The sequence below is a fragment of the Puma concolor genome, chromosome D4 (assembly GCF_028749965.1).
Source record: "Puma concolor isolate L17-30 chromosome D4, mPumCon1.1.hap2, whole genome shotgun sequence".
Lineage (NCBI taxonomy): Eukaryota > Metazoa > Chordata > Mammalia > Carnivora > Felidae > Puma > Puma concolor.
Genome location: NC_141679.1, coordinates 46220753 through 46330717, shown reverse-complemented (window position 1 = coordinate 46330717; position 109965 = coordinate 46220753). Strand labels below are relative to the sequence as shown.

General features: G+C 45.3%; 8 protein-coding genes, 2 long non-coding RNA genes and 2 pseudogenes across 10 annotated transcripts; 6 read left to right on the top strand and 6 right to left on the bottom strand.

Annotated features, from left to right (window-relative positions):
• Positions 1 to 5112: 5112 nt before the first annotated feature.
• Positions 5113 to 5712, bottom strand: LOC147574851 (interferon alpha-like). Its single transcript, XM_086684691.1, has one exon. It carries the CDS (start codon positions 5695 to 5697, stop codon positions 5113 to 5115), a length of 585 nt encoding a protein of 194 aa, XP_086540817.1. The 5' UTR covers positions 5698 to 5712.
• A 5052-nt stretch (positions 5713 to 10764) lies between these two features.
• Positions 10765 to 11547, bottom strand: LOC147574850 (interferon alpha-H-like; annotated as a pseudogene).
• Positions 11548 to 25801: 14254 nt separating this feature from the next.
• LOC147574847 (uncharacterized) lies at positions 25802 to 55642 on the bottom strand. The gene is made up of 2 exons (XR_015243573.1): positions 55443 to 55642; positions 25802 to 27668 (listed from the first exon to the last, which is right to left on the bottom strand). It is a non-coding gene; the product is annotated as an uncharacterized LOC147574847 (long non-coding RNA).
• On the bottom strand, positions 29418 to 33787 carry KLHL9 (kelch like family member 9). The gene has a single exon (XM_025927563.2). It carries the CDS (start codon positions 33209 to 33211, stop codon positions 31358 to 31360), a length of 1854 nt encoding a protein of 617 aa, XP_025783348.1. The 5' UTR covers positions 33212 to 33787; the 3' UTR covers positions 29418 to 31357.
• Positions 43461 to 49967, bottom strand: LOC147574849 (uncharacterized). Its single transcript, XR_015243571.1, has 4 exons — positions 49065 to 49967; positions 48445 to 48635; positions 45488 to 45601; positions 43461 to 44992 (listed from the first exon to the last, which is right to left on the bottom strand). It is a non-coding gene; the product is annotated as an uncharacterized LOC147574849 (long non-coding RNA).
• On the top strand, positions 53949 to 54569 carry LOC147574848 (interferon omega-1-like). Its single transcript, XM_086684690.1, has one exon. It carries the CDS (start codon positions 53979 to 53981, stop codon positions 54567 to 54569), a length of 591 nt encoding a protein of 196 aa, XP_086540816.1. The 5' UTR covers positions 53949 to 53978.
• Positions 55643 to 55702: 60 nt separating the features above from the next.
• LOC147574846 (interferon omega-1-like) lies at positions 55703 to 56359 on the bottom strand. The gene has a single exon (XM_086683942.1). The coding sequence runs from the start codon at positions 56327 to 56329 to the stop codon at positions 55703 to 55705; it is 627 nt and encodes a 208-aa protein (XP_086540068.1). The 5' UTR covers positions 56330 to 56359.
• Positions 56360 to 73939: 17580 nt separating this feature from the next.
• On the top strand, positions 73940 to 74608 carry LOC147574845 (interferon omega-1-like). Its single transcript, XM_086684689.1, has one exon. The coding sequence runs from the start codon at positions 73955 to 73957 to the stop codon at positions 74543 to 74545; it is 591 nt and encodes a 196-aa protein (XP_086540815.1). The 5' UTR covers positions 73940 to 73954; the 3' UTR covers positions 74546 to 74608.
• A 9299-nt stretch (positions 74609 to 83907) lies between these two features.
• On the top strand, positions 83908 to 84721 carry LOC147574844 (uncharacterized; annotated as a pseudogene).
• Positions 84722 to 89705: 4984 nt separating this feature from the next.
• LOC147574843 (interferon alpha-like) lies at positions 89706 to 90335 on the top strand. Its single transcript, XM_086684688.1, has one exon. It carries the CDS (start codon positions 89721 to 89723, stop codon positions 90300 to 90302), a length of 582 nt encoding a protein of 193 aa, XP_086540814.1. The 5' UTR covers positions 89706 to 89720; the 3' UTR covers positions 90303 to 90335.
• A 6450-nt stretch (positions 90336 to 96785) lies between these two features.
• On the top strand, positions 96786 to 97452 carry LOC147574842 (interferon alpha). Its single transcript, XM_086684687.1, has one exon. The coding sequence runs from the start codon at positions 96868 to 96870 to the stop codon at positions 97450 to 97452; it is 585 nt and encodes a 194-aa protein (XP_086540813.1). The 5' UTR covers positions 96786 to 96867.
• A 5278-nt stretch (positions 97453 to 102730) lies between these two features.
• On the top strand, positions 102731 to 103384 carry LOC147574841 (interferon omega-1-like). Its single transcript, XM_086684686.1, has one exon. The coding sequence runs from the start codon at positions 102731 to 102733 to the stop codon at positions 103319 to 103321; it is 591 nt and encodes a 196-aa protein (XP_086540812.1). The 3' UTR covers positions 103322 to 103384.
• The last annotated feature ends 6581 nt before the right edge of the window (positions 103385 to 109965 follow it).

The window sequence follows — 109965 nt, the reverse complement described above, 5'->3', positions numbered from 1 at the left end:
CCCTTATGTGCTCACTCTCTCTCTCAAAAAAAAAAAAAAAAAAAGAGAACACTTGTGTTTTTTCAAAACTATATCCAAGGTAAGGAAATTGGCTTATTATGTTATTGGAGTCAGTTCTTTCCAGGAAAGAGCCATTTTTCTCTGTAGAAAATATTCCTGCCTGGGAACAGACTTCTGTAGACCACAAGCCAGGTCTCCAGACCCGGTCACTGTCTTTGTCCATCTTGGCCAGTAGGTGGCACTCTTCCTTTGTAAATATTTTAACAGACCCCTGGCTAAAATGATCCTGCTTTCTCTTTCCTTTTTCCCTACAGCTAGTTACATCATTGCAGGAGGAACATTCCCTCATGGCCAAAAAAGGTCACGAGAAGAAAAAGAAGAGAACAAGAACTCTCCTGTGAGAGTTTCCAAAAACCTAGAACTTTCACACAACTCTTGATTTCAGTTAGTGACTTTTGTACTTGGCCGGAAACCACAGCAGAAAAGGAAGCAGCTGTGTGAATGGGCAGGGCAGGTTCAGGAGGAGAGACTGAGGAGAGCAGAGCTCGCTGGGGGTTTCTACACTGGGGCAGAAGGAAACACTGTGAGATGCAGGTGAAGAATGAGATCTGGGGAAGCGGGAGGAAAGGGGAACGTGCTAGTGTCAGAATACATAGTGCACGTGTATATACATAGTATCTATGTGCACATAGTATATTAGTATGTATATAATTACATTGAGGAGCCACTTGTTCCCAATTCTGTTTTTTTAGAGTCTCAGCATTTTGCAGTCAGTTACAGAGAGAGGGCTAGGAGAAGTTACTTATGCTCTTATAGACCTCTATGAATAAATAAGAACATGATGGTAAGCCTTCATTCAGTGGAAAATACTCCGCTAAGCGCTTCTAAATGTTCTAACGTGACCACCCTGCTAAGGGACACAGGAAAGTTAGAGGGGCTTGCAGTTGTGTCTTTCCTGTCCCCCGAGTGGAAGAGGAGAGAGGGCTGGACTTCCTTTCCCCCGGTGGGGGCGGGGGAGGCTCTAGGAAAATCATTTCTCTGGAGAGCAGGCCTTTGTTGAGGGGAACAGGAGACCGAGAGGATTCCCAGCCAGTGATTTCTCTTTCCTTTCCTCTGCTGGAAGCACCAGGAGTTTGTTTTCTCATCTTCACAGTGAGAACCTGGTGAAGGTTTCTCCCGAAGGTAACACTCACAAAAGCATGTGGCCCCCAAAGACAGGATACCTTGCAGTTTTTCGATCTCAAGCTTATCCATATGGACCTGCCAGTAATTCTTCCATTTCAGCTTCAGTGTTTCTACCAATACGAGCTTCAGCTGTGCTTTAAACTCTTACATTTCTGCTCCCAGTCATCCAGGGTCTCTGTCTGGATCTAGGAAGAGTTGTTGCTTTTCAGTTTGTTTGGCACTTGTGTTGTAGTTGATGGAAGGTCAAGGCTGATGACCAGCCCAGCTGATCACATGTTGGATGGGAACCAGAACGTCCGCCAATACATGAATACGTATGTCACATCGTTAGAGGTACAGTGTCTCCCAAGGAAAGAGGCCCGAGAGATAATCACTGAAGAAGAACATTGGAGCACACTTTTGAACAATTTAACTCGATACATTCTAAGACGAAAGCAGAAATAAAGTCAGTGAAATGACTAAATACCTGGGAATGTGACTTCATGTATTAAAGAGAATCATTTTGGGGTCTCCTTCCGTCCTCCTTACTAATTGTTACAAATTTGAATATGCAGACAACGATCACGTGATTTGCACTCAGGCATCTTTCTAGAGGCACAATCACTCCATTGCTTCTCTTGAGACTGAGATGAAGTCCCCGGATGGAACTTTTGTCCTCTAGTGAAAGGTTCTTGCTGGAGTGTCCGGGTGTGTGCTTTTAAGGCAGGTGTCCCGGGTTCCGGCTGTCCCTGGAGCCCCGTGCAGTTTGTCCAGCAGGATCGGGTTCCAGGCAGCAGATGGCAATTTGTGAGGAACTTGGAAGGTCTGCCAGAGCAGCTCCTGGGGACAGAGGTGGCCTGGGCCTCCTGCAACCGGCAGCCACCCACCCTCTCCCCGGGGGAGATGCCCCTCAGTCAGGAGAACTGGGACGTCCTCCTGATCTGTGTCAGAAGCAGTAGGTCTTCCTATGAAGCCGCCCATGGCCGGGATGCAGGTCAGAGCCCAGAAAGGAGATGCGGCCACAGGGATCCAGCAGGAGGCCCGCAGAGGGGGTGCGCGCTGGGCACCTGAGGGGTCTGGTGGCCTGGGTGACGAGCGAGGGGGGCGTCTTGGGCCCTAGTTCCTCTCAAGTTCTTTCTCACACGTCTTTTAATACAAAACCGTTTTCATTTTCTGAATGTTCCTGTATACGTTTTATTCTTCTTAAGTTTTTTTCCTTTCTTTATGTAAGCCTTAGATTAGAGTGGATTAGATTGGAAAACATTAACCCTATGAATTATTCATTTCACTATTTCATTGAAATTTAAGTTGCCCCAGTACTTCCAATGTTTCAGCGTAAAGGGATCCAAAGCTTTCAAATGACGGAAATCTTTTGTGTTACGATCAAAAGCAGGTAGGTGTTGTTCTCCTTGCTCAGGACATACTTTTACCTCCGAGCCTGAGCTCTGTTGTTGTGATTTTTATTTTTTGCGCATCAGCCAAGGTGCCTGGTCCCTTTGGGTCAGCGTGCCCATAGCCCTGTGTGTGACACCTGGCTCCCCTCGCTCACTCTCGCTTTCTCTGTAACTGGCCGCCAGGAGTCAGCTCATCATAGTTCCAGCTTTGAGCAAAATTTTATTGGAGGGTGGCTGCTTTTGTCCCCCAAATAATCAACTGTCCGCGACCCAAGCTTGTTTCTGTCACCAATTCCTTCTCTTTCTGTCAGGTGCTCAAGAGTCAGATTTTTCCATAGCTTCCAGAGGACACAAACGTTCTGCACTTCATGTGTGTAGGGGGCACTGGTGTGGGTAAACTATCCTTTTTTTTTTTTTTAACCTTAAATAGCAACAGGAATTTTATTTTGCTAAATATTGATTTCTATGTGGAGTTCAGTTTATTAACCTGTGGAGTCCTTCTCATGCTCTCAGTTTCTGAGGCCGCAGGGGACTCAGTGTTGATTTTCCTGCTGCTGGAGGCTTGCACTGAAGTAACTAATAAGGCTTCCTGGGTTGGTGAGTCAGTTCTTTTCTCCTGAGCTATTTGGTTCATCGTGATCCATCTCACAGCCAAGATGTGGGGCGGGGAGGCCACATACTAGAGAAACTAACCCCTTTCTTTACTAGCTTGGAGTTTTTTTCATTGTATATGTTCTTTTTAATTTAGTAATTTTATAGGCACGGGTGGACTTCTCTTCTGAGTTCCTTTCTACTTCATCTTGAGGTCAGTACCAAAAGAGGGAAACAAGAATGCAAACAGGAAGGGCCTATACCATTATTTCCCATCAGTTTTGATACAGCATCTTTTTCTTTCTCCACTCAGCTTTCCTAGAAAGCTGTCACGGCATTGGGATGCACCGAGGCACCAGGAAATCAAAGGCAAATCTGACCGTGACGGCCGTGGAAACACTAGGGTGGCTCCCAGGTGAGGGGAAGCCAGCGGGAGCCCTTGGCTTCTGCTACCACCTTCCACCTGCTCACTGTGGTGCCTGCTTGCGAATTCCACCCAGCCCTCGCTAAGGTCAGTTCCATCTGCTTCCCCACATACTGGATGGTTTCCGTCCACAGAACAGCTTCCTGACCTTCCGCATAGTACGCATCAAAATGATAATAGATTATCATGGTAAGGAATGAAAGGTGCCATGCTTTAAAATAAGCACAACATTAAGCATGTGAACGTGATTTGCCAATACATCCAATCCATGTATCTATCCAGAGACACACATAGCGCAAAACGGAGAACTCTGCAGGAAAAGAAAAAAAAAAAAAACTTCACGTAATTCCCAATTCCCATTCTATTCTCCTGTTGCATTTCCGCAGGCACATCTCTCACAACTATTTGCTCCTTATACCTGAACTTCTCTTCTCTTATTCACTCATTCCCTCCCACCCTCCAATATGGTTTCTGTGAGTTCTTCCAAGCCAGCTCTCACCAAAGCTTCAATGCCCCCTTCATCCCAGTGCGGCGGGCACTTTACATCCACATTTTACAATGATGCAATTCTTTGAAGCCATTTCAGTCCTTGAAATCGACTTTTACCGATATTCTCTCTTACCCTACTACCTCATGGCCATTCTGTCTCTGTTTCTGTTGTGGCTCTTTTCTCCCTTTACCATCTGAAGTTTCGAGGAATCGATCTGAAGTTCTTTGCTCGTGCTCTCCTCTTCCCGTGTGACCGCTTCTGTTTTAAGGCTGTCAGTTAATGGAGTTGCTTGTAAATTGCAGACTCAATATCCATTTTCCAAAGAATATTCGCACTTGGAAGTCCACCAGTCAATTATAGGAGATATCTACGGCTTTGGTTTCTGTTTCCTGGCATGCTTTCCTGCAGATTCTGCTGAGAGAACTCCATTTTCCCCCTTCTCCTCATTATACCGTTTAATATAACTGATATAAATTCAGTGTGATTATTGTCTTTAGGTTGCTTTCTCCACAAAACTCACTGGTGCAAAAGCAGAACTGGATTTGTTATGTCCACCCCTATCCTGACAGCCGCATACAGACTGGCTTAGAGAAAGGCTATTTTTAATGTATAACGTGAATAATGTAATGAGTAAGTGAATTGCACAATCCATTCTTTCATCAGAGTTGTTTCTTTTTTAAATGATAAACAAAGACAAGAATTTTTCTATAGAAAATATTTAATAAAGAAAAAAATAAGTTGAATAAATATAAAGAATATATTTTTCTCTTAACCACAAAGTGAAAGTACATCATTATTATTCAAATATGATTTAAATCTTATAAATAGTTAAGTAAATAAGTAAATTGTGAAATAGATCAGCAAGGTCATCGGAAAGTGACTAGTGCTTGTAGAGTTGACATGATGTACTTAATACTCCTGAAACTATGGACAGATTGATGCCATTCATGTCACAGCAGAATGGAGAAATGACAGTCTTTGACATGGCAGAACACGTGGATAGTGTGATACGATTAGTCAGCGAGAATCATTTCCATGTTGAACAGGTCTCATTTCTCGCTCCTTAATCTTTTCTGCAAGGCTATTGATGAATAATACAAGGATCTCATGATTTCTGCTCTGACGATCTCCCAGGCACAAGGGCTGTATTTCTTCTCTTGCAGATAGAGGGAGAGTCTTTGGAAGTAGTTCCTCAGGATGGAGTCCTCGGGATGAACGTCCTCGTTCGTGAGGGGAGCCTCTCCCTCCCCCGCCTCCTGCACGACACAGGCTTCCAGGCGGGTCAGCTGCCGATCAAGTCCCGTGCAGAATTCCTCCAGGAGGGTGGTGTTCCAAGCAGCAGACGAGGACGCCTCTGTGCAGAAGAAGTGGAAGATCTTCTGGTTCGTCACGTGCACCACAGAGAGGGCTTGGGCCTTGTGGGACCGGTCTCCACCAAACACGTCCTGGGGGAAGGCGAAGTCATTTCTGTCCTTCTGGCAGGAGCTGGCAGGGAGTCTCCTCATTTGTCCCAGGAGCGCCAAGGCCCTCCTGTTCAGCAGGCCGTGGGTCTGAGGCAGGTCACAGCCCAGAGAGCAGACGGAGTGGCAGCCCAGCGCCACCAGGGCCACCAAGAAGGAAGAGGGCAGCGCCATTGGGGATCTTGCAGATGCTGTTGGCCTGGCTGGGGTGGGCGACTCTGTGACCCGTGGCTCTAGGTCCTCTGAACATCTTCCCTGGTGCGCACCTCCTAAATGGGAACACATCAGTTTCCATTTTCTGAATCTCCTCTTACTTCCTACTTTTGTTTTCTGGTTTTCATTTTACATTCTCCAAATGGGTTTAGAGCAGTGCTTCTCAACCGTTTTATTTAATTATTGCCCCCTTCCCCTGACCCCTGAGCCCTTTTAGATTTTTTTTGCTAATTGAACCCCTCATGAAATTTTAATGACACAGTTATACTCTATATCTATTTATGTACTCTCTCTCTATCTATCCTTTATACATAGAAAAAGAGAGTGCCAAACTTCCTTTTTTATCCAAGGCAGGGTTAAAATTGATAAAAATTTTAAGCTAAAAGTAAATTTAAAAGTTATTACCATTTTATTTATCTCTATAGCTAATTTGCAGAGCAAATTTTAACATATTTACGTGTATAAATAGTAATGTATTAAGTTACATATTCAAATTAATAATTATACAAAGACAATAATAATATACATGTAATGATATACTTAAAACGATTTTAAGAACTTCTAAAAACAATTGAAAAATTACAGTATTGTCTTAACATGTATTTTTAGGTCTTAACTTTTAATTTTGCTTCATATCAAAAAACAATTTTTAATTTCACTAGCAGCTAGATATTCATCAAGATATTCTCAACATCGATTTCTTTTCAGCAATTGACATAATTATAAATGAGTCGAATAACTTTAGTAGAATTAAATGATCAAATAGAAACTACTCGCATTTAGTTTTAGAGCCCAGTTCACGCTAAGGCTCCAACGTAAGCACCGTGGCGTCTTCTAAGTAAGGGAAGCCCACCTCTCCCAACACAGCTTTGAAATCTAGCAAATGATGGAGGGAGAGTCCTCTGGTGATCCATCTACTGGATGTAAGTTTTATTGCTCTTAACATGCATACATTTTGTATAACGTCCATGAACTCAGCATCAATACTTCACATAAGATACCCAAGAAACACCGAGAAGATACAAGGTGATGAGATAATAAATCCTAAGGAATAAGATTTGGTTGAATAGGGTTGATTTGAAGAGCAACGAACCATTGTAATACGTAAGATTTGTTCACTCCCCAAGAGCTAATTTTTGCACCGTTTGTAATGATATGGCCTACGAAAATAGGCAAGTAAGAAAACGTATTCACAGGCGCCTGGGTGGCTCAGTTGGTTAAGCGTCTGACTCTTGCTTTCAGCGCAGGTCATGATCTCACATTTTGTGAGTTTGAGCCCCTCGTCGGGCTCTGCGCTGACAGTGCAGAGCCTGCTTGGGACTCTCTTTCTCCCTGTCTCTCTATTCCTCCCCGCTTGTGCTCCCTCTCTCTCTCAAAAGAGATAATCTTAAAAAACATATATATTCAATTCGAATTTTCTTTTATATTTGCATTTAATTTCAAATTTCCCAGAGGACTTTCAGAAGTCCCAAACCAGATCTATTCTTAAAAAAAAAAGAAAAGAAAAGAAAAGAAAAGAAAAGAAAAGAAAGTTGTTTGTCCTAAATTCAGAAGTTTGTAAATATTGATTATTATCATGTGAAGAACTTTCTCTGAGCTCCCATCCTTAACTCTTTGGATTTTGCATAGGAAGTTACCCGGCCTAAGCCCTCCATAGACCAACTCTTTAAATGGAAGCTGTGTACCCATCTTGGACACACCAGCTCTTAGTCACGGGCTCTGTTACATTCACTCTGTTGTCCTCAGCACCGGGCCCTGAACACTGGCTCAGTAAGTCACTTTTACTGCAGGTGTCTCACTGATTTTCTCCTCCTACCAGAAGGCATTCGTGAATGACCATGCTAGTTTGCTTCATCAGGGCCATAGGTGCTGAGCAAGATTGTAGAGACAATGGCTGAAATTTCTGCTCTACTCTCCTGCTGTCCACGTGGCCTACTGAGATTATTGCTGAAGCCACTGGGATTTTATTTGCTTTCCTGCACACAGGGCTCTGGGACTCAGGCTGCCAAAACAGCACTATTTTCAGCCTTTGCCCAGCACGAGGAAGAACCCCCAGGTGTGGCCTCATCTCAAATCGCCCCTCAACGTGGTCATCACAGAAAACTAACCAGCCTGGCGTCCTGCACAGAACAACACATCGAAACTCCAACTCTCCCGGACCCCAGAGCTCACAGCCACCAGACCATTGATCCCCGGACTTGGTGGTGGGTCTTTACTGAAGCGCCAACGATCGAGCCTTCACCCTGAGCTTCTCTGGAGACAACTCAGAAAGAACATGAACCATTAGCTGCATGCTCCTATCTCCGTCTATTTCTGTGGGAGAGTAGGCTCCGTTTCAGTTTGATATGTAGAATTCGGAGAGGGCAGGGTGGGTAATAATCAGAGCTTCCCTTCCCATCAGAAAGCAAGGCTTTGGCTTCCTAATTCTAGGCGCCCTGTCCTTGCCTGCCAACCTGCCTCCTCACTCTTGTCACTCGGCACGGCTGTGTTCTATCTTCTAAATGGCGGGCATGGAGCCTTTAAGGAGCCGCTATGGTCAGACTGTTTGCATGTTATCTGTTGAAGTCCTAACTCCAAAGTGATGGTATTAGGTGGTGGGGCCTTTGGAAGGTAGTGCGAGAACAAGAGTGTAGCCCTCATGATGGAATTGGGGCCTTTATAAGAGACACCCCACTCTTGGATTTCCAGCCTGTAGAACTGTGACCAATAAATTACCGCTTTTTAAAAAAATTTTTTTAATATTTATATTTTGAGAGAGAAAGAGACACAGACAGGGGTGAGTGGGAGAGAGACTGAGAGAGAGGGAGACACAGAATCTGAAGCAGGCTCCAGGCTCTGAGCTGTCAGCGCAGAGCCCGACGCGGGGCTCAAACTCACAAACCACGAGATCATGACCTGAGCCAAAGTCGGACGTCCAACTGGCTCAGCCACCCAAGCACCCCAATAAATTACTGCTTTTTACAAGCTACCCAGGGTATGCTATTTTTTTAAGGCAGCCCAAACAGATTGAGCCCTGACCTGCTCTGTTTTCTCCTTAGAATACCTCCCTCCAGGGGTCTGTAAAATACTTAAGGGGAGAGACATCATCTTAGCCGGCTGTTTTTCTAGGCACCCAGTCTGGTCCACATCATTTCCAGAGCACAATCAATATTCATGAGGAAAACAAGCATGGTAATTACAGGAGAAAGAATACTACCAACAGAGGCTACAGAGATATGAATCATGTGATTTGCAAGGACAATAGATCTGAAGATCTTATATGAATTCCTCACGGTCCTACAGGGAACTTATAATGGAATAGCCTGTGAGGCATTTAAAAACAAAACAATACAAGAAGAAGAAGAAGAAGAAGAAGAAGAAGAAGAGAAGAATGAAAGAAATAAAAGAAAGAAAGAAAGAAAGAAAGAAAGAAAGAAAGAAAGAAAGAAAGAAAGATTTCTGTGTGTGGAAATTTCCTTCAAGTTTGTATTTTCAGTATTTAGAATATTAAGACGAGAATCACGGGTCTGGTCATCAATGGAAGACTCACTCTCCTCTTTTATTTCAGGGAGCCTCAAGTACCCGCAAGGAGCTACCTCATCATACCTTGCTCACCTCCCTCACATAATGATAACTGAATTTTACAAAGTGTTCCAAGACCTCATCTCCACACTTTCCAACATCAGCCTCTGGCAATAGATTGCAATGCTTCTTTCAGTGGATCAATGATGCTGTCAAGTCTAAAGAGTGACATCCATTGGACTGAATCTCCCCCCGGTTTAAACTGTGGAGTCAGACTTTGGGTCAGTCGTTTTGAGCTTTTCAAGAAAAAGTGTGCTGCCAACATACTGGCTATTGTTCCCCTTGAGAAAAGCATCAGTACAGGGGTGCCTTAGTGGCTCAGTCGGTTAAGCGGCTGACTTCGGCTCAGGGCATGATCTCGCAGTCTGTGGGTTCGAGCCCCGCATCAGGCTCTGTGCTGACAGCTCGGAGCCTGGAGCCTGTGTCTCCTTGTGTGTCTCCTTGTCTCTGACCCTCCCCCATTCATGCTCTGTCTCTCTCTGTCTCAAAAATAAGTAAACGTAAAGAAAAAAAAAGCATCAGTACAAATAATGTAACAGTGAAAACTCACTTTCACTGAACTCCTCTCTTCCACAGTCACCAGAGTAGAGTCTGTTTCCCAGTGGACGCACTTGATATTGACACTTAGGCAGCCCATGAGAATACATTCGGACCAGACAAATGGTGGTGGAAGTGATACTGTCCTGTGGGGTCTAGCCTTGACCCTTGAAAACCTCCCATGTGATCTTCCATATTGTTTCCCTTTACAACTAACTGGAATAGACTCAAGCATCCCACACCCATTTGGAGTCCTGTGCTGAATATGGTCAAGGCACAGAATGGAAGGGCCTCGTGTCCTTGAGTCACTGTTTGAAGATGAGCCAACCAGAAGAGACATGTGAGCAGGAACTCCTGCACGGTTCTCTTCTAGTTTTCTATAGATCTGGTACAACAGCTGGCATTCACTTACTGACAAATGTCTTTCAGAAAATACTATCCCCAAACACCTCTCCACTTAGAATTTGGACTTTACATTTTGGAAATCGCAAATACGCCCCAAACCTCGATCAGATTTTAAAATTACATCACAAGATCATTTACTTACGGAAATAGATCATGTTCTTCTCCTAAACATGTCTTCTATACTTTTTTTTTTTTTTAAGTTCATGATTTTGGAGACCCTAGGTGGCTCACTGGATGAAGCCTCCCACTCTTGGTCTCAGCTCAGGTCATGGTATCAGACTTGACTTCCAGGTCCCCCTCTGGCTCCGTGTGGGCAGGGCAGAGCTTACCTGAGATTCTCTCTCTCTCCTATCCTCTCTGCCCCTCCCCTGCTCCCGCTGTCTCTGTCTCTCTCAAAATAAATAAATAAACTTAATTTTTTTTTTAAGTTCACGGTTTTGGTTTCAGATATTTCTCACCTGCTACCCAGGTAGAGCGACTGTGTGTCTTTTCCTTCATATACCGATGGATGCTTTAGAAGTACTTCTAGGCCACAATTCCCAAACACGGGCTGGATTGTCTTCTTCCGGGGGCTCCAGGTGTTCCAGGCTGCGATCCAGGCTAGACAGGAGGGTAAGGAGGTGGGCGTCGCCCCAAGCAGCGCGGCTGTCGTCTGTGCTGAAGAGGCTGAGATCTGCTGGAGCATGTGATGGTGGAAACAGGTGGTTTGTGCCTCCTGCACTTGGGCGATATAGCCTCTTTCCCAAGGAAGTCTGAAACAGGAGGTTCTGTCATTCAGACATGTGTGAGAGGGACTCCTTTTCAACTGTCTCAAAAGTAGGAGGATGTCCCTGTTTCCTGGGCTCTGGAGCCAAGGCAGGTCTCCAGAAAGGGAGCAGGCAGGGATGCTGCAGAGCCTGACTAACCACAGATCTGGGCCATTGACGATTTCGGTGGTTCTCCAGGCAGCCGGCAGGTGGCGCTCGGCCGTCCTTTTCGGAAGTGGCTTTAGGGCAAAGAAGCTGTGACTTTGAAACAGAAAGCGGAGCGTCGGGGCAGCTTCTGGGCACCTTCGGGGGACTCCAGGCTGAGCCCTTCCAAGAGCGCCAGGGCAAAGCGAGGGCTGAGGCGCTCTGGGCGCCAACTGTGTGCTGCTTTTATAGTCCCCGCAAAGCCCTGCTTCTCCCCGCCCTTAGCGCCTGGCGGGCACCTCCTCTGTGCTTCCTCCGCCAGGAACATCCTCCACGGGGAGGGAGGCGTGGACCTTGAGTTTTCTGGGCTCCCTGTGTCCCGAACTCTCCTTTTGCGCCGAGAGTGCAGCCGGACCATTTTTTCCAACAATCGTTTCCTAAACGAACTGGAGGCTCCGAACCCACGTGAGCGCGTTGAATCGCCCTGTCAGCCTAGGGTAGCGTGTGAGCCTGAGGCCGCGGCCGAGACCGGCTGGGACAGGATTGGGGGGTAAGAGGGTACGGAGGACAGGGCCCGAAGGCAGGAAGATGGGAGGGTGGGAGGAGGGGGCAATGGAGCGATGGGATGAGCGGACAGTGGGACGTTAGCGCGATGGGACGACGGGGTGATCAGGCATCGGAATCAAGGGACGACGGGACTGTGGGACGATGGGACGATGGGACGATGGGACGATGGGGTGATGGGACGATGGGCGTTGGGACGATGGGACGATGGGCGATGGACCGAAGGAACGATGGGCGATGGGGCGATGGGACGATGGGGCGATGGGCGTTGGGACGATGGGCGATGGGACAATGGGACGATGGGGCGATGGGCGATGGCGATGGGGCTTTGGGACGATGGGGCGATGGGACGATGAGCTATGGCGATGGGGCTTTGGGACGATGGGGCGATGGGAGGATGGGAAGATGGGACGAAGGGACGATGGAGCGATGGGACGGTGGAGCGATGGGACGGTGGGGCGATGGGACGGTGCGGCGGTGGGGCGATGGGAACATGGGATGATGGGACGATGGGGCGATGGAAAGTTGGGACGATGGGACGGTGGAGCGATGGGGCGGTGGGACGATGCGGCGGTGGGGCGATGGGAACATGGGACGATGGGGCGAAGGGACGATGGGACAGTGCAGCGGTGGGACGGTGGGACGATGGGGCGATGGGCGATGGCAATGGGGCTTTGGGACGATGGGACGATGGGCTATGGCGATGGGGCTTTGGACGATGGGGCGATGGGAGGATGGGAAGATGGGACGAAGGGACGATGGAGCGATGGGACGGTGGAGCGATGGGACGATGGGCGATGGCGATGGGGCTTTGGGACGATGGGGCGATGGGCGATGGCGATGGGGCTTTGGGACGATGGGCGATGGCGATGGGGCTTTGGGACGATGGGGCGATGGGACGATGGGGCGATGGGACGATGGGCGATGGCGATGGGGCTTTGGGACGATGGGGCGATGGGGCGATGGAACGATGGGACGATGGGCGATGGAAAGTTGGGACGATGGGCGATGGGGCTTTGGGACGATGGGAGGATGGGACGAAGGGACGATGTGGCGATGTGGCGATGGGACGATGGGACGGTGGAGCGATGGGGCGGTGGGGCGATGGGAACATGGGACGATGGGGCGATGGGGCGATGGAAAGTTGGGGCGATGGGGCTTTTGGGACGTTGGGACAATGGGACGATGGGAAGATGGGACGATGGAGCGATGGGACGGTGGAGCGATGGGGCGATGGGACGGTGGGATGGTGCGGCGGTGGGGCGATGGGAACATGGGACGATGGAGCGATGGGGCGATAGGACGATGGGCGATGGCGATGGGGCTTTGGGACGATGGGGCGATGGGAGGATGGGACGATGGGAAGATGGGACGAAGGGACGATGGGGCGATGGGACGATGGGCGATGGCGATGGGGCTTTTGGACGATGGGGCGATGGGAGGATGGGACGAAGGGACGATGGGACGATGGGGCGATGGAGCGATGGGACGATGGGACGGTGGAGCGATGGGGCGATGGGACGGTGGGATGGTGCGGCGGTGGGGCGATGGGAACATGGGACGATGGGGCGATGGGACGATGGGCGATGGCGATGGGGCTTTGGGACGATGGGACGATGGGAAGATGGGACGAAGGGATTATGGGACGGTGGGGCGATGGGAACATGGGACGATGGGGCGATGGAAAGTTGGGACGATGGGCGATGGGGCTTTGGGACGATGGGAGGATGGGAGGAAGGGACGTTGGGACGGTGGAGCGATGGGGCGGTGGGACGGTGGGGCGATGGGAACATGGGACGATGGGGCGATGGAAAGTTGGGACGATGGGGCGATGGGGCTTTGGGAGGATGGGACGGTGGGGCGATGGGAACATGGGACGATGGGGCGATGGAAAGTTGGGACGATGGGAAGATGGGCGATGGGGCTTTGGGACGATGGGAGGATGGGACGAAGGGACGATGGGGCGATGGGACGGTGGAGCGATGGGGCGATGGGACGGTGTGGCGGTGGGACAATGGGAACATGGGACGATGGGACCATGGGGCGATGGAAAGTTGGGGCGATGGGGCTTTGGGACGATGGGAGGATGGGAAGATGGGACGAAGGGACGATGGGACGATGGGGTGATGGAGCGATGGGGCGATGGGACGGTGGGATGGTGCGGTGGTGGGGCGATGGGAACATGGGAGGATGGCACGATGGGTGATGACGATGGGGCTTTGGGACGATGGGAAGATGGGACGAAGGGACGATGGGGCGATGGGATGATGGGACAGTGGAGCGATGGGGCGGTGGGGCGATGGGAACATGGGAGGATGGGGCGATGGGACGATGGGGGGATGGAAAGTTGGGACGATGGGCGATGGGGCTTTGGGAGGATGGGAAGATGGGACGAAGGGACGATGGAGGGATGGGACGGTGGGGCGATGGGAACATGGGACGATGGGGAGATGGGACGATGGAAAGTTGGGACGATGGGCAATTTTGCGATGGGGCTTTGGGACGATGGGACGGTGGAGCGATGGGGCGGTGGGACGGTGCGGCGGTGGGGCGATGGGAACATGGGACGATGGGACGATGGGGCGATGGAAAGTTGGGACGATGGGACGGTGGAGCGATGGGGCGGTGGGGCGATGGCGATGGGGCTTTGGGACGATGGGGCGATGGGACGATGGGCTATGGCGATGGGGCTTTGGGACGATGGGGCGATGGGAGGATGGGACGAAGGGACGATGGAGCGATGGGACGGTGGGGCGATGGGACGGTGCGGCGGTGGGGCGATGGGAACATGGGATGATGGGACGATGGGGCGATGGAAAGTTGGGACGATGGGACGGTGGAGCGATGGGGCGGTGGGACGATGCGGCGGTGGGGCGATGGGACGATGGGGCGATGGAAAGTTGGGACGATGGGACGGTGGAGCGATGGGGCCGTGGGACGATGCGGCGGTGGGGCGATGGGAACATGGGACGATGGGACGATGGGACAGTGCAGCGGTGGGACGGTGGGGCGATGGGCGATGGCGATGGGGCTTTGGGACGATGGGGCGATGGGAGGATGGGAAGATGGGACGAAGGGACGATGGAGCGATGGGACGGTGGAGCGATGGGACGGTGGGGCGATGGGACGGTGCGGCGGTGGGGCGATGGGAACATGGGATGATGGGACGATGGGGCGATGGAAAGTTGGGACGATGGGACGGTGGAGCGATGGGGCGGTGGGACGATGCAGCGGTGGGGCGATGGGAACATGGGACGATGGGGCAGTGGGACGATGGGGCGATGCGGCGATGGGACGCGCCTGGACCAAAGCATGGATACAGTCGTGGGAGCCAGTCGTGCGCCGCCAGCATCGGGATGCTCTCTGTGAGGAAGTCGGGCACCCAGTAGCATTCTGCTGACTTCCAGCAACAGTGGCCAGCGTCGGAATCAAGGGACGACGGGACTGTGGGATGATGGGACGATGGGACGAAGGGACGATGGGACGATGGGACTATGGGGCGATGGGACGATGGGGCGATGGGACTATGGGACTATGGGGCGATGGGACTATGGGACTATGGGGCGATGGGGCGATGGGGCGATGGGACGCTCCTGGACCAAAGCGCTGATACAGTCGTGGGAGCCAGTCGCGTGCCGCCAGCATCTGGAAGCTCTTTGCGAGGAAGTGTGGCGCCCACTCGCGTTCTGCTGACTTCTAGCAACGTTGGCCACCCGGAAGTCGGTGCGCAGGCGTGAACAGATTGCACTTTGCAAAAGAGGAATTGAGAATCTCGCACAGCACTGTCGTCAACTGGGTCACCATGACGTATTTGATAGTAAATATTACATTAAAATATTAGACATAAGATATTAAACATTCTCATATTAAGATATTCAACCGCTATTTTCGTGAACTTTTTGCAGTGGGATTGAATGCATATTTACCGCAAAACCACAATTGAATATAACTTTACTCTTCCACCATTGATGGAAACAAACTCAATATAGTGGAATTACTTCTTCTTTTCAGTTGGTAGAACTGTACGTTTGACAATTTCTTGTGTCTCCCTGACAAACTTCATGTCATTTTTATTTAACTCCTGGTTAATGAAACATCTCTCCCAGTATTCCAACTTGACTCTATGGTTAAAGAGGAAGGGTGGTGTTGTGCACAAGCATTCAGCACATTTAGCAGGTGAGATCTTTGTATTTTCTTTGGCAAGAAATTCCTAGACTGAATGGAATTTGCCAAAATTTCATATGCACTGTGGCTCCTTTGAAGACTCAGGAACTTGCACGTGCAAGGTCAGTTCTCCTCTGTATTTAACATGTTGATATTTTGTACCTCATGGATGTTCTGCATTAACTTACATTTTAAAGTATTGCATTAAGGTATTTATCTTGATTACTTAGATTTGGTGCCTCTTTAAATTTAGTACTTGAAGGAAGTACTCACCTACTTTACCCAAATACTGACCCAGGAAATAGCTTTTGAATTAGGGCTGTGAAAGTCAATGGCTGAACATCTAGGAATGTCCCATTTCTCATCACCCTCTCCTTCATAATTTTTAAAACTGGTTTCCTCGTTTCTACAAATGTTGTCTTCTCCACTGTGCCTTCAAAACTATCACCGGAAGTGGTCTGAAGGTGAGTGAGCCTGAGGGAAGGAGCTCTGACCGCTTTATACTATTCACAGAGCAGCCATTTCTGTCAGACAACTTTCAAGAGGCTGGTTCCCCGCAAAGACCTTCTTTGCGCTGTGAGATCTCTCTCCTTTATGTTCCAGGTACTGACCCCAGAGGGGAAACTTGGGCTCTGCTCCTTCACAGTCCTGCAGACACTGCCCTCTCCAGGAGTGTCCAGGGTGCGGAGAGGGGCCCCATGCACACCCCTGAGGGTGTTAAGGGAGCTTCACTGAAAGCTTGAGCTGGTTTGGGTGAGTGTGGACTCTACCCAGCATTGGATGTCCTACTAGCCCTGCAGGCAGCGACCATTTACTGCGGTCCGGTGGACTCTCATCTGTGATCAGCCTAAAATTTGCAAACTTTATCTCATTTAGTCTTTACACTTTCCTGTGTGACCACTACTAATATCTCCACTTCTTTTTGAGGAGGAGATGAAAATCCGGTGTCATTTATCCTCCGGAGCCACAGGTGTCTTCAAAAGTGGGGCTTTCTGCTGCCCTCCAGTCCCTCCTCTTCCTCAGCTCTTAGTACGTGCCCTTAACTGCACTGACTGTGCTGGTGCCTCATTAATCTGAACCATGTCTTTAATGTCTGCCTTCCTTGTTCCCTGGAGGGCAGTCACCATCCCTGTCTTGCCTTCTGTGAGTCCACATGGCCACACACTGCCTTCCGCGTGTTGTGCAGGCGGCACCTTCTGGGGGACAGGATGCAGAGAACTCTGTGAGTTAACCCTTGAAGTTCACCTTTATGCCTCTGTTATCTTCAGACTGTGTCAGAATATATGAGCCATGTCTCCTGTAAAGAGATAGGGGAGAATTCAAACTTAATGGAGAGCCCCTTACAAGGGAAATGCAGAGGGTTGGGGCAAGTTGTCTTCGAGTGCATTGGGAGAAGTGGAAGAATGGTACCTGGATCAAACCACTGAGCGTTCTTTTTAGAATTGAAAAACAGACATGGACGGAGAGTCGGGCTTTTACTTCAACCTGGGGTCTCATTTAGGTGAACGTATCCTATTGGACTGAGACTTCTATGATGTCCATGAGTGTGTTTGATCTGCAGCGTCACAATACAAAGGAAGTGTTGAGGTCATGACGTTGTCTGAAACCCTGACAAAAAGTGGAAAGAAGATCGGGATAAGAACCGAGGCGGCAGTCCCGGCCTAATGAAGAACCTCATGTGCAAGAAGGTGTTCAGAGCAGCTGGGTAAAGTCTCCCCCGGGTGGACTTGTGCGTCATCACGCCCGCCTGGGGCCTGCCAGCCTCTCCATGATGACACTGGAGACGATGCTCTCCAGCTCTGTCAGCACCCTCCGCGGCGACCTGACCCAGAACCGTGGCCTGCCCACGCTGGAGACCGTCACAGTTCTGCAGTATGTGGGGAGGATCGTCCTTGCCGTCGTGCCTGAAGGACCGAGAACATTTTCAGGTTTCCCCAGAAGCAGGTGCGTGGCAGCCGGTTCCAAAGAGCGCAGGCCACCTCTGTCTTCAGGAGATGATGATCCAACTCACGACGATCCAGCACGAACCGCTGAAAGTGCTCACTGGACTCGATGAGAAGGCGGACGACCCGGTGACCAGTTCGGTGCAGGAGATGGGGAAGGAAAAGACCCTCCTGAGCAACGAGGACGCCAGCCTGCCTGTGGGGAGGCAAAGAATCAGTCTTCTCTGGCAAGAAAGTACATAGCTGCCCTGCCGGGACGTTGTCAGACTGGAAATTCAGAAGCGGAAATCAAGAAGTGCTTTCCCTGTATTAATAAGCTCATCAGAAAACCCGGCAAGTTGGAGAGGAGACTCGGACTCAACCTTCTGCAATTGAGTCTCATCTATTTCTGTGTGGCTTCAATTTTATAAATATTCACTGAAATATTTTTTGTCTGGGTCAGTTTTAAAATGTGGTGAGTCGTTTGCAGCACATGATGTATTAATAATAAGAAACCATACTTTTGGGAAAAGGAATTGCATTTTAACCTGAGTAATGAGAATTTAATATCCTATAATAATTTCTATTTTTGCAAATGTTATCATTTATATTATAATATGGTAAGCTTTGCTTTCTGTTTATATTGCTTTGTGGGGGTAGTTAAATCTGTATTTTAATGTTTGGGTCTTACCCATACCTGTAAAGAGATACAAAATGTCCATACGCCTTTAATCTGCCTTGAAATGCAAAAGGAGCATAAATAGTTTTATTAATTCCATTCACACCTTTGCCAACTTTGGTAAGAACTGGAAGGAATGGCCATTTGATCGTGCCATTTCCTTGCCAGAAACTTGAACTTGCCACCATGGGAAACCGTCACCTCAGCTAGAAAACGTGGAATTTCCACACAGAGCCTGAATCTTTTCGCTTTTCACTTTAGGATTAACATGTCACACATTGCTTCTGATTGGCAGCTGTATTCAAGTGCCCATGTTCTATCTGCAAAGGAGACTGGAGATGTCAATTGCGTCTTCTACATTGTTAATTTAGTTTTCCGTTGATGCATAATTAGTTATTAAACAACAATAGTTTTTTACCAGTTTTTGTGAATCAGGAATTGGAAAGCAGATTCAGTGGTCTCAGGGTCTCCCATGTGGTCGAGATATCAACTGGCCTGAAGTCACCTGACGGCTTCATTGAGACGGAGAATCTGCTTCTACCGTGGGTCACTTGTATGGACATTGGCAGGAAGGACGTGGAAGTTCCTCATCACAGCCACATGGGCCTCCCCATGGTGGTCTAGGCTGTCTGCTCAACGTGGCAGCTGGCTTCAACTAGAGCGAGTGATAAAAGAAGAGAGGAGTGGAAGAGGCAGTAAATTGTTTTGTGGCATAGCCTTAGAAGTTTCCAGAATCATTTCAGCCATATGTCGTGTATGCATTACAGGGGAGTCACAACATCCAGTATATAGTCAAGGGAAGGGACAAGGAAGAATATGAGGCAGTTTGTGGATGTATTTTAAAACAACCACAACTGGGGTGCCTGGGTGGCTCAGTCGGTTAAGCGGCCAACTTCGGCTCAGGTCATGATCTTGCGGTCCGTGAGTTCGAGCCCCGCGTCAGGCTCTGTGCTGACAGCTCAGAGCCTGGAGCCTGTTTCGGATTCTGTGTCTCCCTCTCTCTGACCCTCCCCTGTTCATGCTTTGTCTCTCTCTGTCTCAAAAATAAATAAAACGTTAAAAAAAATTAAAAAGAAAAAAAGAAAACAACCACAACTGAGGGGCACCTGCCTGGTTCAGTTGGTGGAGCATGCAACTCTTGGTCTCAGGGTCCTGAGTTCAAGCCCCACACTGGGCATAGAGATTGCTTAAAAAAAAAATAAAAAACAAAACCCCACGACCTGAAGACACAGGATTCGTAAGGTAGACTATCCCCTAATGTGAAAGGTTGTTATATAGAAGATGGGTAGCCGTCAATATGATAGGTGATATTATAAGTGCTCAAATGATAGTGTGAGGTTTCTTGGGTATGGGCTTGAGGAAGTCGAGGAATCAAGGATGACGTCTGTGTCCCTATCTCTGGTAGCAGAAGGATGAATCTACTCACATAGAAGGGGAACACAGGAAGAAGACCAGATCTTAAGGGCAAGAAAGTTTGAAAACAGATGTTCCATGTTGGACCTGTTGAGTGGAGACGTTCTAGGGCAGCAGGTAGAAATATGGGTCTAACGTTTGGTGATAGGACTCTGGGTAAAGGCATACACATGGACGGGGCAGCTGGGTGGCTCAGTCCATTAAGCACCTGACTCTTGGTTTCAGCTCAGGTCGTGACCTCATGGTTCATGAGTTCAAGGCCTGCAACAGGCTTCATGCTGACAGTGTGGCGCCTGCTTGGGATTCTCTCTCTCCCTCTCTCTCTCTGCCCCCCCACCCCTGCTCACTCTATCTCTATCAAAATAACTAAGTAAACTTAAAAAAAAAAAAAAAAAGACCTACATGCAGAAGTCATAATCCTAGAGGTGACACTCGGGGCTATTTGGGAGGTTGAGACTGCACGTGCAGAGAGGATGGAGCGAGCCATCGAGCATAGAATTTTGAGGACCCCCAAGGACCCGGCACCCTCCCCTGGCAACCAGCGGACCTCGGGTCATTTCAGGACTGTGCTCTGATAGGTCATGGGCTGGGAGTTTTCGAATCTCCAGAGTAATTTTCTCCCCACCGGGTCACATTTCTCTGGGCAAAGACTGAGCCTGCAGCCAGTGCTCCTGCAGTTCCCTAGTGTGTTGAAACCTCTTCTAGCCTAGGCCTGCGAGGCTCCCTACCCTCCCCTAACCTTGGGAGGCACCCGGCCAAAAGGTTGGCCAATAGATCACCTAGGGAAAGAAAGGGATGAGACACTGAGCTAGTGGGGTTACGTGAGTTCCAAGGCAGATTCCCTGCCCCTAACTACTTATGTCAATATTTATTTTATTTCTTTACATTTTTTAAATATTTACTTATTTTTGAGAAGGACAGAGAGAGAGAGAGACAGTGTGAGCAGGGGAGGGGCAGAGAGAGGCATAGAATCCAAAGCAGGCACCAGGCTCTGAACTGTCAGCACAGAGTCTGACACGGGGCTCGAACTCGCAAGCTGTGAGATCATGACCCGAGCTGAAGTCGGATGCTCAACCGACAGAGCCACCCAAGCACCCCTGTAATATTTATTCTCTATCCATTCTCTTTTACTGTGTCTCCATCATGTGCAACTGACATAATCGTGAGCAAGACCGTTTCCGCAGCCCTGCTCAGTGAGTGTCCTTCTTCTCAATGTGAAGACCTACAATCCAAACAGAGAGGTTATGTGCAGACATCACGGACACTCCCCTTCAAAATGAGGGAGCGCAGAAAGCACACAGCAGTCCCTGGTCTGTTGTAAATCTGATATCCGTTAGGGCAGGCCAGCTCCCTGGGCATTGCTCTCCGTGGCTCACCTTTCTCCTCTGCACTTCTTAGTTCTGCCTTTTAAATTGTCCTTCCTTTCCCACAAGAAGCAGTTCGTGTAGCTGCTGCATAGTCTTCCCAACCTGCTTGCTTTCTGGAAAAGTTTGGGGCTCCAATGGCCTCTTTATTTCAGGTTATCTCTTACTTTCAGTCTACACTGATCTATGACTTTGAACATTTAGTGGGTTGGCTGTGTTTCAATTGATAACGAGTGTCATTGGATGATAGGTACACCCACAAATCTCTCCAAATCCATGCTTTTCCACTTTGGGCTTCCCACAGGGCTTCTGTGACACAATAATTTGGTCTCTCGGAATCCTCTTGCTGAATGGCAAGAATCTGTGAGGCACTCCCTTGTGATCCTTAGGGAACTTATGTCTGTTTGAAAATCTGTAAGGTGCCTTAGATCTTCCTTAAGTGTTAAAAGATTTTACAGTCTCGGGGCGCCTGGGTGGCTCCGTCGGTTAAGTGTCCGACTTCAGCTCAGGTCATGATCTCACGGTCTGTGAGTTTAAGCCCTGCATCGGGCTCTGTGCTGACAGCTCAGAGCCTGGAGCCTGCTTTGGATTCTGCGTCTCCCTCTCTCTCTGCCCCTCCCCTGCTCATGCTCTGTCTCTCTCTGTTGAAAAATAAATAAACATTGAAAAAAAAAGATTTTACAGTCTCTTAGTCTGATCTGATAAACAGGGTTTGTTATTTATTTATAATTTGTATCACTCCATGCCTGTACAAAATATCCCCATTACTATAGCTTTGAAACAAATTACCTTAAAATGTATTATCCAAGGGGCGCCTGGGTGGCTCAGTCAGTTAAGCATCTGACTTCAGGTCAGGTCATGACCTCACAGTTCATGAGTTCGGCCCTGCATTGGGCTCTGTGCTGACAGCTCGGAGCCCGGAGTCGGCTTCAGGTTCTGTGTCTCCCTCTCTCTCTGCCCCTCTCCCACTCGCGCTGTGTCTGTCTCAAAAATAAACATTAAAAAAAGAAAACGAAAAAGAAAAGGAAGAATGCTCTCCCTTATTAAAAGAAAGTATTATCCTAAATAACAGTTGTCTTACTCTCACATGTGCTGTGAGTCAGGGATTTGTATAGGGTACAGAAGGAATGTCCCTCCCAATGTCTGGGGCCTCAGCTTGGAACACACCCCACTGGATGGCTCGCCACGTCGCCAGAACGTCTCCCGGAGGCCTGTTTTGTTCTGACAGATAGGTGGAGTCACTACAGTTGCACCGTTTACATGGGGACCAAGGGCTCAAAAGTGAGTGACCCAGTGACAAAGCTGTATCACCTTTTATGACCTAGCCCAGTGATTCTCAGTGGGAATGATTCTGTCCCCCAGGGGACTTCTGGCAATGTCTGGAGACGTTTTTGGTTGTCACAACTGATGAGGACCGCTGCTGGCAGCTAGTGGGTATAGGCCAGGGATGGTGGTAAATATCCCCACAGGGCACAGGACAGTCCCCACAACAAAGATGTATCTGGCCACAAGCATTAGGAGTGTCAGGATTGACAAACTCTGATTTAATTCCAATCTTGAAGCCACACAACACTATTTCTAACGAATCTTTTTGTAAACAATTTCCAAACCTTCCCATATTTAAGGGGAGGTGAATTGGATTCAACTTTTCGAGAAATGGCAATGTTCTCAAGACACATGTGGGCTGGGAGATGCTGTGGTGGGTCATCTCTGGAAGACACACAGTCTGTCTCAGTCTCCCCGTGATTTCTCTTGCTCTGTAGCGATTTCGTCATACTCACCTCGCGGGTCGTGTGTTTTCTGCTCTTGGAATCCGAGCCAATCAAATCTGCTTGTAATCTTCCAGGAGGTCTTCAAAAGCAATGTTTCCAATCGTGCGCTTCTCATTTCAAGGGATTGTGGTGCACGATGTGATCACATCACTAAATTTTTTTAACATTCAAAATATCTACATGATAGCTATGAGAATGTTATATGTATTATCTATAACATACATATAAAATACATAATGTTATAGCTTTCTCTGTTATGGGTTTCCCCCATCCTCATTTTTTTCTTTTCACATTAGAAGAAAGGTTTTTTTTTCTTCTAAAATCTTTCAGATATTTTAACAATAGTTAAAAATGTGTATAAAGGGGACATCTGCCAGCTTCCTCCCCCCACCCCCAAATGAGCCCTGAATTATCTTCTCTCTGACCACTAACAGCATAGATGGGGCTGAAGATTGTGCTGGTTCTCTCTTGGGTTACTCTCACACTCCTTCCTTTTCTGGAGTTGTAATGAGGCACAGCAGGTGTAGACCAACAGCAACAGATCTATAGTCAACCCAGGTCAGATTTCTTAACTTCTGCTGTGAGAGCATTCACCATGAAGAATCACAAGGTTCAGTAGGAAGGGATAGAAAGGGGATTCTTACAGGGTTTCAGCTTGGGCTACATGATTCTAAGGGAATCAGGGAAAAGAATATCAGCGCTGGACCCAAGTGCTTGAGCTAGTATGTACTGGTTTTATCCTGGATGTTCTAGGAACACAGTGGAGCTGGGGTAGTCACTGGTAGGAAAGTAAAACTCACTTAAAAGCTGAGAGGGTTGTGTCTTATTGGCCACATTCCTTTGCCAACAGGTCTGAGAAGGATACCCAGGATTCCTCTTTCCTTGGAAACTATAATGCCAGGATAAATGTGGAATGTAGTGTATGAAAACCCACTATACGAAGCTTTGCAGGTGAGTTGGAAATTGGGTTGCTGGTCTGTTGGGTCAAAGTGGCCATGTGGCTCAGAAACTTCAAAAAGACAATCAGATATATGATATCAGACAAATAGATACTCGTCTATGATGTGAGAGGACAGTGCTTCTCAGTACCATGTCCTCAATATTAATAAAAGCAGTTTTTACAGCTCGAATGCCCAATTCGGGTAGAATAGAATTATTGGGACTATGGTATAGGTTAGGTCTGGGGTGTGAAGTCATTCCGAGGGGGTGGACAAGGCTGTTACGGAGTTACGTTATTGCTGAGATTTTTCTCTGTGACTCTGGTCTCCTGAAAGCCAGCAGTGGGGCAGTTATACAGAAATGTGGACTAGAGGGAAATCAATCACTCTTTCTATGCAGGCATGGAGCTGAGCAGTCGCAGGTTGTACATGTTTCTTGTGCCTAATACCACCATCTGTGGTCATCTCCCCAAAAGCATCCTCAACATTTCTATGATGAAGTTTTCAGAAACTGCCCATTTCTTCAAATAGAACAGCTTGGTCCTGTGACATCACGGAAGTGTAATAACTACTCCAGGGAAGTGCTATTGTGGCCCAGAATCATCAGTTGTCTTAATGATTTTTTCTTTAAAGAGAACATCCAGCCAGCGACTTGTTTGTCATTCAGGACCGGTCTTAGTAAGAAGTCACCTGTTTTCAGTCATATCCCTCCCGAGGAAAAGAATGCTTAATGTATGAATGTAGGAGGATATTTTAATCTGAGACAATGTTTTGGAGAATTAGAAAATGGGGAGTTATGCCACTCTTACCATTCCCATAGCCAAGAAACACGCTTTCTCAAAGAAAGCCCATGGATGGTACTCTAAAGAATTTGGGTATCTGTATTACACGTGTGTGTGCCTGTGTACATATGTTGCTGTTTAGGCTGAATGAAAGCTGTGTGGCTAGAGCAGTGACCTGATCCCTGGAATCCACATGGGCAAGCCCATATAAAAAGCTCTTAGAATAATATGTTTATCAGATTTACTTATACCTGGATCATTGCATATTATATCCTTTCTGCTGTTGAAAAGATTTACTGTGTAAGTGTCTTCATGATAAGGCTCTCTGCTAAAAAAAATTTAAGAAGAATGGGGAGTGTACTCCCCCGCCCACCCGAAAAAGGGCATGCAGTAGTGAATGTGGTTGCTTAGACAAAATGTTGCAAACCTTTGATAATAGTCATAATTATATGAATTTATCAATAAAATAATGATCAAAGCAATTTACATGTATATTTTTATGTGATGTCAAAAAATACATTCTCTTTGATAACTGTCCCACTGTATCCACCAAAAGTTACCATAGGTTTTGTATATTTAATTATGTAATGAGTATGATGTGAAGCCTTGAAGTTTCCCATATGCTACCAAAATTTCTCATGGCTTTTGTCATTACTGGGGTCTTGCTGTTGTCGTTTGTCTTTAAGGAGATACATTTTCTGCAATCTATCTAAAACGAGGACTTTTGGGGCGCCTGGGTGGCTCAGTCGGTTAAGCGGCCGACTTCGGCTCAGGTCATGGTCTCACGGTCTGTGAGTTCGAGCCCCGCGTCGGGCTCTGTGCTGACAGCTCACAGCCTGGAGCCTGTTTCGGATTCTGTGTCTCCCTCTCTCTGACCCTTCCCTGTTCATGCTCTGTCTCTCTCTGTCTCAAAAATAAATAAACGTTAAAAAAAAAAAAAAAAAAATTTAAAACGAGGACTTTTACTTTCAACCAGTAGATGGCAGAATAATATCAGTCCCTAGAAAGTGGGGACTGTTAGCAAGCAAATAGAGGAACTAACCTATTCTTGGTTAAGGAACTCAACTTCAACAGTTCTGCACTGTGTGCACTTACATTTAATGAGCAAAATCAAGAATGTCTCTCTTTAACAAATAAATTATCAAACTATAATTACCTCTATTAAAATCACCTGCAAGACACAATGCCTTGTGTCACTACTATAATTGTGCTGGAAGCATAAACTAATGTTTTTAGTTACGAGACAGATAATATGAAACAAGGTTTTTTATACTCTGCAGATAACATAATTATCTAAGGTGGAAACACTAGAGAATCAACCCAAAAATCTGTTACAAATCAATGAGAGTAACATTTCATCCAAAAACTTAAGAATCAATGACAGTAATGATGACAGAAAACCAGCATGCTTCAACTATGTATTTCCCACTATAACTGCAATAAAGTCTGGAATACAAGATGAAAACAAAATCTCATTCAAAACAGCAATCTATATACCAAAGACAGTTTGAATAAAAGGTCATTGGAACTGAAGAAAGAGACCCTAAATGACCCATATAAGATTTTATTATACGATTTTAAAAAGCCTAAAAATTCAGTGAGAAAGTGAAAATTATTCAAAAAGTGGTGATGGGACAATTGGATAACAATTTGAAAACATACATTAGATTTCATGCCAGAAGTCTAATAAAAAATCATATTCATAATAATATAAAATACTGGGATAATTGTACCATATCATGGAGGGAAAATATGCAAGAAAACATTTAAAAATGACAAAGGAAAAAGTAATTTCACCACATTACAAAAAAAACCCAAAAAACCTTGCATGTTAAGACATATACTCAAAGAAAAAAGATGGGGAAATACTGTAATTAGAGACTAATATTAACATAAAAGGATTTTTATAAATGTTTTAAAAATTCATCTTCATTTCAATCAGAAAGAAAAGCTATCTGAACAGAAGATAAGCAGTAAATGCCACCTTAGCAAGTTAAGAATTAGCACTGATAAAGCAATAGGATAAAGGGCAAGAAATGTGACATCAGTACTATGTAAAACAAAACAAAACAAAAAAACAGCCAAATTATCACTGAGAGTTCAAAATGCAAAAAAGATGGACATATTTGGCTGTGTCAAATTGAATGGGTGAAGGTGGTCAGAGGGTTCAGATTTCTAGTTATAAGATACATGAGCCCTGCAGATGTAATGCACAGCAAGTGACTACAGTTAATACGGCTGTGTACACGAAAGTTGCTAAGAAAGTAAATCTTAAAAAGTTCTCATTTCAGGAAAAAAAAATCGGTAACTATGTGTGGTGATGAATGTTAATTACACCTATTGTGGTGACCTTATCACAGCATATACATATTATCAAATCATAATGTGAACCTGAACTAGCATATGTTGATTATATAGCTCACCTTAAAAAGTTGAGTAGACCTGCCCTCACCAATTAAGAAAAAAAAAAAAAGTCTTTGTAGCAGATAGGACATTTAAAGCAAAAGACAGGAAAAAATGACTCACAAGAATGCACCTGCTCAATAAGCAAAAAATTCAGTGTCGTCAGTAATTGAAAACATATAAACCCAAACCAGGAAGGTAACTATAACTGCAAAGATTTCCTTTGAAATAATCACCAAACACATTCTGCTGGAAAATGCACATTGGCGCATCCTTGGAAATATTTTTCAAGAACCCAAACTATTTGAGTTAGATTTTACTTCTTTAGAATTTATCAGAGTCAGACAGGGACAAAATTTTATGTAGGAATATAAAATCTTGCTCAATTTATAATGGTGAAAACATAAGGTAGATATTTAAATATACACTTATTGGGAAATGGAAACTATATGAAGGTACATTCGTGAGTGGAAAATTGTACAGGCATTTAATACTTTCTAAGAAAATAACCTATAAAAATCAGTAAGATAAGGGGCACCTGGGTGGCTCAGTCGGTTAAGCGGCTGACTTTGGCTCAGGTCATGGTCTCATGGTCCGTGAGTTCGAGCCCCACGTCGGGCCCTGTGCTGACAGCTCAGAGCCTGGAGCCTGTTTCAGATTCTGTGTCTCCCTCTCTCTCTGCCCCTCCCCCATTCATGCCCTGTCTCTCTCTGTCTCAAAAATAAACGTTAAAAAAAATTTTTTTAATCATTAAGATAAAACTGAAGTAAAAAATTGTGATGCAAAATGATGCCAATTTTATTATACCCACTATCGTTTACTAAATGCTTCTCTGTGCACATCTTATGCTAATCACTTTGTAACATTTTCTACTTATAATTTTGATAGAGATACAATTATTAACACCCACCCTAATTTCACATACTAAAGGGGAAACTCAAGCTTTGAGAGCTTACTTACCCAGGGTCTTTAGTTAATTAAACGGGTGAGCTGGGGATAGGACATTGGTTTCACTGCTTTTGACAGATTTCTGTAGTTTTGAATGAAATGTTCTGCAGGAGCATAGTTGGGTCTTTATAATCAAAACCAGGTAATTTTAATTACAAACCAGAAAAATTTGAACATGATTGAATGTGTTTGGTTTGCAGGTAAACTACAGGAATTCTGTTGACAAGAAGGGACAAATAGAAGTATGGATTTGCCTGAGTAAAAACAGAATGTTTTTCTTAATGCACATGTATTTGATAATTAGGAAAAAAGCACATTATTTACTATTTTATACACATTTTGTAAAACCTGGAGAGAAAGTCATGATAGCAGCATGTGTCTTTGAAAGTTGAATTTATTTCCTCTTACCATCCAGATTTTAGGTTAGGGTCTGGCAGATTTGAAAAATATTTGATGTCTGTACATGTGTATATGCACAATATACCCAATATTAACAGAAATTACCATTGACATATGGAATCATTGATAACTTATACTTTTCACTTTTATTTTCCTATACTTTCTATAATGCTTCTATAATACTTCTATAATCAGAAAAATATAATTTTTAAACTTAGAAAAATGAAAATAAGAAATGTTAAGAAATGTTTAATGTACTTGGAGTTTATCCTTTTTTCATCTTTTCTGTAAAAAAAAAAAAAATCAGCTCCAATCATTTCAAAGCTACTGAAGTTTTCTTTATAAGCAAGGAATTCCGGATGTAATTACTAGTATTTGAATCGCATCAGTCAGCTATTTTATGATTGCCAAGAGAGAGGTCAACTGCAGAAAATTATAAAGTGAAAGGATGAGAGGTGGAGTGTGTGAGGCTGCAGGCAGGGGATATAGGGGGAGCAGTTAGGCAACATTTAGCTAATTACAAAGCAACAGAGTCAAATGTAACAGAAGGCAGAAACCTTTCTTCAACAAGGCAAAGAGAAAAGCTTGTGCTTTTAGAAGGCAAACAGGGCAATACCATCTCAGCCTGTCAGAATTGGCGCCAAAAGAGTCATACATCAATACTAGGTAAAAAATAAAGGAGGGATGCCTGGCTGGCTCAGTTGGTAGAGTACGCAACGCTTAATCTCTGGGTTGTGAGTTCAAGCCCCAGGCTGGGTGTGAAGCCTACTTAAAAAATAAACATAAATTTAAAAAAATAATAATAAAGGAACTATAGCAGAATTATCCCTAAAAGGTCAAAATGCAAAAGGATGGACAAATTTTACCTCAAAAATTAACTAAATGGCCCTGCCTTTGTAAAACTGTAATAGATTGAGAAAATGAAATCGATGCAAGCAAATGCCAGTTAAATTACATTTATTATATAGAGAACCTATAACTTGGTATGAAAAAACAAAGCAACTCCAATAGGTATCATCAAAAGGGTAAAAGACATGCACATTCAAACACAGGAAACACAGCTACTCAAAAGAAACCACACAAATATTTAACCTTATTAATAAAGAAATGATTGGGATGCCATTTCTTGCTTATTCAATGCACAAAGTTTACATCAATTTCTACTTTTTCTATTTTCTAAATGTACTCAATGTGCTACTTTTAGTAATAAAAAATTAGTCATTTAAAAAAACATAGAAAGTATGAAATTTTCTGCCAATGCAGAAATCATAAAAAGCATTAAAATGAATCAACACTTGTATGGGCAGTAAGGTTCAGATCCCTGGAAGCCAATTCCTCTTGTCTTGGTTCCTGAGTTTTATTATGGGATTGTCAATAAAAAGATTGTTCCTGGTTTATACTATGACAACTTCCCAAGTGTAGGGATATACATATTCATATGTATGTCAAAGTACATATGTAAATTTTTTCTTCAGGTAGGCAATTATTCTAGGAAAGTACCTCTCCAGAATCACTCACTACATAAAGAGGACTCCTTTTGCTGAAAAAGTCTCACTGGGATCTCCCCATGTGATTAGCAACCAGGAGGGATGCCCTTGGTATTTTAAAGACTGAACATCGACTTTAGTACTGCCTGAAAGACAGCAGAGTCCTAAGCTTTCTGTAGCTGGCTTCTTAGGGAATCTGAAGTTGGTCCTGTTCTTTAGACATAGCCAAAAGGACATTATTCTGATTTGACACAGAACTGACTGTATCTCTCCTGCTCAAATCACAGCCTTGAGGCAGATCACACAAAGCTGGAGCAACCACCCCAAATCAAATGATCATGTTAGAATGACTAAGTTGGGAAACCGAACTTAAAACCCTATAGTTTTGTTCAGCATATTCCTTTCTCAGCTGTCTTCATGTAAGTTTTACCGAATAAAAAGGTAGAAAATAGCACAGCTTACATTTACTCAGCTAAACCAATTCTCAGAAACCTGAACTTTGCTAAATAACCTGTATAAAAGCAACTCCACAGAATTCACAAGCAGAAGAAGTAAAAGAAGTTTCATCTGAAGTGACAATTTAGTCAAATGACAAATTTGGTGGTCAATTTAATCTGTTGTAGCCCTTATCTGTCTCAATTTAGTATGACTCTACAGACACCTATTCTCTGGTACTGAATTCCCATTTGAATATAAATAGCTGCTAGGTAGAACAAAAAATTAATTTAAAAACAATTTCCCTACAGATGAAATATCAATTTAAAAATTAGATGTGCCTGTGTGTGGACATACGAATGTATATACACAGTATGTAGGTGTGTGTGCGTGCACACGACCTTATATTTTCTCTCTCCCTTTCCCTCTCCAGAGAGAAATACAAAACCCTGACTTAGGGCTTTACTGTTTATTTCTAAGAAACTTCACATATTCTGAATGCACTCACACGATCTGGTGAATTGGCAACGATGTCAAAAACTATATGAAAAAAGGGACGTAGGTAATAATATTTGGCGACCTTTTTTTATTTTAGGTTAGAGCAGGCAGCCTCCCTTTGATGTTTTGAAGTCAAAGATGAAAACTCTCCACTTTGAAGCATAATGAACACAGTTACACATTTACTACGATCACCTACAATTTGACTTACACAACACCACAAAGACATCTAAAACAGTTCGCTACCTATCTTCTTACATCTGTTAAAACAGCTGGCTATGTTGAATACATTTTCAGAATACATTTGTTAACCATATGATAAACACACTAAGCCAAACAATACAAATAACATCAGTTACCACTTATCTAATTAACTGTACCAGTCGCTGTAAGAAGATAACAACTGAAGGGGAAGTGTGAGATCATCCATGATGCGCTGTAAAGGTATTACATTTTAGTCCTAAGAATGATCTGAAGGTGCTGAAAGAGGTGATTCTCTAGAAGGTGACCCAGGGTTTTCCTCAGGTGGAAAAACTGTGAGAGTACAAGCTCGAATGCCACCAAGAGACTCTGGAAGGTCAAAAACTTTATGCCACTCATCCTTCTCTGGGTCATATTTCTGGACAATTTCTACCATACAACGATTATTCCAAGAATATCCACCTACAACATAGATTTTATTTTCAAAGACGGCAACTCCAACATCACTTTGACCTCTTAACATAGCAGCAATTGGAGTCCACTGGTCCAGGGTTGGTGAATAGTATTCACAGCTTAGAACATCATCATAATCGCTTGTTCCTCTGAAGTGATTGCCACCAATGACATAGAGCTTGTCTCCAACTGTACACATGCAGTGCAGACCTCTGACTGTAGTCATTGGAGCCTTCTGTGCCCATTTGTCTGTATCTGGGTCAAAACACATAAGCTCATTTTGGAAAGTGTCATGAGTAATTCCTCCTGAAATATACATTAAGCCTCCATACACTGTTCCGGCATGGCCATAGTGCGGTTCACTCATCTTTGCAACATAGCTCCACTCATTCATCCTTGGGTTGTAACATTCTACTGTGGCCAGCTCACCAGCTGCACTGCGCCCACCAACAGCATATAAATGTCCCTTGAGAGCACTCAAGTGGAAGAATGTGCGCTTTTCGTTTAAAGATGCAACCTGCATCCATTTGTTATACCGAGGATCAAATCTGAAAACTGTATCGACAGCAGTCTTTCCTTTCGTGTCATAATTACTTTGACCACCAACTACATAAAGAAAGTTTCCAATGACAGCAATACCATGCTGGTAACGAGGAGCATCCATGGGGGCTAAAGATCTCCATTCTTGTGCCCTTTCGTCATACATCCGCAGTTCTTTACTGACAACCAGCTGCTGCCTCAAAACTCCTCCTAATGTGACCAAGTGCGTCGAGTCAGATCGAATGGCAGTTCTATCTGACTGCATCACTGGCTGCATGTATGGCATCATTTGGTAATTGCTAGCTTCTAAAAGCAAATTCACACAGGTATTGTCTGTTCTCATGAAATCTACTGTCTGCACGTAATTGATGAGATCCTGTGGTGTCATCAATGGAAATCGAATATTCTTCATCAATTTTGCAGCATAATCCATCCGAGGGTCTTCCAACCTTAGCCAGCGACAGGCAGCCTTGAAGAGCTCAAGTTCAGTACAGTGCTTAAGACTATTACTGGAAAGCACAAAGGCAAGCCGTTCAAAAGGGAGTTTTAGAAACTCTCCAGTACTCAATAATGCAGGAAAATTCTTCAGGATGAAATTATTGACATACTTATCCACTTCTATGAGATTGTAGGTGTTAGCAATTCGTCCAACTTCAACGCAGTTATCTAAAGAGACTCCCGAAATAAGAAATACTTTACAGAAGTCCAAAACAGGTAAGATTTGTAAAAAGCTGGCAGCTTCAAGCGTGTCCTGAAGATTGTCCATATTAAGAGAAAGTTTTGCAGTATAAATAAAATCAATTATTTTCTTCAGACCAACCTTGTTCACCCCATGAAGCTTAATGCACATTAGATCTTGTTCTTTCATTCCACCCGTGAACATAGCCTTGAAATAATCGCTAGCAGACGCCATCATAGCTCTGTGAACGGGGAAGATTTCATCTCCATCACCCGGTACCAGTGTCACATCGCAAAGCAATCCTTCTATTCTAAGCTGATCAAAGCCTTGCAATACCACCGAACTGTGAGTATTGCTGGTAAAAAAACGTGTGGTTCCTGCCTTGCAAGGCTGCAAATGGGCGGAGACGCCCATTTCGCCGTTACCAAGAGACACTTTCATGTGTGAAAGCCTTCCTTTTGCACAGATCTGTGCCGGAGAAAGAAGTTATAATCTGACAGCTTTCAAGGAAACGAGGCCGTCCAAAGAGCCGGGGAGCTCGCTTTCCTTATCAAGGGCAAGCAGTCCCTGCGGCACCCCTCAGATCACACCAGTCAGTCATCCACTGAAAACTGTCCGATAGCAGGACCACAAAGGGCTGTGGACCTCAAATCTGACCGTCATGCAGATGATTCATCACCAGAAAGCTGTTAAGTGACCCGGTTCACCTGGTCCGTCCGGCCTGCGCTGCCGCTCCTCCAGCAGTTCCGCTCCGGGCCAAGGGGGAGGCGCCGCCACGTACTGCGGCTCGCTTGGCGGCGAGGCCGGCCACCTCAGCGAGCGGCCCGCGGCGCCCTCCGCTGTCACCAGAGCGTCGCGGCGGCTACGGAGAGCTGTGTTAGGACGAGGGCCTGGAACGAGGGCCTGGCTTGAGCCCGGGCCTGGAACAAGGGCCTAGCCCCGGACGCCGAGCCGCTCCTTCCGGAAAGGCCTCGTCCCAGGATCCCCAGGGCTAGGAGCGGCCGCGGCAGCTACTGCGGCTGCGCAGCCGTCCGACCTCGTCAGTGGGCGGACGTATGGGGGATGGGGAGGAAGGACGGGGGAGACGCAAAGGGCGGGGGTTGGGGAGGAGGAGGGGTGTGGTGTGGCCGCGAGCGGGGCCTCTCTGGGTCGCTGCGTGGGTGGGATTCAATGGGCCGGAACGGGTGACCGTATGTTATGCTGCGCGTGTGGTATAAACGTGTCGCGGCCTCCGAGCTCTCCTCCTCAATTCGTACTTTTTCTTTAAGATTTGTACTTCCTGGCTTCTGCCTTTGGAATAACAATGAAATGCGGCTTTTGTATGAATTGAAAAGAAATGGGGCAGTAAAGAGGGCGGAGGAGGAAGATGCTTAACACTGTGCCTCAATAAAGCACGTTAGCTGTGATTTCTAACCGGCACAACATAATAACACCTCAATTATAACTTGGGTTCATATTTTCAAATTACTAATCACTTGAAACATACATCGTGCGTCTCCCAGTAACCAAACTGTGACCCCGCTATGTGAATAACGTAGCCTAAATTTTGTCCTCAAAATGCAATTCCATCATCAGTAATTGTTTCCCGCTCACACATCTTTACGTGGCTATACAACTTTCCAATGAATATACATACTATAGTTTCCTTTGCCCATTATTTGTTCCTGAATATATATAACTTCTTGTACTTCATTCTTTTATAGTCTCTAATAAACTTATAAAATCTAGGCACAAAACTTTCCCCCGTTTTTGGATAAATCCTAAGGATGGGACTCAAGACATATAAAAATGTTCCCAAAATGTGATCACCAGCAATGTTTGTGCATTTCCCCTCTATTTTTCCCTTTATGAATATTTTTATTAGCTTGAATTTCTTTCGTGGTAAACTTAAATTTCGGCATATGAATAAATGTACATTGTGACACAATTTCTTCCAACACTTTCCACAGTCTGAAGGGATTCATGTCTTTCAAATCTGTCTAGTTTCTTTATGCATATGCAAACTAGTAAGAATATAACATTTTATTATACTCTATTTTCATGTAAAAGATAGCAAACTGTAGTCACTGTTCTGCACCTACTTTTTTTTCACTTGGAGATCTTCCCATATTTGTAACTAGAGAACTTTATATTGTTTCCCTATAAATGGTTGTATCATAAATTATTTAACCAATCCCCTACTGATGGAGAGTTAGCTGGTTCCAATCGTTTTCTTTGGTTTCAGTAGATGGCAGCAAGTTCCAGAAGGTTCAGACTGCCAGTGGCCTCCACCAGATGCTCCAGCATATCTTAAACACGTTCAGCATATGAGGTTGGTTGGATTGAGACTGACCTGAAAGTATTCTTTACTGGACTTCATCAGCATTGGGAAGTCTTGGAAACCTGCTTGGTGCAGGAGTTGGCGATAGAAAGACTCCCCTGAGCAATGAAGACTCCATACTGGCTATGAAGAAGGACTTCCAAGGAATCAGTCTCTATCTGAAAAAGGAAGAATAGAGCTACTATTTTGACAGTTGTCAGAGCAAGAAATGATGAGATCTCTTATCAAGTTTGCAAGAATGATTAAGAGCTAAGGAAACAGATCTATGCTCTTTTATTTGTTTGTTTGTTTATTTATTTATTTAGAGAAAGAGGAGAGAGCTAGTAGGGTAGAGGGGCAGAGGGAGAGGGAAAGAATCTTTAAGCAGGCTCCACACACAGCGCAGAACCCAATGTGGGGCTCGATTCCATGACCCTGGGGTCATGACCTGAGCTGAAATCAAGAGTGGGTCTCTTAACCAACTGTGCCACCCAGGTGCCCCAGACCTGTGCTCTTAATAAAACAATTAGTATGGAGGTGCTTGGGTGGCTCAATTGGATAAGCGTCAAGACTCTTGATTTCAGCTTAGGTCATGATCTTATTAAGGTTCATGAGATCAATCCCTGTGTCCGGTTGTCTGCTGACAGCACAGAGCCTGCTTGGGATTCTCTCTTTCTCTCTGCCCCTCCCCAGATCTCACATGCACTCCCCCCACCTCAAAATACATAAATGAACATTTAGTAAAAACAATTACTATGGACAGATACACTTCATCATACTCCCACATGTTTAGTCATTTTGAAAGATTTCATCATGAAATAAATCAAATGTGTCACATTTATTGATAGTATTAAGCAACTATAAAGTCAAAACACCCAGTTCATAGGAGGCACCAGCCCATCATAAATGACTTTATTCATGTATTTACCTATTTTATTATATTTATTGTTTTCAATATTTTTGCTTGTATGCTGTTATGCTCACCTGTACATTATACTAGTTATACAGTGGTCACCTTTATATTTTTAAACTATTCTCTTTGTTCTGTTTAAAGTTTTACTTTCAAATCTTTTTGTATTGGTTTATTTTTAATAAATAAATACCAAGACTGTTTTTGTAGCTTAATTAAAGGTACAGTTCATCCATTCATTTCATCCAAACTACATGTAATACTTAAGTCTCTAAATCATAGGCGCTATGCCTGCCTTCAAGATAAAAAGCTGAATAAAGAAAACCAAGTGCCATCCCTCTTGGAACTTTTCCTTTTTGTTGGAAGGAAACATGAAAGTCTTAAGCAATCAGCTAATTAATTTCAACTACATTATAGACTAACACAGAAAGCAAAAGAAAAGTAGCATCTATCACCAGAAACTGGAGGATGCAAAAATACTAAGCCCTGATATGTGTTGCACAGTTCTAGAATTTGCAGAGTGCTATGGCTAGAAATGTTAACTTGGGAGCCGAAGTATACCTGGTCCCTAAATGCTAAGGAATGAATGAGGTCTTTTAGACATAGAAAATAGAAAGCCTACCACAAATTGAACCGTAGGGACCTTCACAATTTCATGGGGGGAAAGAATAAGGAGCCTGAGAACGACACTGGAATGGAGGCAGCACAATAGGAGGACAAGCAGGAGACAAGGGTGATGAGAGGTGTTTAAGGCAAGAGATATGTCAAAAGGTGATGTCTTGTCTTCAGGGAAAGTGAGGTTTGGCAGAATTCGTGCCCCAGAATCCAGATCAGAGTGTATTGACTGAGAGTAAATAAGATAAGAGGTATTGGAGACAGAGTGGATAGAAACTTTTCTTGAGAAGGTTTATCTGTGAAGGAAAGAAGAGAAATAGGGAAGGACCTGAAAGGAAAAAAATTGGGATAATATAAAGATAAATTAAAAATTTTTCAAAATCAGGTGCAACCTTTTTACAAACATTTTGGGGGATAGAGTTCCAGGAATGGGTGTAGTGGCACCAAGCGTATAAAATCAGTATTTTATTTCTTTTAAATAATTGCTTATTTAATAGGCTAAAATGTCAGGCATCACTGTTCAATCATGTTTATGTACTTGTGGGCTAGAATGTTCTTTCATTTGCTTTGTTTGCTAGTTTTAGTTCTCTTTATTTGGGTTTCATTTTACGACATTAACTAGTTTTGTACTGTCCTGATGAATTTTGTTTTTATATATCCTTACTTCTGAAAAGTGGGTATAAACGTCATGCAGATTGTGGCTACAGTCCTATGATGTACCTCTTTGTCAGTTTCATATTTACAAATAACAGCCCATTTTCTTTATATTTTCTCTGAGTGCTGGTGTGTTGAATGTGCAGAACACCAGTACTCTCCGTCCTCATTCCTCCACAGATCTTATGAATTATCAGTTCCCATTTATGTTTTAAATACTTCACATTTCTTTCTTCTTCTTTTTTTTTTTTTTGAAGTCTATTTATTTTGGGAGAGACCACACGTGTGCACAAGTGGGAGAGGGTCAGAGAAGAGAGAGAGGCAGAGAGAGAGGGAAGAGAGAGAATCCCAAGCAGGCTCTGCCCCATCCTTGTGGAGCCCGATGCGAGGCGAACTCAGGAACCTCGAGATCATGACCTGAGCTGAAATCAAGGGTCAGATGCTCAACCAACTGAGCCACCCAGGTGCCCCCCTTCACATTTTTTTCTATATTCCATTAGAATTTTGTTTATTTTTATCTATGATTTGAGATGAGCATCTAAATCAATTTGTGTCTAGAGTGCCAGGCATTTATCCCATTACCATTTACTGGAAAGCTCTTTTCTTCTGTATTAACATCTAATTCTAAACTTAATTACTACTGATAATATGACCATATCTGGGATTGTTTTCTTCATTGTTCTGGCCACCTGAGTTCCCTTACTGTCACCATGTTTACATGTGTTGTAACTGTATTATAATCCAGTTCCTTGTCTGGTAAAGCTAGATATGTAAAAATGTTTCCTGTTCTATTCTTTGACATTTTTGCTTGGTTATCTTTCCTGATTAACTTCTGAGTTGTTCTACAGAGGTCAGCATGGGCCTTATAAAAGTCATGAAATTTTATAATGTTACCATAACCATCCTGCAGTGAATATAAAATTCTGAGAAACTTCCTTCACCAGATGGGCAAATGAAGCTGTATTAGAGAATTTCTCTTTCACAAAAATCTAAGGTAGGGAACAAAGAATAGATTAAAGCATCAGAAAGTACAAATGTAACCACTAAAAAGAGAAGCCCAAGGAAAAAGAGAAAGAATAATTTTTCAAGTAAAAAAAAATCGATTAAAAAACCAGAAATCCAACATAAAGAATCACCCATAACTCACTAGGGGAGATTCAACTTGCAGATTCTATGCAGGGTTCTGCATGGAACACCCCTTCTGCTCAGAAACGACTCAGCTTCCCAAGTTGTGGTTTTCTCAAATGGAAAATGGAGTAAAAAATATTTGTAGAGCTGACATAAGTACATTTAAAGGCTCTTAGCCACCCCTTCCTTGGGGTTAGCACTTAATAAGTGGTAGCTATTTTCTTCATTTTCTCTATTACATGTCTTTTCCTATAAACTGGTTTGAAACTATGCCATCTCGCTCTTGATAGCTGACAAGTCAGCTGAGTTCTAGCAATAAACCTGAAGAAAATAAGCGGGCATCACATCAAAGACGTGTTTGATTTCTGTGCAGTCAGCACAGTCAGCGTCTTACATCAGTATCTGAAATTGGGAGGAGGCTCCTAGCCCAGGATGGGGAAGATGTACCTGATTCTTTTGCTGATTCCAGCGCCTCATACCTCTCCCTCTTTTTCTGGATCTATTATTCCCTTACCTCCATTTTCACACAAGTTTCCTTCTTCATTCGGCTCGTCAATTACCAGGGAGCCCTCCTCCTGCGCTTCCTTTCCTCACACTGCCCTTTCAGTACAGCAGCTCCCTATTCTGTTGTGGTTTCTGGCTGAAACGTTTCCCAGATGAACACAAAGAAATAGTTGAATGATATTTCCAGAATTTGTAAAAAAACATATGTAAGAGAAGTCTTCCTTTTTTATGTCGAATACATTTGAAGAATGAGGGCAGCCAGCCCATGTAGTTCAAAGGAAACAGAAAGCAGGATGCAGTCACTGTGTGGGCTAATAAAGCTCTGGCAGGAAGAGCCCGCGATGGCCAAGTACGACAGGGCCAGACACCAAGTCTGTGGAGGGAAGGCTTTTCTGGTCTGTGTAGATGTGCCTCTTTGGGGGAATTTTCCTCTGGAACTGATAAGAGGCTCTTTCCTAGCAGAAATTGATCCTCATATTAGGAATAAGCCTCATGCCATAGCTTTCATTACAGAAGAGGAGTCTTCACCTTTAAGCAGGGCCTGGCACTTTTGGGCCTGAGGCAGCTATAGTGAGAGCAAGAGGGTGCAAAATGTTTCCTTTCTCCAACCTGGTGTGCAAACTCAGGGCTCCTGATTAATGACCCGCTCCTCGCTCCTCGTACTGTCTGACGCTAGGAGGTGGGTACGGCCTGAAAATCTGAGGGTAAAAACTGCAAAGGTATTTTGAGGACAATCTCATATTTGATGGTGCATTAAATTTCTCAGTTAATAGTAAATTCCCAGTTTCACAAATTCATTTTTTATACCAGATCTCTTGACTTTATAATTAGGAAAATCTATCCATCAAAACTTTGCATCAGGATTGCAACATCCCTTTCTAACTCTGACACAGTAGTAAAAGAGAGCAGTCCTGCTCCATGTTTGTCTGGAAACTTCCTAGTCACCCCTGGTGAAAAGCCCAGCTAATTATCACATCTTCACTGAACCCTGAAGACTAATCCCTTGGCAGAGTTCTTAACTCACAACGCTGAATGTCTACGGTTGCTGCATGGCTGTTTTTACGGCACTAATTACCCTATATTCCTCTTTTGTTGTGTCCTGTTCCTGGAAGACGAGAGCCCCTTGAAGGAGAGGACTTTACTTGATTCATCTCAGAGTGGGTATTGACGAATGACTCTCATGACTGTTACCTGCTGTTCACTATGACAGCACCTAATTAAAACGCACTGAAACATTCTGTTTGTCCTTGCATTAAATCTGTTTCTTGGTAGATTCCCCAAGCGAAAAGTACGTTGCTATGAGTGAAACACAGAACCTTGTGATTAAGATAAAACACCTAGTAGGGTGCCTGGGTGGCTCAGTTGGTTGAGTGTCCAACTCTTGGTTTCGGCTCAGGTCGTGAACTCCTGCTTCATGAGTTCAAGCCCCGCCTCGGGCTCTGGGCTGGCAACGCAGAGCCTGCTTGGGATTCTTTCTCTCCCTCTCTCTGCCCCTCCTCTGCTCACACTCTCCCTCTCAAAAAACAAAAAACAAAGATAAAACACCTAGAATGCATGCATTCAGTGACTGAAGAATATACCAAGACCAAATAACAGTTAAGGAAAATAGGTTTCAAATCACACTGGCTGCATCAGATGACTGGGTTATCTTTGTTGATGTGAATAAATAATATCTAAACACTCCCTGGAGGGAGTATGGATGACTGGTCAGAGAGCTCATTTATCACACTATTCTCACATCGAACATGTTAATCTGCGAAAGGAGAGAAACCGAGGAGAGTCTAGACAAGGATGGCCTTCTCAGTAAAGGGCTGTGTAGCACCCTGACCTGTCCCCATTCTGCTCCCGGATGCACTCTGAACCTCCCATCTCCTGCAGGGACCTGTACAAGTTCCTTTTTGAAGCTACTTTTCTGGAGCAGTTACAGCCACCAAGGAAGCAGGCATTCTTTCCCATGTGGGACCTGGGGAAGACTGTTCTGTTATCTTTGGGATCCACTGGGGCGTTACTCTGATCTCTTTATCTCTGACCCCTCCCTGCCCACTGGACCATTTTACCTCTCACTTTCTATTTTATCACCACCACCAAGGGGTGCCTTTCTTCCTCCAAATCCATTTATCACCGGATCCCATAATATTCAAGGATCATTCTGACCCCACCACTTGCCTTTTACTTTTGACACAGAGCATGCAAGGCTACCAGAACCTACTCCCCACCATGTCTTTCAACACTACCCCCTCACTTGACCTACACTTCCCACGTCCATTTTCCCCTCTTCAGTTACCTGTGTTTCAAGGACAAACTCCACGCCAAGGTTGCAGAGTCCCTGGGAAGAACCCCCCAAGCAGGTCAGAGAGAAGAGATTATCACAAGAAATTCAGTCCCTAAACTGGATAGCTCTTCACCTTCACCTACACCTTCATCTATGGCAAAGGAAGGCCAGATGGCCATGTGAGGGGGCCCCTCTAAGACTTCTCATAGGTTTGTAGAATCAGGCCCCCAGCCTCCATCAGCCTTACCGGGACCTATGGAAAACATGGTATACAATATTCAGAAATGGTTGTCTGCATAGACCAGAACAGTCCACGAGAAGAGAAACTCCACATAGTCTTCTGCCCTATATATTACGTTACTGTACACACACACACACAGACACACACACACACACACACACACACACATGAAATCTCGCCATTTGCAACAACATAGATGGAACTAGAGTATATTATGCTAAGAAAAATAAGTCAGAGAAAGACAAGTATATGATTTCACTCATATGTGGAATTTAAAAAACTTAACAGATGATCATAGGGGAAAGGAAGGAAAAATAAGATAAAAACAGAGAGGGAGGCAAACCGTAAGAGACTCTTAAATACAGGGAACAAACAGAATTGATGCGGGTGGGGTAAATGGGTGATGGGCATTAAGGAGGGCACTTGTTGGGATGCGCACAAGGGGGTAGCCTCCTGGGTTCTCTTCCTGAGGCCAAGACTACACCGTATGTTAACTTGAGGGGAAAAAAAAGCTGAATCTTGACATATATGTATATGTATAGAATATGGATCTACAAAGATATATGTCAAATTATTTATAGTGTTTTATACAGGGAATTTGGTGGCAGTCTTCCACTATTTACACACTGTTAAACATTTTTTATAATGAAAACATGTTTCATAATTAAAGAAAAGCTGAGCAGTTTAAATGCACTGGATGTGAGAGTGGGTCACCTAACACCATTAAAAGGAATCTTGTGATGAAAAAATATATATATATACAACCACACAAACAAGGCCGACTGAGGAGCTGAATAAGTAAAAAGAATGTGATGGGAAGAAAAGAATATTCTACCATCCAATCACTGCCTCCTTACCACTTGCAGCAATTAGCTCTTCAGTCTCTAGAAGATATTTGTTCTTCTTGATTGTACAAAAAATGGAAAAACTACCCTTTTATTTTATTATTCCTTCTTATAAAAGTTTTTTTCTCTTCCTTTTGCTTCTTTTGGATGGTCATACTCAAATTTTCATCCTGGTCCACACGTTGCAAAAAGGCACAACAGGACTGTGCTGGGCAAAGTACACTTGGGGAACAGTGGCCCTATGATGTTTATTAGTAGCAATTTATGGATGTGATAGTTGTCTCTGATTGAGGGCATTACAGTTACAGATGGGATCGCTGAATTGGGCATCATTGAAATAGAGGGAATGGGAAAGATGTGGACATTGGGAAGCCAAGGGTGGGATGGAGTAGCCACATTATCTGTTTTCACAGCCCTTCTAGAACTGCCCTTCAGCTATGACGTCAGGATCTGGAAGCTATATTGCTGTTGCCAATCAGATAGCTATTCTTAAAAAATTTGACTCAATGGGTGTCTGGGTGGCTCATTTGGTTGAGTGTCCAACTCTTGATTTTGGCTTAGATCATGACCCCAGCATCATGGGATTAGGCTCCATGCTGAGTGTGGACCCTACTTAAGATTCTCTCTCTCTCTCTCTCTCTCTCTCTCTGTCTCCCCCCCCCACCTCTCTCCCCTGCTCACCTAATTAAAAAAAAAAAGCACTCTCTAATGAAAAAAAAATTGACTCAAGAAAGCCAGAACCTTAGACTTAGGAGCTAAGTCACATTAATGACAATGTTCTGAGGTTGTTAGAGTTTATGTAGTTCTTACCTCTTCTCAAGTTTTACTGTTTAACCTTTACTTGGATTCTATGAAATATCATTATATTCCTGTAATTACCCTGCATATTGATGCAGATTGTCACATTGTCCTAGGGGCATATTATGTGTATTTTTTGAGGACAAATCATGATGTCCCTTTAATAATAAAAATATAATTTAAAAATGTTTTATCATAGGGACTCCTTGGTGGCTAAGTTGTTTAAGTATCCGACTTTGACTCAGGTCATGATCTCACAGTTTATGGGTTCAAGTCCCGCATCGGGCTCTGTGTGGACAGTTCAGAGCCTGGAGACTGCTTCCGATTCTGTGTCTCCCTCTCTCTCTGCCCCTCCCCCGCATGTGCTGTCAAAAATAAACATTAAAAAAAAATTTTATCATAGATTCTTATCCATCTTAAAATCTCTATTACAAGCATACACTTTATAATATGCATAGTATCTTATAACTATAATATATACATTATAAATAAAAATAAACATTGGAGGTGTGTGCTCAACATTTTTTCTGAGGGGTAGAAGGTGAAACATCGAATACCTGTATCTCCATAACCTTGTGTACCTCACCTTAAAGACATGGTGGACATTCTCTGGGATTCCACACGTGTTCAAAGTTGACAGCTTTGTTTTGGCCACAGGAATCGCACAAGATTTATATACACACTTTTCTGGACATGTTAAGCATACCCAGAAGAGCTAGATTGTGTGAGATTGTACGCCCACAGCACCAAGTAAATGTCACAATCCCTTCTCCCAAGGTGGTTGTGGGCTCTCAGGACAGATCAAGGGCCCATAAGTCACCCCTTCTAGAGCCTGGGTTCATAGAGAGTCCCTGCCCTGCACCCCTGGGCCTTGCTCTCCACCATCCACCAATTGTCATCTTCCTACATTATCTGCCTGGGTACCTGGCAAATCTCCTATCACTAACTAACACAAGGGCAGTCAAGATCTAGCGCTCCCTCCAGGAAGCTGGGGTCAAGTATCATCCAAATATTCAGGACAGAGATGAGGCCAGTTTAGGACTGCACACAAGTTTAGCACGAACCCCTTGCAAAGGTGTTGAGCTGGCCCCAGTGGAGAGCAGGGACTGTAACTCCTACACCCCACCCGTGGAACTCAAAATTGCTGTAGTGAAGCCTTGAGTTCAGAGGGTGAGGGGGAAACATCTAGGACCATGAATCTATGGTGGGGCACAGTTTCCACCTGCGCCCAAGATCCCATTCCCTTCCGGATGACAGCTGCAGAAGTGGGCACTGCGACTCATTTCTCAGCCTCGGTGAAAGCATACCGTTGGCCCCCCACCCCCACAGGACGTGCCCTGGGGCCAGGAGGGGACGCAGAACTTGGGGCTCTGTTCTGGTAAAGTGCTGCTGGTGGTGGCGGTCTGTCGGGAAGCGTGGACCACGGGCGTGTTGGGGTTGCTAAAGCAGGATGTGTTCTCCACTTTCCCCTCCCGATAGGGAGGTAGCTGCAGGCAGGGCAGCTGATAAAATTGGCTCAGCAAAGCCGGGAGGGAAAGGAGAAAACACTGTTTACGGGTTCAGGAAAGAAACGGACACATGTCTTCCAGTAACACGCATGTCACTCTCTAAGCCACTGGAAAGGAGCTGGATGCAAAATTAGGGACATGAACAGTGAGCCATGACACGGGTCACCCCCTCTCCTGCCCACCAGGCAGCCCAGCAACGAAGGGGGTCAGTACTGCAAACTAGGTGCTGAGATGGATGTGCTCAGGCCTGAGACGACAACAGGTCTACTCAGAGGTGGGCATTGTCCGCAAGACCCATCTGTTTTGAAACAAACTTTGAACTCAAAAGTCAATTCTCTCTGCCATTTGGTCCCCCTGAGGCGTTGCCCGGCTCAACAACACCAAAGCAGGGCAAATGGGTCGCCCGGTCATCAGTGACAGGAACGTTCACACTGCAGATGCACAGCACCTGTAGCGAAGTGAGGAGAGCGTGGGGAAGGGTCAAGGGTTGAGTGGGTGAAAAGGAGGGACACAGACGGGTGGGAAGGAAGGAGAAGGTCTCTATCACCACGAATCAGGCCACTCCCATTCCTTGCTCTTCTCCCCCAGTACCTGACTCAGGCTCCACCTGCTGGTGGCTGCCTAGAACACCGACGAGGTGACCTGAACTTGGTGCCATCTCGGCAAGTGTGTGCACATGTTTTCTTGTGCGTGGAGCAGGTGGTGTAGAGGGGGAGGGTGTCTTTGAGCACAAAAGCAATGCCTGCCAGACCCCTTTATGGGTAAGTCCTTTCTTACAGCCATTCTTGATGACACTGTGCAGGATCGTGTGCTCAATGCGAATAATTGGTGATCGTTGCATGCTTGGTAGAGTCATGGGGTATCTTCTTCAGGACCTACACCGCACCTGAACCACAGGCAGGTTCTGCAATTTGTGACAAGGATGCGGGTGTTCTGGGCTCACCTGGGACCACAATTCAGCCCGCTGAAGCCAACGTGGCCAGACATTCCAAAGGTCTCTCCACAGCCATCCACATGGTCGGGGTCAATGCCGCTACAGGGCCGAGTGGAGTCACTGCTGAAAAAAGAAGAGCCACCAAAAAGTGGAGTCACCAAGGAGGAGGAGTCCTCATGAAATAATAGAAGAGCGGCTGGAGCCACCCTTTGTGCCATTTCCACCTGGAGGAGAGAAGAGGGTGGGGTCAATGTAGCTCATCCCGGCTCTCCTCCAGTCTCTTCACCTGCCTTGGCTCCCTCATCCAGGCCTAGAGAAGCAGCCCTTATCTCCTCCCGGCAGGTGCACACTTACACGGCAGCTGAAGCCTGGGAAGATTCACGTCTGCTTTTCGTTACATAATTAAAATGGTGAACATTAATTTTTAAAATTGCCTCTCCTAACGTGAATTTCAGACAGGACGAGTAACCACATCGGTAGAAAACCCAGGGCTAGAGAACTCAGGGAGGGGGTGACCCTCAGGAGTGACCCTCCTTATGTTCCCAAGGGCAAACACTACTCCCCCAAGGTGAGGTAGTGGCTTCACGTGCTGAAGGACTGGCCGTGGGTCCCATAACAAGCCGCTTCTGACTCACAGCTCTTTGCTTTTCACTGGGGGCTGCTCTACGTTGTGAAGTACTAGAATCATCCAGTCTAGAATCCCACTCTCTGACCTCTGCCTTTGCTTTTTCCAAATTGCCCTTCATAGGCCAATTAGTCAGGAAACGACAGTGTGCTGGCTCTTACAGGTGTCCATCAGCAACCTCTGGCCTTTGTTCTCTCTTCATCCATGGTAGATGTTATAGGCTGAGTTGTGTCCACCACCGGCCCCGCAAAATTCACATATTTAGGTACCAACCCCCCGGTATCTCAGAATGGAACTGCGCTTGGAGAGAAGGTCTTTAAAGAGGTGATTAAGCTAAAATGAAGCCCTCAGGGTGGGCATTAACCCAATATGACCGGTGTCCTTATAAGAAGGTGTAGAGACACAGAAAAGGTCAAGTGAGGACACGGCAAGAAGGGAGCTGTCTACAAGCCAAGGAGAGAGGCCTCAGAGGAAACCTAATCTGCCCACACCTTGATCTTGGACTTCTAGTCTCCAGAACTGCAAGATAACAAATTTCTGTTGTTTAAGCCCCCCAGTCCATGGTAGTACTTGCTATGGAGGCCCTGGCCAACGAATAGACTTCATGGACCATGACTGAAGCAACATTCTAAACACCCTCACCTCCTTCTTGATTCATCATTCCTATCAGGCAAAAGACCAAACCCTCTGCGTCTCCCCGCACCTGATCTGGCTGAGACTCGCTAGATAAGATCACCCAGGCAAGTATATTGTGCCACCACAGTCCTACAGTCTCCAGCTAAGGGACATCTCCACTACTACCTGGAGTTCGGACTTCCATTCATCCCACCTGTTTGGCTAAGTTCCTTCTCAGTGCATTTAAGAGACATGAGTGAACAAGACTGACATTGCTCCCTGCTCCAGGGACCTGGTATCACTGTTCCATGGTCAAGTCTCCTGTCCTTAACTATTTCCAACGTTCTCCACTTTGACAAACTTCTATTCCCCCAACCTCAACACATGCATCACATGCCACTTCACACAGGAAGCAGAAGCCACCAGAAGAGAATTTCTCTTCGCCAAACTAAAAAAAAAAAAAAAAAAAAAAAAAAAAAAAAAAAAAAAAAAATGTGTACCCCACCCCTCCTCTCCTCGTTTCCTGTTATAGTGAAAAAGGTTTCTCAAGGTGAATCCGTTGAACTTTCCAGCTGGGAAAGTTGCCTTTCTTTCCCCAGGCATACTCCTTTAGTCTATGTTATGACTTTTGGCTCAGTTGTTTATTATTGCCTTGCACAACCAGGACTCGCTGCTCGATCAACAGCATTAAGTGCTTAGCATTTAGCTGGTACTCAAGAACCAATGTATTTTTTGGATCCGCTTGTATAAGCGTATACCAAAGGCATCACTGTATAGCTTCTATATAACATGGAGTTCTGCAGAACAATCCCGGCAATCTTTCTATGGCGGTTCACACAGATGGACCTAATTTTGTATTTTGGGTGCGACATAGTTCGACTATTGGACAATTCCACGGTTGTTGTTAAGTTTAATGAACAGGGGAGTCCCACTTCCCAAATGGGAACCTCTAGTGCCCAGGGCTGCCTGCAGGAGCCCTGGGCACTAGAGGTTCCCTAGTGAAGCAGCAAAGCCCAGCCTACGTTGTTACAGCAGAGCACATTTGAAGCTCTTTCTGGAGAACCCGAACCTCAGCAAGATGTCTGGCAAATTACAGCTACTCTGTGAAACGCGTAAGTAGCTGACATAAATAATCTCTTCCGGCATCTTCACTTAGTTTCAGGCCACCTGTGGTGATAATCTTTAAGGTACAGGTAAAACAATGGTAAAAAGACAAAGACAACTTGTAAGAAAAAAAAATATATATATATATATTTATATGTAAATATAAAATGAGGGAGATGGGAAAGGGGATGTTCTCTGATTTTCAGACATAATTTTCAGCCAAGGAAAATCACAACGCTTCACATCAAAAACTCTTTCCAGTGTGGCCATTCGGTTTGGGTGAGTTAGGAACTTGCCTCACACACAACCTGAAAGGGGGTGTCAAATGACTTAGTAATGAAGAAATATTTCAAGGCAACATTCTTAACAACAAAAGTTAATGACAAAAAATCCTTGATGAACAAAATATCAAAATTTTAAATAAAGACAAGATCTGGCCTCGAATTACAAAAGCCTGAGAGTTGTACAAGTTGGGTGAAGGGGGCAGCAAAATTCGATTTTGACAAATTCCATTTGGTCTACCCATTTTTTTGTCAAAGAAACTGAAGTTCATTTCCTTGCTAAATATCCCGAACACTATTCACATGACACTGCCAGAAAGGACTATGATTTGCTTACTTACCTCTGATAGTGAAGTGTATGTCTCAATACATAGAGAAGCACTTGATGAAAATTTTGATTTAGTCAAAATGGAGACCGAGCCTAAAAATGTGCCAACAAGACAGTTATCACTGTTTTCAGCCGAAGAAAAGATTATCAAAATAATGGCCTGCCATAAAATCGTATTTTCAAACTGTGGGAAAAGAATATCACCTGGAATGTGGAAATGAATTAGGGAAAGATGGAGAAAAGAATTAATGTAAATGAAACACGTGTATGCTATTTCTCCAATACCGTTTCAGTACTAACGTTAAATTCCCTCAGACGGCAACTCTCTCAAATGAAGATAAATTGAGCAAAATAGTTAGTTCTGAAAATGATTCATCAGTTTGCTTTCACCGAAGCCCAGGAAATGATAAATTCTGGGTTTGGTAGACATAAAATATTTAACGTTAAAATAATCCGAGTTTTAATGCACCTACTACAATATTTTTCCAACAGTTTAACGTTGCAGGAAAAAGTAACCTTTACATTTCAAAAAAATCATACATATTGATTCGTGTCCAGACTGTAGATGCGTACCGCCTTTCCCTGACCTCCCGTCCTTCTCCCCCAGAAACAATCCTGGATCTGCAAACATACCCCACGAAGTGCACTTTCAGTCCTGCCCCGCATCCCGAGGAAATGAGCCCTTTGTAAACCAATCTGGCTGAAACACTGCTCGACAAAGGAGAGGATCCACGCAGGGGCCGACCATGAACATTAAAGGCTCGGTGCGAAGTGCGGCTCAGCTCCCCCTCGGCGGTCAGGCCCGACAAGGGAGGGGTCTGCTCGCTGTCCTCGCGGCCCCACCCTGTCCCGGATTCTGGCGGCGCCTCTCCCGGGAGGGGCCCCCCGCTGCCTGCGAAGCTGCGGTTTCCGCGGGACCCGGCGTTTGACGCCCTGGCAGGTTCCGCTGGTGGGAGATGCCGGTTGGGTCGTTACGTTGAGTTCGAGCGCCCCCTTCTGGCCGTTGGGGCGTAGCGAGGGGCCTGGCGCGCGCTGTTTAAGAGCTGGCAACCTGCAGTTTCACTGTGGTTCAGATGAAGCTGAGAAATTCTCCACTCCTGATCTCTGCAGACGGCAATGGTGATTGATGGTCAGCGGTAGCTGAGTCTGTTCCTTTGGTTCGCTATGATTTTGGAGCCAAAGCCTGGAAAATACGGACACCTGAATTCTTTTCAGGCATCTGAAAAGCAATGCCTATAAATTAGGCTGGAATGCCAGAATCCAATTCAAGTTTCCTGAGGAAAGTAGAGATATCATCAAAATCCAGAAGGCATAAGATCTCTGTTTCTGCTATCAGATTCTCCAGCATATATTCAGTCGGCTCAGTATGGAAACACAGCTAGTTTAGAGGAAGATCCTCCTGGAGAAATCTACCCTTTAGCCTTAACCACCAAACCAGGAACTACTGGAGGAAAGGCTGAATATAGAAATCCTTCAGCCCTGTCCTATGGGGATATTGCTGTCCAGAGATTCTTCCAGGGCATCATTCCCCATATGAAGGACTAGGAAGTTGTCAGAAAGAAAACTGAAGTGCACTCTTCCCTTAGTTAATAATCCCTGTAGGAAACAATCAGGACATGATGTTACACTCAACCGATTTTAATCAATTATGTCACTGTTTGCCAGGCTGGAAAAAGCAGTTGACAGTTCTTTCCAGGTACTTACTGAAAAGGCGAGGAGAAAAATGGAGACTGAGTACTCCAATAATAACCAGGAGTTTGTTTCTCAATCTGATATTCTACATCTTACACATACAGAGAAAATATTTTTGTAATCCATTAAATGGTGGTTGTTGTTCTTTTTAAAAAAATACTCTTCAAAAATCTTTTATAACCTCCCTTGAACCATAATTCACATTGTGTCTTTTGGTCATTTTTATATTATTCTCTCCAATCAATGATATATATTATGTGTTGGTATTATTCTTTCTGTTTTTACGATCAGCACGATAATTCTCTTAACGTATATTGTTTTGAGAGCCTCCAATGGTAGCCACTGGGCTAGATGCCAAGGACTCATGACTTGATAAGGTATTTTCTTGCCCCACAGTTACCTTGCACACTCCCGAGGAGCTATTCTAGAGGAAAGGGATAGATCTTCAAAGGTGCTTCTATGAGTGGCGGCTAGGAGCCGGGAGGTAGCCATGCTTACTTAGCCTGTAGACAGGGCACATTAGCAGACAAAAAGAGTGGACCGGGTGCAATGCTGAAGTTATTAAACACCATAATCATGAAACACCATAATTTTGGATGTCCGTAATGGAATAGAGCTCACTATCCTGGGCTTGGAGGTGAATGAATGGAGATGAGAGGTACAAGGTCCATAGGCGAAAGTTAGTTAATTACATGCGTCCCCCAGTGGTGCAGACTTTCCGTCCACAGGGGCTTCTGGTCAACCTGAGAGGGGACTGGGGGATGGCAGGGCTCGGCGCCCAGGTGCTCACGGATGGGCTGTGAGAGATCACCATGCAGCAGCAGCTGGAAGCGGCCAAGGTTTTCCAGCGTCAGGAGCCAGAATGTGAACATGGCCACGCCTCCACCCTCCCTGCCAGCCGATTCCTACCCTGCATTGCTCAAGGACCTCAGGCATCCGGTCGCACAGAGCAACACACTAAATACAGGGAACCCTGCCCTCACATCTACACCCAAAGAATCCAAGAGTGGAGTTATCAACTAAGTAGAATGCTCAAGCAAGGCCAATAACCACTGTTCCTGCAGAGGGGGCTCCTTAGCACAACGTGGGTTCTGGGTGCTAGTTTTCTTAGGAGCAGGTTGGCGACTCCTCCTTAGAGGAGGAGTCTCTCCTCCTCTCCTTAGAGCTCCTCACATGCCCATTAAGTGAAAGCAAAATCAGGCGGCTGGTCTTGCAAAGCTGAGTACGGTCCTTTCACCCGGAAGAACAGCATACGAGTGGTTCTTGTTTGAGCCTTTGGCAGAAGCAGCCACCTTCAGGCCCTTGTATCCTTGAGTGCTGGTCTGCAGTCTTCCCTCTGCCATGGCCCCCAGCCCCCAGTTCTCTTGCATCGAATTTTCCCGACTTACACTTTGCTTTTCTGTCAGCGCAAAGGTCACTTCCCCTTTTCATTTTCATGACATTCAGACCTATGTTTGTTGTCTTTACGCCCGCACAACTGTCGAGTTTTGCTTTCTAGGAAGGTTGAAATGAGAAACAAAAACCTCTCGAGTCTTGAACATTAGAGAGAAAAACCGTGCAGCCCATTTCCTTGCTTTCACTTCCCTTTGTGTTAACCTCAGGATGACGTAGAACATACATACTGGAGAAGCAGGAAGACAAACCTCGCCCATAGGCCAGTGCCTGAAAAGAAACGTATAACATTTTTACATGAAAAATCACAAATGGGTAAGAAGAAGAAGGCTATTTCTCCCTGACTTACTAGTCTATCCCTCACCCGCCCCCCTGCATTCTCAGCATGAGAGAGATGAACAAAAAGGAAACGCCATAGAATCCTGCAGACTGAATGAACAACGGAAGTTCACTATTTCCTGTAATATTAGCTTCTACCAGGAGATGTCACCATTGAGCGTTTTTGGTGATTTCAGTAAGAGACTGAACCATAAAAGCTGCAGTGGCAACGTCCAAAGCATGTGCTTACTAAAAGGTGAAATTGTTGGCAGAAAGAGTAAGGGAGCCCCGGATAAAGAAAGACAAGATACAGCTTTCAGGACACAAGAGAAATCGTTTCAGGCCCCAGTGATTTTTCCGATTTTCCGTGAACTCGGCCCCACTGGTTCTACTTCCCCAAGCACCCTTCCAGGGAGGTGTCAGAATGGCAAAGGAATGGGAAAACCTCAGTAGTTAACGCACTGTAAGGGAACAAGGGGAGTGCGAAATAGTCTCTACCCGGCATGGAAATAAGGAAATAACCGTATCAGAAGACCTAAATCCGGGGTACAACTCCTAGCGCTGTCTCCAAAGTAAGCAAGACCCTGTTTTCCTCGCCCGACATAAGGAGTCCAAGACCCCATCCAGTTTATACTGGTTCTCTGAGCTTGCCTGTAGTCCCTTCCCCTAGTCTGACCTTCACCTCTGCTTCATTATAATGTTAAAGTCCCAGTCCCAGGAGGAGCACGAGCTTCATTAATGTAACACGGGATGCCTGCATAGGTAGGTTTTCTAAGTCATCCCCCCCCTTTACACATGATGACAAAGCTCCCCTAAACATTCATCATAAACCTTAAATAAAAAGCACCCGCTCACCCCTGCTGGGGAGTCACGGCTTTGGAAGTGTTTCTCCTTACTTGATGCAAATACAGTTTCCTGTGTGTGACATCCCCACCTGGTGTAGTCTAGCTGGAACTCACCAAGGAGCAGACTCACCTTAGTTGGGTTACAAAATGATTACAACTGGGTCACTCCCCTACTTACTTAGACAAAACAAACTTTTGCCTTCAGCCTCTGAGAGGGCTGTTGACCTTTTGATACGTGGTCAGGAAAGGAAGGGGTCGCCCCTGAGAATTGGGTCCCTCACACAAACGCTCCAGGGGCAAGGGCAAGGATCTAGGGGCATTAAATGTTTTGCTAACAGAGAAACCAGCACCCCCACAGCAGGGGAATTCTAATGTCCTCAGAACAAGGTGAGCCTGCCCTCAGGGAGTGAATGCAGGACAGGTTGGGTTGACGTCACTCAATCCCTCCAGAGGAAAACTGTTGCTAGAAGTGATAACTACGTTGTCTGTAAAGTGTTGCTGGGAAAATAAGATCATCTTGGAATTACAATCATCATAGCACAAGCACCTTCAAAGAACCAGGCTTCCTGCTGGGGGTACTGGGACAGCCTGAGGAGAACTATAGGCCCCTGGGAAAACAAACAAACAAACAAACTGTGGAGGAAAATATATATGTTAGTCCTGACTTTGTGGTCCCAGTGGAGCATAGCCTCAAACCTGACTGAGGTTCCAGAAGGAAGAGAAACTTCAGAGAAGCTCATTCATTAATAACCATCAACCTCTGCTGCGATCCAAACGGGAAATAAAACGTAGTCCTTGGTTCTAAGGAGCTTAATTGCCAAAGATGGTCTGGTGAATCCCTAAACAAATATAGAAACCCTAAGGACTGAAGGAGCTAGCCTTCCTGTGTAGAGAGTAAGGAAAAAAAAGGAGCTAAAATTTTGTTCCTAAACAGTTAAAACAATCAAAGTGAGTGAGTGTGTCTCTGTGTGTTTACATACCTACTCACTTCAGTCTTTAGGACAAGGATGATTCTCATTTGATAAGAATCCATTGGGATGGACACATGGGAAGTCTCCTGGGAAAATAAACTTCCGTCGTACAATTATTCACTTAGAATGATGACATCTTCTTAGACAACATGGCGAATGCATAAATGAAAACAAAAAAGGGAAGTAAAAGTGCAGAGGATGTTCAGAAAATGAAATTGTCCGCATTCCCTATTTAAGAGCCATGCTTCGAGTTGGTCCTCAGAGAACCTGGGCCCCGAGGTCCCCCAGCCGTCCAGCTCAGCCCGGCCAGCAGCCCCCTCGGCTTCCCCATGGCTCTCCTGCGCCCTCTGCTGACCGCCCTGGCGCTGCTCAATTGCCGCCCTGGAGGCTCTCTGGGCTGTGCCCTGCCTGGGAGCCACGCGCAGGTTAGCAGGGACAACTTGGTGCTCCTGGGCCAGATGCGGAGACTGTCCCCTTTCTTGTGCCTGTGGGCCAGAAAAGACTTCCGCTTCCCCCGGGAGATGCTGGAGGGCGGCCAGCTCCGGGAGGCCCAGGCCGCCGCCGCCGTCCTGCGGGAGCTGCTCCAGCAGACCTTCAACCTGTTGCACACGGAGCGCTCCTCGGCGGCCTGGAGCCCCGCGCCGCTGCACGGACTCTGCTCTGGCCTCCACCGGCAGCTGGAAGCCCTGGACGCCTGCTTGCTGCAGGCCACGGGCGAGGGAGAGCGCGCCCCGGAGATGCACGGCCCTGCCCTGGCCATCAAGAGGTACTTCCAGGACATCCGCGTCTACCTGGAGGACGAAGGATACAGTGACTGCGCCTGGGAAATTGTCAGGCTGGAAATCATGAGAGCCTTGTCCTCCTCGGTGACCTTGCAAGACAGCTTGGCCATCAAGGATGGAGACCTGGGGTCACCTTGAAGTGATTCTCAATGACTCACGTGCCACATCACCCTGCACTATGTCTGCTCACTTCAAGAGACTCTCATTCCTGCTTTAGTAGAGCATATTTAATTCAGTGACTACTTTGTGAGTAGTATTAAGCAAGAATAGGTTAAAAATATTCATCTCCCAAGGCCTCAGTCCCTAAGCAATGACGGCACAGGTGTTATTTATTTGTTGTTTATTTGTTTGTTTATTTTTTTATTTATTTATGTATTTATTTATGTATTTATTCTTGCATTTGTCCTATCTGTATTTTTATTTTTATATAACCAATATTTGCCTTCACATTGTATTAGCATTTAGAAAACATGTTCTCCTTTCCATTTTATTAAATTTGCTTGATGTATTAAATTCATATCAAAGGACACTCCTTGAGGTTTTTATTCTGAAAAACTTTGTAATCCTTACTCTTTAACGTAAATCTAATCAGAATATACTCGTCTATTGAGTCCTTTGGCACAGTGATACAACTTACCAGAAAATGCCTGTTAAAAGCTGGCATTTCCATTAAGTTGAAAGGTGTCCTAGAAAATATCAAAATTTTTGGTACCCGCGTCAGAGGTGTTACAGATTTATAGTCAGTCGGCACACAGTGGCAGGTGAATGCCTGAGGGGAATCATCTCCCAGAGTGAAGTGGGGAAAACATGGAATTTCTTGGCCGATCCTGACACCTGGCACTCTTCCCCCCTACCCCTCACCCTTTCCCCCACCCTACTTTACTGAATCCATTCACTCCTACACAATCTTTTTGCTCCCTCCACCTCCTGCCCATACACAAGGGTGCTCTGGTTCTGTTGTGGTTTCTAGCTTCAAGATTTCTGTTAAGAGTAGAAAGCCACGGGGGGCGCCTGGGTGGCGCAGTCGGTTAAGCGTCCAACTTCAGCCAGGTCACGATCTCGCGGTCCGTGAGTTTGAGCCCCGCGTCGGGCTCTGGGCTGATGGCTCGGAGCCTGGAGCCTGTTTCCGATTCTGTGTCTCCCTCTCTCTCTGCCCCTCACCCGTTCATGCTCTGTCTCTCTCTGTCCCAAAAAAATAAATAAATGTTGAAAAAAAAAAGAGTAGAAAGCCACGGGCAGAGAGCAAAAGTTAAACGGGAATTCTATGTTTTTCAAAACCATGTAGGCTGGCTTGTTTCTGTGTCCTGATGAATAGCTGGGGGACCCGAGTGAATGCCCCCATGGCGATGATGAGCTAAGTGCTGAACGTGAAGGGAAACAGGGGAACCCAGTACACTGAGTGGGAGAACAAAACCCTCACAGGGAGGTTCGTGCCCTGCTGGCCATGATCCAGGGCCAAGATCAAACTTGGGATCAAACTTGGCTTTTCTTCCTTCCCCCACTCCTACCCTTTCCTGAGGATTCACCAAGCGGGAGTCCAGGGCTTCCAGCTGCCGGTGGAGGCCAGAGCGGAGTCCGTGCAGCGGCGCGGGGCTCCAGGCCGCCAAGGAGCGCTCCGTGTGCAACAGGTTGAAGGTCTGCTGGAGCAGCTCTCGCAGGACGGCGGCGGCGGCCTGGGCCTCCTGGAGCTGGCCGCCCTCCAGCATCTCCCGGGGGAAGCGGAAGTCTTTTCTGGCCCGCAGGCACAAGAAAGGGGACAGTCTCCGCATCTGGCCCAGGAGTACCAAGTTGTCCCTGCTAACCTGCGCGTGGCTCCCAGGCAGGGCACAGCCCAGAGAGCCTCCAGGGCGGCAATTGAGCAGCGCCAGGGCGGTCAGCAGAGGGCGCAGGAGAGCCATGGGGAAGCCGAGGGGGCTGCTGGCCGGGCTGAGCTGGACGGCTGGGGGACCTCGGGGCCCAGGTTCTCTGAGGACCAACTCGAAGCATGGCTCTTAAATAGGGAATGCAGACATTTTCATTGAACATTTCCCTCCACTTTTACTTCCCTTTTTTGTTTTCATTTATGCATTCGCCATGTTGTCTAAGAAGATGTCATCATTCTAAGTGAATAATTGTATGACGGAAGTTTATTTTCCCAGGAGACTTCCCATGTGTCCATCCCAATGGATACTTATCAATCAAATGGGAATCACTCACTTTGATTGTTTTAACTGTCTAGGAACAAAATTTTAGCTCCTTTTTTTTCCTTACTCTCTACACAGGAAGGCTAGCTCCTTCAGTCCTTAGGGTTTCTATATTTGTTTAGGGATTCACCAGACCATCTTTGGCAATTAAGTTCCTTAGAACCAAGGACTACGTTTTATTTCCCGTTTGGATCGCAGCAGAGGTTGATGGTTATTTATTTATTTATTTATTTATTTATTTATTTATTTATTTTTCAACGTTTATTTATTTTTGGGACAGAGAGAGAAAAAGCATGAACGGGGGAGGGGAAGAGAGAGAGGGAGACACAGAATCGGAAACAGGCTCCAGGCTCTGAGCCATCAGCCCAGAGCCCGACGTAGGGCTGGAACTCACCGACCATGAGATCGTGACCTGGCTGAAGTCGGACGCTTAACCAACTGCGCCACCCAGGCACTCCGAGGTTGATGGTTATTAATGAATGAGCTTCTCTGAAGTTTCTCTTCCTTCTGGAACCTCAGTCAGGTTTGAGGCTATGCTCCACTGGGACCACAAAGTCAGGACTAACATATATATTTTCCTCCACAGTTTGTTTGTTTGTTTGTTTTCCCAGGGGCCTATAGTTCTCCTCAGGCTGTCCCAGTACCCCCAGCAGGAAGCCTGGTTCTTTGAAGGTGCTTGTGCTATGATGATTGTAATTCCAAGATGATCTTATTTTCCCAGCAACACTTTACAGACAACGTAGTTATCACTTCTAGCAACAGTTTTCCTCTGGAGGGATTGAGTGACGTCAACCCAACCTGTCCTGCATTCACTCCCTGAGGGCAGGCTCACCTTGTCCTGAGGACATTAGAATTCCCCTGCTGTGGGGGTGCTGGTTTCTCTGTTAGCAAAACAGTTAATGCCCCTAGATCCTTGCCCTTGCCCCTGGAGCGTTTGTGTGAGGGACCCAATTCTCAGGGGCGACCCCTTCCTTTCCTGACCACGTATCAAAAGGTCAACAGCCCTCTCAGAGGCTGAAGGCAAAAGTTTGTTTTGTCTAAGTAAGTAGGGGAGTGACCCAGTTGTAATCATTTTGTAACCCAACTAAGGTGAGTCTGCTCCTTGGTGAGTTCCAGCTAGACTACACCAGGTGGGGATGTCACACACAGGAAACTGTATTTGCATCAAGTAAGGAGAAACACTTCCAAAGCCGTGACTCCCCAGCAGGGGTGAGCGGGTGCTTTTTATTTAAGGTTTATGATGAATGTTTAGGGGAGCTTTGTCATCATGTGTAAAGGGGGGGGTGACTTAGAAAACCTACCTATGCAGGCATCCCGTGTTACATTAATGAAGCTCGTGCTCCTCCTGGGACTGGGACTTTAACATTATAATGAAGCAGAGGTGAAGGTCAGACTAGGGGAAGGGACTACAGGCAAGCTCAGAGAACCAGTATAAACTGGATGGGGTCTTGGACTCCTTATGTCGGGCGAGGAAAACAGGGTCTTGCTTACTTTGGAGACAGCGCTAGGAGTTGTACCCCGGATTTAGGTCTTCTGATACGGTTATTTCCTTATTTCCATGCCGGGTAGAGACTATTTCGCACTCCCCTTGTTCCCTTACAGTGCGTTAACTACTGAGGTTTTCCCATTCCTTTGCCATTCTGACACCTCCCTGGAAGGGTGCTTGGGGAAGTAGAACCAGTGGGGCCGAGTTCACGGAAAATCGGAAAAATCACTGGGGCCTGAAACGATTTCTCTTGTGTCCTGAAAGCTGTATCTTGTCTTTCTTTATCCGGGGCTCCCTTACTCTTTCTGCCAACAATTTCACCTTTTAGTAAGCACATGCTTTGGACGTTGCCACTGCAGCTTTTATGGTTCAGTCTCTTACTGAAATCACCAAAAACGCTCAATGGTGACATCTCCTGGTAGAAGCTAATATTACAGGAAATAGTGAACTTCCGTTGTTCATTCAGTCTGCAGGATTCTATGGCGTTTCCTTTTTGTTCATCTCTCTCATGCTGAGAATGCAGGGGGGCGGGTGAGGGATAGACTAGTAAGTCAGGGAGAAATAGCCTTCTTCTTCTTACCCATTTGTGATTTTTCATGTAAAAATGTTATACGTTTCTTTTCAGGCACTGGCCTATGGGCGAGGTTTGTCTTCCTGCTTCTCCAGTATGTATGTTCTACGTCATCCTGAGGTTAACACAAAGGGAAGTGAAAGCAAGGAAATGGGCTGCACGGTTTTTCTCTCTAATGTTCAAGACTCGAGAGGTTTTTGTTTCTCATTTCAACCTTCCTAGAAAGCAAAACTCGACAGTTGTGCGGGCGTAAAGACAACAAACATAGGTCTGAATGTCATGAAAATGAAAAGGGGAAGTGACCTTTGCGCTGACAGAAAAGCAAAGTGTAAGTCGGGAAAATTCGATGCAAGAGAACTGGGGGCTGGGGGCCATGGCAGAGGGAAGACTGCAGACCAGCACTCAAGGATACAAGGGCCTGAAGGTGGCTGCTTCTGCCAAAGGCTCAAACAAGAACCACTCGTATGCTGTTCTTCCGGGTGAAAGGACCGTACTCAGCTTTGCAAGACCAGCCGCCTGATTTTGCTTTCACTTAATGGGCATGTGAGGAGCTCTAAGGAGAGGAGGAGAGACTCCTCCTCTAAGGAGGAGTCGCCAACCTGCTCCTAAGAAAACTAGCACCCAGAACCCACGTTGTGCTAAGGAGCCCCCTCTGCAGGAACAGTGGTTATTGGCCTTGCTTGAGCATTCTACTTAGTTGATAACTCCACTCTTGGATTCTTTGGGTGTAGATGTGAGGGCAGGGTTCCCTGTATTTAGTGTGTTGCTCTGTGCGACCGGATGCCTGAGGTCCTTGAGCAATGCAGGGTAGGAATCGGCTGGCAGGGAGGGTGGAGGCGTGGCCATGTTCACATTCTGGCTCCTGACGCTGGAAAACCTTGGCCGCTTCCAGCTGCTGCTGCATGGTGATCTCTCACAGCCCATCCGTGAGCACCTGGGCGCCGAGCCCTGCCATCCCCCAGTCCCCTCTCAGGTTGACCAGAAGCCCCTGTGGACGGAAAGTCTGCACCACTGGGGGAACGCATGTAATTAACTAACTTTCGCCTATGGACCTTGTACCTCTCATCTCCATTCATTCACCTCCAAGCCCAGGATAGTGAGCTCTATTCCATTACGGACTTCCAAAATTATGGTGTTTCATGATTATGGCGTTTAATAACTTCAGCATTGCACCCGGTCCACTCTTTTTGTCTGCTAATGTGCCCTGTCTACAGGCTAAGTAAGCATGGCTACCTCCCGGCTCCTAGCCGCCACTCATAGAAGCACCTTTGAAGATCTATCCCTTTCCTCTAGAATAGCTCCTCGGGAGTGTGCAAGGTAGCTGTGGGGCAAGAAAATACCTTATCAAGTCATGAGTCCTTGGCATCTAGCCCAGTGGCTACCATTGGAGGCTCTCAAAACAATATACGTTAAGAGAATAATCGTGCTGATCGTAAAAACAGAAAGAATAATACCAACACATAATATATATCGTTGATTTGAGAGAAGAATATAAAAATGACCAAAAGACACAATGTGAATTACGGTTCAAGGGAGGTTATAAAAGAGTTTTGAAAGTGTTTTTTTAAAAAAAAACAACCACCATTTGATTACAAAAATATTTTCTCTTATTTGCAATATGTAGAATATCAGATTGAGAAACAAACTCCTGGTTATTATTGGAATATTCACTCTCTTACAGTCTTCAACACATCTAATTTTATGAGTTGGCCTATGTTTTCAGCTTGCCATGATTATTTTTCACAGCATTGTGAGATTGAGCACTCTCGGAGCCAAGGTTGCTGGTAGTAACTGAAAGAAACTGGAAGGCAATACCAAGGAGGCGCTAGGTCCCAGGCCAAATCTTTTATAACCTTGGGTGCCAGTTTGAGAGTGTATTCAGTTAGGGAAATCCTTTGTGCTGAAGATGATTATAATTTCTGTGTATTATGCTAATAAAAGTGTTTCTGGGAATTCGTAAAAACTGTTGGGAGATTTCCAGACCTGCAAAAGCTAAGGATATGGTGAGGTCCAAGCCTATCTCTCTAAAGAGGAAAAGGAAACTCATCTAAGATCTGGGGTAAAACGGGAGTAAAGAGAGACTGAATGAGGTGATATGTCCCTCCCACTTTGATGGTCTTTCCTACTTTCCACCTACAACCATTTGTGACCATTCCATAAGTAAATATATGCCTGGAATTTGATGTTGGAGTATGCTTTCTCTGGCTCAGTTGCCTTGGGCAGCAGAGTGCTTTAGATGGATAACTTTTGCCTAGTTTACTCTGCATTTTATTAAATCCTGGGGCTTTGGTCCCACTTCCTCCCATTTTTATTTGTATACAGTTGGGATCCTCTTTGTTGTGTTATTACATTCAGTGCTGTCCAGGTAGACTGATGTTTAAACACACACACACACACACACACACACACACACACACACACACACAAATTATGTAAGGAAACATGACGACCAGCCCACAAAAGAGATTGATTCTTGTTTTTCTGTATTCCCACCATTCTAAACCAATTATTAGAAGGAAGAGACTTCAGGGGGCACCTGAGTGGCTTAGTTGGTTAAGCGTCCGACTTCAGCTCAGGTCATGATCTCTCAGTTCAAGGTTTTGAGCTCCACATCGGGCTCTGTGCTGAGAGCCTGGAGGCTGCTTCAGATTCTATGTTTCCCTCTCTCTCTCTCTGGCCCTCCCCTGCTTGCATTCTATCTCTCAAAAATAAATGTTTTAAAAAAATTAGAATGGAGAGACATCAGGAACGGGAACTCTCAGGAAATATTAGCTCAACAATCTATGAGAACTGGCAGGTCAGAGAGTGAAGTAGAGTGCAGATTTGGGATTTTATCCAAAAGTCACAGACCATACACTTAGGTGTTGTAGAAGATCCAGGGTAAAATCCCAAAGACTTTGATTCAGGGCCATGGAAAAGCTCACTAAGAGAGTTCAGGCAACCCAAAGGGCATAGTCTCTCAACACTGTTCCTCAGCCACCTTCCCATCCCAAGGGTCTCTGGGCAAGCTCTCCCTTGGGTTAGATGCATAGAGAACAATGCTGAGCCTCGGACACACTAATCAGATACTGGATTTGTCCTCAGGAAGCGACACACTATAAGACAGAGCAGATGTATTCTGAACATCTGAGAATCTGTGCCCCTTTCCAGGGGAGGTCACTGTCTGAAATATCAGTAAAGGACCACATGCACGAACACTTCTTTATTTGAATATGACAAATATCAGTAGAAAGTATTTTTATCTACCTTAAAAATGAATAATATGGAAGCAGCAGAGATCTCAATCAAACCAATGTAGAAAGTCACACATTTCATTAATAATGTTTGTTGCCTCTTTAGAATGAGAAGGGCAATGGGGCACCTGGGTGGCTCAGTTGGTTAAGCGTCGGACTCTTGATTTCGGCTCAAGTCATGATTTCATGGCTGTGAGACCGAGCCCTGCGTCAGGCCCCACGTCAGCCCTGTGTGGAGCCTACTTGGGATTCTTCTCTTTCCGTCTCTCTCTGCCCCTCCCCTGCTTGTGCTCTCTCTCTCTCTCTCTCTTAAAATAAAAACATTTAAAAAAATGAGAAGGGAAAACAATAGGTTCTGACCTCTTGTTTTTTGGTCCTCTAGCAGCAAAGCAGAGGCAGGAAGCAAAGAGGAGGGGCTTTAAAGCACACAGCTCTGCCCCTGGAACCTAGGCTCTCCCCAGTTTAATCTTACTTCTCTTTTCCATAAAGTCCCTGGTCCATAAGTGCTAACAATGTCGCCACCCACAGCTGGTCCTTTTTGAAAAGCAGGAATGCTTAGAGGAGAGACTTACAGCAAGACATCAGAACTTGGGGCACTTGGAATCCAGAGGTGCCTCCGCGGGCAAGCTGGGCCCTGCGTCTTACCCACTGGTAGAGTGTGTGAGATGGAGAAGGAGAGCTATTGTTTTGATAGCAAAATTTTGGGGTGACAACTTTGGACAAATGAACTTCCCTAAGTGTCAGACCATTATTTAAGAGATTCCCCGGTCCATAAACCTCACGGGGGTTTTTATGACCTCCTGGGACAATGTGTGTGAAAGCACTTTAAAATGACAAAGCTCTATACGCGTGTGGACCTTATTATTATTGTCATTGAATCGTTGACCCTGAATCCTCATTCCTGGGTATTAATCTTGAGTCTGTTCTCAATGGGACAATCCTGCTTAGCCACCTACATACTCTTTGCTCCTAGTTTCACTTGAGGCACCCAGGTTCCTACCTTCTCAGTTCAGAGAACTCACCCAAAAGGCACGAATGTGGCACTAGACCTACTTTTTCTTCAGAAAAGATGATTCATCTTTTCCATTGTTATGGGCATCCCTCTTGCTAGCTTCTCTGTAGAATTCCAGAGTCCCAGGGCAGCATGGAGTTGGCATGAGATAGAACCATAGGGAACAGAATCTGAGAGGCAGCCTTGGGGTAAGGGATAAAAAGAGTATCATAAAGTCAGGGATGTGAAGGAATGTGACCTCCCAAGGCCTGCCTGGCAGGCTGTCCCCATTCTCCTCCTGGTGTACCTTTCTACCTCTTAGGTTTTATGACACCACCATAAGCTCCCTTACGAGGACTGTCTTCTGTGCCATGGCTCTGAGAAACAGACAAAGTGCGACTTGGCGAATCACTCACAGAATGAAATATCAAGAGGCCCAGGGGAGAAGCTAGACTAGAAAGATCCCGGATGTCTTCCCAGGACACAATGTGGGCCAAAAGATGAGGCAAATCAACAAGACTGTGAGGACCCACAGTATTGTGAGAGCCCACTCTGCACGGCCCCATCCTGGGAAGCCCCATATCCATACACAAGGAGACAAGTGGCTCCCTTACTGTCACTAGCGTTACCAGAATGCCTCACAGAGGCTTTCTTTCCTTCATCCAGGCCATTGACAGAGCCAAGAAGCCCCTGTTGGGCAGTTATGTGGGCATCAGAGGTGGGGCCCACTCCTCAAAGTTCTTGAGTAAAAACCAACCACTTTAATGTGGCGAAGACCCAACCCTGACTTTTTCTTCCCCATCTACCCATGTTTCAAGAGCTTACTCTACAGCCATGCCTGCAATGCCTTCTGGAGAACACCCTCAAGCAGGCCAGGGAGAAGAGGCAACCACAAAAGATTCAGCCCCTGGCCTGCAGAGCTCTGTTGCCCCTCCCTCACCTGTGAACAAGGGAAGGCCCGATGGCCATGAGGGGCCCCTTCCATTATGCTCACAGGCTTGCAGGGCTCCCTCAGACCAAGGAGGATAGCAAACAGGACAAAAACATCATCAACAGCCAAAGAGAGAGAGGACTCTAGGAGATCCTCACCGGGAGAAGATGAAACAGAGGATGCAGGAATGGAGACCATCCACCTCCAGAAGAGGAGACGGGAGATTAGTGGAGGCTCTTAGGCACAAGAAGCCCCAGTTCATGCACAGGGTCCACTAAAGAATAACAGCAAAAAGAGAATGAGGGATTTCTTTGCACTTTCAGATACTTCAAAGAGGGAGGGAACAAAAACATCTCACTTTCATGCTCCCTAGGGAGCCTATGTCCCCATTCTGATGATAGCAACAGCATTCTGGGCCAAGGATGGCAGGTCAATCCTGCAGGCGACCTTGACACCTGACCTAGGCTCTATCTCCGTGTGGGCATGTGGGTGTGTGCAGGGGGGTATTTCCTCTCATCAGCTAGGAAGTCCTCCCCTATCTACTCCCAAGAAAATGTCTCTCAAAGAAATGTTTCCAGGGGTACCTGGGTAGCTCAGCCGGTTAAGCATCTGACTTCGGCTCAGGTCATGATCTCTCGATTTGTGAGTTCGAGCCGTGGGTTGGGCTCTGTGCTGACAGTTCAGAGCCTGGAGCCTGCTTCGGATTCTGTGTCCTCCCTCCCCCCACCCACCTCTGCCCCTCCCATGCTCATGCTCTGTCTCTCTCTGTCTCTCAATAATAAATAAAATTAACAAATTTTTAGAAAGGTTTCCATAAAATTAGAAAAATTTCATTGTTTCTCACACTACCCAGGTGCCTCTGAAACAAAATTTTAATTCAACAATGAATTCTCCCCACTGAGTGGGGACCGTAAGAAAGAGAAGTCATCTCTGTGGAGAATCTACATGGTGCCTGGGTTGATGACATCGGCATAGGGCCAAGGGATCATACAGCCTTCAATGATGAGATAGTTCATGGTGTAGTCACACAGCATCGGCAAAAACATGAGGCAGATGGTGAGGAAAAATTTGGAGGCTGAGTGTGTGTGAAAGATGAAAAGTGAGTGAAGATGGGAAAAAATGTAGCTAGTGGGAAGGAATGAGAATATTTCCATCATTACTTACTGAGACAACTCTCACTCCTCAGCCAAACGCACCCACACACAACTTGACCCAGGTTCCTCCCACGGACACTGCAGAACACATTAGTGCCCTCTCATCACTGGTTTACAGGTGGGTCATGTCTCTGAGCACAAAGACCACATCTGACAAATCCCTTTTTGGGTAAGTGTCATCCTTACCGTCATTGTGTATGACATTGTGCAGGATCTTGTCCTTGGTGCAGAGTTGGCCTCTCAGTGTTGGGCCATCATCCTCTGTGATCTTTGTGTGCTTGGTGGAGCCATGGGATATCTCCCTTGGATATCTCTCAGGCAACATAAGTAAGTCCTGCGGTTCGTGGCAAGAGTAGTTTTTCTGGCCTCACCTTGGATCACTGCTCAGCCCATTGATGTCAACATGGTCAAGTGATCAAAATCATTCTCTGTATTCCTCTACATCCATGTGGTTAGGGTCAACACCGTTAAAGGTCTGAGTGGAGTCACTGCTGAAAAAGAAGAACCATAAAATAGTCACCAAGGAGGAGAGTCATCATAAAATTAAGTAGAAAAAAGAGCCACTGGAGCCACCTGTTGTGCCGTTGCCACCTGGAGGAGACAAGAGGATGGGGTCAATGTAGCTCATCCTGACTTTACTCTACTCCAGTCTCTTGGCTCCCATATCCAGGCCTAGAGAAGCAACCCTTATCTCCTCCAGGCGGGTGCGCACTTACACAGCAATGAAACCCTGGGAAGATTAATGTCTGTTTTTTTGTTACATAATTAATAATACTGAATTTAATTTTAAAAATTTGATTCTCCTAATGTGGATTTCAGACAGGATGAGTAACCACATAGGGAGAAAACCCAGGGCTAGAGAACTCTGGGAGGAGGTGACCCTCAGGAGTGACCCTTCTTATGCTCCCAAGGGCAAACACTAATCCAAGGAGAGGTAGTGGCTTCACGTGCTGAAGGACTGGCTGTGGGTCCCATAACAAGTCATATCTGGCTCCCAGATCTGTACTTTTCTCCAGAAACACACATGGGGTTGGGTAATCAGACAAGCTGTGCACTCAAAAAGGGCTACTAATAGATCTTCCAAAATTGGGTGAGGGTGGGGTGGGGGTGGGGTGGGGGAGGGGACGGATCCCTTGAACTAGCTCTGCTTCTAGCTGTGTTCCCCCTTCTCTTTCCCAAACTCTTGCCCACATTGTCTGTGTGGCAATTTCTCAGTTGCTTTTAAGTTTAAACAGTGTGTCGATGTAAGTGTCATGTAAATGTCTTATACCTGAGAGTCTTTCTCTAACAAAGAGGCCATGAAGTAAAACTTATTGGTTGCAATACATACACTTTGCAAATAAGTACTGCTAACTGTCCACCAAAAAAGGACTCTATTAGTTTATATTCAAGACCGCATCGGGCTGCCTAGGTGGCTCAGTCAGTTGAGTGTCTGACTCAGGTCACAGTCCCCGGGTTGTGGAATCAAGCCCCACTTCAGAGTCTGCTTCAGAATCTTTCTCTCTGTCCCTCTGCCCCTCTCCCTCACTTGTACTCTCTCTCACTCAAAAATAATAAATAAATAAGTAAATAAATAAAATAGCAGTTTTTTTAAGAGTGTATAAATTATTAGGTTCCCACACATTGACAAACACAGGATCTTATATTTTTCTTTCTTTTTTGTTTTTCAGTTTTTGCCAATCTGACAGGTGACAAATAGCATCTGCTAGCAACCATGAGTTGTCCTTTTCCACACGGTTAGTAGTTACGAGCAGTCACAGTGCAGTCAGGAAAACCAAGTTTACTCCAACTTTCCAGTCCATGTTCTGTGATTGGTGTGGAGTAACTTCAAAAGAAAAATCTGCTGGCAAAGCAGAAATATAGCCGAAGGAACTGGAGCCCCAGCATCACAAAGCAGAGCTGAGAAGAACAGATATGGAGCTGACTTCGGCTTTAAAAGCCGCATATTTCCATATTCACTGGCAACCCAGGCCGGGTTTCCTACCCACAGACAATGCATCCATTGCTTTTGTGTTGTCTTTTTCTTCATTATTTAAAGAAATTCATTATTCATTTTTCATAAAAACTCTTTAGACACACACACTGTGTAGCAGACACACACACACACACACACACACACACACACACACACAGTCTGTAAGATCTTCAGTTAGATCCCGGATGTGTGGCTCCACCTTTCTGGCTGCGCATTCCGAGGTTCATTGGTGACATCTCCCCTGCTCCATGCTCTGTCTCTGTTCAAAAATAAATAAGCATTTAAAAAAAAAAAGTACTTGAATTAGGATTTTATTTTTCTCAAAAAAGAAAGTGGATGAGTCTTTGCTTTTTCCCATGATGTTAAAAATAATTTTAATATATTCACTGGAGTTTTCTGATAAATTTCCTACTTTACCACTTCTTTATGATAATTCTCTGAACACTTTGTTCATCCTGAGTTAGATGCTGAAAGTGACCATCCATAGGAAAGGGCAGGAAGGCGCAAAATTCTTGTGAAAAGTTTCCTCTAGACACGTTTTCAGGTTACTTATGTAAATTTTACCTTTAAATCCACCTATATTCCTCTGTCTCCCTCACTTATCAAGACACTTATAGGGATGCCACTCAAATATTTTGCAAATAAAACAGAATAAATGAAATGTCAATATGTAATTCTAAGCCAAACCTTGATACTTGACTACTTGCAATATGTCAAAACATCTCATCTATAGCAAGCATGTTTATTCACCACCATGGATTGAGGTTTGGTTGAGATTTGAGCATGTAGTTTCCAGTTAAACACACTGGAAATAAGGTGTGTTCCCTGTCCTAAAAAAGTATGATACTCTAAAAAAAAATTTTTTTTAATCAGTATGTCGAAGCACTGTGCAGAAACTATTGTTATTGAGCTATATCCTGCAGTCATGAGCCAGGGTGTATTTATGAAAACTGACCCCCCAAATCCTACCAAGTGTTTATACATTTCATTTAATTTATTTCAACTTTTATCATTCTAATGATTCCCGGTGGTCCTGTACTTTTCAAGATCAAAGTCTTGCCCTTTACTCTTATCTCCCCTTAGCCCACACTGGTCATTATACTTGAGGGTCACTGACATGCTTGTGGTTAATTGACGCCTTGGGGCAAAAGCGCTTCTACAGTTCTTACTCCCACCCAGTATTCTGCACAGTGTTAGAGATTTTGTAGGTCCTCAGGGTTGCTAGTAAAAGTGACAACTATAAAAAATTTAAAATAGTTGTGCCAGTAAGAAAGTTCAAAAACTTCTGTCCTGTTCCATTTTTTGCTCATGGGTTACTCTGGTCTTCTCAGGTGACTTATAGATTTGATAACAAGGCATTTTCTTAATCTTTCCCTCAATTTGCAGCATGATTGGGGCAATTATTTTCATTGTCCTGTTGTATAGTTTTTGCAGCTTCAAAACAGGAATAATGAGAATATCATATTCCATTCAAAGTACTGTTCCGTGAAAAGACAACAATTCACAAAGTTACCAAAATTGAATAAATGGCAGAAAGCATCAGGGACGTGTTTTGGTTGTTGTTGTCGTTTTAAATTTACATTCAAGTTAGTTAGCATATGGTGCAAGAATGATTTCAAGAGTAGACTCCAATGATTCATCTCCTATGTATAACACCCAGTGCTCATCCCCAAAACTGTCCATCCCCCCACCAACACCACTCCAGCAGCCTTGTTTTTTCTCTGTATTTAAGAGTCTCTTATGTTTTGTCCCGCTCCCTGTTTTTATATCATTTTTGCTTCCCTTCCCTTATGTTCATCTGTTTTGTCCCTTAAAGTCCTCATATGAGTAAAGTCATGTGATATTTGTCTTTCACTTGGCGTAATACCCTCCAGTTCCATCCACAAAGTTGCAAATGGCCAGATTTCATTCTTTTTGATTGCTGAGTAATATTGCATTGTGTATATATATATATATATACACATATATATATGTGTGTGTGATATATATACACATATATATATGTGTGTATATATTACATATATATATGTGTGTGTGTGTATATATATATACCACATCTTCTTTATCCATTCATCAGTCAATAGACATTTGGGCTCTTTCCATACTTTGGCTACTGTCAATAGCACTGCTATAAACATTGGGGTGCATGTACAACTTTGAAAAAGCACCCCTGGGGCACCTGGGTGGCTCAGTCGGTTAAGCGTCTGACTTCGGCTCAGGTCATGATCTCACGGTTCAGTTCGTGAGCTCGAGCCCTGCATCGGGCTCTGTACTGATAGCTCAGAGCCTGGTGCCTGCTTCCGATTCTGTGTCTCCCTCTCTCTCTGCCCCTCCCTGCTCATGCTCTGTCTCTCTCTCAAAAATAAACATTAAAAAAAAATTTATTAAAAAAAGAAAAAAAAAAAAAAAGAAAAACCACCCCTTTGGATAAATACCTAGTAGTGCAATTGCTGGGTTGTAAGGTAGTTCTATTTTCAATTTTTTGAGGAACCTCCATACTGTTTTCCAGAGTGACTGCACCAGCTTGCATTCCCACCAGCAGTGCAAAAGGGTTCCTCTTTCTTCGCATCTTTACCAACATCTGTTGTTGCCTGAGTTGTTAATGTTGGCCATTCTGACAGGTGTGAGGTGGTATCTCATTGTGGTTTTGACTTGTGTTTCCCTGATGATGAGTGATGTGGAGCAGTTTTTCATGTGTCTGTTGGCTCTCTTGATGTCTTCTTTGGAGAAGTGTCTATTCATGTCTTTTGCCCCTTTCTTCACCGGATTATTTCTGTTTGGGGTATTAAGTTTGATAAGTTCTTTATAGATTTTGGATACTAACCCTTTATCTGTCATTTGCAAATATCTTCTCCCATTCTGTTGCTTGTCTTTTAGTTTTACTGATTATTTCCTTCACTGTGCAAAAGCTTTTTATTTTGATGAGGTCCCAAGAGTTCATTTTTGCTTTTGTTTCCCTTGCCTCTGGAGACATGTCGAATAAGAAGTTGCTGCGGCCAAGGTGAAAGAGGTTTTGGGCTCCTTTCTCCACTAGGATTTTGATGGCTTCCTGTCTTACATTTATGTCTTTCATTCATTTTGAGTTTATTCTTATGTAAGGTGTAAGAAAGTGGTCCAGGTTCATTCTTCTGCAAGTCGCTGTCCAATTCTCCCAACACCATTTGCTGAAAAGACTGTCTTTATGCCATTGGATATTCTTTCCTGCTTTGTCAAAAACTGTGCGGCCAACTATGGCCATACATTTGTGGGTCCATTTCTGGATTCTCTACTCTGTTCCATTGATCTATGTGTCTGTTTTTGTGCCAGTACCATACTGTCTTGATGATTACAGCTTTGTAATACCTCTTGAAGTCCGGCATTGTGTTGCCTCCAGCTTTGGTTTTCTTTTTCAGGACAAACATCAGGAACATATTAAACATAGCTCTGATAGTTGTTTCTGTCACAGGTATATAGAAAGGTATAAAAACCATTATTTCATGTCCCCCCCAAAGGTGATTATGTTACATTTGTCCCTCGCTCAGATCATAAATTTATTATGCAATAACTCTTTTTCCTTCACATCTGAATGATAGTTTTGCTGGCTAGAGTATTCTTCGTTGGAAGTTTTTGTCTTTCAACAGTTTGAATATACTGTGCCACCCCCTTCTAGCCTGGAAAGTTTCTGCTGAAAAATACTTAAAATTTAAAAATCTTTTTTTCACCACTATAACATGGTAGCAAAAATTAACCTTTCAAATGGAATGAAATCCTCTGTATATAGGCACACATCTTCCCTTTCCCTGACCTCGCGTCCTTCTCCCCAGAAACAATCCTGGATCTGCACACATACCCCACGAAGCACGATCTCGGTTCTGCCCCGCATCCCGAGGAGACGCGCCCTTTTGTAAACCGCTCTGGCTGAAACAACTGCTCGACAAAGGAGAGGATCCACGTGGGGGCCGATCGGGAACATGAAAGGCTCGATGCGAAGTGCAGCACAGCTTCCCCTGGACGGTTAGGCCGGACAAGGGAGGGTCTGTTCACTGTACTGGAATCCCCACGTGTTCCCGAGCCTCGAGCCGTCTCGGTGGGGGGGCGGGCTGATACTGCTGACGGTGGGCGGCGCCAATTGGAAGGTTATGGTGAGTTCACGCGCCCCCTTCTGGCCTTTGGGGCGCACCTAGGGGGCCTTGAGTGAGGGGTGTCTCCGTGGCCCAGGGGAAGCATGAATTTCTGACTCCCTGGTTTCTCTGCCAATGGCAGTCCTTTTGCTCTGCTCCATTTCTCACACTTTAGCTGTTAGGATGTATCATCTTATATTTTTCCTATCATTTCCCCTATTCGCCTAAATTGGTAGCATATGTATTTGTTCTTTTGATCCGTAAGAGTCAGTAGTTCAGTCTTTTCTACGCAGGAGTCACTGAAATGTTTGTAATCAGTCACTCTCTGGTGCAGGGGCTGTGACTCATATGGGCTTGTGTCTCACGCATCTACCAAATTTATGGTGAGAATTAACTAAGCAATCTCTATGAGCCACATCTGGGGTGCATTAAATATGGTTATTTTATAATTATTAATAGAATTATTACTTTTGTTGGGCGTATGTTAGGCTCTGAGAAATGATTGCCAATTGATCATTTAGTTTTGATTATGCAAAACAAGACACCTTTTTATTTGGTCAGTGCATGAACATATTTGCAGGCGGAAGACAATTTAAGGAACAGAGAGAACATGTGACCAGGGAGGTATGAGACAATAAAGGAACATCTATGTGTAGGCCTTCCAGAAAGTAAGTGATGGTTCAACGCATGCAGTTTGCACAGGTGTCTAATGTCGTGGATAAGGGGGTGGCGTTCAGAATGTGAGACAGCAGGTTTTTAAAACGGGATTTACCATTGACTTATTACATTGTTTTATTTATCTAACTCTTAGCAGGCACTTCTTGGAAATAATAATATTAACAACTATGTTGAAAGGATTAAATGAATCCCTTACAAGAGGTAAAGTAATTTGCAGATTCGGTCGTCATCAGAAGCACCATCCTTCTGGATAAGACTGAAAGAAAGAAATCTGTGGAATTTGGCAGGTCCTTGGTGATTGTGATCAGAGAGCAGCACTGTAACATTTAATGAGTCAACAATTAGGATTAATGTGCCAAAAGAAAACGAAGTCAGCATCAAAGAATGTGTGCTTTGTTCCAAATAAATGTGGAAATTAAAAACTATTCTAGTAAAACTTTGCCATCACCACAATATTTGAGGATCTTGTTATGCCCTGAATGTTTGTACCCAAATTCATGTTGAAACCCTACCCCTCGGTGTAATGGTGTTAGGAAGTGGAGTCTTTGGAAGATGATTGGGACGGGATGAAGCTGTAGGGAGGAGCCCTCATGAAAGGGATTAATGCCTTTATAGAGTCACAAGAGAGATTGCTTCCCCTGACTGCTCTCCACCGGGTGAGGATACAAAGAGAAATGGCCATCTGTAGCCCAGAAAAGGGCTCCCACTGCAAGTCAACCACACTGGCCCCCTGACGTTAGACTTCCAGCCTCCAGAATCATGTCAAACAAATTGCTGTTGTTTACAAGACGCAGTCCATGGTGCTTTCTTATTAGCACCAGAATGAAGGCGCGTGGCATCATTCATTTAGCTCTTCTGATACACTAGTTGAGATCGTGCCTAAAAATTTCAAGTTCAAATCATATAGGACAGAGAGGAAATGTCATTGTACTTATTTTCAACCTCTTTCTTTTTCTTTAATTTTTTAAAAAAGGTTTATTTTTGAGAGAGAGAGAGAGATACAGAGAGCAAGCTGGGGAGTGCAGACAGAGAGGGAGACACAGCATCTGAAGCAGGCTGTAGGCTCTGAGCTGTCTGCACAGAGCCCGACGCAGGGCTCGAACTCATGAACCACAAGTTCATGACCTGAGCTGAAGTTGGATGTTTAACTGACTGAGCCACCCAGGGCCTCTCAACCTCTTTCTTTCTTTCTTTCTTTCTTTCTTTCTTTCTTTCTTTCTTTCTTTCTTTCTTCTTCTTCTTCTTCTTCTTCTTCTTCTTCTTCTTCTTCTTCTTCTTCTTTTAAAGACCTGATATCTGTGCTCACAGGAAGAAAAACAGTGCTGAATCCAAGAAAGAAGAGAAAGATGGCCCGTCTAAAAGGTGTCAGTAATAATGAGGAAGGAAACACCAAGGAGTAGGATGAAGCTACAAGAAAGAAGATGCTGGTGTTTGGTTTCTCCCAGGGAATCATCCCAAATACATTTAAAAAATAATTTTCATTCTTCAGGTTTTGAAAAAAATGTTGGAGGCCATGCCAATTGTTCCCTAACCATGACCTGGAGTAAATATTTCCATCAACCATTCTTTTCATCACTATCCAGTAAGAAAGAGGGCGGTGAAATTAGCCACTTGCTTGATTTCATGTACCAGTGAATTTCAGTATCTCCAGTATTGAAATATTTTCCTTAATTCCTGAGTTTTCCTGTCATTTTTTAAAATGAAGAATACTTACTTGATTCTAGGGACAAAATTATTTTTATTTATTTTCCTATTATCCTTGAATAGACCAGAAAGAGGATATTATTTCTTTTAAATTTAGATTTTTAACATCCTCAGCACTGATGAACATGCTTGCGTGAAACTGATCTGCTTGAGAAATGGAAGTTTGTCCATCTGCATTCGCATGTCCCTACTCACATTTCCACCTTCCTTCACTTGATGAGAGAGCATCTCTCTCTCCATTGGGATCCATTGGGATGGACATATCAGAAGTTTATTGGGAAATAAAGCTTCCATTGCCAACGTAGTATTTTACATTGATGACATTTTCTTACACAATAAGGAGAATGCATAAATGAAAACAAAAAAAGGAAGTAAAAGTGGAGAGGATGTTCAGAAAATGAAATTGTCCGCGTTCCCTATTTAAGAGCCATGCTTCGAGGCCATCCTCAGAGAACCTCAGCCCCGAGGTCCCCCAGCCGCCCAGCTCAGCCCTGCCAGCAGCCCCCTCTGCTCCCCCATGGCTCTCCTGCGCCCTCTGCTGACCGCCCTGGCGCTGCTCACCTGCCGCCCTGGAGGCTCTCTGGGCTGTGCCCTGCCTGGGAGCCACGCGCAGGTTAGCAGGGACAACTTGGTGCTCCTGGGCCAGATGCGGAGACTGTCCCCTTTCTTGTGCCTGCGGGCCAGAAAAGACTTCCGCTTCCCCCGGGAGATGCTGGAGGGCGGCCAGCTCCGGGAGGCCCAGACCGCCGCCGCCGTCCTGCGGGAGCTGCTCCAGCAGACCTTCAACCTGTTGCACACGGAGCGCTCCTCGGCGGCCTGGAGCCCCGCGCCGCTGCACGGACTCTGCTCTGGCCTCCACCGGCAGCTGGAAGCCCTGGACGCCTGCTTGCTGCAGGCCACGGGCGAGGGAGAGCGCGCCCCGGGGATGCACGGCCCTGCCCTGGCCATCAAGAGGTACTTCCAGGACATCCGCGTCTACCTGGAGGACGAGGGATACAGTGACTGCGCCTGGGAAATTGTCAGGCTGGAAATCATGAGAGCCTTGTCCTCCTCGGCGACCTTGCAAGACAGCTTGGCCATCAAGGATGGAGACCTGGGGTCACCTTGAAGTGATTCTCACTGCCTGACGTGCCACATCACCCCTGCACTATGTCTGCTCACTTCAAGAGACTCTCACTGCAGCCTTCATTACAGAATTTATTGGCTTTAATTCCACAAATAGTTTGTGAGTAGTATTAAGCAAGAATATGTTTAAAAAAAAATCCGGCTTCAGGATCATCAGTCCTTAAGAGATAATTGCCCTGATGTTATTTATTTATTGTTTATTATTTATTTATTTATTTATTTATTCATTCTTTTGACTAATTTATATTTATGTTTCCCTATAAAGGTTTTTGTCTTTACATTGTGTTAAAATTTATAAAACGTATTCACCTTTTCATTTTATTAACTATGCATTTTGTCTTAATAAATTCTTATCAAAGACAACTTGTTGAGTCTCTTTATTCTTAAAACCTAAGTCCAGGGGCGCCTGGGTGGCGCAGTCGGTTAAGTGTCCGACTTCAGCCAGGTCACGATCTCGCGGTCCGTGAGTTCGAGCCCCGCGTCAGGCTCTGGGCTGATGGCTCAGAGCCTGGAGCCTGTTTCCGATTCTGTGTTTCCCTCTCTCTCCGCCCCTCCCCCGTTCATGCTCTGTCTCTCTCTGTCCCAAAAATAAATAAACGTAAAATAAAAAAAAAAAAACAAAAAACAAACAAACAAACAAACAAAAAAACCTAAGTCCAGGGTGCCCGGGTGATTCAGTCAGTTGGGTGCCCAACTTTCACTTGGGTCGTGATCTCACAGTTCATGAGTTTGAGCCCAGAGTCGGGTTACTGATAAAGGCCCTACTCACTTTTCCACCTTCCCCCGCTTGATGAGAGAGCATCGCTCTCCCTCATCCCAAGCCTCACCATGGTGCCCTTCCCCTGGGTGCAAAACCTCTGTGACCCCAAACAGAGGGACAGTTCCAGAAGGCTTAGCTTTGGACAGATTTCCTTGACGCACAGCAGAGAAGGCTCTAGTAAGATGCTTATACTTTATCAGTGACCTCTCCTCTCTCCTGACAGTGTTTTCCTTTCCACGTAAAAAAAGCGAGCATCAGATGTGCCTCATTTTCATCTTCTTCATCCCAGCCCTACAACCACCTGTAGGTATTATCTTGCTTCTGTCATTCTGTTCATACCCAGACTATTTGAAGTTCTCTGCGGTGTCTGTTCCCACTTCGCGGTCAGGTCGTCCTGCCCTCACTGTAACGTGGCTTCAGCCTCCCTGTTCTCCTGAAACTGCTCGGCCCAGGTTGACACGAAACCACATCTTACTGAGGTCAGAGATTGCTGTCAGTCAGCCCTGGCTGCCATTTCCAAACATCTGAGCCCTTTGGTCACGCCTCCACTTTCAAGTCTGACCTCCATGTGGCTTCTGTGTCTCTACTGTCTTCTGCTTTTCTGCTCCTGCTCCGCTCTTTCCTTTGTTGACTATTTTCTCTCATCTTGGGGCAATCTGGGTGTTCCTCAAAATTCCATGCTGGGTGCCACACTCTTTCCTCTCTGCACCTACAGACTCAACCTCCCAAATAGTTCCGAGTGTCATCTCTGAGATATGACTTCCAGGTGTGTGTCTTTGCCCAGAATCGTATCACCAGCATTAGTCATCATCTCCAAACTCTTATTTCTATCTGCGCTCCTACAATATCTCCACTGATCATGTTCAGAATTGACCATCACGCATTTATTTGGCGAACTCCTACAGATCCTTGGATGCCAGCTTGGCAGATGCTGCTTGTAGAGTTTGTGCCCCTTTCATGCTCCTTTGTGCTCCCAGCGTCCTGTCCGTTCCCTGTCCTGGCCACAGAATGACATTACTTGAAAGCTCAATGACCCAGAACCACCAGACTGGAAGCTCTGTGACAGCAGGCGGTGTGTCCACTATTTCGTTGTATCGGGCACCCACCGCAGCGCCCACGGATAGAAGATGTATTCACTACTTAGTTGTTGAAAGTGAAATTCCAAGATTCTGTAATATCTTTCACTTTGGTGTCTAGTTCATGCAATCGCTGAAATGGAATCAACAATCATTAGACATGATTTCTCCAAGAAACTTTAAAATTTTTTTTTCAACGTTTATTTATTTTTGGGACAGAGAGAGACAGAGCATGAACGGGGGAGGGGCAGAGAGAGAGGGAGACACAGAATCAGAAACAGGCTCCAGGTCTGAGCCACCAGCCTAGAGCCCGACGCGGGGCTCGAACTCCCGGACCACGAGATCGTGACCTGGCTGAAGTCGGACACTTAACCGTTGCGCCACCCAGGCGCCCCACTCCAAGAAACTTTTAAGTCCAGTGGACCAGCTCCAGCTGCTATAATCTGTCAGAGTGTCACTGCACCTCCTTCATCATTGTAGAAAGGATTCCTACGTATTTACTTACTCCTTATGGTTAGCCTTCTCTGCCACAGTGTTTCACTAAAGAAAATAATATTTTTGTTTTATTTCCCAACACATTCACCAACACAAGTGAATTACTGAGATACTTCAAAATATTTCTTTATGAGTCCATGAAATGAGTCAAACTGTTTATGTTCCCTTTGGATTTAAAGACACCTTAAGCATTTAAGCACACTTGGATCTCATTATGAGTAAGACGTAACGTTGCAGCTAGATTTCATATCTCTGAAGCAAATGAACACAGAAGACAAAACCGGTCATACAATAATATGACAAGTACATTTTGTAAATACAACACTTGCTGTGAATAAATGCATAAATTATAATTCTTAAGCATGTAAAAATGTAGTGTCTATCCATTCCAAAGTAGAGTCCCGTATTATGGAAAAAATGAAAATGTCAAAAGTGACTGAACACAGTTTACAGCTGAAGGAAGAAAAAACATCTTTGAATTGGGTGACTATTCACAAGTGGAAGCCACTTAGGCGTTGATGAGACTCAATTGTGGATGGTTGGCGAGACCCCGTTTTCTGCGAGGCAAGGGATCCTGAGACCATGCTGTCACTCCTGGGATTCTGCCCCTATTCACTGCTTGAGTACCTGTAAGCCATGTTCTTCCCCCAAGGTAGTGGACTGCTAAAAGGTCGGATTTTGCTTATACTACTTGGCGATAGCCTCCTTAAGCCAGCTCCCTCCCCACCGGCCAGGCCCAGGGCAATTGCTCTCCCAGTAAAGCCTCCTCCCCTCCTGCCTTCCAAAACGTGGTCCCTTTTCTATATACAGTCTTGCAGTTTTTGTCATTCAGACCTCCAGTTGATTTCTTTGGTGTTCAGAATGATGTAATAACTATCTAGCTGTGTTTGAGGGACTAGACAAGCTAAGGTCAACCTCTGCCATCTTAACTCCCAAGCTCAGTTGTGGAAGGTTGAGTCCGAGTCTCCTCTCCAACTTGTCGGGTTTTCTGATGAGCTTATTAATACAGGGAAAGCACTTCTTGATTTCCGCTTCTGAATTTCCAGTCTGACAACGTCCCCGGCAGGGCAGCTATGTACTTTCTTGCCAGAGAAGACTGATTCTTTGCCTCCCCACAGGCAGGCTGGCGTCCTCGTTGCTCGGGAGGGTCTTTTCCTTCCCCATCTCCTGCACCGAACTGGTCACCGGGTCGTCCGCCTTCTCATCGAGTCCAGTGAGCACTTTCAGCGGTTCGTGCTGGATCGTCGTGAAGTTGGATCATCATCTCCTGATGACAGAGGTGGCCTGCGCTCTTTGGAACCGGCTGCCACGCACCTGCTTCTGGGGAAACCTGAAAATGTTCTCGGTCCTTCAGGCACGACGGCAAGGACGATCCTCCCCACATACTGCAGAACTGTGACGGTCTCCAGCGTGGGCAGGCCACGGTTCTGGGTCAGGTCGCCGCGGAGGGTGCTGACAGAGCTGGAGAGCATCGTCTCCAGTGTCATCATGGAGAGGCTGGCAGGCCCCAGGCGGGCGTGATGACGCACAAGTCCACCCGGGGGAGACTTTACCCAGCTGCTCTGAACACCTTCTTGCACATGAGGTTCTTCATTAGGCCGGGACTGCCGCCTCGGTTCTTATCCCGATCTTCTTTCCACTTTTTGTCGGGGCTTCAGACAATGTCATGACCTCAACACTTCCTTTGTATTGTGACGCTGCAGATCAAACACACTCATGGACATCATAGAAGTCTCAGTCCAATAGGATATGTTCACCTAAATGACACCCCAGTTTGAAGTAAAAACCCAACTCTCCGCCCATGTCTGTTTTTCAATTCTAAAAAGAACGCTCAGTGGTTTGATCCAGGTACCATTCTTCCACTTCTCCCAATGCACTCGAAGACAACTTGCCCCAACCCTCTGCATTTCCCTTGTAAGGGGCTCTCCATTAAGTTTGAATTCTCCCCTATTTCTTTACAGGAGACATGGCTCATATATTCTGACACAGTCTGAAGATAACAGAGGCATAAAGGTGAACTTCAAGGGTTAACTCACAGAGTTCTCTGCATCCTGTCCCCCAGAAGGTGCCGCCTGCACAACACGCGGAAGGCAGTGTGTGGCCATGTGGACTCACAGAAGGCAAGACAGGGATGGTGACTGCCCTCCAGGGAACAAGGAAGGCAGACATTAAAGACATGGTTCAGATTAATGAGGCACCAGCACAGTCAGTGCAGCTAAGGGCACGTACTAAGAGCTGAGGAAGAGGAGGGACTGGAGGGCAGCAGAAAGCCCCACTTTTGAAGACACCTGTGGCTCCGGAGGATAAATGACACCGGATTTTCATCTCCTCCTCAAAAAGAAGTGGAGATATTAGTAGTGGTCACACAGGAAATTATAAGGATTAAATGAGATAAAGTTTGCAAATTTTAGGCTGATCACAGAAGAGAGTCCACCGGACCGCAGTAAATGGTCGCTGCCTGCAGGGCTAGTAGGACATCCAATGCTGGGTAGAGTCCACACTCACCCAAACCAGCTCAAGCTTTCAGTGAAGCTCCCTTAACACCCTCAGGGGTGTGCATGGGGAGCCCCTCCCCTCACCCTGGACACTCCTGGAGAGGGCAGTGTCTGCAGGACCGTGAAGGAGCAGAGCCCAAGTTTCCCCTCTGGGGTCAGTACCTGGAACATAAAGGAGAGAGATCTCACAGTGCAAAGAAGGTCTTTGCGGGGAACCAGCCTCTTGAAAGTTGTCTGACAGAAATGGCTGCTCTGTGAATAGTATAAAGCGGTCAGAGCTCCTTCCCTCAGGCTCACTCACCTTCAGACCACTTCCGGTGATAGTTTTGAAGGCACAGTGGAGAAGACAAAATTTGTAGAAACGAGGAAACCAGTTTTAAAAATTATGAAGGAGAGTGTGATGAGAAATGGGACATTCAGTACTAAATTTAAAGAGGCACCAAATCTAAGTAATCAAGATAAATACCTTAATGCAATACTTTAAAATGTAAGCTAACGCAAAACATCCATGAGGTACAAAATATCAACATGTTAAATACAGAGGAGAACTGACCTTGCACGTGCAAGTTCCTGAGTCTTCAAAGGAGCCACAGTGCATATGAAATTTTGGCAAATTCCATTCAGTCTAGGAATTTCTTGCCAAAGAAAATACAAAGATCTCACCTGCTAAATGTGCTGAATGCTTGTGCACAACACCACCCTTCCTCTTTAACCATAGAGTCAAGTTGGAATACTGGGAGAGATGTTTCATTAACCAGGAGTTAAACAAAAATGACATGAAGTTTGTCATGGAGACACAAGAAATTGTCAAATGTACAGTTCTAACAACTGAAAAGAAGAAGTAATCTCCACTATATTATTGAGTTTGTTTCCATCAATGGTGGAAGAGTAAAGTTATATTCAATTGTGTGCATTCAATCCCACTGCAAAAAGTTAACAAAAATAGCGGTTGAATATCTTAATATGAGAATGTTTAATATCTTATGTCTATTATTTTAATGTAATATTTACTATCAAACACATCATGGTGACCAAGTTGACCACAGTGCTGTGCGAGATTCTCAATTCCTCTTTTGCAAAGTGCAATCTGTTCACGCCTGCGCACCGGCTTCCAGGAGGCCAATTTTGCTAGCAGTCAGCAGAACGCTAGTGGGCGCCACACTTCCTCACAAAGAGCATCCAGATGCTGGCGGCACGCGACTGGCTCCCAGGACTGTATCAGCGCTTTGGTCCAGGAGCTTCCCATCGCCCCATCGCCCCATCGTCCCATCGCCCCATCGCCCCATCGTCCCATCGTACCACAGTCCCATCGTCCCTTGATTCCTATGCTGCCCAATGTTGCTAGAAGTCAGCAGAACGCTACTGGGCGCCCGACTTCTGACAGACAGCATCCAGATGCTGGCGGCTGGCGACTGGGTCCCACGACTATATCCGTGCTTTGGTCCAGGCGCCTCCCATCGCCCCATCGCCCCATCGCCCCATCGTCCCATCGTCCCATCTTCCCATCGCGCCATCGCACCAACATCCCATCGCCCCATCGCCCATCGTCCCATCATTCCATCGCCCCGTTGCCCCATTGTCCCATCCTCCCAAAGCCCCATCGCCCATTGTCCCGTCGCCCCACCATCCCATCGCCCCATCATCCCATCGTCCCATTGTCCCAAAGCCCCATCGCCCCATCATCCCATCGCCCCACAGTCCCACCGTCCCATCGCCCCATCGTCCCACAGTCCCATCGTCCCTTGATTCCGACGCTGGCCACTGTTGCTAGAAGTCAGCAGAACGCTACTGGCGCCCGACTTCCTCACAGAGAGCTTCCAGATGCTGGCGGCGCGCGACTGGCTCCCACGACTGTATCCGTGCTTTGGTCCAGGCGCGTCCCATCGCCCCATCGCCCCATCGTCCCATCGCCCCACAGTCCCATCGCCCCATCACCCATCGTCCCATCTTCCCACCGCCCCATCGCCCATCGTCCCATCGCCCCATCGTCCCATCGCCCCACCTTCCCACCGCCCAATTGCCCATTGTCCCATCCTCGCATCGCCGCATCGTCCCATCGTCCCATCGTCCCATCGCCCCATTGTCCCATCGCCCCATCGCCCCATCCTCCCATCGTCCCACAGTCCCATCGTCCCTTGATTCAGACGCTGGCCACTGTTGCTAGAAGTCAGCAGAACGCTACTGGGCGCCCGACTTCCTCAATGAGAGCATCCAGATGCTGGCGGCGCGCGACTGGCTCCCACGACTGTATCCGTGCTTTGGTCCAGGCGCGTCCCATCGCCCCATCGCCCCATCGTCCCATCGCCCGACCGTCCCATCGCCCATCGTCCCATCATCCCATCATCCCACTGCCCCACTGCCCCATCGCCCCACCGTCCCATCGTCCCATCGCCCATCGCCCCATCGTCCCATCGCCCCATCGCCCCACCGTCCCACCGCCCCATCGCCCATTGTCCCATCGTCGCATCGCCCCATCGCTCCATCGTCCCATCGTCCAAAGCCCCATCGCCCATCGTCCCACCGCTCCATCGTCCCATCGTCCCTTCGCCCCATCGCCCCATCGTCCCATCCTCCCAACGCCCCATCGCCCCATCGTCCCATCATCCCATCGTCCCATCGCTCCATCGTCCCACCGCTCCATCGTCCCATCGCCCCATCGCTCCATCGTCCCATCCTCCCAACGCCCCATCGTCCCATCGTCCCACCGCTCCATCGCCCCATCGCCCCATCGCCCCATCGTCCCATCGTCACATCCTCCCAACGCCCCATCGTCCCATCGTCCCACCGCTCCATCGCCCCATCGCCCCATCGTCCCATCGTCACATCCTCCCAACGCCCCATCGTCCCATCGTCCCACCGCTCCATCGCCCCATCGCCCCATTGTCCCATCGTCCCATCCTCCCAACGCCCCATCGCCCCATCGCCCCATCGTCCCACCGCTCCATCGTCCCATCGCCCCATCGCTCCATCGCCCCATCGCCCCATCGTCCCATCGTCCCATCATCCCACTGCCCCACTGCCCCATCGCCCCACCGTCCCATCGTCCCATCGCCCATCGCCCCATCGCCCCATCGCCCCACCGCTCCATCGCCCCATCGCCCCATCGTCCCATCGTCCCATCATCCCACTGCCCCACTGCCCCATCGCCCCACCGTCCCATCGTCCCATCGCCCATCGCCCCATCGTCCCATCGCCCCATCGCCCCACCGTCCCACCGCCCCATCGCCCATTGTCCCATCGTCGCATCGCCCCATCGCTCCATCGTCCCATCGTCCAAAGCCCCATCGCCCATCGTCCCATCGTCCCACCGCTCCATCGTCCCATCGTCCCTTCGCCCCATCGCCCCATCGTCCCATCCTCCCAACGCCCCATCGCCCCATCGTCCCATCATCCCATCGTCCCATCGCTCCATCGTCCCACCGCTCCATCGTCCCATCGCCCCATCGTCCCATCCTCCCAACGCCCCATCGTCCCATCGTCCCACCGCTCCATCGCCCCATCGCCCCATCGCCCCATCGTCCCATCGTCACATCCTCCCAACGCCCCATCGTCCCATCGTCCCACCGCTCCATCGCCCCATCGCCCCATCGTCCCATCGTCCCATCCTCCCAACGCCCCATCGCCCCATCGCCCCATCGTCCCACCGCTCCATCGTCCCATCGCCCCATCGCTCCATCGCCCCATCGTCCCATCGTCCCACCGCTCCATCGCTCCATCGTCCCATCGCCCCATCGCTCCATCGTCCCATCGCCCCATCGTCCCATCGTCCCATCGCCCCATCGCTTCATCGTCCCATCGCCCCATCGCTCCATCGTCCCATCGCCCCATCGTCCCACCGCTCCATCGCTCCATCGTCCCATCGTCCCATCGCCCCATCGCTCCACCGTCCCATCGTCCCATCGCCCCATCGCCCCATCGTCCCTTCGTCCCATCTTCCCATCGTCCCATCGTCCCATCGTCCCAAAGCCCCATCGCCCATTGCCCATCGTCCCATCGTCCCAACTTTCCATCGCCCCATCGCTCCATCGTCCCATCGTCCCATCGTCCCATCGTTCCATCGCCCCATCGTCCCATTGTCCCATCGCCCCATCGTCCCATCGCCCCATCGTCCCAAAGCCCCATCGCCATCGCCCATCGTCCCATCGCCCCATCGTCCCATCGCCCCATCGCCCATCGTTCCTTCGGTCCATCGCCCATCGTCCCATCACCCCATCGTCCCATCGTCCCATCGTCCCACAGTCCCGTCGTCCCTTGATTCCGACGCCTGATCACCCCGTCGTCCCATCGCGCTAACGTCCCACTGTCCGCTCATCCCATCGCTCCATTGCCCCCTCCTCCCACCCTCCCATCTTCCTGCCTTCGGGCCCTGTCCTCCGTTCCCTCTTACCCCCCAATCCTGTCCCAGCCGGTCTCGGCCGCGGCCTCAGGCTCACACGCTACCCTAGGCTGGCAGGGCAATTCAACGCGCTCACGTGGGTTCGGAGCCTCCAGTTCGTTTAGGAAACGATTGTTGGAAAAAATGGCCCGGCTGCACTCTCGGCGCAAAAGGAGAGTTCGGGACACAGGGAGCCCAGAAAACTCAAGGTCCACGCCTCCCTCCCCGTGGAGGATGTTCCTGGCGGAGGAAGCACAGAGGAGGTGCCCGCCAGGCGCTAAGGGCGGGGAGAAGCAGGGCTTTGCGGGGACTATAAAAGCAGCACACAGTTGGCGCCCAGAGCGCGTCAGCCCTCGCTTTGCCCTGGCGCTCTTGGAAGGGCTCAGCCTGGAGTCCCCCGAAGCTGCCCAGAAGCTGCCCCGACGCTCCGCTTTCTGTTTCAAAGTCACAGCTTCTTTGCCCTAAAGCCACTTCCGAAAAAGACGGCCGAGCGCCACCTGCCGGCTGCCTGGAGAACCACCGAAATCGTCAATGGCCCAGATCTGTGGTTGGCCTTGCTCTGCAGCATCCCTGCCTGCTCCCTTGCTGGAGACCTGCCTTGGCTCCAGAGCCCAAGAAACAGGGACATCCTCCTACGTTTGAGACAGTTGAAAAGGAGCCCCTCTCACACATGTCTGAATGACAGAACCTCCTGTTTCAGACTTCCTTGGGAAAGAGGCTATATCGCCCAAGTGCAGGAGGCACAAACCACCTGTTTCCACCATCACATGCTCCAGCAGATCTCAGCCTCTTCAGCACAGACGACAGCCGCGCTGCTTGGGGCGACGCCCACCTCCTTACCCTCCTGTCTAGCCTGGATCGCAGCCTGGAACACCTGGAGCCCCCGGAAGAAGACAACCCGGCCCGTGTTTGGGAATTGTGGCCTAGAAGTACTTCTAAAGCATCCATCGGTATATGAAGGAAAAGACACACAGTCGCTCTACCTGGGTAGCAGGTGAGAAATATCTGAAACCAAAACCGTTAATTAAAAAAAAATTAAGTTTATTTATTTTGAGAGAGACAGCGACAGCGGGAGCAGGGGAGGGGCAGAGAGGATAGGAGAGAGAGAGAATCTCAGGTAAGCTCTGCCCTGCCCACACGGAGCCAGAGGGGGACCTGGAAGTCAAGTCTGATACCATGACCTGAGCTGAGACCAAGAGTGGGAGGCTTCATCCAGTGAGCCACCTAGGGTCTCCAAAATCATGAACTTAAAAAAAAAAAAAGTATAGAAGACATGTTTAGGAGAAGAACATGATCTATTTCCGTAAGTAAATGATCTTGTGATGTAATTTTAAAATCTGATCGAGGTTTGGGGCGTATTTGCGATTTCCAAAATGTAAAGTCCAAATTTTAAGTGGAGAGGTGTTTGGGGATAGTATTTTCTGAAAGACATTTGTCAGTAAGTGAATGCCAGCTGTTGTACCAGATCTATAGAAAACTAGAAGAGAACCGTGCAGGAGTTCCTGCTCACATGTCTCTTCTGGTTGGCTCACCTTCAAACAGTGACTCAAGGACACGAGGCCCTTCCATTCTGTGCCTTGACCATATTCAGCACAGGACTCCAAATGGGTGTGGGATGCTTGAGTCTATTCCAGTTAGTTGTAAAGGGAAACAATATGGAAGATCACATGGGAGGTTTTCAAGGGTCAAGGCTAGACCCCACAGGACAGTATCACTTCCACCACCATTTGTCTGGTCCGAATGTATTCTCATGGGCTGCCTAAGTGTCAATATCAAGTGCGTCCACTGGGAAACAGACTCTACTCTGGTGACTGTGGAAGAGAGGAGTTCAGTGAAAGTGAGTTTTCACTGTTACATTATTTGTACTGATGCTTTTTTTTTCTTTACGTTTACTTGTTTTTGAGACAGAGAGAGACAGAGCATGAATGGGGGAGGGTCAGAGACAAGGAGACACACAAGGAGACACAGGCTCCAGGCTCCGAGCTCTGTCAGCACAGAGCCTGATGCGGGGCTCGAACTCACGGACTGCGAGATCATGCCCTGAGCCGAAGTCAGCCGCTTAACCGACTGAGCCACCAAGGCGCCCCAGTACTGATGCTTTTCTCAAGGGGAACAATAGCCAATATGTTGGCAGCACACTTTTTCTTGAAAAGCTCAAAACGACTGACCCAAAGTCTGACTCCACAGTTTAAACCGGGGGGAGATTCAGTCCAATGGATGTCACTCTTTAGACTTGACAGCATCATTGATCCACTGAAAGAAGCATTGCAATCGATTGCCAGAGGCCGATGTTGGAAAGTGTGGAGATGAGGTCTTGGAACACTTTGTAAAATTCAGTTATCATTATGTGAGGGATGTGAGCAAAGTATGATGAGGTAGCTCCTTGCGGGTACTTGAGGCTCCCTGAAATAAAAGAGGAGAGTGAGTCTTCCATTGATGACCAGACCCGTGATTCTCGTCTTAATATTCTAAATACTGAAAATACAAACTTGAAGGAAATTTCCACACACACAAATGTTTTTCTTTCTTTCTTTCTTTCTTTCTTTCTTTCTTTCTTTCTTTCTTTCATTCTTTCTTTTCTTCTTCTTCTTCTTCTTCTTCTTCTTCTTCTATTGTTTTGTTTTTAAATGCTTCACAGGCTATTCCATTATAAGTTCCCTGTAGGACCGTGAGGAATTCATATAGGATCTTCAGATCTATTGTCCTTGCAAATCACATGATTCATATCTCTGTAGCCTCTGTTGGTAATATTCTTTCTCCCTTAATTACCATGCTTGTTTTCCTCATGAATATTGATTGTGCTCTGGAAATGATGTGGACCAGACTGGGTGCCTAGAAAAACAGCCGGCTAAGATGATGTCTCTCCCCTTAAGTATTTTACAGACCCCTGGAGGGAGGTATTCTAAGGAGAAAACAGAGCAGGTCAGGGCCCAATCTGTTTGGGCTGCCTTAAAAAAATAGCATACCCTGGGTAGCTTGTAAAAAGCAGTAATTTATTGGGGCGCTTGGGTGGCTGAGCCAGTTGGGCGTCCGACTTTGGCTCAGGTCACGATCGCGTGGTTTGTGAGTTTGAGCCCTGTGTCGGGCTCTGTGCTGACAACTCAGAGCCTGGAGCCTGCTTCAGATTCTGTGTCTCCCTCTCTCTCAGTCTCTCTCCCACTCACCCCTGTCTGTGTCTCTTTCTCTCTCAAAATACAAATATTAAAAAAATTTTTTAAAAAAGCAGTAATTTATTGGTCACAGTTCTACAGCCTGGAAATCCAAGAGTGGAGCGTCTCTTATAAAGGCCCCAATTCCATCATGAGGGCTATACTCTTGTTCTCGCACTACCTTCCAAAGCCCCCACCACCTAATACCATCACTTTGGAGTTAGAACTTCAACAGATAATATCCAAACAGTCTGACCATAGCAGCTCCTTAAAGGCTCCATGCCTGCCATTTAGAAGATAGAACACAGCCGTGCTGAGTGATAAGAGTGAGGAGGCAGGTTGGCAGGCAAGGACAGGGCACCAAGAATTAGGAATCCAAAGCCTTGTTTTCTGACGGGAAGGGAAGCTCTGATTATTACCCACCCCCACCCTCCCCGAATTCTACATATCAAACTGAAACGGAGCCTACTCTCCCACAGAAATAGACGGAGATAGGAGCATGCAGATAAAGGTTCATGTTCTTTCTGAGTTGTCTCCAGAGAAGCTCAGGGTGAAGGCTCGATCGTTGGCGCTTCGGTAAAGACCCACCAGCAAGTCCGGAGATCAACAGTCTGGTGGCTGTGAGCTCTGGGGTCCGGGAGAGTTGGAGTTTCGATGTGTTGTTCTGTGCAGGACACCAGGCTGGTTAGTTTTCTGTGATGACCACGTTGAGGGGCGATTTGAGATGAGGCCACACCTGGGGGTTCTTCCTCGTGCTGGGCAAAGGCTGAAAATAGTGCTGTTTTGGCAGCCTGAGTCCCAGAGCCCTGTGTGCAGGAAAGCAAATAAAATCCCAGTGGCTTCAGCAATAATCTCAGTAGGCCACGTGGACAGCAGGAGAGTAGAGCAGAAATTTCAGCCATTGTCTTCTACAATCTCAGCACCTATGGCCCTGATGAAGCAAACTAGCATGGTCATTCACGAATGCCTTCTGGTAGGAGGAGAAAATCAGTGAGACGCCTGCAGTAAAAGTGACTTACTGAGCCAGTGTTTAGGGCCCGGTGCTGAGGACAACAGAGTGAATGTAACAGAGCCCGTGACTAAGAGCTGATGTGTCCAAGATGGGTACACATCTTCCATTTAAAGAGTTGGTCCTTGGAGGGCTTAGGCCGGGTAACTTCCTATGCAAAATCCAAAGAGTTAAGGATGGGAGCAAAGAGAAAGTTCTTCACATGATAATAATCAATATTTACACACTTCTGAATTTAGGACAAACAACTTTCTTTTCTTTTCTTTTTTTTTTTAGAATAGATCTGGTTTGGGACTTCTGAAAGTCCGCTGGGAAATTTGAAATTAAATGCAAATATAAAAGAAAATTCAAATTGAATATATATGTTTTTTAAGGTTATCTCTTTTGAGAGAGAGAGGGAGCACAAGCGGGGAGGAATAGAGAGACAGGGAGAAAGAGAGTCCCAAGCAGGCTCTGCACTGTCAGCGCAGAGCCCGACGAAGGGCTCAAACTCACAAAATGTGAGATCATGACCTGCGCTGAAAGCAAGAGTCAGACGCTTAACCAACTGAGCCACCCAGGCGCCTGTGAATACGTTTTCTTACTTGCCTATTTTCGTAGGCCATATCATTACAAACGGTGCAAAAATTAGCTCTTGGGGAGTGAACAAATCTTACGTATTACAATGGTTCGTTGCTCTTCAAATCAACCCTATTCAACCAAATCTTATTCCTTAGGATTTATTATCTCATCACCTTGTATCTTCTCGGTGTTTCTTGGGTATCTTATGTGAAGTATTGATGCTGAGTTCATGGACGTTATACAAAATGTATGCATGTTAAGAGCAATAAAACTTACATCCAGTAGATGGATCACCAGAGGACTCTCCCTCCATCATTTGCTAGATTTCAAAGCTGTGTTGGGAGAGGTGGGCTTCCCTTACTTAGAAGACGCCACGGTGCTTACGTTGGAGCCTTAGCGTGAACTGGGCTCTAAAACTAAATGCGAGTAGTTTCTATTTGATCATTTAATTCTACTAAAGTTATTCGACTCATTTATAATTATGTCAATTGCTGAAAAGAAATCGATGTTGAGAATATCTTGATGAATATCTAGCTGCTAGTGAAATTAAAAATTGTTTTTTGATATGAAGCAAAATTAAAAGTTAAGACCTAAAAATACATGTTAAGACAATACTGTAATTTTTCAATTGTTTTTAGAAGTTCTTAAAATCGTTTTAAGTATATCATTACATGTATATTATTATTGTCTTTGTATAATTATTAATTTGAATATGTAACTTAATACATTACTATTTATACACATAAATATGTTAAAATTTGCTCTGCAAATTAGCTATAGAGATAAATAAAATGGTAATAACTTTTAAATTTACTTTTAGCTTAAAATTTTTATCAATTTTAACCCTGCCTTGGATAAAAAAGGAAGTTTGGCACTCTCTTTTTCTATGTATAAAGGATAGATAGAGAGAGAGTACATAAATAGATATAGAGTATAACTGTGTCATTAAAATTTCATGAGGGGTTCAATTAGCAAAAAAAATCTAAAAGGGCTCAGGGGTCAGGGGAAGGGGGCAATAATTAAATAAAACGGTTGAGAAGCACTGCTCTAAACCCATTTGGAGAATGTAAAATGAAAACCAGAAAACAAAAGTAGGAAGTAAGAGGAGGTTCAGAAAATGGAAACTAATGTGTTCCCATTTAGGAGGTGCGCACCAGGGAAGATGTTCAGAGGACCTAGAGCCACGGGTCACAGAGTCGCCCACCCCAGCCAGGCCAACAGCATCTGCAAGATCCCCAATGGCGCTGCCCTCTTCCTTCTTGGTGGCCCTGGTGGCGCTGGGCTGCCACTCCGTCTGCTCTCTGGGCTGTGACCTGCCTCAGACCCACGGCCTGCTGAACAGGAGGGCCTTGGCGCTCCTGGGACAAATGAGGAGACTCCCTGCCAGCTCCTGCCAGAAGGACAGAAATGACTTCGCCTTCCCCCAGGACGTGTTTGGTGGAGACCGGTCCCACAAGGCCCAAGCCCTCTCTGTGGTGCACGTGACGAACCAGAAGATCTTCCACTTCTTCTGCACAGAGGCGTCCTCGTCTGCTGCTTGGAACACCACCCTCCTGGAGGAATTCTGCACGGGACTTGATCGGCAGCTGACCCGCCTGGAAGCCTGTGTCGTGCAGGAGGCGGGGGAGGGAGAGGCTCCCCTCACGAACGAGGACGTTCATCCCGAGGACTCCATCCTGAGGAACTACTTCCAAAGACTCTCCCTCTATCTGCAAGAGAAGAAATACAGCCCTTGTGCCTGGGAGATCGTCAGAGCAGAAATCATGAGATCCTTGTATTCGTCAACAGCCTTGCAGAAAAGATTAAGGAGCGAGAAATGAGACCTGTTCAACATGGAAATGATTCTCGCTGACTAATCGTATCACACTATCCACGTGTTCTGCCATGTCAAAGACTGTCATTTCTCCATTCTGCTGTGACATGAATGGCATCAATCTGTCCATAGTTTCAGGAGTATTAAGTACATCATGTCAACTCTACAAGCACTAGTCACTTTCCGATGACCTTGCTGATCTATTTATGTATCTATTTCACAATTTATTTATTTACTTAACTATTTACAAGATTTAAATTATATTTGAATAATATTAAGTGTACTTTCACTTTGTGGTTAAGAGAAAAAATATATTCTTTATATTTATTCAATTTATTCTTTTCTTTATTAAATATTTTCTATAGAAAAATTCTTGTCTTTCTTTATTATTTTTTTTAACGTTTATTTATTTTTAAGACAGAGAGAGACAGAGCATGAAATGGGGGAGGGTCAGAGAAAGGGAGACACAGAATCCGAAACAGGCTCCAGGCTCTGAGCTGTCAGCACAGAGCCCGACGCGGGGCTCGAACTCACGGACCGCGAGATCGTGACCTGAGCCGAAGTCGGCCCCTCAACCGACTGAGCCACCCAGGCGCCCCTGTTTATTATTTAAAAAGAAACAACTCTGATGAAAGAATGGATTGTGCAATTCACTTACTCATTAGTTACTCACGTTATACATTAAAAATAGCCTTTCTCTAAGCCAGTCTGTATGCGGCTGTCAGGATAGGGGTGGACATAACAAATCCAGTTCTCCTTTTGCACCAGTGAGTTTTGTGGAGAAAGCAACCTAAAGACAATAATCACACTGAATTTATATCAGTTATATTAAACGGTATAATGAGGAGAAGGGGGAAAATGGAGTTCTCTCAGCAGAATCTGCAGGAAAGCATGCCAGGAAACAGAAACCAAAGCCGTAGATATCTCCTATAATTGACTGGTGGACTTCCAAGTGCGAATATTCTTTGGAAAATGGATATTGAGTCTGCAATTTACAAGCAACTCCATTAACTGACAGCCTTAAAACAGAAGCGGTCACACGGGAAGAGGAGAGCACGAGCAAAGAACTTCAGATCGATTCCTCGAAACTTCAGATGGTAAAGGGAGAAAAGAGCCACAACAGAAACAGAGACAGAATGGCCATGAGGTAGTAGGGTAAGAGAGAATATCGGTAAAAGTCGATTTCAAGGACTGAAATGGCTTCAAAGAATTGCATCATTGTAAAATGTGGATGTAAAGTGCCCGCCGCACTGGGATGAAGGGGGCATTGAAGCTTTGGTGAGAGCTGGTTTGGAAGAACTCACAGAAACCATATTGGAGGGTGGGAGGGAATGAGTGAATAAGAGAAGAGAAGTTCAGGTATAAGGAGCAAATAGTTGTGAGAGATGTGCCTGCGGAAATGCAACAGGAGAATAGAATGGGAATTGGGAATTACGTGAAGTTTTGTTTTTTTTTTTCTTTTCTTTTCCTGCAGAGTTCTCCGTTTTGCGCTATGTGTGTCTCTGGATAGATACATGGATTGGATGTATTGGCAAATCACGTTCACATGCTTAATGTTGTGCTTATTTTAAAGCATGGCACCTTTCATTCCTTACCATGATAATCTATTATCATTTTGATGCGTACTATGCGGAAGGTCAGGAAGCTGTTCTGTGGACGGAAACCATCCAGTATGTGGGGAAGCAGATGGAACTGACCTTAGCGAGGGCTGGGTGGAATTCGCAAGCAGGCACCACAGTGAGCAGGTGGAAGGTGGTAGCAGAAGCCAAGGGCTCCCGCTGGCTTCCCCTCACCTGGGAGCCACCCTAGTGTTTCCACGGCCGTCACGGTCAGATTTGCCTTTGATTTCCTGGTGCCTCGGTGCATCCCAATGCCGTGACAGCTTTCTAGGAAAGCTGAGTGGAGAAAGAAAAAGATGCTGTATCAAAACTGATGGGAAATAATGGTATAGGCCCTTCCTGTTTGCATTCTTGTTTCCCTCTTTTGGTACTGACCTCAAGATGAAGTAGAAAGGAACTCAGAAGATAAGTCCACCCGTGCCTATAAAATTACTAAATTAAAAAGAACATATACAATGAAAAAAACTCCAAGCTAGTAAAGAAAGAGGTTAGTTTTCTCTAACCCTGGAGACCCTGGATGACTTGGAGCAGAAATGCAAGAGTTTAAAGCACAGCTGAAGCTCGTATTGGTAGAAACACTGAAGCTGAAATGGAAGAATTACTGGCAGGTCCATATGGATGAGCTTGAGATCGAAAAACTGCAAGGTATCCTGTCTTTGGGGGCCACACGCTTTTGTGAGTGTTACCTTCGGGAGAAACCTTCACCAGGTTCTCACTGTAAAGATGAGAAAACAAACTCCTGGTGCTTCCAGCAGAGGAAAGGAAAGAGAAATCACTGGCTGGGAATCCTCTCGGTCTCCTGTTCCCCTCAACAAAGGCCTGCTCTCCAGGGAAATGATTTTCCTAGAGCCTCCCCCACCCCCACCGGGGGAAGGGAAGTCCAGCCCTCTCTCCTCTTCCACTCGGGGGACAGGAAAGACACAACTGCAAGCCGCTCTAACTTTCCTGTGTCCCTTAGCAGGGTGGTCACGTTAGAACATTTAGAAGCGCTTAGCGGAGTATTTTCCACTGAATTAAGGCTTACCATCATGTTCTTATTTATTCATAGAGGTCTATAAGAGCATAAGTAACTTCTCCTAGCCCTCTCTCTGTAACTGACTGCAAAATGCTGAGACTCTAAAAAAACAGAATTGGGAACAAGTGGCTCCTCAATCTAATTATATACATACTAATATACTATGTACACATAGATACTATGTATATACACGTGCACTATGTATTCTGACACTAGCACGTTCCCCTTTCCTCCCGCTTCCCCAGATCTCATTCTTCACCTGCATCTCACAGTGTTTCCTTCTGCCCCAGTGTAGAAACCCCCAGCGAGCTCTGCTCTCCTCAGTCTCTCCTCCTGAACCTGCCCTGCCCATTCACACAGCTGCTTCCTTTTCTTCAGTGGTTTCCGGCCAAGTACAAAAGTCACTAACTGAAATCAAGAGTTGTGTGAAAGTTCTAGGTTTTTGGAAACTCTCACAGGAGAGTTCTTGTTCTCTTCTTTTTCTTCTCGTGACCTTTTTTTGGCCATGAGGGAATGTTCCTCCTGCAATGATGTAACTAGCTGTAGGGAAAAAGGAAAGAGAAAGCAGGATCATTTTAGTCAGGGGTCTGTTAAAATATTTACAAAGGAAGATTGCCACCTACTGGCCAAGATGGACAAAGACAATGACCGGATCTGGAGACCTGGCTTGTGGTCTACAGAAGTCTGTTCCCAGGCAGGAATATTTTCTACAGAGAAAATGACTCTTTCCTGGAAAGAACTGACTCCAATAACATAATAAGCCAATTTCCTTACCTGGGATATAGTTTTGAAAAAACACAAGTGTTCTCTTTTTTTTTTTTTTTTTTTTTTTGAGAGAGAGAGTGAGCACATAAGGGAGGGGCAGAGAGAGACTGGGGACAGAGGATCTGAAGCAGGCTCTGTGCTGACAGCAGAGAGTCTGATGTGGGGCTTGAACTCATGAATCGTGAGATCATGACCTGAGCTGAAGTCAGATGATCACCCAACTGAGCCCCCAAGAGCCGTTAGCTTCACAGCAAAATTGAGTGCAAGATATCGAGACTTCACATACTCCTCGGTTCTGTATATGAATAGTCTCCCCCATTATCAGCATTGCCACACCAGGTGGAATAGTTGTTACAATTGCTTCCAAGGGTATAACAGTAAGTTCCTAGGGTTGTGAACCAGCCTGAAATATTGCAGTGGTCTGTGGCACTCCAAAGCTCAACATTGGGCCAGTCTAACAAAACATTATTCCTTAATATTTATTTTCTCTCATTGGATTTTCTTGGGCATCATACGAGAAGCACGGATTTTGGATTTGTGGAATATACACAAAACATCTGCAAGATCAGTGTGACAAACCTGGGGCTAACCCGTCTCTGTGATTGGAGGAGTTTCTCTCCATTGTTTTTTGGATCTCAAAGTCATTCTGGGATAGGTGGCCTTTGCTCACTTGTGAGCTGCTATTAGCTGTCTTGTGCATGTTGCTTTTGTCTGAGCCTCGATGTGATGTGGGCTTTGGGAATTAAATACAAATATATTATATTTTATGATTTAATTCTACAAAACTCATTCAACACATCAGCAATTATCTAGTGGGAAACAGAAAAATATTGTGACAATATCTTCAAGAGTATGTAGCAGCAGGTTAAGTTAAAAATTATTTTGTTAGGGCACCTGGGTGGCTCAGTCGGTTAAGCGTCTGACTCTTCATCTCGGCTTAGGTCATGATCTCATGGTTTATGAGTTTGAGTCCCATGTCGGGCTCTGTGCTGATGGCGTGGAGCCTGCTTTGGATTTTGTCTCTCCTTCTCTCTGCCCCTCTTCTGCTTGTGCTCTCCCAAATAAATAAATAAACTGAAAAAAATTATTTTGTCATGAGGCAACATTAAAATTCAGTACACTGAAAATAAATCAGGGAATAATTTAAGTGAATAATTAAAATTTTTTGTTGCTTTTAGCAATTTGGAATGATTTTAAATATTTAAGTACATTGAAATAGGTATGTCTTTATAGAAATTTTAATTTACTTATGTACTTTATATAAAATCTATATAAGTAAATAAGTTATAAGTCACAAATTAAATTTAGGTCTGGAACAGAATAGAGACTCCAGAATTGGACCCACAAATGTATGGCCAGCTAATCTTTGACAAAACAGGAAAGAATATCCAATGGAAAAAAGACAGTCTCTTTAACAAATGGTGCTGGGAGAACTGGACAGCAACATGCAGAAGGTTGAAACTAGACCACTTTCTTACACCATTCACAAAAATAAGCTCAAAATGGATGAAAGACCTGAATGTGAGACAGGAAACTATCAAAACCCTAGAGGAGAAAGCAGGGAAAAAACCTCTCTGACCTCAGCCACAGCAACTTCTTACTTGACACATCGCCAAAGGCAAGAGAATTGAAAGAAAAAATGAACTATTGGGACCTCATGAAGAGAAAAAGCTTCAGCACTGCAAAGGAAACAATCAACAAAACTAAAAGGCAACCAAGGAATGGGAAAAGATTTTTGCAAATGACATATCGGACAAAGGGCTAGTATCCAAAATCTATAACGAACTCACCAAACTCCACACCCAAAAAACAAATAATCCAGTGAAGAAATGGGCAGAAACATGAATAGACACTTCTCTAAGGAAGACATCCTGATGGCCAACAGGCACATGAAAAGATGCTCAGCGTTGCTCCTCATCAGGGAAATACAAATCAAAACCACACTGAGATATCACCTCACGCCAGCAGAGTGGCTAAAATGAACAAACCAGGAGCCTATAGATGCTGGCGAGGATGTGGAGAAACGGGAACCCTCTTACACTGTTGGTGGGAATGCAAACTGGTGCAGCCACTCTGGAAAACAGTGTGGAGGTTCCTCAAAAAATTAAAAATAGATCTACCCTATGACCCAGCAATAGCACTGCCAAGAATTTACCCAAGGGATACAGGAGTACTGATGCATAAGGGCACTTGTACCCCAATGTTTATAGCAGCACTTTCAACAATAGCCAGATTATGGAAAGAGCCTAAATGTCCATCAACTGATGAATGGATAAAGTTTTGGTTTATATACACAATGGAATACTACTTGGCAATGAGAAAGAATGAAATCTGGCCATTTGTAGCAACGTGGATGGAACTGGAGAGTGTTATGCTAAGTGAAATAAGTCATACAGAGAAAGACAGATATCATGTGTTTTCACTCTTATGTGGATCATGAGAAACTTAACAGAAGACCATGGGGGAGGGGAAGGGGAAAAAAAAAGTTAGAGAGGGAGGGAGGCAAATCATAAGAGACTCTTAAAAACTGAGAATAAACTGTGGGTTGATGGGGGGTGGGAGGGAGGGAAGGGTGGGTGATGGGTATCGAGGAGGGCACCAATTGGGATGAGCACTGGGTGTTGTATGGAAACCAATTTGACAATAAATTTCATATTAAAAATGTAAATAGATAAATAAGCAAACATTAAAAAAAATCAAATTTAGGTCCATACTTAAGCATCAATGGCTTTAAATTTTAACTTTTAAAAATTTTTAGTAATTCTTAACCCTGCATTGGATAAATAGAGTAAACTTTATATTTCCTTTTTTATGATATTTTATGGATAAAGTACAGTTAAATATACAGTACATAATTACACATAATGTGTATCTGTGTTATTAAATTTTCTTAGAAGGTTCAGTTAGATAAATAGGTACAAAAACTCTGGAGGCAAGAAAGAGGTAATGATGAAAAAAAAAAAGGTTGTGGAACCCATGCTCTAAACCCAAGTAGAAGGTGCATAAAGGAAAGCAAAAACAGAAGTAGAAAGTAAGGACAACGTTCAGAAAGTGAAAACTGCTATGTTCCCTACTTAAGCCACACGCACAAGGGAAGATGTTCAGAGAACCTAGAGCCACGGGTCACAGAGTCGCCCACCCCAGCCAGGCCAACAGCATCTGCAAGATCCCCAATGGCGCTGCCCTCTTCCTTCTTGGTGGCCCTGGTGGCGCTGGGCTGCCACTCCGTCTGCTCTCTGGGCTGTGACCTGCCTCAGACCCACGGCCTGCTGAACAGGAGGGCTTTGACGCTCCTGGGACAAATGAGGAGACTCCCTGCCAGCTCCTGCCAGAAGGACAGAAATGACTTCGCCTTCCCCCAGGACGTGTTTGGTGGAGACCAGTCCCACAAGGCCCAAGCCCTCTCTGTGGTGCACGTGACGAACCAGAAGATCTTCCACTTCTTCTGCACAGAGGCGTCCTCGTCTGCTGCTTGGAACACCACCCTCCTGGAGGAATTCTGCACGGGACTTGATCGGCAGCTGACCCGCCTGGAAGCCTGTGTCGTGCAGGAGGCGGGGGAGGGAGAGGCTCCCCTCACGAACGAGGACGTTCATCCCGAGGACTCCATCCTGAGGAACTACTTCCAAAGACTCTCCCTCTATCTGCAAGAGAAGAAATACAGCCCTTGTGCCTGGGAGATCGTCAGAGCAGAAATCATGAGATCCTTGTATTATTCATCAATAGCCTTGCAGAAAAGATTAAGGAGCGAGAAATGAGACCTGTTCAACATGGAAATGATTCTCGCTGACTAATCGTATCACACTATCCACGTGTTCTGCCATGTCAAGGACTCATTTCTGCTGTAGTCGTGACATGAAACGAAATAACTTGTCAAATGTTTTAGGAGTAATAAGCGACATCATGTCACCTCTACGAGCACAAGCCACTTCCCGATAACCGTGCTGATATCCTTTTATCTATTTAAGTGTTTATTTATTTATTTAAATATTTATGAGATTCAAATTTTTTCAAGTAATATGATGTGTACCCTTATGTTTTGGTAATATAATAAAATATATTCTTTATATTTAAGCAGTGTATCATTTTTTTATTTCACGTTTACTGTAGGAAGTGTTTATAAAGAGTAACATCAGGTCTAATGGTGCAACTTGATGGAAAACCGGATGAGAGGATTCATTTACCCATCAGATTCTATTAAAATCAGAGGTAACAACTGTCTTCCTCTAAGACAAGTTGTTCATTGCCCTTACGACATGGGATATAACAAATACAGTTCCTGCTGTCTTTACCTTTGATTTTTGTAGGGATAGAATCCTAAAAGCCATCATCATACTTAATATTATAATGAAGCAGGGAGAGAAGTGAATTCTCTCAACTGATGGTAGAATGAAGAATGTCAGGAAATAAAAATAAAAGCTGTCAGTCTCGTCTACATTGACTGATACACATGGAAGTGCCAATGCCCATTGTCAATGGATAGGCGAGCTTAGATTTTTTAAAAAATGCCATAGAACAGGTCCATACATGGCAACAGGAAGCCAGAAACAGAGGTGGTCATGGGGCACGACAGTGTAGTGTGACCGAAAGAGTTACACTTGATTCTAAGGCACAGCAGGGGAGAGAAGAACCACGAAGGATACACAGGTATACTGACCATTCAGTAGAAGGATAACAAGAGAGGATGCTGAGTGTATTTAAGGAAATACACGTGCTTAGAAGAATGTCAGTGGATTCATGGAAGATGTGGGTCTAACTGCCTGCTATGACAGAAAAATGGATACCATCGTGAACTTCATGAGAGTTCGTTTGATGGAATTACTAAGCAGGAAACCACACTGGAATTCCTGAAAGCCTCAATAAGAGAAGTTAGCGTCTCTGAAATGAAAAAGAATACAGCGTGGGATCTGGAAAATAACGTGGGGCAGTTTTTCTATGCATCGTTCTGCATTTTATGCCATATATCTATTTCTCAGTGATTTCATGGAATTGATGTGCTGGCAAATCATACTAATGTGTCTAGTATTATATTTATTTTGAATCACAGCTCATTTAATTGGTTACAATTTTTATCCTGTCTTGATTATTATTACTTTGTACATCAGCAAGCTGCTCATCTTTAAGAACCGACTGGGCGGGAAGAGATAATTAATTCAGTCCTTCACCAACATATCTATTACCACTGAGAAAACAATACTCCCTAGAATTACTGGTTTTATTAATTAAGTTACTTCACTGATCGTTATGACACTGGCTTGCTGCGGCAGCCTTGTAGCACGTTTCACTTTCTAGGGGAGTTTGATATGATAAGAATTCTTTCACGTTACTCGCTGGTAATTTCTGCTAATTTTTTGAATATCACCATCTTTGGTGGGTCCCCAAATAACACAATTATTACATAAAGACTGACAGTCTTTTGGGGCACGTGGGTGCTCAATTAAGTGTCCAACTTTTGTTTTCAGCTGAAGTCATGAATTCAACACTCCTTAGATGGGCCAGGTGTCGGGCTCCAGACTGACAGCAGAGAGCCTGCTTGAGATTCTCTCTCTTCTCTCTGCCCCTCCCCCACCCGTGCTCATATTCTCTCTCTCTCAAAATAAATAAGTAAACTTAAAAAAAAAAAAAAGACTAGCAGACTTCCTTCACATGAGAGTGCGAAGCTGGGTTAGGCATCGTCTTCATATTTAAGGCAACAAAAAATTGTTTAAAATCAGCTGTAACCGCAACATGAATAATGGAAATCCATAGAGCAATGTGAGTTGTGTATAATTCAGGAACAGAAACAGAGCTAAGAATTATAACAGAATATTGTGAATACTAACTAAAGTCATGCACTTGAATGGCACCAAGCAACGCATCTTCCATAGAGTAACGACCAAAAGTATGGTTCATATTTTCTTATTTTTCTTCAGACGGCTATATGTGAGAATAGTGTTTGTCTCTTTCAACAAAATTCTTAGCAACTGTGTGTCCTACCTTTCACTAACTGACCTTCAAAGGAGGCAGCATAAGAAAACAGCATTTTGTGGTGAATTCTGGAGAAGGCTGACTGATTCACTCCTTATTTCAAACAAGTGTCTTATTTATATTCAATTAGGAAATAGTGGCTTGTATTAATATCTGAGAGTTGAGAATAAGTATCTAGATGGATGTACAGGGGCACCTGGGTGGCTCAGTCAATTGAGCATCTGACTTTGGCTCTGGTCATGATCTCGTGTTCGTGAGTTCGAGCCCCACATCCAGCTCTGTGCTGACAGCTCAGAGCCTGGAGCCTGCTTCGGATTCTCTGGAGCTTGTTTCAGATTCTGTGTCTCCCTCTCTCTCTGGCCCTTCCTTACTCGTGCTCTGTCTCTCTCTCAGAAATTTAAAAAAAAAAATTAAAAAAAAACTTAGATGGAAGTACAGAAAAACATGCTGTTTCTTTAATATTGTGGCACCTGCACCTCTCCCCTCAGCATTCCAGGACACATTCCCCTGTCCTAATAGTTTCTAGTTTCCTCCCTGTCCCAGAAGGAAGTCCCCACACACCCTGTCACTCACTCCCTTCAACTGTCAGCCTCTTCACACAGCAACTTTCTGGTCTGTTGTGGTCTCAGCTTAAACGTTTCCCTAAAGAGCAGCATGTCACAAGTAGAAACTAAAACTCAAATGAAATCCCTAAGTTTTGCAGAAACATCTTCAAGAAAGGCTTTTTATTTACTACCGTCAAATGTGATGTAATAGCACTTGTGGCTAAAAAGACAGAAAGGAGGATCCGGTTGAAGGGTGGGCTAACGAAGCTCCTCCCAGAGAAGACCACCCCCTGGTGGCCACGTACAGCAAGGGCCGCGACCAAGACTGGAGGGCTGGCTTGGGATCCCTGCAGAAATCCCGCCACTTCTTGAGGATGCCCCCTCAAGCTGCAAAAAGCTACCAGCTGGCAACAACAGATTCTAACGCTGTCTATGACAAGGACTGAGTATTGCCCTGAAACTCTCTATAGCCATATTCGGTGTCAATCCCAGAGGTATTAAGTGTTAAATACTCGAAAGTGTTGGAGAACGGAGTCTCAGGGTGGGAGGCACGGGCGGGCGAAGGGAGTGATCACCATCCGCCAGCTCTCTCCTTTGAGCCTCAGGCCAAAGCAGCTATTTTCCTGATTTGGGGGAATTCAGTGTGGCCTTCATTCTTCCCTCTGCCAGAGCTCCGGGCCCCCAGTTTGCTGCACCGATTGTGTTAACCAGCCCTTTGCTTTTTTGCCAGCAGACAAGCCACTTCCCTTTTTTCGTTTTCATGACATTCAGACCTATATTTTCTTTTGCCCAACACAATTGTTGTGTTTTGCTTTCTAGGAGAGTTGAAATGAGAAACAAAAAAACAAAAACCTGATATCTTGGAAATATAGAGAAAAATGGTGCAGCCCTCATTCTTTTACTTGCCTTTGTATTAACCTGCGGATGATATAAAACATGACGCAGGAAGAGCAAGACAGACTATGTCCAGTAAACCACTGCGTAAAAACTAAGTCATTAAAATTCTTTTTGTTGTTGTTTTTTAAATTTAAAATGAAATAACACGAGTAAGTAAAGGAGAGAAGGCTGTTTCTCCCCGACATAATAGCCGGGGCCTCACCCCCTGCATTCTGACCCTCAGACAGATGAACAGACTAAAAAGCCAAAGAGAAATACCCAGACTGAATGAACAATGGAGAGTTGCTAGTTTCTGTGCTGGAAGCTTCCACTGAGAGGCATCATCAATGAGACCCCCGAGCCCAGCTCAGAAATGTTGAGTCTAACTAGTGCTCAATAGTTGAAGTAAAAGATTGAACAATAAAAGCTGTGGTGGCAAAATGACAAGTATTTGCTTACTGAAGGTGAAATGATTACAGTTGGGCCATTCCCCTACTTTTGTCTCAAAAGTTGAGACAAATTTTGCCCTAAGCATCTGAGGGCTGTTGACACTTTGATACCTGCTCAGGGGAGGAGGAGGTCAGCGCTGAGAGCTAGTCCCTCACAAAAACACTCCATGGACAAGGGCAAGGATCTAGGGGTAATAGCTGTTTTGCTAACAAAGAAACCAGCCCCTCCACAGCAGAGGAATTCTAATGTCCTCAGGACAAGGTGAGCCTGCCCTCAGGGAGTGAGTCCAGGAGAGGCTGGGTTGAGGACACTCAGTCACTCCAGAGGAACATGTTAGTAGAGGTGATAACAACCTTGCGAGTGAGGGGTTGCTGAGAAAATAAAATGATCTGGGATTAGAATCTTCACAACTACATGTCCCAGACCAGAACCGGGCTTCCTGCTGGGGACACTGGCACAGCCTGAGGAGCACTGTAGACGGTTACAAAATGGCAGAAGGATAGTGTCTGTATTATTAGTCTTGACCCTGAGGCTCCAGTGAAGCATAACTGCATGGACCTGCATCAATTATTTCTAGAATGAAGAGAAACATCCAAGAAACTCATTCACTTATCACCACAAGCCTCTAATGTGAGTACAACAGTAATTAAAACCCAGTCCTGGTTCTAAAGAGCTTATTTACCATACGTGGTCTGGTCAGAACCTAGCAAGATACAAAGACCCATAGGAATGAAGGAGCCTGTCTCTCTATGAAGTAAAGAGGGTAAAAACCTAGTCCACGATCAAGGCCAAAGTTTCTTTCTAACACAAAGAGCAATGTTCATATCTGAAAACATATATGTGAGCAGGTGTGTGTATGAGTACCTACATGCCTACATCACTCCAGTCTTTAGGACAAAGACGTTTCTCGTTTGGTTGATAAGTGTCCATTGGGATGGACATATCAGAAGTTTATTGGGAAATAAAGCTTCCATTGCCAACGTAGTATTTTAGATTGATGACATCTTCTTACACAATAAGGAGAATGCATAAATGAAAACAAAAAAAAGGAAGTAGAAGTGGAGAGGATGTTCAGAAAATGAAATTGTCCGCGTTGCCTATTTAAGAGCCATGCTTCGAGTTGGTCCTCAGAGAACCTCGGCCCCGAGGTCCCCCAGCCGCCCAGCTCAGCCCTGCCAGCAGCCCCTTCGGCTCCCCCATGGCTCTCCTGCGCCCTCTGCTGACCGCTCTGGCGCTGCTCACCTGCCGCCCTGGAGGCTCTCTGGGCTGTGCCCTGCCTGGGAGCCACGCGCAGGTTAGCAGGGACAACTTGGTGCTCCTGGGCCAGATGCGGAGACTGTCCCCTTTCTTGTGCCTGCGGGCCAGAAAAGACTTCCGCTTCCCCCGGGAGATGCTGGAGGGCGGCCAGCTCCGGGAGGCCCAGGCCGCCGCCGCCGTCCTGCGGGAGCTGCTCCAGCAGACCTTCAACCTGTTGCACACGGAGCGCTCCTCGGCGGCCTGGAGCCCCGCGCCGCTGCACGGACTCCGCTCTGGCCTCCACCGGCAGCTGGAAGCCCTGGACGCCTGCTTGCTGCAGGCCACGGGCGAGGGAGAGCGCGCCCCGGGGATGCACGGCCCTGCCCTGGCCATCAAGAGGTACTTCCAGGACATCCGCGTCTACCTGGAGGACGAGGGATACAGTGACTGCGCCTGGGAAATTGTCAGGCTGGAAATCATGAGAGCCTTGTCCTCCTCGGCGACCTTGCAAGACAGCTTGGCCATCAAGGATGGAGACCTGGGGTCACCTTGAAGTGATTCTCACTGCCTGACGTGCCACATCACCCCTGCACTATGTCTGCTCACTTCAAGAGACTCTCACTGCAGCCTTCATTACAGAATTTATTGGCTTTAATTCCACAAATAGTTTGTGAGTAGTATTAAGCAAGAATATTGAAAAAAAAAAAAATCCAGCCTCAGGATCATCAGTCCTTAAGAGATGATTGCCCTGATGTTATTTATTTATTTATTTATTTATTTATTCATTCTTTTGACTAATTTATATTTATGTTTCCATATAAAGGTTTTTGTCTTTACATTGTGTTAAAATTTATAAAACGTATTCACCTTTTCATTTTATTAACTATGCATTTTGTCTTAATAAATTCTTATCAAAGACAACTTGTTGAGTCTCTTTATTCTTAAAACCTAAGTCCAGGGTGCCCGGGTGATTCAGGCAGTTGGGTGCCCAACTTTCACTTGGGTCGTGATCTCACAGTTCATGAGTTTGAGCCCAGAGTCGGGTTACTGATAAAGGCCCTACTCACTTTTCCACCTTCCCCCGCTTGATGAGAGAGCATCGCTCTCCCTCATCCCAAGCCTCACCATGGTGCCCTTCCCCTGGGTGCAAAACCTCTGTGACCCCAAACAGAGGGACAGTTCCAGAAGGCTTAGCTTTGGACAGATTTCCTTGACGCACAGCAGAGAAGGCTCTAGTAAGATGCTTATACTTTATCAGTGACCTCTCCTCTCTCCTGACAGTGTTTTCCTTTCCACGTAAAAAAAGCGAGCATCAGATGTGCCTCATTTTCATCTTCTTCATCCCAGCCCTACAACCACCTGTAGGTATTATCTTGCTTCTGTCATTCTGTTCATACCCAGACTATTTGAAGTTCTCTGCGGTGTCTGTTCCCACTTCGCGGTCAGGTCGTCCTGCCCTCACTGTAACGTGGCTTCAGCCTCCCTGTTCTCCTGAAACTGCTCGGCCCAGGTTGACACTAAACCGCATCTTACTGAGGTCAGAGATTGCTGTCAGTCAGCCCTGGCTGCCATTTCCAAACATCTGAGCCCTTTGGTCACGCCTCCACTTTCAAGTCTGACCTCCATGTGGCTTCTGTGTCTCTACTGTCTTCTGCCTTTCTGCTCCTGCTCCGCTCTTTCCTCTGTTGACTATATTCTCTCATCTTGGGGCATCTGGGTGTTCCTCAAAATTCCATGCTGGGTGCCACACTCTTTCCTCTCTGCACCTACAGACTCAACCTCCCAAATAGTTCCGAGTGTCATCTCTGAGATATGACTTCCAGGTGCGTGTCTTTGCCCAGAATCGTATCACCAGCATTAGTCATCATCTCCAAACTCTTATTTCTATCTGCGCTCCTACAATATCTCCACTGATCATGTTCAGAATTGACCATCACGCATTTATTTGGCGAACTCCTACAGATCCTTGGATGCCAGCTTGGCAGATGCTGCTTGTAGAGTTTGTGCCCCTTTCATGCTCCTTTGTGCTCCCAGCGTCCTGTCCGTTCCCTGTCCTGGCCACAGAATGACATTACTTGAAATCTCAATGACCCAGAACCACCAGACTGGAAGCTCTGTGACAGCAGGCGGTGTGTCCACTATTTCGTTGTATCGGGCACCCACCGCAGCGCCCACGGATAGAAGATGTATTCACTACTTAGTTGTTGAAAGTGAAATTCCAAGATTCTGTAATATCTTTCACTTTGGTGTCTAGTTCATGCAATCACTGAAATGGAATCAACAATCATCAGACATGATTTCTCCAAGAACTTTAAGTCCAATGGACCAGCTCCAGCTGCTCCAATCTGTCAGAGTGTCTGCTGCATCTCCTTCGTTGTTCTAGAAAGGACTGCTACATAATTACTTATCCCTTCAGGTTGGGGGAAGAGGAGAGACTACAAGGCAGTAGAAAACCCCATTTTTTAAAGAAATCTGTGGCGTCAGCACATAAATGACACCAGATTGTCATTTCTTCCTTTAAAAAATGGTGACAATATTAGTAGTGGTCACACAGGAAATTATAAGGATTAAATGAAATAAAGTTTGCAAATTTTAGACTGAATCATAGTAGATGAGAGTCCACCTGACCGCAGTAAATGGTCGCTGCCTGCAGGGCTAGTAGGACATCCAATACTGGGTAGAGTCCACACTCAGCCAAGTGCAGCTCCCTTAACACCCTCAGGGGTGTGCATGGGGAGCTCCTCCCCCCACCGAGAACACTCCAGGAGAGGGCAGTGTCTGCAGGACTGGGAAGGAGCAGAGCCCAAGTTTCCCCTCTGGGGTCAGTACCTGGAACACAAAGGAGAGAGATCTCACAGCACAAGGAAAGTCTTTGCAGGGAACCAGCATCTTGAAAGTTGTCTGCCAGAAATGGCTGTTCTATGAATAGTATAAGAGTGGTCAGAGCTCCTTCCCTCAGGCTCACTCATATTCAGACATCTTCTGGTGATATTTTTTTTAATTTTTTAATTTTTAATTTTTAATAATTACATCCAAATTAGTAAGCATATAGTGCAACAATGATTTCAGGAGTAGATTCCTTAGTGCCCTTACCCATTTAGCCCATCCCCCCTCCCACAACCCCCCCAGCAACCCTCAGTTTGTTCCCATATTTATGGATCTCTTCTGTTTTGTCCCCTCCCGATTTTTGTCTTTCTCTGACTGACTAATTTCACTTAGCATAAAGCCTCCAGTCCATCCATGTAGTTGCAAATCACAAGATTTCATTCTTTTTCAATGCCGAGTAATACTCCATTGTATGTGTGTGTGTGTGCGTGTGTGTGTGTGTGTATATATATATATATATATATATATATATATATATATATATCACATCTTCTTTATCCATTCATCCATCGATGGACATTTGGGCTCTTTCCATACTTTGGCTATTGTTGATAGTGCTGCTATAAACATGGGGGTGCATGTGCCCTTTCAAAACAGTATACCTGTATCCCTTGCATAAATCCCTAGTCGTGCAATTGCTGGGTCGTAGGGTAGTTCTATTTTTAGTTTTTTGACGAACCTCCATACTGTTTTCCAGAGTGGCTGCACCAGCTTGCATTCCCACCAACAATGCAAAAGAGATCCTCTTTCTCTACATCCTCGCCAACATCTGTTGTTGCCTGAGTTGTTTATGTTAGCCATTCTGACGGGTGTGAGGTGGTATCTCATTGTGGTTTTGATTTGTATTTCCCTGATGATGAGTGATGTTGAGCATTTTCTCATGTGTCGGTTGGCCATCTGGATGTCTTCCTTGGAGAAGTGTCTATTCAAGTCTTTTGCCCATTTCTTCACTGGATTATTTGCTTTTTGGGCATTGAGTTTGATAAGTTCTTTATAGATTTTGGATACTAACCCTTTATCTGGTATGTCATTTGCAAGTATCTTCTCCCATTCTATCAGTTGCCTTTTAGTTTTGCTGATTGTTTCCTTCACTGTGCACTAGCTTTTATTTTGATGAGGTCCCAGTAGTTCATTTTTGCTTTTGTTTCCCTTGCCTCCAGAGACGTGTTGAGTAAGAAGTTGCTGCGGCCAAGATTACAGAGGTTTTTGCCTGCTTTCTCCTCAAGGATTTTGATGGCTTCCTGTCTTACATTGAGGTCTTTCATCCATTTTGAGTTTATTTTTGTGTATGGTGTAAGAAAGTGGTCCAGGTTCATTCTTCTGCATGTTGCTCTCCAGTTTTCCCAGCACCACTTGCTAAGAGACTGTCTTTATATCACTGGATATTCTTTCCTTCTTTGTCAAAGATTAGTTGTCCATACGTTTGTGGGTCCATTTCTGTTCCACTGATCCCAATGTCTGTTCTTGTGCCAGTACCACACTATCGGGATGATTACAGCTTTGTAGTATAGCTTGAAGTCTGGGATTGTGAGGCCTCCTGCTTTGGTTTTCTTTTTCAAGATCGCTTTGGCTATTCGGGGTCTTTTCTGGTTCCATACACATTTTAGGATTATTTGTTCTAGCTCTGTGAAGAATGCTGGTGTTACTTTGATAGGGATTGCATTGAATATGTAGATTGCTTTGGGTAGTATCGACATGTTAACAATATTTGTTCTTCCTATCCAGGAGCATGGAATCTTTACCCATTTTTTTTTTGTCTTCTTCAATTTCTTTCATAAGCTTTCTATAGTTTTCAGTGTACATATTTTTCACCTCTTTGGTTAGATTTATTTCTAGGTATTTTATGTGTGTTTTTTTTTTTTTTTGTGCAACTATAAATGGGATCAATTCCTTGATTTCTCTTTCTGTCACTTCATTGTTGGTATATAGGAATGCAACTGATTTCTGTGCATTGATTTTACCTGCCACTTTGCTGAATTCATGAATCAGTTCTAGCAGTTTTTTGGTGGAATCTTTGGGGTTTTCCATATAGGGTATCATGTCATCTGCGAAGAGTGAAAGTTTGACCTCCTCCAGGCCAATTCGGATGCCTTTGTGTTGTCTGATTGCAGAGGCTAAAGCTTCCCAATACTGTGTTGAATAACAGTGGCAAGAGTGGACATCCCTGTCCTGTTCCTGACCTCAGGGGGAAAGCTCTCAGTTTTTCCCCATTGTGGATGATATTAGCATTGGGTCTTTCGTATATGGCTTTTATGATTATGAGGTATGATCCTTCTACCCCTACTTTCTTGAGGGTTTTTATCAAGAAAGGATGCTTTATTTTGTCAAATGCTTTCTCTGCATCTATTGAGAGTATCATATGGTTCTTGTCCTTTCTTTTATTGAAGTGATGAATCACATTGATTGTTTTGTGGGTATCGAACCAGCCCTGCATCTCAGGTATAAATCCCACTTGGTCATGGTGAATAATTTTTTTAATGTATTGTTGGAGCCGGTTGGCTAATATCTTGTTGATTTTTGCACCCATGTTCATCAGGGAAATTGGTATATAGCTCTCCTTTTTAGTGGGTCTCTGTCTGGTTTTGGAATTAAGGTAATGCTGGCTTCATAGAAAGAGTTTGGAAGTTTTCCTTCCATTTCTATTTTTTGGAACAGATTCAAGAGAATAGGTGTTAACTCTTCTTTAAATGTTTGGTAGAATTCCCCTGGAAAGCCGTCTGGCCCTGGACTCTTTTTTTTTTTTGGTCAGATTTTTGATTACTAATTCGATTTTTTTACTGGTTATGGGTCTGTTCAAATTTTCTATTTCTTCCTGTTTCAGTTTTGGTAGTGTATATGTTTCTAGGAATTTGTCCATTTCTTCCAGATTACCCATTTTATTGGCATATAATTGCTCATAATATTCTCTTACTATTGTTTTTATTTCTGCTGTGTTGGTTTTGATCTCTCCTCTTTCATTCTGGATTTTGTTTGTTTGGGTCCTTTCCTTTTTCTTTTTGATCAAACAGGCTAGTGATTTGTCAATTTTGTTAATTCTTTCAAAGAACCAGCTTCTGGTTTCCTTGATCTGTTCTACTGGTTTTTTGGTTTTGATAGCATTGATTTCTGCTCTAATCTTTATTATTTCCTGTCTTCTGCTGGTTTGGGGTTTTATTTGCTGTTCTTTTTCCAGCTCTTTAAGGTGTTAAGTTTAGGTTGTGAATCTGTGATCTTTCTTCCTTCTTTAGGAAGTCCTAGATTGCTATACACTTTCCTCTTATGACTGCCTTTGTTGCGTCCCAGAGGTTTTGGGTTGTGGTGTTATCATTTTCTTTGGCTTCCATATACTTTTTAATTTCCTCTTTAACTGCTTGTTTAGCCCATTCATTTTTTAATAGTATGTTCTTTAGTCTCCAAGTATTTGTTACCTTTCCAAATTTTTTCTTGTGGTTGATTTCAAGTTTCATATGCATGGTATGATCTCGATCGTTTTGTATTTGTTGAGGGCTGATTTGTGTTCCAGTATGTGGTTTATTCTGAAGAATGTTCCATGTGCACTGGAGAAGAATGTATATTCTGCTGCTTTAGGATGAAATGTTCTGAATATATCTGTTAAGTCCATCTGGTCCAGTGTGTCATTTAAAGCCATTGTTTCCTTGTTGATTTTTTGATTAGATGATCTGTCCATTGCTGTGAGTGGGGTGTTGAAGTCTCCTACTATTATGGTATTACTATCAATGAGTTTCTTTATATTTGTGATTAATTGACTTATATATTTGGGTTCTGCCACATTTGGTGCATAAATGTTTAAAATTGTTAGGTCTTCTTGATGGATAGACCCCTTGATTATGATATAATGCCCTTGTTCATCTCTTGATATAGTCTTCATTTTAAAGTCTAGATTGTCTGATGTAAATATGGCTACTCCGGCTTTCTTTTGTTGACCATTAGCATGATAGATGGTTCTCCATCCCCTTACTTTCAATCTGAAGGTGTCTTTAGGTCTAAGTGGGTCTCTTGTAAACAACATATGGATGGATCTTGTTTTCTTATCCATTCTGTTACCCTATGTCCTTTGATTGGAGCATTGAGTCCATTGATGTTTAGAGTGAGTACTGAAAGATATGAATTTATTGGCATTATGATGCTTGTAGAGTTGGAGTTTCTGGTGATGTTCTCTGGTCCTTTCTAATCTTTGTTGCTTTTGATATAGATATATAGATATATATAGATATATATATATATATATCTTTTGGTGTATATATATCTATCTATATATCTTTTGGTGTGTATATATATCTATCTATATATCTTTTGGTATATATATATATA

Excerpts from the sequence above, each read along its gene's own strand:
- LOC147574851 (XM_086684691.1), bottom strand. The coding sequence starts at position 5,697 with ATGGCGCTGCCCTCTTCCTTCTTGGTGGCCCTGGTGGCGCTGGGCTGC.
- KLHL9 (XM_025927563.2), bottom strand. The coding sequence starts at position 33,211 with ATGAAAGTGTCTCTTGGTAACGGCGAAATGGGCGTCTCCGCCCATTTG.
- LOC147574848 (XM_086684690.1), top strand. The coding sequence starts at position 53,979 with ATGGCTCTCCTGCGCCCTCTGCTGACCGCCCTGGCGCTGCTCAATTGC.
- LOC147574846 (XM_086683942.1), bottom strand. The coding sequence starts at position 56,329 with ATGGCTCTCCTGCGCCCTCTGCTGACCGCCCTGGCGCTGCTCAATTGC.
- LOC147574845 (XM_086684689.1), top strand. The coding sequence starts at position 73,955 with ATGGCTCTCCTGCGCCCTCTGCTGACCGCCCTGGCGCTGCTCACCTGC.
- LOC147574843 (XM_086684688.1), top strand. The coding sequence starts at position 89,721 with ATGGCGCTGCCCTCTTCCTTCTTGGTGGCCCTGGTGGCGCTGGGCTGC.
- LOC147574842 (XM_086684687.1), top strand. The coding sequence starts at position 96,868 with ATGGCGCTGCCCTCTTCCTTCTTGGTGGCCCTGGTGGCGCTGGGCTGC.
- LOC147574841 (XM_086684686.1), top strand. The coding sequence starts at position 102,731 with ATGGCTCTCCTGCGCCCTCTGCTGACCGCTCTGGCGCTGCTCACCTGC.